General features: G+C 39.1%; 5 protein-coding genes and 1 pseudogene across 7 annotated transcripts; 3 read left to right on the top strand and 3 right to left on the bottom strand.

Annotated features, from left to right (window-relative positions):
* The first annotated feature begins 7,978 nt into the window (after positions 1-7,978).
* On the top strand, positions 7,979-9,336 carry LOC308680741 (uncharacterized protein). The gene is made up of 3 exons (XM_081349030.1): positions 7,979-8,382; positions 8,460-8,783; positions 8,865-9,336. Exons 1-3 carry the CDS (start codon positions 8,272-8,274, stop codon positions 9,177-9,179), a joined length of 750 nt encoding a protein of 249 aa, XP_081205156.1. The 5' UTR covers positions 7,979-8,271; the 3' UTR covers positions 9,180-9,336.
* Positions 9,337-27,139: 17,803 nt separating this feature from the next.
* Positions 27,140-39,207, bottom strand: LOC308681002 (rano class II histocompatibility antigen, A beta chain-like; the record flags this gene model as incomplete). The annotated part of the gene is made up of 4 exons (XM_081349524.1): positions 27,140-27,159; positions 28,354-28,490; positions 38,644-38,905; positions 38,982-39,207. Coding segments are annotated over 4 exons (645 nt in total), but the record flags the coding sequence as incomplete, so codon positions are not given.
* An 8,524-nt stretch (positions 39,208-47,731) lies between these two features.
* LOC308681205 (uncharacterized protein) lies at positions 47,732-49,149 on the top strand. 2 transcript variants are annotated; one of them, XM_081349871.1, is made up of 3 exons: positions 47,732-48,187; positions 48,265-48,588; positions 48,670-49,149. In XM_081349871.1, the coding sequence occupies exons 1-3, from the start codon at positions 48,077-48,079 to the stop codon at positions 48,982-48,984; spliced, it is 750 nt and encodes a 249-aa protein (XP_081205997.1). In that variant the 5' UTR covers positions 47,732-48,076; the 3' UTR covers positions 48,985-49,149. The 2 variants fall into 2 exon arrangements, with proteins under 2 accessions (XP_081205997.1, XP_081205998.1); XM_081349872.1 differs by having other exon boundaries at positions 47,786-48,187; positions 48,427-48,588; positions 48,670-49,135.
* Positions 49,150-57,912: 8,763 nt separating this feature from the next.
* On the bottom strand, positions 57,913-65,157 carry LOC308681001 (rano class II histocompatibility antigen, A beta chain-like; annotated as a pseudogene). Its single transcript has 5 exons — positions 65,100-65,157; positions 64,608-64,876; positions 64,250-64,531; positions 60,325-60,438; positions 57,913-57,962 (listed from the first exon to the last, which is right to left on the bottom strand). The product of its transcript is annotated as a rano class II histocompatibility antigen, A beta chain-like (transcript).
* Positions 65,158-68,579: 3,422 nt separating this feature from the next.
* Positions 68,580-73,375, bottom strand: LOC308680999 (H-2 class II histocompatibility antigen, A-F alpha chain-like; the record flags this gene model as incomplete). Its single annotated transcript, XM_081349522.1, has 4 exons — positions 68,580-68,701; positions 68,781-69,062; positions 69,155-69,400; positions 73,333-73,375. 4 exons carry the CDS (start codon positions 73,373-73,375, stop codon positions 68,580-68,582), a joined length of 693 nt encoding a protein of 230 aa, XP_081205648.1.
* A 5,218-nt stretch (positions 73,376-78,593) lies between these two features.
* On the top strand, positions 78,594-95,324 carry LOC308680998 (zinc-alpha-2-glycoprotein-like; the record flags this gene model as incomplete). Its single annotated transcript, XM_081349521.1, has 7 exons — positions 78,594-78,703; positions 80,203-80,312; positions 86,389-86,634; positions 87,344-87,628; positions 93,190-93,480; positions 94,830-94,961; positions 95,302-95,324. 7 exons carry the CDS (start codon positions 78,594-78,596, stop codon positions 95,322-95,324), a joined length of 1,197 nt encoding a protein of 398 aa, XP_081205647.1.
* Between the last annotated feature and the right edge of the window lie 21,812 nt (positions 95,325-117,136).

Genomic DNA, 117,136 nt, shown 5'->3' with positions numbered 1-117,136 from the left:
GTGTCAACACAGAAAACATTTCATCATTGGATAGTTTTTTCATTTGTTGTTTTATGTCAGCTTAATGCCCGGAACGCTTTTCAGAAAAGATAAGGCAACTTATTTAGCACAATTCACATGGTAATTCAGGAAAAAAATATCTCCGAATGCTCCACATGAAACTTTGGTCCTCCGACCTTTTACCACCGTGTCGATTTATTTTGATTAATATGTGCGAGGGAGAGAGAGCAAGACAGCGCCTAGTTTGGAGACGGTGAAGTCTTGTTTACACTTTCGCCTGGCTCGGAAGAGAGAGAGAGCGCGCGCGCGACCGGGTCTCTCTCTCTCTGCTCGTTCTTTCAGTTAAACATGCGCCCTGTCACAAGCGCGGCAGTTCATCTACATTACTCACCAGTCAAATAAGACTTTGGCGGGACAAAAAAATTGCTTTGGCGGGTGCTAAAACAAGTTCAATGCAGGAAAAACCCCGTTGTTGCTGAAGTAGTTATCCTTGAAGTGCTTCGCGTTCGCGCACACAAAAATGACTTTATGGGTTCCGTTAAACATTTCCGTTAAAAATAAAACTCAACCAGGCACTTCGAAGAGGTTCTGATGCTGGGAGACGGTGTAATGAAGTGTGTGGGTTACTACATCCAACAACCGAACATTGTGACTTACCCTCTCGTAAGTTCTGCATCTTTGAGCTTGGACTACAAAATCGTAGCGAGAAATAAAAATGGCGGATTGCTCGAAGTGTTGAGCCGGTAGTCGATGTCCTTATTTGGCAGTTCCGCTGCAAATACTGTGACGTAATTGTTCACAAAACGTCATAGATAACAGAAAAATCGGAACAGGTTGAAAAATAAGAATATAAAGATATCAACGAAACACCTGAAGAGACTAATTTCAAATTTTCTATACTTCTAAACACTGAAAATATACAACAAAATGAAGTTTTATGTAACAAAGTTCGGGAGGAGCATGTTCAGGTAATCATCCAATCAGCACAAGAAGAAGCCAGTATAAATAAAGCCTTCCCTTACCTCCTGTCTCATGACAAATTTCTCAGCATCCCGCCACCACCCCATCACCTCACATTCAGATGGGTCTGCTCATAGATACCCATGATCTATTCATAGGGGGGAGCACTCTGGGGTCGGGCCGAATTCCGAGCTCGGAGCCCCCCATCCAGCTTCTTCACCTCCAAGATCGTCTGAGACCAGCCACCTGGACAGCTGCTGCAACAATCGGTTTGCATAACCAAAGAATTTCTGCACAAACTGTCAGAAACCTCCTCAGGGAAGCTCATCTGCATGCTCGTCGTCCTCATCGGGGTCTCGACCTGACTGCAGTTCGTCGTCGTAACTGACTTGAGTGGGCAAATGCTCATATTCGATGGCGTCTGGCACTTTGGAGAGGTTTTCTCTTCACGGATGAATCACGGTTTTCACTGTACAGGTCAGATGGCAGACAGCGTGTATGGCGTCGTGTGGGTGAGCGGTTTGCTGATGTCAACGTTGTGGATCGAGTGGCCCATGGTGGCGGTGGAGTTATGGTATGGGCAGGCGTATGTTATGGACAATGAACACAGGTGCATTTTATTGATGGCATTTTGAATGCACAGAGATACCCAGACATCCCAACCTGCAAAAGTTCATTTCAGGGAGGTACCCCCCCCCCCCCACCCCCCCCCCAAAAAAAAATGGAAGAAGGACAAGGATATGACATTTCACCACAGAGTTGTTGTCCCTAAAATATATAAAAGCATAATACATAATTTCTATAGGCTATAGGCCTATGCATTTATTTGTTCATAATGTTACAATTTGTAGATTACTTTTACTATTTATAAGCTGCTTATACTAATTCATGTAAACTGCTTTTATTTATATTCCATTGCAGCTTTAAACAGGTCTAAGGAATAGGCTAATATGCACATGAATGAAATGAAACTTGTTGAACTCACCTCAACATGTCTTTTACAATCATTTAACCCGCCATGGGCAATGCTGAAGTCACTGTTACAAACTTTACAGCGTGCAAGACTATCATTATGTTTTACTCTTATAAGACAGGGGTACACTTTCATGTAGTCTGCCGTAAAATGTATCTTATACTTTCGTTTTTTGCATGTTTTTTTGTGGCACTCTCCCGTTGCCATGGCGCTCCTGTTTCTAGATACACTGAACTGATTAATTTGGTTCGGGAGAAGCTATAAAACCCGCCCACACTGACAATTGATTGGTTGATTTACCGAAACAGGCCAATCAGATGCTCTCTATCTTACGTGCGCACACACGCAAGGTCTCTCGCTCCCTCTCCCTCTCTGCTGTGCACGCGCGCTCTGGCTCGCTCGCTCTAGATTCCGGGAGATTTTAACTCATTTGCGGGTATCAGGGAGCCGCTATCAATATGCGGGAGACTCCCGGAACTTCCGGGAGACTTGGGATGTCTGGATACCGTGACGAGATCCTGAGGCCCATTGTTGTGCCATTCATCCACGACCATCACCTCATGTTGCAGCATGATAATGCACGGCCCCATGTTGCAAGGATCTGTACACAATTTCTGGAAGCTGAAAACATCCCAGTTCTTGCATGGCCAGCATACTCACCGGACATGTCACCCATTGAGCATGTTTGGGATGCTCTGGACTGGCGTATACGACAGCGTGTTCCAGGTCATGCCAATATCCAGCAACTTCGCACAGCCATTGAAGAGGAGTGGACCAACATTCCACAGATCACAATCAACAACCTGATCAACTCTATGCGAAGGAGATGTGTTGCACTGCGTTAGGCAAATCACACCAGATACTGACTGGTTTTCGGAACACAAACCGCCCCACCCCCCACCCCCCAAACCCCCAACCCCCGGACAAATGTACCACAAGGTTGTACTGCATTTTGAAGTCATCCCGCTGTGTGCACTGTGTCTTTGAATACAGTGTGTTGCATGGATCTAGAAAAAGCGAAACTAGTTCTCATATTACACTGTATTTAGCTTAGATTTCTCTTGCAAAATGTTAACCCCACTGATTTGGATTAACACCTCTGTGCAAATATTCTTCTTTCAGAATTCTCCACTTTAATGTATCTGAAACTCTTGCTAAGACATCTTTGTTTTTTTACTCCACAAAGTTGCCATCTAAAACCCATTTGATTGAAACATTTTAACTTTGTCAATTCAATAAGAAAGTTCTAAAAAAAAAATAGCCAAACATTTTGGTATACATTACAAATACAGAAAAGTAAGATTACATATGGTTTGTAAGTAGTCTTGTGGACCAAGAACAATATATGTGACAGATGCAGAATGTATTTTTTGTTCTGTTGTCGTGTACAGATGACGTATACATTTGCAAAAGTGCAAAATATGAAGAAAAAAAAAACCTTCCAAAAATATCTTTTTAGATCAGGTAAAAAAAAAAAAAAGCAAAAAAAAAGTTGTAGTTGTTCATTTATTGTGCTTTGACTAATGTTGTTAAAGTTTTTTGATTGCTGTTTTATCAGGATTTTATTATTCCTTTTCTATGGACACACACCACCACATGACAGACTATTCTTCGCAGTATCCAAAAAGTCAGTCTGGTTTAAAAAATTTAACAAATTAATTTTTTTATTGAAGGAAATCATACTGTAACTGTAAGCAGGTTAAGACGAGTGGTTATCATCCATGTGTAGAGATCTCCAATGAAGCAAAACTATCCAAATCCACAGCAGGCTATAACAAGCAGAAGTCAAAGTACGAAAAAGCTTTGCTCCAATCCAGCAACCATCAATGAGATAAATATAAACGCTAATAAATAGCTTTCTCCAGGTATATAACTATTTAAGTAACTAACAGCCCTAAATCCAGTTCCACTGTAACCGACCCAAGACTGACTGAATGTCATAATGAGAGAGACAGTCAAAATTCTGCTGACGGTGACCTCTGGTGGTTGAGTGGTTAACTTGAGCCACGATCATATCAATACCAGAATATCAAGTTCATGACTGACCACAGCACCACAGGTGTAAGGATCCAAAACCGACTCACTTCTGTGAACAAACATGCTTGGATCATTTTGCGGAATAGCATTTTTCATTGCCTATTTGCCATATACTGAAGGTCAAAGTAAGTAAAAGCTTTAGGACAAATTCTTAAACTTTGAATTAATAATGTGATTTAAAATGTGATTCATTAATGATAATTTTGCTGCTATAGTACAAATCGAATCAATATATGATAATCCTTCTATGAACGAAGAGTCCAAAAATACTCCATTCACGATATTGCATGAGATTCCATTGTAATACTGCTAAAGCTTGAGTTGTTGTTTTATTGTGTTTATTGCAGAAATAAATGCAGAAATATATTTTCACTTGCAGTGCAAATATCTTCATATATATATATATATATGAAGAGTACAGATGCAAAAGCCTCAAAGTGGCTTTTGCATCTGAACTCTTCATATATATATATTTATATTATTTTGGTTAAATTTAAGAATTTGAGTTAAACTACTAGAACTAAAAATCTTTTCTAGGTGATATGTAACAAATCTTTTCAATTCTGAAATCTTTAGGTTATCCTGAATATGGCGTGATTGAATCATGCAGTGGATCAGCTGGTAGTAACGAAATTCTCTTCACTTATGATACTGAAGTGGCTGCATATATGGATTTAGAAGATGCAAAACTAGTTCTGATGGTGCCTGATATTGTATATGGTATTGCTGGCTTTGATACAATACCCTTACAAGATGTTTTCCCCACTGATAATGAATTAACACCTGTGTGCAAAGATGCTTATTTCAGGACGCTCTCTCTTAATATATCTGAACCTCCTCTTGGTAAGATGTCTTTTTCACACAGTTACTGTCTAAAGAGAATTAGGATTAAAATGGTTATTAAACAAAACAGTGATAAAATCTAAATATCTTTCAGAATCCCCCTATACCTCAATTTACCCCAGGAACGATATGAAATTAAATGTCAAAAATACCATGATTTGTCTGGTTTCTGGATTCTTCCCTCCACCTGTCAAAGTCTCGTGGACCAAGAACAATGTGAACGTGACAGATGGATCAACTGTCAGCAGATACTATCCCAACAACGATGGGACACTTAATGTATTTTCTCGACTGAGCTTCATTCCAGAGGAAGGAGACGTTTACAGTTGTTCTGTGGAGCACAAAGCCCTTCAACAACCTCAGACCAGAACATGGGGTAGATATTTATTTATTATTCACATCTAATTCCTTTTAGAATCACATGATGAATGTCACAAACGTTTGTGTCTGTGCAGATGTAGAGATAAAGGAGCCCAGCATCGGTCCATCAGTGTTCTGTGGAGTTGGTCTGGCTCTTGGGCTGCTGGGTTTGGTCACTGGAGCAGTTTTTATTGCCAAAGAGAAAAAATAGATATAGGTTGATACAGCAACACTGACACTGTTGTTAGTTATTTTGTCATGTACAGATGATATGTAAATTTTCATTGCAAAATCTGCGGTAGCCTTTTATATTCCTTGTATATTGTATATTTTCCTTCTTAAATTCAAGCTATGTGTAAGTCTCGATGGAAGTGTCTTACTTTGTTGATTGTTCCGTTTCTTGTTATGTACATTCTGCAATCAATTAAAAAAATCGTCTACCTCAGTTCAGTTCTCATATAATGGTGTCAATGCAGGTGACAAGCAAGTCAAAAGCCAAAGGTGATAGTGGGAAGGAACCAAAACTCTATCAGTTGACAGAATGGAGAAAAATGGGAGAAACCAGGCTCAGTCGGGGGGCCAGTTCTCCTCTGGCCAGCAAACGAACAGTGTATGATTATTATTCAGGCAGCATTAAGGTCAGAAGTCTGATTGGATCAGAACATTAAGAATTTTTGTCTAGTTCCATCTGGTTGAAGATCGAAGTCACGCTGGTATAGAGACGGGTTTGTTTAGGTTCAGTGCTGATGGCTGTCGTGTCGATGAGGCCTTCACAGGGGAGAGTCTAGTTGACACAATCTCGGCTGACACTTCAGGGAACGCTCTCGTCAGGGACGTTGGGGATGGAGAAACCCACCCAAATTAACTTCGGTTAAAAAGGCGTATGATAATTTGGGTAAATGTGTAAGCTAGATGCTTTTATAATAAATTATCTATCTATCTATCTATCTATCTATCTATCTATCTATCTATCTATCTATCTATCTATCTATCTATCTATCTATCTAAATAATGTATGATTTGCAAAAATGAAAACTGCTGCTTCTGTGTAGATGAGAGAATCAAAGTGTATGCGCGTTGTGCACACGCTACATTGATTATGGCCAAGCATGCACCCTTAAAATAGCATAATGAAAAACATGCACAACGCACCACTGACTTTAAACTATTTTTTCCTGGTTAGTGGCACAATTGTTTTCTAAACCTGCAAAATAGCATAAGGGAACGTTTGCGCCGGAATACGCCTCCTTTTTTGCGCTGAACCGCCCAAGGAGCGCAAGTTCATTCCCTAGTTTAGCGACGTGCTTCTGTGGAGGGAAAAGCGCGCTTTGCGCGGGTGCAAAATAGGAATGATACATGCGTCGGTGTACAAAGTCAATTGCGCTGGGTGCAAGATAGGGCCCCAAGTGTTATTTGTTCCTGGTTCCGCCTGACCTAGTTTATGGATTAATGTACACAGACAGAGAAAAGCACAATATTAAGGTCATAATCATACCATTAAATAAATTGTCATAAAGCATCAGAAAGCAAATTGTCATAAAGCATTTTTTTTTTGGTTCATTACTCTGAGGGATGAAATAGAGTTAAATTCAACAAGAAAAAGTGCAGGAGAATAAAAACATTTCTGCTTGTAAAATTTGCATTCAAGATATTTTTTATAACATATTCAAGAGATAAAAGTTTTGGATTTTCTTCATAAAAAAAAAAAAAACATATTTGAGGACGAAACTGTGGATCACATCTGTAGGACTAAAAATTAAAGAACTTAAATCAACCCAAAATGTATTGGTTATGATGCGATCACAAAATAAATGGGCAGCTGTTCAATTTGTGAATTGAAATTGCACTTCAATAGGGAACACAGGCCACCAACCACAAAATGAGCATGTCCCATCAATATTAGGCCTATATTATTTAGAAATTGAGGAGATAGATTTTATGATTTTATAATGGACTTCTTTAACCCTGTCGGATAGCCTACAAAATTTGCTCGGTAAAAGCCAGGCCTTTTTCCAATCTACATCCGTTACAAAGGAACCCCAGTAGAGTGTACCCCTTGGAGTAATATTTCTTTTCATTTAAAAAAAAATTCTAAATATGCCTGTTGTTGCATTTCCTATCTAAAAAGTCAACACCATCCAAACGCAATGTGGGGTATATAATGTTACCTCTAGAAACATTAGGTGATTTTAAATGAGTTGGATTAACCTTCTATTGGATAGCTTTTATCAAGGTATTATATTCCTTTGATGGAACTGGGAAGCCATGGGGATTCATAAATTGTTTATAAATTACAATATTGCCAAAATCATCAAACGCCGATAGAATGCAGTTAAAGTTAAACCAAAGAGAAAGAAATGTGACTTATTGCTATCAGCTTTATCAGAGTTGCTCCAGGATTGTTTTGGGCAGAGAAAAGCTGTGGACGAAACTCAGTCCAAGAGAAAAGGCACTGGTGAGGAAAATTTGGTAAGGAAATGGGTTGTACTTCAATAGGGAACACAGGCCACCAAGTTTGTTAAAGATGTTATTTGTAAGAAACCCTTGTGTGTGATTTAAAAGAATGTGCTCTCATAAAAAGTGGCAACATCTAGCAACGAGGTCAATTAACCCTGCCTACTCTTACATTTAGAGTTAAAAGTAAAACTTGCTCTTTGTTCTGCATATAGGTTTTGAGCTAAAATTCATTGCTAGGAACTTTTATGAGGACTAGTGCTGATCAAATTCTTTGAGAATACGGCCCCTGGTCGCACATGCACGATAATAGTTTTGCCCTATATTAGTTTATCCACAAGGTGGCAACAAGTGCCCCATGATCGTTAATACATGAGGTAACGTTAGTCGAAGAAAAATAAAAATAAACAGAAGAGACAGAAACGCGTGCAAGTTACACCAATGGAAAGTTATGAGGACGAGATATTGTGCGAGGAGGTCAGAAAGTACCCGCATTTGTACAACTCGAGCCTAAAAGACTATAAAGATGCGCACATGGCTTGTAACTCGTGGCGAGAGATTGCCCAGGCGCTTGGCAAGGACGAAATACTTTGTCGGCAGAGGTGAAAATATATCTTCGCGACAAATATGTCAAAGCTGCAAAGATGCTGAAGGAAAAGAGCGGCGATGCGGGGGATACAAAAACAATGCCGCGGATTGTGGTTATGCTCGACTGGCTCTCGAAATTCATCAAACACTCCACCGGTAATAAACTGGTAAGTCAAGCAAATGTGCTGTGTTCAACTATGCAGAACGTCCCGTGCCTTTCTGACCTTTTTTGTTATTATTTCAGAACGAGTTTAGATACTTGGATGAGATATTGTGCGAGAAGGTCAGAAAGTACGCGCATTTGTACAACTCTAGCCTAAGAGACTATAAAGATGCGCATATGGCTTCTAACTCGTGGCGAGAGATTGCCCTGGCGCTTGACAAGGACGAAACATTCTGTCGACAGAGGTGGAAATATCTTCGCGATAGATATGTCAAAACTGCAAAGATGCTGAAGGGAAAGAGCGGCGATGCGGGGGGTAAAAGAGTACCCCCGATTGTGTTTATGCTCGACTGGCTCTCGGAATTCATCAAACACAGAGAGACAGACTCCAACGTTGAAAAACTGGTAAGCAAATGTGTTGTGTTTTAGTTATGTTATGCCGACGGTACTGTGCATTTCTGACCTTGTTCGTTGTTATTATTTCAGAACGAGTTTAGTTATGGTTCTGACTCTCTGGACACACTGAAGCTGGAGTGTGTGGCCTCAGACCTGTCTGACAATACCATGGAGCAGAATCAGAAGACCGACCAGTTCACACAGGTGCAAGAAACAGTTGTGGCCCGCTTAAGCAACTATGACGAAGAGAGAGGGTTTGACGACGAAGATATGTGTTTTGGGAAGATGGTGGGGAGGACCCTCTCCAAAATGACAACAAGGAACAAAGCCCATGCCCGTTTGGAGATCTCACAAGTGCTCTTCAAGTGGCAAATGGTGGAGTGCGATTCTGCAGTGCCCAAATGAACTGTAAAAAGACTACACTTTTTTTTTTTTTTTTTTTTTTTTTTTTTTAAACACACCACATAATACTTCTTAAACATTTTACCTGTACATATGTATATACGTTTGTTTATGAATAGACCATGTGTCTTGTTTTAAAATAAAATAATTTTATATTTACAATAAGGCATTTACACTGAAGGGGTCGATTTACAATCTCTTCCATCTTCTCTTCAGTCTCTACAATCTCTTACCTCTTTTTCAATAGGGAATCATAGTTTTCTTAAATCTATCACAACTTTTCTGGTACAATGTCTGTATTTGTTATCTGAGCAGTGACTGAGGGTCTTACCCATGTCAGGAATGCAGTTCATTCATTTAAGCACCCTACACACCGGGACGAATATCGGCGCGTGTTATTCGCCAGCGTTTTTCAACGCGTTTTTTGTGTTCACACCCAAGCGATTTTCGCTGACGATGAGCCGAGTGAACATGCAAATTCATTCCCTGACATTAGATGGCGCTTAATGTAAAACAGAAATACCCCGGTACACATATGCCTTTATTATATGATATCTATGGGTACACAAGGTGCAATACCACTCCATAACAGTTCTCTTTTATCAAGATTTTTGTAGTCGCTGTCGCGTTTGTCATATAGTTCTTTATGTTCTGACACCAACGAGACCAGCAGCTCTACATTCATCTTGCCTTGCATCTTCCTCGTCTTATTTCCGGCAGTGTAGACGCTACTTGGTGTAGCCTATATCTTCTTCGCCGTTACGTATGTGTGCTCGGCAAGACCGTTTTGTGTTTGAGCGCCCCCAAGTTGTGTTTTACTGTAACTTCAGAAGCTCCAGACACGTGAGCAAAAGCGCCAATCTCATTGGTCGGACAGTTTTTGACGCAGCGCGTCAAACCGAAAAACCGAACCCGAGGCGTTTTTTTAAAAATTACGCTTTTACGCGTGGCGTTTTTCGCATCGGTGTGCACACTCACATTGGCGCCCTTTGTTTAGTCACGAGGCGTTAAACGTCAGCGAATATCGCGTGCGAAATTCGTCCCAGTCTGAACAGGCCTTTAGACTTTCAAGAGTTGACAACCCTGGCTTCCAGAGAGTAAATAATGTATATCAGGTGGTTCAACAAACAAGACTTCTGGATAGGATGAAGCTGTGTTTTCTGCAGTGTTAGGAAGCATCATTTAGACCAGTGGAGGTAATTTAGATCTGAGGTCTTGGAGTCTTTACTAGCAAGCTCATAAGTTCAATCTGAGCGCACGTTTACACGACAACGATGCACTTAAAGGCTACGTTTGCACGTGGCCGGTTATTTTCATAAACGGCCATTTCACCCTCTCCGTTTTCAGAAAAGTGTTAGTTTACACAAACCTGTGTATATATGCCGTCAAGAGCATGCCAAACCTGTAGGTGGCAGTGTAACGAGAACCTCAAGCCCATGTTAGCCATTCAGAATCCCGAAAATATAGGTCGCACCTTTGACGCAGTGCAAGTTCTGTCGCATACTGTGACGTCGACTGCCTAAAACTCAGTTTTGTTCATCTTGGACACTGTTTTGTTCATCTTCGGAACACAAATTAAGATATTTTTGATTAAATCTGAAAGCTGGCTTACTCCTCCATAGGCTTCTATTAGTGTAACAGTGCAGCGTTTCTGGGTTGTATGTTAGAACGTAGGCTCACTATTGGCCAGCATAACACGCATCATGCACATGACCAGCGTCAGCCAATAGTGAGCCTACGTTCTGACGTACAACCCAGAAGCACTGCGCTGTTACACTACAAGAACTCACTCTGGCCTACACAGAAGAAAATGAATAGTTGAATAAAGTCGTTATTTTTGTTTGTTTTTGCACACAAAAAGTATTCTCGTCGCTTGATAAACTTAAGGTTGAGCCACTGTAGTCACTTGGACTATTTTAAACATTGTTTTTACTAACTTTCTGGGTTGGCAAGTTTCAATTACAGAGAAGCCTATGGAGGAGTGAGCCAGCTCTCAGATTTAATCAAAAATATCTTAATTTGTGTTCTGAAGACGAACGAAAGTCTTACGGGGTTGGAACAACATGAGGGTGAGTAATTTTTCATTTTTGGGTGAACTAACCCTTTAAAATGGAAAAGGTTTTCATTTGTGTTTTTTGTGTACAGATGACAATGTTGTCAAAACGATACCCATTCATATGGATCCGCAAAAACACTAATGCTGAGTCCCAATTCGCATACTATCCGTCCTAAATAGTATGCGAAACTAGAATTAGTACGTCCCAAATCGTAGCATGTTGAAATGAGTATTCCAAAGATACCCGGATGGTCTACTATTTCCGGTTAGAATTCGAAGTGCAGATCAATGCACACTCTAACGGCTAATATTGCCCACAACCCATTGCGTGCGGGAGGGAGGAGTTTTGCGGTGATGATGGTGATGTAAACCTGGCAGTCGGATGCAGCAACGGAGATGCGCCTTCAGTTTTTAAGTGTAAGAATTCAAACGTTTAACCCTAATTAAAGTTATATTTTATTGTCTCGTAATATTAATGGGTTTATGTTGTGCCAAAAAAGTACCGTGTTTATCTTGTAGGGTCCGATGAAGATACCGAGCGCCTCATTGCAGGCTACAAAACAATAAATAAAAAGGCTCTAGTACAGTGTCATGCAAGTGTCTTTTTTTATGTATTTCTTTTGATGTTTCTGTCTGACTTATTTGTAGTAATACTGTGGCTGTACATATGTTAACTTTATCAGTCCAACCAAAGAAACATGGTTACTACACTTTTACTATAGTAAAAGCATGGTTCATTTTCATCGGGGTATTTTTAAGTATTATACATAAGTATAAGATTAAGTATAAAATACGTTAAACAATAGTTACACTATAAACTTTAAATATTTTAACTAGCTAACGTTAGCTTTCGTTACACACATTTGCACATGAACGTCAGAACCAGCCGCCTCACAAACGACCTGCGTTTGGTTGATCTACGACGACGCCCTGCTTCACTCCTCAATTTGGTAAACACATTGTAAATGTATTGTGGAAAAAAAGATGGGAATAGTAAGTAAAATTATATTGGATTTATAAGAAAGAATGAAATGTTAAATGTTTTGTTAACAGTCGCGGTGTGCGTAACTAGGCAACCACGTTCAAGTTCACGTTGCATGACATCATCGAAGTATGTCCCAGAACGTGCATACTTTTTTGCTACACACTCAAAAGTATGTACTTTTTCATCACAAAAAAAGTACATACTTTTAGGTCGTAGTATAAGTAGGCGAATTGGGACTCAGCCTAAAAGTAAAAGTGCTGCATTATTCATGCCAGGCCAGTAGTTGGCGATATCATTTTGTAAAGAAACACTACGTGCCAACTGAACACATATGCATGCGCCTGAGACGATGGGTGCTTCTCAATATCCCTCCTCGTCTCCTCTCTCCTCTGTCCTCCATCCTATGACCCGGAAACCAATCGAGCTCAGCCATCTTGAAGGACATCTCAATTCTCTAATTGCACAGCGAGGGGGGCGAGGATCGAGGAGTGAGGAGGCTTCCCGAGGAGTCATGAGCGAGGATACACAGGTGGATCATCCTATGCGGAAGAGTTTTAACGACTTAAACGTGACGCACGTATAAATTCTCCTCCCCCTTCACATCAGTCACAATAATTTTGATTTATACTTTACCTTTGCAGTTTATATAAACCACACATCTCACATATTTCAACAGGGTATCTTGCTTTATTATTATTTATTATGAATTTCTTAAATAAACAAACTTATAAGGGCAGATCCTCTGAGCACTGCTGATGACGTGGTGAAGTGATCAAGATTAAAGTATTCCAATGTATAAAAAAAGCTTTCATTCGATCCCTCCGTCCTCGCGTCTTTTCCTTGCAGCCTTCCCTCGCATCCTACAGGGGGTGGAGCTGAGACGCGAGGAAAGGAAACGAGGATGCACAAATAAGAATTGAGAAGCACCCTATAACAATATTGTTTTCAAAAACTTTGAATCCCATTTTCAATTAAACATTTGTGCTTTCAGACACCCAAAACGCTGTTGTCTTGTAAAGGAACGGCCATATCACATAAGTTTTCAGTTTTTAGTTGAAAACGGTTTCGTGTAAATGGCCCCTAAAATGTGCAGTGTTGGGGAGAGGGGGTTCAGCGAAAAAATATACATATATCATTCATTATTGCATATTATTTTATTAATAACCAGGTTTAGAAGATAGAAGTGTTTCTATAATACTTAATTACTTTTTATAAAAAACTTTATATGTAGCAAAAAAACTAAACCTGAATTTCCTGAAGGAGTAAAAAGTAGATACAAACAAATGGCCTTTGATCCATCAGTTTAAAAAAAATAAACACAAAACCTGTCCTAATTGAAACAAAATAAGTTGATATAAAGATTGAATCAAATATGATAATATAGCATGAGATATTTATAAGCTACTTAAAGGGATGGTTAAGAGTAAAATCAACCTAGGGTCCTTTGCACCATGACATCGAGCCAAACACCCCCCCAGAAGCCTTTGTCCCCTTGGTTGAACATGTTTAAAGTAAGAGCTTATTTTGAGATATCAGCCGAATGGCTTAGTGCAGGCACTATTGGCTCCAAATTTGTATCTCGTAAATTACCCCACCAAGAATGGTACCAAACTTCTACAGTAGTACAAATAGGTTCTGTACTCATAAAATGAGGCATTGGAAAGTTTGTAAGTACATCAGGAGTTTATTTATATAACACTTGCTACTGCTAAATCATGCTACTGCTAACCCAGACACCGACGTCACTTCACTGAGATGAGAAAAGCACGTAAAAGTCCTGGCAGAAAGCGATGCATAAGGATGTAGTTTTACTCCGAACCATCCCTTTAATATTTTTTTGTAGGCTGGTCATTTTTGACCAGGAACACCACAAGTGTAACTTTGTGCCATTTTGTACAAAATAAAAGCATTTCAAAACAATCTTCCTGAATAAACATTAAAGCACACTAGTGTGATAAACAGCTACAATTTTTCCATATTTTGTTGAATATTGACAAATTTATTCACAAATAATGCTTTTTTCACTGCAATATATGGTGATAATATAGCATAACGAGAGATTTACAAGCAATTTTTAAAAGGCCGGTCATTTTTGACACAAACGGTGTTACAGGGTTTTCAACACCGCACAAGGTTTAATATCAAACCTATCAAGACTTTTCAAACACCAGATTTTCTTTACTGCGATCATAATATCTCTCATTTGATTCTCAGTTTATTTATTTGAACTCAGCCAACAACTGGGGGTACTCCAGGACCAGGGTTGGGAGCAACTTAGACTACTGAGAAGTACACACGACCTTGTGGTCATCAACTACAAATCATTATATAATATAGCCTAATGTATAAAGTATATAATCTGCATTACAATAATACAAAAGGATTTAAAAAAAAAAAAAGATAAAATAATGCTTAAAATTATCAGTACAGAGCCTTCATATCTCGCTTTTTTTTAACAATGAAAGAATGACTTGTAAAATGTAAGCATGATAAACATTTAATGTTTGACAACTGTTTTACGATAGAAATGATTACCGTCAGTGGTTGAACATTTCTATCATAAAACAGTTGATACAAATGACTTGTTACTGAACTATCCCTTTAAGTGAAATCATCATTCCAGACTTTCTGATATAATGTGATTTCTCCTAAATACTGATTTCTTTCTAAAAAGTAAAAAAAAAAAAAAAAAAAAAATCTGATCGATCACTTTACTAGATTGATTGTTAAGACATAAAGATAAAGCAGTATCTGACTCTGCCTTTAAATGAACAGAGTTTCTATTTGTTTTCTGTCACATGACTTTTTCCTTTAAACTGAGTTGATGCCAGTCTGGCTCTGAATTCACTATGGGTGGCAAGTGTTTGTTGGCTCGGTGTAAGATTTTGTCAGGTTTGCACTGGTTCCCCCGTGATGCTGACAGAGCTAGATTGTGGCTGCAGGCGGTGGGTTGGCCATCAACTCCCGACACATCAAGATTGTTTGTGTGTAACAAGCATTTTTCACGGGAGAGCTTTTATAGACATGAGGACTATGGCATTGCTCATGGAGGTAATATCCGAAGAGAAGACACTGACAAAAGTCTCAAATACCTTTCCATCCCTACAGGGCAGCCGGTAAGTGTCTTAATAACCATGATATTGTCAATCTTGCTGTTCCTTTGTGGTTTAAAGATTAATAAGAATAATCAGTTTGATTATAAATAATCATATGATCACGGACCTATTCGAATAAACAAGACATTTTTTTCTTTCAGTTTCACTTAAACTGTTGTCTGGAAATATTGGAATTTTGCCCAGTGACCGTACCTGAAGGAGGAAGTCTAAATATGGTCATTGGTGAGATGAATTTATCGTGATGTCACAAACAGCAACGTTTCCGGGTCCTTCACACAGTCAGACAGCGATTCTTGCACATTAGTTATGTGAAGCATATAATGTAACAGTTTTTGTTATATTGTTAATAAATGTTATTATAAAATGATAATACCTTAAGTGAAGAATTGTACAAGAAAAAAAAATGTTGGGAAATTGTCAGAAATGTAACATGTTCATAAATTGTAATTACATTTAGCAGATGTATAATTTATTGTGATTTAAGATTTATGAAATATTTATTAAATCAAATGTTAAAATAGCTATAGTTTAAAATATGCTTTATAAATCAAGCAATGGTTTGAAATAATCTGGTTGTGATCAGAATTCTCATAAGAATCAGCAGGCACATCTTAATAGTAAAGAAAGCTATTCTTGTTTTTGATAGTAATTTTTGGTCAGCTCCCATCATATTTATGAATACACACACACACACACACATATATATATATATATATATATATATATATATATATATATATATATATATTAACATATAATAGATTTCTAAATTAACTGGAGTTATATCAAATTTTCCAACATTTGAAATCAAATTGACTGCTACTTTATGCTTTTGTTCTCTGTACTATTGCATCCTCGTTTTTGTTTTCTTTCAGGAAGCAAAAGGAATTCCAAGATTTTTAATGTATTGTGTTCCTTATGTTTCAGGCTATACATTTAGCTTGTCTGGTGTTTTCTCATGTGTATGTCTTATTATCAACATCAATTATTCATATCTTTTTTGGAACCTCTGTATTACAAAAGCTTGTTTTTAATAAAAACTGACTTGATCTTACAGTTAGTGGGGTTATGTTTACATGTGGCAATCACAAGGTCTCTGTTGAGTATGTTTTCCTATCCCAGCCATGTGTTACCCTAACTTAAAGTTGAAAATGTCTTTGTTCTGGGGCTTATACCATGAAGCCGGTTTAGGTGGCTATAGCCAGGTATGTTTCAGTTTAGTTTGCGCCAACCCTGGGTATTAGGCACCATGAATTAATCAATTACATTTCTTTTTGTGCGGTCTCTCTTATTTCTGAGCATGTGTTATATAGTAGTGAATTCTCCATAAGAGCATTCAGTTTGATGAGTGTTATCCTTTCTGCAAATATTGTGTGTATATTTCTTCAGAATTTGGGTCCATCTGGGCTCATTTATCATGTTGCACCTTGCACTGAAGCAGAAAAAGAGAAAAAGACTTTGTTTCTCAGTTCAAAAGTTTACATTTAAAGTATAAATGAGATGTAAATGGTATAATATTAATTGTTTGTGTTGTTGAAATAAGTGTTGGAAAACTTAGAATCCTACAATAGATATTTCATTATTTACTATTTCATCCACATTTTACATAAAATGTTACATAATTCATTTTATGAAGCGATCTGAATCTGCGTCGTTGAAACAATGGATGTTAATTGACTACAAAGCACTGCACAAAACCAGCACCAAAAGTCACATTAATCGTAAGTAGTATTCAAGTCACTTGTATTTAGTCTATGTATAGCCTATTTATACACCGTTTACCATTTGAAAACGATCATAGTTGGTTTAATGACGCTCAGGCGCCACCTACAGGCCGATTATGTGAAGTGTAGGCTGACAACAACACGCAAAATATTGACGTGAAAGGACTTTATTAACATTTCTGATAATTATGCAGCAATAGTATATATATAATAGTACTGTACCGGTCAAAATATTTTTTAAGTCTTTTATTTGCTTAAAGCCTGCATTTATTAGATTAAAAATACAGAAAACAATCACAATTTAAAATAATGGATTTCTATTTTAATATAGGCCTTATCTTAATATATAATTTATTTCTGTGATGCAAAGCTGAATTTTCAGCATCATTACTCCAGTCTTCAGTGTCACGTGATCCTTCAGAAATCATTAGGCTATAATATGCTGATTAATTATCAATGTTGGAAACAATTGCTGCTTAATATTTTATTATTAATGATCTGTGCATTTTGCATTTTTTTTATATTTTATTTTTGGAACCTATGATACTTTTTTTCAAGATTCATTGATGAATAAAAAGTTACAAAGAACAGCATTTAATTAAAATAAATTATTTTATAAGTCTTTACTATCACTTTTTTTAATCAACTTAACACATCCTTTGCTGAATAAAAGTATTAATTTATTTTAAAAAAAGAAAGAAAGAAATTTACTGACCCCTAACTTTTGAACGATAGTGGATATTGGTATAAGATTTCTATTTTAAATAAATACTGTTCTTTTTGTAACTTTTTAAACTCAAAATCCTGAAAAAAGTATCAAAGGTTATAAGTATATTAAAATAGAAAACCATTATTTTAAATTGTAGTGTTATTTCACAATATTACTGTTTTTTTCTGTATTTTTGATTAAATAAATGCAGCCTTGCTGAGCATAAGAAACTTCTTTGAAAAACATTAAAAATAGTAATGTTTCCAAACTTTTGACCAGTACACACACACACACACTGTTGCTTGCTTTTGCTTTACCACACTGAATATCAGATCTTTTTTTTTTTATTGCCTTTCTAACATTTACCAGCAGCATATGTGTCTTCTTCCTCCATATGACGAGTGCCTTATGATGAGAACAGCCACACATTAACACCAACACACTAAGACTGAAGGATCCTGGGCCATGTCACAAATGTTTGTGTCCTATGTTTGATATCCTTTTGTTGTTTGAAAAAAAAAAAGGATAAATAAACTAGTGAAAATATGAAAAGAATATTTTAGAAGAATATATTTTCTGAAATTCCACAGGGCCAGAAATGTAATGTAATTGAAAAAGCATCCATAAATTTACTCATCACAGCCCTCTGCTCGTCTCACATAATTTGCTCAATTTAAAACAATGTACATATATTTTCAAACTGTTGTCCTTTCATGGTCATTATGATGAGATATCGATGTCAGATTAGTAGCAAAATTGTTTGTTGTGGTTTATGCTATGCTATGAATCAAATGCATAGTCAAATATGGTTTTAATAAAATCATGAAAATGTATGATTTTTTTAATTAATTTATATTAAAAAATAAAACCATTGGCAAATATTATGAATTGGTTATTTTTTATAGATATATATTACATGCAGCATGTTGAGTGCCCTCACAAAATTCTGGTTCTTGGCGCCTTCTACTGGTCAACTTAATGATAGATTTTTGTTTCTAAAAAACAAATCAGTAATGGTCATTTGACAGACTCTGGTGGCTGAAATAAAATTTTAAGATCTAAATATTCTGCAATTCATATTTTTGTTTATATTTTAAAACATCTAGTATTGGTCTTGTTAAGTTCAGCATTTCCATCAGAATAGTTTAACATAGGCTAACAAATTAAAGAAATTTATTGTAGTTTTTGACGGTAGATTTAATCTGTCAGCTCTTCTATCACAGACCAGAAATTATTGTTACATTCTAGTGATTGCACAATATTTTTCACATAACTAAATATATTTAATGTATTTACTGGCTTTACATAATATTTAGCCTAGGCCTATATGGTCTAAAATGATATGGACAAAAAGTCGGTTGCTACAAAATCAGGCTTAAAATCTTCAAGTTTGTGGCCAACATAATGTGTCTCTTCTCAGATGGTGTGTGTTGTGTTCATTTAATAAACACACTGAAAATAAAATGTACAAACTGGCATGCAGCATTTATTCCCTAAGCACTCCCCTTCTATTGTTCGACCTCTATATAGTCATCTGTCTATTTTATACTGCTGCCATCTATAGAACAATAATAGGAATAACAACTGATCACCACAGTGTGAAGAAGGTTTGGCAGGTTAGCATCAGAAGTTAGTCCTGCAGGCTTAGTTGTGTATTCCTCCAAATAATATTTCTAAATAAATTTATTGTATTTATATTTCCAAATAGATTATTGACTTTCTATAATATTTAGGTTGTTTTCAGGTTGGTTGTGACACTTTTTCTAAGTCATTTCAATGGTAAAAAGTGTCCCAATCACCCTGAATTCCCACCTATATATTATGATCCAACTGTAACATTGCTTTTCTGTACTTCTTTATTTTTATTTATTTTTTACTTCCTCGTTTTTGTTTTTGTGTAAAGAATACATACTTCTGCATGCATTACAGAGATCAGGAATTTATTCTGCCAAACTTCCTCATGCTTCTTAGTATAATCTCGGCCATTCTATTGTGTCTATCAGACTTAATATCAAAACTCACTGTCATATATCTGGCATATATTTGTAAATTGAAATGAAACCAAAAAACCATTACCATTGTAATCATCTTGCTGGTGAAACATAATAATAACATAATATATTCATAATATGTATTTATAATTAATAAGAAAATCAATAGGACTTACATTTACATGTAACCTGATTTACTGAATTCTCTATTATTTCTTCAGCTGTCATTGGTGGTGCACCTTAAAAAAGATTTAGAATAGAGCCACTGTACTTTCATCCATAAAGTATTTGTCAGTGTATCTTCACTGAGATATCATACACTCTAGGTTGTAGACGATGAATCAACATAAAACATGCATGGATGCATTTGAATTAACCTTTGCAACAACAACAAAAGTGCAATTATAGAGCAAACCAGAGATGAGAACTTTCTCTTTGATCAATCAATAAAACAGTTGTGTACACCAGCATTGCAGTTGAACTGGTTGTGTTTGGTGCCTCTGAAGATCTTATGGAAGGTTTCAGTGTCTTTAATAAGCTGATACACAGTCTGTTACTCAATGTTCACTCTGATGTGCCACCGAGTCCTGCAGATGTTCAGTCAGTGATGTAGTGGTGCCTGGAGAAGTGGGTATACTCTTAATTTTTGCCCCCAATATTTATTTTTTAAGCGTCCCAGCAAAGGATGAACGCTCTGTGTTATAAACAGTGACATGTAAGACTAGTCTTGCATATTAGTTCACCCCAAAATGGGCCAGTAGTATTTGCACATTATCACTTAACTTTTGCTGCTTGACTTCACGGTGAAAGGATCATTATGAAATGAATATTAGCCACAGAAAAGGTGCAGTTTTTGCAATTAATACTGGCTTTTAATTATTTATTAATACTAAATAATTATGAATTTTGAGTGACTATTCCTTAGTCCATCCCAACCCAACTATTCAAGGGATTACTGCATCACTGTCTTTACTGGGTGCAGGACCGTACGCAGGGTTTTATAAATACAGAGGTCCCAAAAATGATCTTGCTATAGGGAATTCGAAGGTATACCCCTTCGAGAAAATATAGATTTTCCTGATCTCGACATGTGCATTTTAAGGTGTTTTGAAGGCCAAAACAATAATGGACAACAGTAGCTTTAAAAGCATGTCAGTGGGCTGTAGCATGAAGTATTTTATTAGATATTTTTAAACATGAGAATCAGTTTAAATGTTGCAATGAATGATCCACACTATAAAATGGAAATGCAGAATGTTTATGCTTATTGTTGACAATACACAATCACATATTCGAAACGGGAATGGCCTTAAATAAGAACTGATTCAAGGATTATGTTGCATAGATGTTACATTTCAAACAAACACCAGTGCAACCCCTCTGTGTCCAAATATGAGCAATTAGTATGAGCATCAAAGATCAGTTTAAGCTACTTTTTCTTTCCTAAATTAATCAATGTTTTTGGACTAAAATGGTTCAATTGCTCATAAAGACTTGTCGCCACCTTCTGGCTTGATGATGCAAGTTGCGCAAACACAGATAAGCGGAGTGATACAAACAGTGAAAAGTCTCAGTGCTGATACTGGGGAAATATTCGAACACATTCAAGGTAATGTTATACAAATACACATTATATTTATAATAGTAATGGCAATATATTTAATAGGGTGCTTGTGTTGTTAAATTGAGCTTATAGTTTCCACTGTCTTTGATCAAACTGATTATTTCTGTCGGTCATTTAAAACTTCGATCGAAAAACAGCTGTTTAGTTTAGCTATACTTGTATGATCGTTAACTGAAGCGTGAAGCGTCGCGTCGGGATTCGTGCTCGGCTCGCGCTTTTGTGAACATACAGAGGCGGATCTAGAAAAATATTTATGGGGTGGCGAGAGGGGGGCGGGAATTTTTGAGGGGTGGCACCGTGGCAACATATAGCAGACGTAAATATACTGAATTTAATCACAGTTAAAATGGCCATAACTTTTAATTCGTTGCTGCTAGCCAACTAGTTGCTGGATATTGGCAGGACCTGGAAAACGCTGTCGTATACGCCGATCCAGAGCATCCCAAACACATTCATTCATGCTGACTGCAGGAATGTCCACCAGAGCAGTTGCCCCTGAATTGAATGTTCATTTCTCTACCATAAGCCGTCTCCAAAGGCGTTTCAGAGAATTTGGCAGTACATCCAACCGGCCTCACAACCGCAGCCCACGTGTAACCACACCAGCCCAGGGCCTCCACATCCAGCATCTTCACCTCCAAGATCGTCTGAGACCAGCCACCCGGACAGCTGCTGCAACAATCGGTTTGCATAGCCAAAGAATTTCTCAGGGAAGCTCATCTGCATGCTCGTCATCCTCATCGGGGTCTCGACCTAACTGCAGTTCGCAATCCCGGTTTTCACTGTACAGGGCAGATGGCAGACAGCGTGTATGGCATCGTGTGGGTGAGCGGTTTGCTGATGTCAACATTGTGGATCGAGTGGCCCATGGTGGCGGTGGAGTTATGTTGTTGTTGTGCCATTCATCCACAACTATCACCTCATGTTGCAGCATGATAATGCATGCACGGCCCCATGTTGCAAGGATCTACACAATTCCTGGAAGCTGAAAACATCCCAGTTCTTGCATGGCCAGCATACTCACCGGACATGTCACCCATTGAGCATGTTTGGGATGCTCTGGACTGGCGTATACGACAGCGTGTTCCAGGTCATGCCAATATCCAGCAACTTCGCACAGCCATTGAAGAGGAGTGGACCAACATTCCACAGACCACAATCAACAACCTGATCAACTCTATGCGAAGGAGATGTGTTGCACTGCGTTAGGCAAATCACACCAGATACTGACTGGTTTTCGGAACCCCATCCCCCCAACACATACACACACACACACACACACACAAACACACACCCCCGGACAAATGTACCACAAGGTTGTACTGCATTTTTGAAGTCATCCCGCTGTGTGCACTGTGTCTTTGAATACAGTGTGTTTCATGGATCTAGAAGAAGCGAAACTAGTTCTCATATTACACTGTATTTAGCTTAGATTTCTCTTGCAAAATGTTAACCCACTGATTTGGATTAACACCTCTGTGCAAATATTCTTCTTTCAGAATTCTCCACTTTAATGTATCTGAAACTCTTGCTAAGACATCTTTGTTTTTTTACTCCACAAAGTTGCCATCTAAAACCCATTTGATTGAAACATTTTAACTTTGTCAATTCAATAAGAAAGTTCTAAAAAAAATAGCCAAACATTTTGGTATACATTACAAATACAGAGAAGTAGGATTGCATATGGTTTGTAAGTAGTCTTGTGGACCAAGAACAATATAAATGTGACAGATGCAGAATGTATTTTTTGTTCTGTTGTCGTGTACAGATGACGTATACATTTGCAAAAGTGCAAAATATGTAAAAAAAAAAAAAAAACCTTCCAAAAATATATTTTTAGATCAGGTAAAAGAAAAAAAAAAGTTGTAGTTGTTCATTTATTGTGCTTTGACTATGTTGTTAAAGTTTATTGATTAATGCTGTTTTATCGGGATTTTATTATTCATTTTCTTTTGGTATGGACACACACTACCACATGACAGACTATTCTTCGCAGTATCCAAAAAGTCAGTCTGGTTTTAAAAATTTTACAAAAAAAATATTTTTTTATTGAAGGAAATCATACTGTAACTGTAAGCAGGTTAAGACGAGTGGTTATCATCCATGTGTAGAGATCTCCAATGAAGCTGAAGCTTTTCCCGCAACCAGCCGTATCCAGCATCCAGATCTGATGAAGGACCTTCGCCTGAACCCGATCCAACGCAGTGCTGAAGTGCCAAATAGTCTCTCCCTATGGAGGATCCCTTTACCACTCTACAGATAAAGCGTTGTCGGGAAACTCAATTCGCGTAGCCCGAATTGATAAAATAACATAAAATTCTGTATCAAAAATTATAAGGAAACGCCAGTACTTTGTTTAGGCTGGTTTGTAGGGAATTCCAAACCTGCGCACATAGCTATATTCAAACGCACATCTATAGAACCAATTCTTAATGTGCATGTGAACGCCATCAGCGTTTCTCACAGGTTCGCGTTTAAAGTCTGTGTAGAGAGAATGGTGTCGTCTTAGCGGCCCCAAATTTAATAACAAATGATCATTGCGACGGAAGCAAATCAATCAAAACTAACTTTAGCTGAAAAATAACTTTATTAAAGAACCGCTATAAAGCCAAAACAATCTCTGTTACCTTAAATTATACTGTACGTTTATCTCTGTAAAGCTGCTTTGAAACAACACTCTCAGAAAAAAAGGTACACATGCTGTCACTACTGTGGCGGTACCTTTTCAAAACCTTTGTAGTGCATATAAGTCCCTCAAAGGTACACAGGCTATTGGTACCAAACGAGTACATATTACCTAAATGGTACATATTAGAACCCTTTTGAAGGGTAGGCCTACTGTCCCAGTGACAGCTTTTGTACCTTTTTTTCTGAGAGTGAATCTACATTGTTAAAAGCGCTATATAAATGAAGATGACTTGACTTGACTTGAAGCAAAACTATCCAAATCCACAGCAGGCTATAACAAGCAGAAGTCAAAGTACGAAAAAGCTTTGCTCCAATCCAGCAACCATCAATGAGATAAATATAAACGCTAATAAATAGCTTTCTCCAGGTATATAACTATTTAAGTAACTAACAGCCCTAAATCCAGTTCCACTGTAACCGACCCAAGACTGACTGAATGTCATAATGAGTGAGACAGTCAAAATTCTGCTGACGGTGACCTCTGGTGGTTGAGTGGTTAACTTGAGCCACGATCATATCAATACCAGAATATCAAGTTCATGACTGACCACAGCACCACAGGTGTAAGGATCCAAAACCGACTCACTTCTGTGAACAAACATGCTTGGATCATTTTGCGGAATAGCATTTTTCATTGCCTATTTGCCATATACTGAAGGTCAAAGTAAGTAAAAGCTTTAGGACAAATTCTAAAACTTTGAATTAATAATGTGATTTAAAATGTGATTCATTAATGATAATTTTGCTGATATGGAATCAATATATGATAATCCTTCTATGAACAAAGAGCGATTCCATTGTAATACTGCTAAAGCTTGAGTTGTTGTTTTATTGTGTTTATTGCAGAAATAAATGCAGAATTTTATTTTCACTTGCAGTGCAAATAAACTCATATATATATATATATAAAATTGTTATTATTATTTTGGTTAGATTTAAGAATTTGAGTTAGACTACTAGAACTAAAAATCTTTTCTAGGTGATATGTAACAAATCTTTTCAATTCTGAAATCTTTAGGTTATCCTGAATATGGCGTGATTGAATCATGCAGTGGATCAGCTGGTAGTAACGAAATTCTCTTCACTTATGATACTGAAGTGGCTGCATATATGGATTTAGAAGATGCAAAACTAGTTCTGACGGTGCCTGATATTGTATATGGTATTGCTGGCTTTGATACAATACCCTTACAAGATGTTTCCCCCACTGATATTGGATTAACACCTGTGTGCAAAGATGCTTATTTCAGGACGCTCTCTCTTAATATATCTGAACCTCCTCTTGGTAAGATGTCTTTTTCACACAGTTACTGTCTAAAGAGAATGGTTATTAAACAAAACAGTGATAAAATCTAATATCTTTCAGAATTCCCCTATACCTCAATTTACCCCAGGAACGATATGAAATTAAATGTCAAAAATACCATGATTTGTCTGGTTTCTGGATTCTTCCCTCCACCTGTCAAAGTCTTGTGGACCAAGAACAATGTGAACGTGACAGATGGATCAACTGTCAGCAGATACTATCCCAACAACGATGGGACACTTAATGTATTTTCTCGACTGAGCTTCATTCCAGAGGAAGGAGACGTTTACAGTTGTTCTGTGGAGCACAAAGCCCTTCAACAACCTCAGACCAGAACATGGGGTAGATATTTATTTATTATTCACATCTATTTCCTTTTAGAATCACATGATGAATGTCACAAACGTTTGTGTCTGTGCAGATGTAGAGATAAAGGAGCCCAGCATCGGTCCATCAGTGTTCTGTGGAGTTGGTCTGGCTCTTGGGCTGCTGGGTTTGGTCACTGGAGCAGTTTTTATTGCCAAAGAGAAAAAATGGATATAGGTTCTGATACAGCAACACTGACACTGTTGTTAGTTATTTTGTCATGTACAGATGCCATGAAAATTTGCATTGCAAAATCTGCTGTAGCTCAAATACACACTATATTCCCCCTGTTTCTATAAATAATCTACATCTGCATCATCCATGAGAAATAATTTTAATAAATGTCTGATATCCTTGTGTTGTTTGAAAAAAGAGGATAAATAAAACTAGTGAAAATATGAAAAGGATATTTTAGACTAATTTATTTTCTGAAATTCCACAGGGCCAGAAATGTACTGTAATTGAAAAAAAAACATCCATAAATTTACTCATCACAGCCCTCTGCTCGTCTCACATATTTTGCTCAATTTAAAACAATGAACATATATTTTCAAACAGTTATCCTTTCATGGTCATATTGATGAGATATCGATGTCAGATTAGTAGCAAAATTGTTTGTTGTGGTTGATGTTATAGCTGTAATTGCTAGGAGTCAAATGTGGTTTTAATAAAATCTTGAAAATGGATGATTTTATTAAATCATGAATTTATATAAAAAAATAAAGCAATTGGCAAATAGTATTAAATGGTTTATATTTATAGATACATATTACATGCAGCATGTTGAGTTGCCCTCATAAATTCTGGTTATTGGCGCCCTCTACTGGTCAACTTAATGATAGATTTTTGTTTCTATAAAAACAAATCAGTAATGGTCATTTGACATACTCTGGTGGCAAAAATAAAATAAAATTCTGCAATTCATATTTTTGTTTATATTTTAAAACATCTAGTATTGGTCTTGCTACTAAGTTCAGCATTTCCATCAGAATAGTTTAACATAGGCTAACAAATGAAAGAAAGTTATTGTAGTTTTTGACAGTAGATTTAATCTGTCAGCTCTTCTATCACAGACCAGAAATTATTGTTACATTCTAGTGACTGCACAATATTTTTCACATAACTATATATATTTAATGTATTTACTGACTTTACATAATATTTAGCCTATAAGATAAGATACGCCTATGGTCTAAAATGATATGGACAAAAAGTCGGTTGCTACAAAATCAGGCTTAAAATCTTCAAGTTTGTGGCCAACATAATGTGACTCTTCTCAGATGGTGTGTGTTGTGTTCATTTAATAAACACACTGAAAATAAAATGTACAAACTGGCATGTAGCCTTTATTCCCTAAGCACTCCCCTTCTATTGTTCGACCTCTATATAGTCATCTGTCTATTTTATACTGCTGCCATCTATAGAACAATAATAGGAATAACAACTGATCACCACAGTGTGAAGAAGGTTTGGCAGGTTAGCATCAGAAGTTAGTCCTGCAGGTTTAGTTGTGTATTCCTCCAAATAATATTTCTAAATTTATTGTATTTATATTTCCAAATAGATTATTGACTTTATATAATCTTTATGGTGTTTTCAGTTTGGTTGTGACACTTTTTCCAAGTCATCTCAACGGTAAAAAGTGTCCCAATCACCCTGAATTCCCACCTATATATTATGATCCAACTGTAACATTGCTTTTCTGTACTTCTTTATTTTTATTTATTTTTTACTTCCTCGTTTTTGTTTTTGTGTAAAGAATACATACTTCTGCATGCATTACAGAGATCAGGAATTTATTCTGCCAAACTTCCTCATGCTTCTTAGTATAAACTCGACCATTCTATTGTGTCTATCAGACTTAATATCAAAACTCACTGTCATATATCTGGCATATATTTGCAAAATCAAACGAAACCAAAAACCATTACCATTGTCGTCATCTTGCTGGTAAAACATTGTTGTAAATATTGCAAATTCATAATATGTATTTATAATTAATCTACATGAAAATCAATAGGAGTTACATTTACATGTAACCTGATTTACTGAATTCTCTATTATTTCTTCAGCTGTCATTGGTGGTGCACCTTAAAAAAGATTTAGAATAGAGCCACTGTACTTTCATCCATAAAGTATTTGTCAGTGTATCTTCACTGAGATATCATACCCTCTAGGTTGTAGACGATGAATCAACATAAAACATGCATGGATGCATTTGAATTAACCTTTGCAACAACAAAAAAAGTGCAATTATAGAGCAAACCAGATGAGAATTTTCTCTTTGATTAATCAATAAAACAGTTGTGTACACCAGCATTGCAGTTGAACTGGTTGTGTTTGGTGCCTCTGAAGATCTTATGGAAGGTTTCAGTGTCTTTAATAAGCTGATACACAGTCTGTTACTCAATGTTCACTCTGATGTGCCACTGTTCAGTGTATATAATGTATTGACTTCCAGCTGATATAATGTGTGCTAGTAAATGAAGGGACATGAACTTGAAATCATAAGTATTTTACAACATAATTAAAATGGAGTAACCATGATATTTCTAATGCCTTATTGCAATTTTGTTTTGAAAATGTGCATATGAGTGTGTGTCTGCACCAACCTGTGTGTTTTCTTTTGTAGTAGATCAGCCCTCCTGCTGCCATGATCACCACCAAAACCAGCCCTGCAGCTCCAGTTATCATCTTATTCCTGTCAAATTCTGACAGAGATGAATCTGCAAAATAAGATAAAATTGTGCTGAAATATTCAATGTTTTGTTACGCCCGTTTCTCACATACTCCGTGTGCAGTGTGTATGCGGTGCAGGAGCAGCATGCGCTACAGTGCTTTCACATAGGCCTATGCTGCGTTTGCAGTGCGTAACTGATCCGCGGCTGTACCACAAAAACCTACTTACTATTTTTATTTATGCAGCATCTTTTATTTAAAAAAAGTTTTGTCAGCATTGCGAATTCTCTTTGTACACATATACACTCTTTAATGGACGTATGCACGTTTAAACACAATTTATACAACGTAGGCCTATTATTCCATGCATTACTTCTACTTATAAGTTGCTCAAGCAAGTGGTCAAATATTTAACCAATATAATGCATTATATTAAAATCGCAAACATTTTAAATTAAAACTTAAAATGGACAAAAACAGCCGACTTTCATGCCTTTTCTTTTGCATTTAAATTTTAATAGGCCTACAATAAATCTTGCATGTCACAAAGAGCTTGTTTTTCCACCTCCACGAATGAGACAAGTGTTGTTCATTATGTCGCCTTGTTAAGGTAAATTGTAGTTCCCTTACGAGAACGTTCTCTCGTACTTCGTTGCAAACGCTGTGGGAAAACTCCTTTTCTCGAGAATATTGAAGCCTTTATTTTAAAACGCATTGCTGCAGCACAGGCGAGAGCATCAGGCTCGCACGAGCGAGCTGATAGGCTGTGCTGTGGGCAACTGCACGAACCAATGGCGGATCGGCAGAGGCGCGCGAACCAATCAGGGCGCTTGGCACACTGCCAGTGTCAAGCGCGCAAAACTGCACGTGACCGTAGAATATAAATATAGAGAATAATCCGCCATTTGACAGATTTAATCTCCTTCAGCTCTCGACTCACCTTGTCGCTGATCTTCTCCGGATAAAGAAGCCGCTCGTCGTCGAACAGCCGTCCAGCGGAACAGCTTCGCATCCCGGCATCTGCCAGCTGAGCGTTTCCCTGTGGCATCCGACGAGTATCCTTTTTCTCTCTCTTTCTAAAAGAGCAAAATCGCTGTTTTCACAGCGCGCGGCGTTGTTGCAAATGCCGCTCTCTATCTGCGAATCCTGCGGGGTTCCCCTGCATGTGTCTGACAGACACACACAGTGTGCTGCCTGTCTCGGCCCTGAGCACGCCGAGTCAGCGCTCACTAAAGGCGGCTGCCTTCTCTGCGACGGGCTGCCTGTTTCTACTCTCCGCTCGAGACTCGCGCTCGCTTCGTCGGTGAGTGATTCCGCCCATCTTCCATCTTCGGCGCCCCGCGAGCCCCGTAGGAAGAAGCGGTGCGATCAGAGGCGTCCTGAACGCGGTGAGTTTAGCGAATGCACGCCGGGCCTTTCTCCACGTGCTTCGCCCATGCCCTCTTCTCCAGTTCTGTTCTCTCAGAGCGACCAACGCCCCTCGTCTGAAGCGGCGGGACTCGTCTCTTTTGGCGGATCTGCTGAAGATATGGACGACGCAGTTTCTGTGGCGGCATCTGAGAGTGAGGATTGGTCGGGCTCCGCGGACCCCGCCCCCCCCCTCTCAGTTAGATCCTTCTGACACTCGAGCAAACATCGACGCCGAACTCTTCCGTGTCATGTCTCGCGCTGTCAACAAGTTGGGACTCGACTGGCTTTCCCCAGCCGAGCCTGCCAGAAGCCGCCTCGACGAGTGGTACCTGCCGGGGCGCCAACAGGCCCCTCGTCAGCGCGCCGCTCCATTTCTGCCTGAGGTCCACGAGGAGCTCACTAAAAGCTGGCGCGCGCCCTTTTCAGCGCGAACGCGCTCATCTGCTTCTTCAACGCTCTCCACTGTTGACGGCGCTGACGAAAAAGGTTATGTGTGTCTCCCCCCACTGGAGGAAGCGGTCGCTGTCTTATGCCCTCCCACTGCAGGAAGTTGGAGGTCTAAGACTGTGCACCCATCCAAGCCGTGCAGAACCACTTCGGCCATTGCCAGCCGCGCTTATGCTGCCGCCGGTCAAGCCGCCTCTGCTCTTCACGCCATGGCGACCCTTCAAGTGTTTCAGGCGAAGCTCCTCCGCTCCATGGACGAGTCAGGCCCTGACCCAGACACTTTTAAGGACCTCAGAAGTGCGACGGATTTGGCGCTACGGGCCACAAAGACCACCGCTCAAGCCCTGGGCCGCAACATAGCCAGCCTGGTTGTTTTAGAGCGCCACCTGTGGCTGACTTTGACTGAAATCAGGGACGCAGACAAGACCGCCTTCCTCGATTCTCCAGTCACAGCATCTGGTCTCTTCGCCCCATCTGTCAGCGGCTTCGCAGAACGCTTCACTGAGGCTCAGAAAGCTTCCAGCGCTATGAAGCATTTTCTACCAAAACGCTCCAGTTCGGTCCAACGGCGCCCCAAGAGCACGCCGCGACCTGAGAGGGTAGCTTCACAGGTCCTCCAGCCCCGCCCAGTGGCTGAGACCAGCCAGCGCCTGAAGCATGCAAAGCGGTTCCCGTTCCCTAAGCTTCAGGGCCCGCGGCCGAAGCTCACGCTCGATCACGAGCCCAAGAAGCCGTCCTAACCGGCATAAAGAGGGGTCATTGTCCCACCGCGGCCAGACCAGCCCCGAAGATCGCTCGAGTGCTACTCTCAGCCCCCTCTTCAGTTCAGGCGGTTGGAGCAGTTTTAAATGCTGTACATGGGCCCGTCACCTGTCACGCACCCCTGCACACAAACGCTGTTTTAACAGCGACCCACAAAAAGCACAAATCGAGCAAAATTTCTCCCTCACATACATGTACGTTCGAACCCCCAACTCCGGGCGTTCCAGATATGTCAAGTCAAGTCATCTTCATTTATATAGCGCTTTTAACAATGTAGATTGTCTCAAAGCAGCTTTACAGAGATAAGCGTATATTTTAAGGTAACAGAGATTGTTTCGGCTTTACAGCAGAGTTAAGTTATTTCCATCTAAAGTTAGTTTTAATTGATTTGGTTCCGTCGCAACGATCATTTGTTATTAAATTAGGGGCCGCTAAGACGACACCATTCTCTCTACACAGACTTTAAACGCGAACCTGTGAGAAACGCTGATGGCGGTCACATGCGCATTTAGAATGGGTTCTATAGTTATGTGCGTTAGAATATACGCAGGTTTGGAATTCCCTACAAGCCAAGCCTAAACAAAATACTTGTCTTTCCTTATAAATTTTGATAAGGAACTTTATTTTATTTGTTGCTTTGGGGTCTAGGAACGCGAGACGAATTTTCCCGACAACGCCTTATCTGTAGAGTGGTAGTGGGATCCTCCATAGGGAGAGACTAGTTGGCACTTCAGCACTGCGTTGTCATCGGTCCAGGTGAAGGTCCTTCGTCAGATCTGGATACGGCCTGGATCCGGCAGGCTGCAGGAAAAACCTTGGGATAAACACAGACACTAAAATTAGCGTAGATGCCATTCTTCTCATGATGTAACGAGTACATCAGGATTTTTGGGAAGTGTTCCCGGTTCCGGCTGACCTAATCTATGCAGCATAACATTAAATTATAGAAGTCTATAATGTATTATGTGAAAGCTAGGTCAAAGAGATGTGTCTTTAATCTGGCTTTGAACTGACAGAGTGTGTCTGCTTCCCGGACAATGGTAGGAAGACTGTTCCAGAGTTTTGGTGCTAAATAGGAAAAGGATCTACCGCCAGCAGTGGATTTTGATATTCTAGGTATAATCAACTGGCCGGAATTTTGAGATCGTAATAGACGTGACGGACTATAATGCGTTAAGAGCTCGCTCAAGTACTGCGGAGCTAAACCATTCAGTGCTTTGTAAGTAATCAGCAATATTTTAAAATTTATGCGATGTTTAATAGGGAGCCAATGCAGTTTTGACAGAACTGGGCTAATATGGTCATACTTCCTGGTTCTGGTAAGAACTCGAGCTGCTGCGTTTTGAACCAGCTGTAGTTTGTTTATTAAGCGTGCAGGGCAACCACCCAGTAGAGCATTACAATAATCTAGCCTTGAGGTCATGAACGCATGAACTAATTGTTCCGCATTTGTCAATGAGAGCATATGATAATGCCTCTGGCTCTGCGGGCTCTAGCTTGGCAAGCTATCCCCGGAGTTTCAGAATGGGTAATGAACATCATAAAGCGCGGTTACTCGTTTCAGTTCGCCCGCAGACCACCGCGTTTTCGCGCGGTTATACAAACCACGGTAAGGAGCACACTGAGTCATGTCCTCCGCACCGAAGTGTTAAGACTGCTGGCCAAAGGGGCCATCGAGAAGATCCCCCCTTCTCAGAGCGAGTCAGGTTTTTACAGCCGTTACTTTCTTGTTCCAAAGAAAGACGGCGGCCTGAGACCCATTTTAGATCTCAGACATGAACAAGGCTCTCATGTCACGGCCGTTCAGAATGCTCACGACCAGACACATCCTGGCGCAAATTCGCCCAGGCGACTGGTTTTTCTCAATAGATCTAAAAGACGCTTACTTTCACATTCAAGTGAACCCCCACCACAGGCCATTCTTGAGATTCGCCTTCGAGGGGCAGACATACCAGTACACAGTCCTACCATTTGGACTGGCACTGGCACCTCGTACATTCACGAAGTGCATGGATGCAGCTCTCTCCCCCCTGAGACAGCGGGGCATGCGCATCCTGAACTACCTCGACGACTGGCTCATATTGACTCAGTCAGAGGCGGAGTCACATACTCACAGAGCCTGGCTCCTCAGACATCTGGAATGTCTAGGGCTCAGGGTCAATTTTGCCAAGAGTATTCTGTTGCCCAGCCAATGTATCACGTTCCTGGGAACAGTTCTCGACTCCGTACTTATGAGACCATGGCCCACACCGGCCCGTGCTCTAACGATTCAGCAGCTCGCAGCATCGTTCACAGAGGGCTCTTATGTACCCCTCAGAACGTTTCAGAGGATCCTTGGCCTGATGGCCTCTGCATCATCAGTACTCCAACTCGGCCTACTGCGTATGCGTCCTCTTCAGCTGTGGCTAGCACCTCTGGTGCCACCCCACGCCTGGCACTCAGGCCACTTGATTATCAAGGTGGACCAGCGCTGTGTTCAAGCCCTGGCCCCTTGGAAAGACGCCAGCTGGTACCAGCAGGGCGTAAGCATGGGGGTGGTCTCAGAGAGGAGGGTGATTTCAACAGACGCCTCCAACTCGGGTTGGGGAGCTCTGTACGAGGGCAGGCCTGCCTCCGGCCTCTGGTCGAGCTCGGAGAAACGCCTACACATCAACTGCCTCGAAATGAGAGCAGTTTTTCTAGCCCTAAAAACCTTCCTCCCACACCTGGCTGGACACCACGTGCTGGTCCGAACGGACAATATGTCGGTGGTCTCTTACATAAATCGCCAGGGCGGCCTCAGGTCCCGCAACCTGTTTGCCATAGCCATGCAGCTCCTACTATGGGCTCACACCAACCTGCGCTCGCTCAGGGCAGCTCACGTGCCAGGCACGTTGAACACAGGAGCAGACATGCTCTCTCGGGGCAGAGTTCCCCCAGAAGAATGGTCTCTCCACCCTCAGACAGTTCTCCTGCTTTGGGAGGTCTTCGGGAAGGCAGAAGTAGATCTTTTTGCCTCAGAAGACAACTGTCACTGCCCAATCTTCTTTTCAAAGAACAGGGATGCGTTGGCCCACGACTGGCCCAACCTTCCTCTCTATGCGTTTCCTCCGGTCTCGATGCTCCCTCAGGTCATCGAACGGATCAGGAACACCAAAAGCGCGGTTCTCTTGGTGGCTCCTCTGGCGGACCCAGATTTGGTTCCCAGAGTTGATGCAACTGTCTGTAACAGACCCGTGGCCAATTCCACTGAGGTGCGACCTTCTGGCTCAGGCCAACAGGACAATCTGGCATCCCCGTCCCGACTTGTGGGCCCTACATGTATGGCCACTCAACGGGTACCCCAGGATCTTCAAGAGGGTGTCCTGAACACTATTATGGAGGCTAGAGCTCCGTCTACTAGACGCCTCTATCACCTTAAATGGTCAGTGCAGTCTGTCTCCAGCTGGTGTTTAGCTCGAAACCTCGACCCACACACTTGTGAAGTGCCAAAAGTGCTTTCTTTTCTGCAAGAGATGTTGGATGCGGGTCGCTCCCCCTCCACTCTCAAAGTGTACGTGGCAGCCATTGCTGCTTTTCACGAATTGGAAGCCGGAGCCTCCTTAGGTAAAAGCGACCTTATAGTTCGTTTCCTTAAGGGCGCCAGAAGGCTTAACCCGCCTCGGCCACCGTCTATACCGGCCTGGGACCTTTCTCTGGTCCTGCGGGCTCTTAGGGGACCTCCCTTTGAACCACTTCAGTCGGCAGATCTCAAGCCCCTCTCTCTGAAAACCGCCCTGCTTCTAGCACTGGCGTCAGTTAAAAGAGTAGGGGACTTGCAGGCGCTTTCTACTAGCGCTTCCTGTCTGGAGTTTGGTCCTAATGACTCCAAGGTCATTCTTAGGCCAAGACATGGATATGTGCCTAAGGTGCTCTCAACTCCGTTCAGAGCCCAGGTTATCTCTCTGTCAGCTCTTCCCTCCTCTGAAGAGGACAGTGATTCTCTCACGCTTTGCCCCGTCAGAGCTTTGAGAATTTATCTGGAGCGTTCGGCCTCTTTCAGACAGTCTGAACAGCTCTTCGTTTGTTTCGGGGGCCGAACCAAGGGCCTTCCTGTTTCTAAGCTCACGCTGTCCAGATGGATAGTTGACGCCATTGCTCTGGCTTACACCTCACTGGGCCTCTCTTGTCCCATAGGTGTTAGAGCTCACTCCACGAGAGGTGTCGTCTCTTCGTGGGCTTGGTCGAGTGGTGTTCCTATTGAGGACATTTGTGCGGCGGCCGGCTGGTCTGTTCCGTCCACATTTGTGAGATTCTACAACCTAGATGTTCCTGCCCTGCAGGCACGAGTTCTTTCTGTCTAGACCCTGGCTTTGCGGACCCAGACTGACTGTAGGACTCGGACACATGGGTTTTCCTATCTAAGACATTTGTGCGGCGGCCGGTTGGTCCGTTCCGTCCACATTTGTTAAATTCTACAGCTTAGATATTCCTGCTCTGCAGGCACGAGTTCTTTCTGTTTAGACCCTGGCTCTGCGGACCCAGTCTGACTTTAGACCTGAACACGTGAGTGTTCCTATCCAGGACAATTGTGTGTTTTTTCCATCTAGACCCTGGCTCTGTGGACCCAGACTAGTTTTGAAATTGGACACACGGCTGTCACTTTGAATTGTGGTTAAGTTAATCTGGCCCTTGGCCCAGATCTTAATTATTGGATAATCTCTGGGCCCGATGTTCGGTCTCGTTTATCCTGGCTATTCTGTAACTTCCCGGAACTACTTGTGAGTCAGAGCGGCCAAAAGATTAATAGCACGGCGTTTTAAATAGCGTTCCCACAGCGTTTGCAACGCAGTACGAGAGAACGTTCTCATAAGGGAACGTACTTGGTTACTTACGTAACCTCGGTTCCCTTAGAGATAAGGGAACGAGTACTGCGTTGCCTTGCCGTGCTATTTCTCTTATGTCAGGTGTTTTTCGCTTCAGTTGATTATACCTGTCAAATGGCGGATTATTCTCTATATTTATATTCTACGGTCACGTGCAGTTTCGCGCGCTTGACACTGGCAGTGTGCCAAGCGCCCTGATTGGTTCGCGCGCCTCTGCCGATCCGCCATTGGTTCGTGCAGTTGCCCACTGCACAGCCTATCAGCTCGCTCGTGCGAGGCTGATGCTCTCGCCTGTGCTGCAGCAATGCGTTTTAAAATAAAGGCTTCAATATTCTCGAGAAAAGGAGTTTTCCCACAGCGTTTGCAACGCAGTATTCGTTCCCTTATCTCTAAGGGAACCGAGGTTACGTAAGTAACCAAGTACGTTTTATGATGTTTTATTAACAAAGTTCGGGAGGAGCACGTTCAAATAATCAAGCAATCAATCAATCAACTCATCAAACAATTACCATGTCTACCCTATCAGCATGAGAGGAAGCATATAAATATTCACTCTGTCAACTCATCTAACTTCCTTGACAGTTTTCAGCATCCCTCCACCACCCCGACTCCTCACTCTCGGCTTGTTCTTTCACAGCCAGGAATACGGGGGAGTACTCTGGGTTCGGGCCAAATACCGAGCCCGGAGCCCTCTCCTCGGACAGCACGCCAAATACGCATTTATTCTATCTGACTTATTTGTAAGTGTGAACTCGTGAACCTTGCTTTACCCAGTTCTTAAAGTAGAGAAAAAAGATGACTGTGAAAAAAGTAGTATTTAATTAAATACATTTATGGTGAGATTACTAGCCTACATTTTATTTAATTAAACGCATTTATGGTGAAATTATTACATTTTCAGGTCAATCTGTGTTCATTTTGACCACGAAATATGCGCTGTCACTTTAATTCAGCGCGTGCAGCACAGCAAAAATAGACTCAGTGCGGAAACGATCGCTGCATAGCTATATACGCACCGCAACTGGAACGGATCGACAGACTGCAACCGCGTGCAGTGTGAAACCGGCGTTAGCCTGGATGCCAGCCAAACTTAGCCCCGCCCACAACATTTGAGGTCGGGAAGTTCGGTCTGGACTTGATCTGTTGGGGAGCAACTATGCTCGAACCAGAGCTGTTCGGACCAATCAAATTGTCAGGGCGGGCTTTATACGATGATGGACAGATGATCAACAGTAACATAATGTAGTCTTGACGGATTTACAAATGGTTTGGTTTCTTACAAACATTATTAACGTGGCTATAATTCTTTCATATGGAAGTCCATTGTTATAATTATTCATATGTATGCAGTGTTATAACTACATCTCTGACGTTTATAACAAACCAAACTGTTTGAAAATCGGTAGAAAATTGAGCAAGTTATGGTTATTTAAACGTACATGCACCATGTTACGAGTGAGCGAGCACCCTGTGGTAAGATGGCTGCCGTGTACGGACGTCGACCTCCATAGGCCAGCAGCGCGCGCGAGACATCTAGCCTTTATTATATGATATCTATGATTCAACGTAGAAAAGTGAAGTCAATTAGAAGCACTCACTTCCTGATGGCTGAGCGTACTGCGCAGACTCAAACTGAGCTTGACGACGTAGATGTGACGTGAGCAAACTGTCTGTCTTCTAGTAGCTGTGCCAAGAGAAATCTGAATCATTCCCTTCCGAAACTTGCAGAGACGGAGAGTGTGAGTAGGAGCTGTCCATGAGCTAGGAGCAGGAGCAACTTTATGACTCTCTATGGGGTTCTCCCTTGACTTTATCGGACTTTATGCCTCCACGTCCCCCCCGATTGCCTGCGAGCTTCTCCTCCTGTCTATTCGGTAATCTCTCTACTGTGCAACAGAGAGTCGCGTGGTTATGACGTAATCGTTAGCCTATTTTTACAAAAACTGTTTCTACTGGGCCATAACATAAGATACAAGGTAACGGAGCCTTTTATACATTTTCGTGTTTCTTTAGAAATAAATAATGGACAAATGGAGTCTCTAAACGCCTCAGATGTAAAGTTATTCGCTGTCAAAGTGACGCCAAAATGAATGGGAGTCAATGGAATGCTAACAGCAGGTGATGGTCTGCTAATCAATGGCGGCCCCCGGGGAAGCTTCAATGTTTTCTGAAACCCTGCCCCTCTGGTTTACAACAAAGATGACTGCCGCTGGAGAAATGAGATGTGTAGATTCCGCCATCGCATCTAATTTTAAAGAGGAACAGAGAACCGCGGCCAAGGCATTTGTCGTTTGGAAAGATGAATGAAGAACATACGTCACTTACTCCGTTGCTCTGATTGATTGTAGGTCTATCCAATTGAGTGCAGAGGAATTTTCTTTCCTGGTTCGGTTGAAACCAAACTCGCCCCATAATCACAGCCCAATGGAGCAGTATCAGACTCATATTCTGAGTATGACGATGTCAGGCCAATGGCTTGTTATGCAACGCACACAATTCTGTCAGTTAAGCCTTGAGATAAAATTGCAATAGTAACCAGCAACCCAATGAGTCACTTGAATTTCACTTTTTAAATATAAAATAGGAATTACAAATGTTTCATTTCTTATATATGTTTATATTTAGGATACCTAAAATCAGATGATGATAAAACATCATAATATATATATATATATATATATATATATATATAATCTTTATATATAATCTTTATATAATATATAATTAATCTAAATATATATATATATATATAGCCTATATATATGAGAACTGGCATGCTCCACCACAAAGGAGATCTTCTCTCCAGGTTTGGGAAAGTATTCCAGGTGGGAGTGAATCTGGTAGTACCAGTCTCCATCAGTCAGCTCCTCAGTGGAGGTCACATCAGCTGCCACCGCTTCATCATCTCTCATCCACGTCAGTTTGATGGGTTTGGGGTAGAAGTCATAGGCACTGCAGATCAACATGGCTTGACTTTTACCACTGGCCTGCCTTACTGACCTGACGATGACTTCTGGTTTTACTGTAGACATGATAAAGTTAATTTTGTGTTGTGATTCATGTGTGGTTTCAAAAAGTTTTTAGTGTTCAATGCTCACCTGTTTTTACTTCTATAGGGAGGAATTGCCCAAAGTGCTTGCAATCGGCAATGACTTTCTCTGCCTCCTTATGTAGCCACTCAGGTTTTTTATTAAAATCATCCGCCCATTTCATTGCATATTCAGTGTACGCAACAACTTTATTTTCAGTACTGTTAAATCTCAGCAATTCAGTTTTGTCATAATATATTGAGTAGATGAGCTCAACATTTTGTAGAGAACCAAGTACACGACAGAATTAGGATGAATCCATAATGTCCATTAACTAAAACACAACAAACAGCAGCTAACAAACCTTTTGACTGTTTAATAATACAACATGTTCTGATACATCTTTGCAAAAAATCACATATTTGTAAACCAAAAAATTCAGAGTAAAGATATTTGTATCTACAATTTAAATGGCATTTTCAGTACAAAGAAAGTTAACATTCAACTATTTCATCACTATATTAAAGGAGACATATCATGCTTTTAAATCATTCCTTTTTACATATAAATCATACATTTGTGGTCTATATAAGCGGAACTGCAATGCTTGGGTCTGAATTCCTCATTATTATAGCTCCACAGGCCCCTTTTCTACCCTTTTTCTGATGTGCGTCTGAGAGCAACTTGTTTTGGTGCGGTCTTTTTAAATGCAAATGAGACACGTCATACCCCGCCCGCTCTCCAGTCTGCAGAGGTGACACTTGGTTCAACTCCACCCCGTGCGGCCATTTTTGTAGTTTGATAGCAGAGATACGATTTGGACATCCAAGAAACTTTTGGACATCCAAGATTTGTGTCAACACAGAAAACATTTCATCATTGGATAGTTTTTTCATTTGTTGTTTTATGTCAGCTTAATGCCCGGAACGCTTTTCAGAAAAGATAAGGCAACTTATTTAGCACAATTCACATGGTAATTCAGGAAAAAAATATCTCCGAATGCTCCACATGAAACTTTGGTCCTCCGACCTTTTACCACCGTGTCGATTTATTTTGATTAATATGTGCGAGGGAGAGAGAGCAAGACAGCGCCTAGTTTGGAGACGGTGAAGTCTTGTTTACACTTTCGCCTGGCTCGGAAGAGAGAGAGAGCGCGCGCGCGACCGGGTCTCTCTCTCTCTGCTCGTTCTTTCAGTTAAACATGCGCCCTGTCACAAGCGCGGCAGTTCATCTACATTACTCACCAGTCAAATAAGACTTTGGCGGGACAAAAAAATTGCTTTGGCGGGTGCTAAAACAAGTTCAATGCAGGAAAAACCCCGTTGTTGCTGAAGTAGTTATCCTTGAAGTGCTTCGCGTTCGCGCACACAAAAATGACTTTATGGGTTCCGTTAAACATTTCCGTTAAAAATAAAACTCAACCAGGCACTTCGAAGAGGTTCTGATGCTGGGAGACGGTGTAATGAAGTGTGTGGGTTACTACATCCAACAACCGAACATTGTGACTTACCCTCTCGTAAGTTCTGCATCTTTGAGCTTGGACTACAAAATCGTAGCGAGAAATAAAAATGGCGGATTGCTCGAAGTGTTGAGCCGGTAGTCGATGTCCTTATTTGGCAGTTCCGCTGCAAATACTGTGACGTAATTGTTCACAAAACGTCATAGATAACAGAAAAATCGGAACAGGTTGAAAAATAAGAATATAAAGATATCAACGAAACACCTGAAGAGACTAATTTCAAATTTTCTATACTTCTAAACACTGAAAATATACAACAAAATGAAGTTTTATGTAACAAAGTTCGGGAGGAGCATGTTCAGGTAATCATCCAATCAGCACAAGAAGAAGCCAGTATAAATAAAGCCTTCCCTTACCTCCTGTCTCATGACAAATTTCTCAGCATCCCGCCACCACCCCATCACCTCACATTCAGATGGGTCTGCTCATAGATACCCATGATCTATTCATAGGGGGGAGCACTCTGGGGTCGGGCCGAATTCCGAGCTCGGAGCCCCCCATCCAGCTTCTTCACCTCCAAGATCGTCTGAGACCAGCCACCTGGACAGCTGCTGCAACAATCGGTTTGCATAACCAAAGAATTTCTGCACAAACTGTCAGAAACCTCCTCAGGGAAGCTCATCTGCATGCTCGTCGTCCTCATCGGGGTCTCGACCTGACTGCAGTTCGTCGTCGTAACTGACTTGAGTGGGCAAATGCTCATATTCGATGGCGTCTGGCACTTTGGAGAGGTTTTCTCTTCACGGATGAATCACGGTTTTCACTGTACAGGTCAGATGGCAGACAGCGTGTATGGCGTCGTGTGGGTGAGCGGTTTGCTGATGTCAACGTTGTGGATCGAGTGGCCCATGGTGGCGGTGGAGTTATGGTATGGGCAGGCGTATGTTATGGACAATGAACACAGGTGCATTTTATTGATGGCATTTTGAATGCACAGAGATACCCAGACATCCCAACCTGCAAAAGTTCATTTCAGGGAGGTACCCCCCCCCACCCCCCCCCCCCCAAAAAAAATGGAAGAAGGACAAGGATATGACATTTCACCACAGAGTTGTTGTCCCTAAAATATATAAAAGCATAATACATAATTTCTATAGGCTATAGGCCTATGCATTTATTTGTTCATAATGTTACAATTTGTAGATTACTTTTACTATTTATAAGCTGCTTATACTAATTCATGTAAACTGCTTTTATTTATATTCCATTGCAGCTTTAAACAGGTCTAAGGAATAGGCTAATATGCACATGAATGAAATGAAACTTGTTGAACTCACCTCAACATGTCTTTTACAATCATTTAACCCGCCATGGGCAATGCTGAAGTCACTGTTACAAACTTTACAGCGTGCAAGACTATCATTATGTTTTACTCTTATAAGACAGGGGTACACTTTCATGTAGTCTGCCGTAAAATGTATCTTATACTTTCGTTTTTTGCATGTTTTTTTGTGGCACTCTCCCGTTGCCATGGCGCTCCTGTTTCTAGATACACTGAACTGATTAATTTGGTTCGGGAGAAGCTATAAAACCCGCCCACACTGACAATTGATTGGTTGATTTACCGAAACAGGCCAATCAGATGCTCTCTATCTTACGTGCGCACACACGCAAGGTCTCTCGCTCCCTCTCCCTCTCTGCTGTGCACGCGCGCTCTGGCTCGCTCGCTCTAGATTCCGGGAGATTTTAACTCATTTGGGGGTATCAGGGAGCCGCTATCAATATGCGGGAGACTCCCGGAACTTCCGGGAGACTTGGGATGTCTGGATACCGTGACGAGATCCTGAGGCCCATTGTTGTGCCATTCATCCACGACCATCACCTCATGTTGCAGCATGATAATGCACGGCCCCATGTTGCAAGGATCTGTACACAATTTCTGGAAGCTGAAAACATCCCAGTTCTTGCATGGCCAGCATACTCACCGGACATGTCACCCATTGAGCATGTTTGGGATGCTCTGGACTGGCGTATACGACAGCGTGTTCCAGGTCATGCCAATATCCAGCAACTTCGCACAGCCATTGAAGAGGAGTGGACCAACATTCCACAGATCACAATCAACAACCTGATCAACTCTATGCGAAGGAGATGTGTTGCACTGCGTTAGGCAAATCACACCAGATACTGACTGGTTTTCGGAACACAAACCGCCCCACCCCCCACCCCCCAAACCCCCAACCCCCGGACAAATGTACCACAAGGTTGTACTGCATTTTGAAGTCATCCCGCTGTGTGCACTGTGTCTTTGAATACAGTGTGTTGCATGGATCTAGAAAAAGCGAAACTAGTTCTCATATTACACTGTATTTAGCTTAGATTTCTCTTGCAAAATGTTAACCCCACTGATTTGGATTAACACCTCTGTGCAAATATTCTTCTTTCAGAATTCTCCACTTTAATGTATCTGAAACTCTTGCTAAGACATCTTTGTTTTTTTACTCCACAAAGTTGCCATCTAAAACCCATTTGATTGAAACATTTTAACTTTGTCAATTCAATAAGAAAGTTCTAAAAAAAAATAGCCAAACATTTTGGTATACATTACAAATACAGAAAAGTAAGATTACATATGGTTTGTAAGTAGTCTTGTGGACCAAGAACAATATATGTGACAGATGCAGAATGTATTTTTTGTTCTGTTGTCGTGTACAGATGACGTATACATTTGCAAAAGTGCAAAATATGAAGAAAAAAAAAACCTTCCAAAAATATCTTTTTAGATCAGGTAAAAAAAAAAAAAAGCAAAAAAAAAGTTGTAGTTGTTCATTTATTGTGCTTTGACTAATGTTGTTAAAGTTTTTTGATTGCTGTTTTATCAGGATTTTATTATTCCTTTTCTATGGACACACACCACCACATGACAGACTATTCTTCGCAGTATCCAAAAAGTCAGTCTGGTTTAAAAAATTTAACAAATTAATTTTTTTATTGAAGGAAATCATACTGTAACTGTAAGCAGGTTAAGACGAGTGGTTATCATCCATGTGTAGAGATCTCCAATGAAGCAAAACTATCCAAATCCACAGCAGGCTATAACAAGCAGAAGTCAAAGTACGAAAAAGCTTTGCTCCAATCCAGCAACCATCAATGAGATAAATATAAACGCTAATAAATAGCTTTCTCCAGGTATATAACTATTTAAGTAACTAACAGCCCTAAATCCAGTTCCACTGTAACCGACCCAAGACTGACTGAATGTCATAATGAGAGAGACAGTCAAAATTCTGCTGACGGTGACCTCTGGTGGTTGAGTGGTTAACTTGAGCCACGATCATATCAATACCAGAATATCAAGTTCATGACTGACCACAGCACCACAGGTGTAAGGATCCAAAACCGACTCACTTCTGTGAACAAACATGCTTGGATCATTTTGCGGAATAGCATTTTTCATTGCCTATTTGCCATATACTGAAGGTCAAAGTAAGTAAAAGCTTTAGGACAAATTCTTAAACTTTGAATTAATAATGTGATTTAAAATGTGATTCATTAATGATAATTTTGCTGCTATAGTACAAATCGAATCAATATATGATAATCCTTCTATGAACGAAGAGTCCAAAAATACTCCATTCACGATATTGCATGAGATTCCATTGTAATACTGCTAAAGCTTGAGTTGTTGTTTTATTGTGTTTATTGCAGAAATAAATGCAGAAATATATTTTCACTTGCAGTGCAAATATCTTCATATATATATATATATATATATATGAAGAGTACAGATGCAAAAGCCTCAAAGTGGCTTTTGCATCTGAACTCTTCATATATATATATTTATATTATTTTGGTTAAATTTAAGAATTTGAGTTAAACTACTAGAACTAAAAATCTTTTCTAGGTGATATGTAACAAATCTTTTCAATTCTGAAATCTTTAGGTTATCCTGAATATGGCGTGATTGAATCATGCAGTGGATCAGCTGGTAGTAACGAAATTCTCTTCACTTATGATACTGAAGTGGCTGCATATATGGATTTAGAAGATGCAAAACTAGTTCTGATGGTGCCTGATATTGTACATGGTATTGCTGGCTTTGATACAATACCCTTACAAGATGTTTTCCCCACTGATAATGAATTAACACCTGTGTGCAAAGATGCTTATTTCAGGACGCTCTCTCTTAATATATCTGAACCTCCTCTTGGTAAGATGTCTTTTTCACACAGTTACTGTCTAAAGAGAATTAGGATTAAAATGGTTATTAAACAAAACAGTGATAAAATCTAAATATCTTTCAGAATCCCCCTATACCTCAATTTACCCCAGGAACGATATGAAATTAAATGTCAAAAATACCATGATTTGTCTGGTTTCTGGATTCTTCCCTCCACCTGTCAAAGTCTCGTGGACCAAGAACAATGTGAACGTGACAGATGGATCAACTGTCAGCAGATACTATCCCAACAACGATGGGACACTTAATGTATTTTCTCGACTGAGCTTCATTCCAGAGGAAGGAGACGTTTACAGTTGTTCTGTGGAGCACAAAGCCCTTCAACAACCTCAGACCAGAACATGGGGTAGATATTTATTTATTATTCACATCTAATTCCTTTTAGAATCACATGATGAATGTCACAAACGTTTGTGTCTGTGCAGATGTAGAGATAAAGGAGCCCAGCATCGGTCCATCAGTGTTCTGTGGAGTTGGTCTGGCTCTTGGGCTGCTGGGTTTGGTCACTGGAGCAGTTTTTATTGCCAAAGAGAAAAAATATATAGGTTGATACAGCAACACTGACACTGTTGTTAGTTATTTTGTCATGTACAGATGATATGTAAATTTTCATTGCAAAATCTGCGGTAGCCTTTTATATTCCTTGTATATTGTATATTTTCCTTCTTAAATTCAAGCTATGTGTAAGTCTCGATGGAAGTGTCTTACTTTGTTGATTGTTCCGTTTCTTGTTATGTACATTCTGCAATCAATTAAAAAAATCATCTACCTCAGTTCAGTTCTCATATAATGGTGTCAATGCAGGTGACAAGCAAGTCAAAAGCCAAAGGTGATAGTGGGAAGGAACCAAAACTCTATCAGTTGATAGAATGGAGAAAAATGGGAGAAACCAGGCTCAGTCGGGGGGCCAGTTCTCCTCTGGCCAGCAAACGAACAGTGTATGATTATTATTCAGGCAGCATTAAGGTCAGAAGTCTGATTGGATCAGAACATTAAGAATTTTTGTCTAGTTCCATCTGGTTGAAGATCGAAGTCACGCTGGTATAGAGACGGGTTTGTTTAGGTTCAGTGCTGATGGCTGTCGTGTCGATGAGGCCTTCACAGGGGAGAGTCTAGTTGACACAATCTCGGCTGACACTTCAGGGAACGCTCTCGTCAGGGACGTTGGGGATGGAGAAACCCACCCAAATTAACTTCGGTTAAAAAGGCGTATGATAATTTGGGTAAATGTGTAAGCTAGATGCTTTTATAATAAATTATCTATCTATCTATCTATCTATCTATCTATCTATCTATCTATCTATCTATCTATCTATCTATCTATCTATCTATCTATCTATCTATCTATCTATCTATCTATCTATCTATCTATCTAAATAATGTATGATTTGCAAAAATGAAAACTGCTGCTTCTGTGTAGATGAGAGAATCAAAGTGTATGCGCGTTGTGCACACGCTACATTGATTATGGCCAAGCATGCACCCTTAAAATAGCATAATGAAAAACATGCGCAACGCACCACTGACTTTAAACTATTTTTTCCTGGTTAGTGGCACAATTGTTTTCTAAACCTGCAAAATAGCATAAGGGAACGTTTGCGCCGGAATACGCCTCCTTTTTTGCGCTGAACCGCCCAAGGAGCGCAAGTTCATTCCCTAGTTTAGCGACGTGCTTCTGTGGAGGGAAAAGCGCGCTTTGCGCGGGTGCAAAATAGGAATGATACATGCGTCGGTGTACAAAGTCAATTGCGCTGGGTGCAAGATAGGGCCCCAAGTGTTATTTGTTCCTGGTTCCGCCTGACCTAGTTTATGGATTAATGTACACAGACAGAGAAAAGCACAATATTAAGGTCATAATCATACCATTAAATAAATTGTCATAAAGCATCAGAAAGCAAATTGTCATAAAGCATTTTTTTTTTGGTTCATTACTCTGAGGGATGAAATAGAGTTAAATTCAACAAGAAAAAGTGCAGGAGAATAAAAACATTTCTGCTTGTAAAATTTGCATTCAAGATATTTTTTATAACATATTCAAGAGATAAAAGTTTTGGATTTTCTTCATAAAAAAAAAAAAAACATATTTGAGGACGAAACTGTGGATCACATCTGTAGGACTAAAAATTAAAGAACTTAAATCAACCCAAAATGTATTGGTTATGATGCGATCACAAAATAAATGGGCAGCTGTTCAATTTGTGAATTGAAATTGCACTTCAATAGGGAACACAGGCCACCAACCACAAAATGAGCATGTCCCATCAATATTAGGCCTATATTATTTAGAAATTGAGGAGATAGATTTTATGATTTTATAATGGACTTCTTTAACCCTGTCGGATAGCCTACAAAATTTGCTCGGTAAAAGCCAGGCCTTTTTCCAATCTACATCCGTTACAAAGGAACCCCAGTAGAGTGTACCCCTTGGAGTAATATTTCTTTTCATTTAAAAAAAATTCTAAATATGCCTGTTGTTGCATTTCCTATCTAAAAAGTCAACACCATCCAAACGCAATGTGGGGTATATAATGTTACCTCTAGAAACATTAGGTGATTTTAAATGAGTTGGATTAACCTTCTATTGGATAGCTTTTATCAAGGTATTATATTCCTTTGATGGAACTGGGAAGCCATGGGGATTCATAAATTGTTTATAAATTACAATATTGCCAAAATCATCAAACGCCGATAGAATGCAGTTAAAGTTAAACCAAAGAGAAAGAAATGTGACTTATTGCTATCAGCTTTATCAGAGTTGCTCCAGGATTGTTTTGGGCAGAGAAAAGCTGTGGACGAAACTCAGTCCAAGAGAAAAGGCACTGGTGAGGAAAATTTGGTAAGGAAATGGGTTGTACTTCAATAGGGAACACAGGCCACCAAGTTTGTTAAAGATGTTATTTGTAAGAAACCCTTGTGTGTGATTTAAAAGAATGTGCTCTCATAAAAAGTGGCAACATCTAGCAACGAGGTCAATTAACCCTGCCTACTCTTACATTTAGAGTTAAAAGTAAAACTTGCTCTTTGTTCTGCATATAGGTTTTGAGCTAAAATTCATTGCTAGGAACTTTTATGAGGACTAGTGCTGATCAAATTCTTTGAGAATACGGCCCCTGGTCGCACATGCACGATAATAGTTTTGCCCTATATTAGTTTATCCACAAGGTGGCAACAAGTGCCCCATGATCGTTAATACATGAGGTAACGTTAGTCGAAGAAAAATAAAAATAAACAGAAGAGACAGAAACGCGTGCAAGTTACACCAATGGAAAGTTATGAGGACGAGATATTGTGCGAGGAGGTCAGAAAGTACCCGCATTTGTACAACTCGAGCCTAAAAGACTATAAAGATGCGCACATGGCTTGTAACTCGTGGCGAGAGATTGCCCAGGCGCTTGGCAAGGACGAAATACTTTGTCGGCAGAGGTGAAAATATATCTTCGCGACAGATATGTCAAAGCTGCAAAGATGCTGAAGGAAAAGAGCGGCGATGCGGGGGATACAAAAACAATGCCGCGGATTGTGGTTATGCTCGACTGGCTCTCGAAATTCATCAAACACTCCACCGGTAATAAACTGGTAAGTCAAGCAAATGTGCTGTGTTCAACTATGCAGAACGTCCCGTGCCTTTCTGACCTTTTTTGTTATTATTTCAGAACGAGTTTAGATACTTGGATGAGATATTGTGCGAGAAGGTCAGAAAGTACGCGCATTTGTACAACTCTAGCCTAAGAGACTATAAAGATGCGCATATGGCTTCTAACTCGTGGCGAGAGATTGCCCTGGCGCTTGACAAGGACGAAACATTCTGTCGACAGAGGTGGAAATATCTTCGCGATAGATATGTCAAAACTGCAAAGATGCTGAAGGGAAAGAGCGGCGATGCGGGGGGTAAAAGAGTACCCCCGATTGTGTTTATGCTCGACTGGCTCTCGGAATTCATCAAACACAGAGAGACAGACTCCAACGTTGAAAAACTGGTAAGCAAATGTGTTGTGTTTTAGTTATGTTATGCCGACGGTACTGTGCATTTCTGACCTTGTTCGTTGTTATTATTTCAGAACGAGTTTAGTTATGGTTCTGACTCTCTGGACACACTGAAGCTGGAGTGTGTGGCCTCAGACCTGTCTGACAATACCATGGAGCAGAATCAGAAGACCGACCAGTTCACACAGGTGCAAGAAACAGTTGTGGCCCGCTTAAGCAACTATGACGAAGAGAGAGGGTTTGACGACGAAGATATGTGTTTTGGGAAGATGGTGGGGAGGACCCTCTCCAAAATGACAACAAGGAACAAAGCCCATGCCCGTTTGGAGATCTCACAAGTGCTCTTCAAGTGGCAAATGGTGGAGTGCGATTCTGCAGTGCCCAAATGAACTGTAAAAAGACTACACTTTTTTTTTTTTTTTTTTTTTTTTAAACACACCACATAATACTTCTTAAACATTTTACCTGTACATATGTATATACGTTTGTTTATGAATAGACCATGTGTCTTGTTTTAAAATAAAATAATTTTATATTTACAATAAGGCATTTACACTGAAGGGGTCGATTTACAATCTCTTCCATCTTCTCTTCAGTCTCTACAATCTCTTACCTCTTTTTCAATAGGGAATCATAGTTTTCTTAAATCTATCACAACTTTTCTGGTACAATGTCTGTATTTGTTATCTGAGCAGTGACTGAGGGTCTTACCCATGTCAGGAATGCAGTTCATTCATTTAAGCACCCTACACACCGGGACGAATATCGGCGCGTGTTATTCGCCAGCGTTTTTCAACGCGTTTTTTGTGTTCACACCCAAGCGATTTTCGCTGACGATGAGCCGAGTGAACATGCAAATTCATTCCCTGACATTAGATGGCGCTTAATGTAAAACAGAAATACCCCGGTACACATATGCCTTTATTATATGATATCTATGGGTACACAAGGTGCAATACCACTCCATAACAGTTCTCTTTTATCAAGATTTTTGTAGTCGCTGTCGCGTTTGTCATATAGTTCTTTATGTTCTGACACCAACGAGACCAGCAGCTCTACATTCATCTTGCCTTGCATCTTTCTCGTCTTATTTCCGGCAGTGTAGACGCTACTTGGTGTAGCCTATATCTTCTTCGCCGTTACGTATGTGTGCTCGGCAAGACCGTTTTGTGTTTGAGCGCCCCCAAGTTGTGTTTTACTGTAACTTCAGAAGCTCCAGACACGTGAGCAAAAGCGCCAATCTCATTGGTCGGACAGTTTTTGACGCAGCGCGTCAAACCGAAAAACCGAACCCGAGGCGTTTTTTTAAAAATTACGCTTTTATGCGTGGCGTTTTTCGCATCGGTGTGCACACTCACATTGGCGCCCTTTGTTTAGTCACGAGGCGTTAAACGTCAGCGAATATCGCGTGCGAAATTCGTCCCAGTCTGAACAGGCCTTTAGACTTTCAAGAGTTGACAACCCTGGCTTCCAGAGAGTAAATAATGTATATCAGGTGGTTCAACAAACAAGACTTCTGGAAAGGATGAAGCTGTGTTTTCTGCAGTGTTAGGAAGCATCATTTAGACCAGTGGAGGTAATTTAGATCTGAGGTCTTGGAGTCTTTACTAGCAAGCTCATAAGTTCAATCTGAGCGCACGTTTACACGACAACGATGCACTTAAAGGCTACGTTTGCACGTGGCCGGTTATTTTCATAAACGGCCATTTCACCCTCTCCGTTTTCAGAAAAGTGTTAGTTTACACAAACCTGTGTATATATGCCGTCAAGAGCATGCCAAACCTGTAGGTGGCAGTGTAACGAGAACCTCAAGCCCATGTTAGCCATTCAGAATCCCGAAAATATAGGTCGCACCTTTGACGCAGTGCAAGTTCTGTCGCATACTGTGACGTCGACTGCCTAAAACTCAGTTTTGTTCATCTTGGACACTGTTTTGTTCATCTTCGGAACACAAATTAAGATATTTTTGATTAAATCTGAAAGCTGGCTTACTCCTCCATAGGCTTCTATTAGTGTAACAGTGCAGCGTTTCTGGGTTGTATGTTAGAACGTAGGCTCACTATTGGCCAGCATAACACGCATCATGCACATGACCAGCGTCAGCCAATAGTGAGCCTACGTTCTGACGTACAACCCAGAAGCACTGCGCTGTTACACTACAAGAACTCACTCTGGCCTACACAGAAGAAAATGAATAGTTGAATAAAGTCGTTATTTTTGTTTGTTTTTGCACACAAAAAGTATTCTCGTCGCTTGATAAACTTAAGGTTGAGCCACTGTAGTCACTTGGACTATTTTAAACATTGTTTTTACTAACTTTCTGGGCCGGCAAGTTTCAATTACAGAGAAGCCTATGGAGGAGTGAGCCAGCTCTCAGATTTAATCAAAAATATCTTAATTTGTGTTCTGAAGACGAACGAAAGTCTTACGGGGTTGGAACAACATGAGGGTGAGTAATTTTTCATTTTTGGGTGAACTAACCCTTTAAAATGGAAAAGGTTTTCATTTGTGTTTTTTGTGTACAGATGACAATGTTGTCAAAACGATACCCATTCATATGGATCCGCAAAAACACTAATGCTGAGTCCCAATTCGCATACTATCCGTCCTAAATAGTATGCGAAACTAGAATTAGTACGTCCCAAATCGTAGCATGTTGAAATGAGTATTCCAAAGATACCCGGATGGTCTACTATTTCCGGTTAGAATTCGAAGTGCAGATCAATGCACACTCTAACGGCTAATATTGCCCACAACCCATTGCGTGCGGGAGGGAGGAGTTTTGCGGTGATGATGGTGATGTAAACCTGGCAGTCGGATGCAGCAACGGAGATGCGCCTTCAGTTTTTAAGTGTAAGAATTCAAACGTTTAACCCTAATTAAAGTTATATTTTATTGTCTCGTAATATTAATGGGTTTATGTTGTGCCAAAAAAGTACCGTGTTTATCTTGTAGGGTCCGATGAAGATACCGAGCGCCTCATTGCAGGCTACAAAACAATAAATAAAAAGGCTCTAGTACAGTGTCATGCAAGTGTCTTTTTTTATGTATTTCTTTTGATGTTTCTGTCTGACTTATTTGTAGTAATACTGTGGCTGTACATATGTTAACTTTATCAGTCCAACCAAAGAAACATGGTTACTACACTTTTACTATAGTAAAAGCATGGTTCATTTTCATCGGGGTATTTTTAAGTATTATACATAAGTATAAGATTAAGTATAAAATACGTTAAACAATAGTTACACTATAAACTTTAAATATTTTAACTAGCTAACGTTAGCTTTCGTTACACACATTTGCACATGAACGTCAGAACCAGCCGCCTCACAAACGACCTGCGTTTGGTTGATCTACGACGACGCCCTGCTTCACTCCTCAATTTGGTAAACACATTGTAAATGTATTGTGGAAAAAAAGATGGGAATAGTAAGTAAAATTATATTGGATTTATAAGAAAGAATGAAATGTTAAATGTTTTGTTAACAGTCGCGGTGTGCGTAACTAGGCAACCACGTTCAAGTTCACGTTGCATGACATCATCGAAGTATGTCCCAGAACGTGCATACTTTTTTGCTACACACTCAAAAGTATGTACTTTTTCATCACAAAAAAAGTACATACTTTTAGGTCGTAGTATAAGTAGGCGAATTGGGACTCAGCCTAAAAGTAAAAGTGCTGCATTATTCATGCCAGGCCAGTAGTTGGCGATATCATTTTGTAAAGAAACACTACGTGCCAACTGAACACATATGCATGCGCCTGAGACGATGGGTGCTTCTCAATATCCCTCCTCGTCTCCTCTCTCCTCTGTCCTCCATCCTATGACCCGGAAACCAATCGAGCTCAGCCATCTTGAAGGACATCTCAATTCTCTAATTGCACAGCGAGGGGGGCGAGGATCGAGGAGTGAGGAGGCTTCCCGAGGAGTCATGAGCGAGGATACACAGGTGGATCATCCTATGCGGAAGAGTTTTAACGACTTAAACGTGACGCACGTATAAATTCTCCTCCCCCTTCACATCAGTCACAATAATTTTGATTTATACTTTACCTTTGCAGTTTATATAAACCACACATCTCACATATTTCAACAGGGTATCTTGCTTTATTATTATTTATTATGAATTTCTTAAATAAACAAACTTATAAGGGCAGATCCTCTGAGCACTGCTGATGACGTGGTGAAGTGATCAAGATTAAAGTATTCCAATGTATAAAAAAAGCTTTCATTCGATCCCTCCGTCCTCGCGTCTTTTCCTTGCAGCCTTCCCTCGCATCCTACAGGGGGTGGAGCTGAGACGCGAGGAAAGGAAACGAGGATGCACAAATAAGAATTGAGAAGCACCCTATAACAATATTGTTTTCAAAAACTTTGAATCCCATTTTCAATTAAACATTTGTGCTTTCAGACACCCAAAACGCTGTTGTCTTGTAAAGGAACGGCCATATCACATAAGTTTTCAGTTTTTAGTTGAAAACGGTTTCGTGTAAATGGCCCCTAAAATGTGCAGTGTTGGGGAGAGGGGGTTCAGCGAAAAAATATACATATATCATTCATTATTGCATATTATTTTATTAATAACCAGGTTTAGAAGATAGAAGTGTTTCTATAATACTTAATTACTTTTTATAAAAAACTTTATATGTAGCAAAAAAACTAAACCTGAATTTCCTGAAGGAGTAAAAAGTAGATACAAACAAATGGCCTTTGATCCATCAGTTTAAAAAAAATAAACACAAAACCTGTCCTAATTGAAACAAAATAAGTTGATATAAAGATTGAATCAAATATGATAATATAGCATGAGATATTTATAAGCTACTTAAAGGGATGGTTAAGAGTAAAATCAACCTAGGGTCCTTTGCACCATGACATCGAGCCAAACACCCCCCCAGAAGCCTTTGTCCCCTTGGTTGAACATGTTTAAAGTAAGAGCTTATTTTGAGATATCAGCCGAATGGCTTAGTGCAGGCACTATTGGCTCCAAATTTGTATCTCGTAAATTACCCCACCAAGAATGGTACCAAACTTCTACAGTAGTACAAATAGGTTCTGTACTCATAAAATGAGGCATTGGAAAGTTTGTAAGTACATCAGGAGTTTATTTATATAACACTTGCTACTGCTAAATCATGCTACTGCTAACCCAGACACCGACGTCACTTCACTGAGATGAGAAAAGCACGTAAAAGTCCTGGCAGAAAGCGATGCATAAGGATGTAGTTTTACTCCGAACCATCCCTTTAATATTTTTTTGTAGGCTGGTCATTTTTGACCAGGAACACCACAAGTGTAACTTTGTGCCATTTTGTACAAAATAAAAGCATTTCAAAACAATCTTCCTGAATAAACATTAAAGCACACTAGTGTGATAAACAGCTACAATTTTTCCATATTTTGTTGAATATTGACAAATTTATTCACAAATAATGCTTTTTTCACTGCAATATATGGTGATAATATAGCATAACGAGAGATTTACAAGCAATTTTTAAAAGGCCGGTCATTTTTGACACAAACGGTGTTACAGGGTTTTCAACACCGCACAAGGTTTAATATCAAACCTATCAAGACTTTTCAAACACCAGATTTTCTTTACTGCGATCATAATATCTCTCATTTGATTCTCAGTTTATTTATTTGAACTCAGCCAACAACTGGGGGTACTCCAGGACCAGGGTTGGGAGCAACTTAGACTACTGAGAAGTACACACGACCTTGTGGTCATCAACTACAAATCATTATATAATATAGCCTAATGTATAAAGTATATAATCTGCATTACAATAATACAAAAGGATTTAAAAAAAAAAAAAGATAAAATAATGCTTAAAATTATCAGTACAGAGCCTTCATATCTCGCTTTTTTTTAACAATGAAAGAATGACTTGTAAAATGTAAGCATGATAAACATTTAATGTTTGACAACTGTTTTACGATAGAAATGATTACCGTCAGTGGTTGAACATTTCTATCATAAAACAGTTGATACAAATGACTTGTTACTGAACTATCCCTTTAAGTGAAATCATCATTCCAGACTTTCTGATATAATGTGATTTCTCCTAAATACTGATTTCTTTCTAAAAAGTAAAAAAAAAAAAAAAAAAAAAATCTGATCGATCACTTTACTAGATTGATTGTTAAGACATAAAGATAAAGCAGTATCTGACTCTGCCTTTAAATGAACAGAGTTTCTATTTGTTTTCTGTCACATGACTTTTTCCTTTAAACTGAGTTGATGCCAGTCTGGCTCTGAATTCACTATGGGTGGCAAGTGTTTGTTGGCTCGGTGTAAGATTTTGTCAGGTTTGCACTGGTTCCCCCGTGATGCTGACAGAGCTAGATTGTGGCTGCAGGCGGTGGGTTGGCCATCAACTCCCGACACATCAAGATTGTTTGTGTGTAACAAGCATTTTTCACGGGAGAGCTTTTATAGACATGAGGACTATGGCATTGCTCATGGAGGTAATATCCGAAGAGAAGACACTGACAAAAGTCTCAAATACCTTTCCATCCCTACAGGGCAGCCGGTAAGTGTCTTAATAACCATGATATTGTCAATCTTGCTGTTCCTTTGTGGTTTAAAGATTAATAAGAATAATCAGTTTGATTATAAATAATCATATGATCACGGACCTATTCGAATAAACAAGACATTTTTTTCTTTCAGTTTCACTTAAACTGTTGTCTGGAAATATTGGAATTTTGCCCAGTGACCGTACCTGAAGGAGGAAGTCTAAATATGGTCATTGGTGAGATGAATTTATCGTGATGTCACAAACAGCAACGTTTCCGGGTCCTTCACACAGTCAGACAGCGATTCTTGCACATTAGTTATGTGAAGCATATAATGTAACAGTTTTTGTTATATTGTTAATAAATGTTATTATAAAATGATAATACCTTAAGTGAAGAATTGTACAAGAAAAAAAAATGTTGGGAAATTGTCAGAAATGTAACATGTTCATAAATTGTAATTACATTTAGCAGATGTATAATTTATTGTGATTTAAGATTTATGAAATATTTATTAAATCAAATGTTAAAATAGCTATAGTTTAAAATATGCTTTATAAATCAAGCAATGGTTTGAAATAATCTGGTTGTGATCAGAATTCTCATAAGAATCAGCAGGCACATCTTAATAGTAAAGAAAGCTATTCTTGTTTTTGATAGTAATTTTTGGTCAGCTCCCATCATATTTATGAATACACACACACACACACACATATATATATATATATATATATATATATATATATATATATATTAACATATAATAGATTTCTAAATTAACTGGAGTTATATCAAATTTTCCAACATTTGAAATCAAATTGACTGCTACTTTATGCTTTTGTTCTCTGTACTATTGCATCCTCGTTTTTGTTTTCTTTCAGGAAGCAAAAGGAATTCCAAGATTTTTAATGTATTGTGTTCCTTATGTTTCAGGCTATACATTTAGCTTGTCTGGTGTTTTCTCATGTGTATGTCTTATTATCAACATCAATTATTCATATCTTTTTTGGAACCTCTGTATTACAAAAGCTTGTTTTTAATAAAAACTGACTTGATCTTACAGTTAGTGGGGTTATGTTTACATGTGGCAATCACAAGGTCTCTGTTGAGTATGTTTTCCTATCCCAGCCATGTGTTACCCTAACTTAAAGTTGAAAATGTCTTTGTTCTGGGGCTTATACCATGAAGCCGGTTTAGGTGGCTATAGCCAGGTATGTTTCAGTTTAGTTTGCGCCAACCCTGGGTATTAGGCACCATGAATTAATCAATTACATTTCTTTTTGTGCGGTCTCTCTTATTTCTGAGCATGTGTTATATAGTAGTGAATTCTCCATAAGAGCATTCAGTTTGATGAGTGTTATCCTTTCTGCAAATATTGTGTGTATATTTCTTCAGAATTTGGGTCCATCTGGGCTCATTTATCATGTTGCACCTTGCACTGAAGCAGAAAAAGAGAAAAAGACTTTGTTTCTCAGTTCAAAAGTTTACATTTAAAGTATAAATGAGATGTAAATGGTATAATATTAATTGTTTGTGTTGTTGAAATAAGTGTTGGAAAACTTAGAATCCTACAATAGATATTTCATTATTTACTATTTCATCCACATTTTACATAAAATGTTACATAATTCATTTTATGAAGCGATCTGAATCTGCGTCGTTGAAACAATGGATGTTAATTGACTACAAAGCACTGCACAAAACCAGCACCAAAAGTCACATTAATCGTAAGTAGTATTCAAGTCACTTGTATTTAGTCTATGTATAGCCTATTTATACACCGTTTACCATTTGAAAACGATCATAGTTGGTTTAATGACGCTCAGGCGCCACCTACAGGCCGATTATGTGAAGTGTAGGCTGACAACAACACGCAAAATATTGACGTGAAAGGACTTTATTAACATTTCTGATAATTATGCAGCAATAGTATATATATAATAGTACTGTACCGGTCAAAATATTTTTTAAGTCTTTTATTTGCTTAAAGCCTGCATTTATTAGATTAAAAATACAGAAAACAATCACAATTTAAAATAATGGATTTCTATTTTAATATAGGCCTTATCTTAATATATAATTTATTTCTGTGATGCAAAGCTGAATTTTCAGCATCATTACTCCAGTCTTCAGTGTCACGTGATCCTTCAGAAATCATTAGGCTATAATATGCTGATTAATTATCAATGTTGGAAACAATTGCTGCTTAATATTTTATTATTAATGATCTGTGCATTTTGCATTTTTTTTATATTTTATTTTTGGAACCTATGATACTTTTTTTCAAGATTCATTGATGAATAAAAAGTTACAAAGAACAGCATTTAATTAAAATAAATTATTTTATAAGTCTTTACTATCACTTTTTTTAATCAACTTAACACATCCTTTGCTGAATAAAAGTATTAATTTATTTTAAAAAAAGAAAGAAAGAAATTTACTGACCCCTAACTTTTGAACGATAGTGGATATTGGTATAAGATTTCTATTTTAAATAAATACTGTTCTTTTTGTAACTTTTTAAACTCAAAATCCTGAAAAAAGTATCAAAGGTTATAAGTATATTAAAATAGAAAACCATTATTTTAAATTGTAGTGTTATTTCACAATATTACTGTTTTTTTCTGTATTTTTGATTAAATAAATGCAGCCTTGCTGAGCATAAGAAACTTCTTTGAAAAACATTAAAAATAGTAATGTTTCCAAACTTTTGACCAGTACACACACACACACACTGTTGCTTGCTTTTGCTTTACCACACTGAATATCAGATCTTTTTTTTTTTATTGCCTTTCTAACATTTACCAGCAGCATATGTGTCTTCTTCCTCCATATGACGAGTGCCTTATGATGAGAACAGCCACACATTAACACCAACACACTAAGACTGAAGGATCCTGGGCCATGTCACAAATGTTTGTGTCCTATGTTTGATATCCTTTTGTTGTTTGAAAAAAAAAAAGGATAAATAAACTAGTGAAAATATGAAAAGAATATTTTAGAAGAATATATTTTCTGAAATTCCACAGGGCCAGAAATGTAATGTAATTGAAAAAGCATCCATAAATTTACTCATCACAGCCCTCTGCTCGTCTCACATAATTTGCTCAATTTAAAACAATGTACATATATTTTCAAACTGTTGTCCTTTCATGGTCATTATGATGAGATATCGATGTCAGATTAGTAGCAAAATTGTTTGTTGTGGTTTATGCTATGCTATGAATCAAATGCATAGTCAAATATGGTTTTAATAAAATCATGAAAATGTATGATTTTTTTAATTAATTTATATTAAAAAATAAAACCATTGGCAAATATTATGAATTGGTTATTTTTTATAGATATATATTACATGCAGCATGTTGAGTGCCCTCACAAAATTCTGGTTCTTGGCGCCTTCTACTGGTCAACTTAATGATAGATTTTTGTTTCTAAAAAACAAATCAGTAATGGTCATTTGACAGACTCTGGTGGCTGAAATAAAATTTTAAGATCTAAATATTCTGCAATTCATATTTTTGTTTATATTTTAAAACATCTAGTATTGGTCTTGTTAAGTTCAGCATTTCCATCAGAATAGTTTAACATAGGCTAACAAATTAAAGAAATTTATTGTAGTTTTTGACGGTAGATTTAATCTGTCAGCTCTTCTATCACAGACCAGAAATTATTGTTACATTCTAGTGATTGCACAATATTTTTCACATAACTAAATATATTTAATGTATTTACTGGCTTTACATAATATTTAGCCTAGGCCTATATGGTCTAAAATGATATGGACAAAAAGTCGGTTGCTACAAAATCAGGCTTAAAATCTTCAAGTTTGTGGCCAACATAATGTGTCTCTTCTCAGATGGTGTGTGTTGTGTTCATTTAATAAACACACTGAAAATAAAATGTACAAACTGGCATGCAGCATTTATTCCCTAAGCACTCCCCTTCTATTGTTCGACCTCTATATAGTCATCTGTCTATTTTATACTGCTGCCATCTATAGAACAATAATAGGAATAACAACTGATCACCACAGTGTGAAGAAGGTTTGGCAGGTTAGCATCAGAAGTTAGTCCTGCAGGTTTAGTTGTGTATTCCTCCAAATAATATTTCTAAATAAATGTATTGTATTTATATTTCCAAATAGATTATTGACTTTATATAATCTTCATGGTGTATTCACGTTGGTTGTGACACTTTTTCCAAGTCATCTCAACGGTAAAAAGTGTCCCAATCACCCTGAATTCCCCCCTATATATTATGATCCAACTGTAACATTGCTTTTAAGTACTTCTTTATTTTTATTTTTAACTTCTTCATTTTTGGTTTTGTGTAAAGAATACATACTTCTGCATGCATTACAGAGATCAGGAATTTATTCTGCCAAACTTCCTCATGCTTCTTAGTATAAACTCGACCATTCTATTGTGTCTATCAGACTTAATATCAAAACTCACTGTCATATATCTGGCATATATTTGTAAATTCAAACGAAACCAAAAACCATTACCATTGTAATCATCTTGCTGGTAAAATATTGTTGCAAATATTGCAAATTGTATTTATATGTATTTATAATATATCTATATGAAAATCAGGAGTTGCATCTACATGACACTTGATTTACTGAATTCTCTATTATTTCTTCAGCTGTCATTGGTGGTGCACCTTAAAAAAGATTTAGAATTGAGCCACTGTACTTTCATCCATAAAGTATTTGTCAGTGTATCTTCACTGAGATATCATACACTCTAGGTTGTAGATGATGAATCAACATAAAACATGCATGGATGCATTTGAATTAACCTTTGCAACAACAACAAAAAGTGCAATTATAGAGCAAACCAGAGATGAGAACTTTCTCTTTGATCAATCAATAAAACAGTTGTGTACACCAGCATTGCAGTTGAACTGGTTGTGTTTGGTGCCTCTGAAGATCTTATGGAAGGTTTCAATGTCTTTAATAAGCTGATACACAGTCTGTTACTCAATGTTCACTCTGATGTGCCACCGAGTCCTGCAGGGGTTCAGTGTATATAATATTTTGACTTCCAGCTGATATGACGTGTGCTAGTAAATGAAGGGACATGAACATGAAATCATAAGTATTTTACAATATAATTAAAATGGAGTAATCATGATATTTCTGATGCCTTATTGCAATTTTGTTTTGTAAATGTGCATATGAGTGTGTGTCTGCACCAACCTGTGTGTTTTCTTTTGTAATAGATAAGCCCTCCTGCTGCCATGATCACCCCCAAAACCACCCCTGCCGCTCCAGTTAATGTCTTATTCCTGTCAAACTCTGACAGAGATGAATCTGCAAAATAAAATAGTGCTGAAATATTCAATGGTTTGTTATGCAACGCACACAATTGAGATAAAATTGCAATAGTAACCAACAACCCAATGAGTCACTTAAGTTTCACTTTTTGAAAATAAAATAGGAATTACAAATGTTTCATTATATATATTTCTTATATATATATATATATATATATATATATATATATATATATATATATATATATATATATATATATATATATATATATATATATATATATATATTCAAGGTAGGCAATTTAAAAACTATAATAATAGTGATGCTGGCCTGGGGTGCGTTTCCCGAAAGCATCGTTGGCCAACTATGGTCGCAAGTTCATCGCAATGTCCATTGAACTCTATTGGTAACGACGGAACTTGCGACCATAGTTGGCCAACGATGCTTTCGGGAAACGCACCCCTGAGCAAGAGTCCTCTGTGGTTGGTTAAATTGTTTAGACTATTATGACGAGTGGATAGTGCCACGGATAACATACCGAAGTCGACAGTCGTGTACTTTAATGTGACAGAAGGGGTACGCCGCACCACAGACGCGTGACACCAACGTGTGACTCCAACGTCGCACCACAATAAATTAATATCTATTTTTCGCCCTAGCTTTTCTGATCTTCCCTTTGTTGTCTTTCAAACCAATCATTCTTTTCTTGTGTTCTGCAGACATTGAAAATATAATTGATACAAATTTTGTATTGTATACAAAGTTGTGTATGTCATTAATGTCATCTCTAAATGGTTTACAAACAGATTTTTTTTAAATAATAAACTAAAATAATAAACTTAAAAAAAATAACTTTCTACTGGATATGAGGACTATGCAAATTATACACCATCAAAGTCACAACTTTTTGCACAAATATTAACAACAACTTTAAAGTTGAACAGATAAATTAATTAATTGTAATCTATAAACATAATATTCTGGAATGTGTCATTCTGAGTTTTTACTTTTGAAGGTGGCAATAATTTTAATTAACACAGTTTACCATAATGGGTGAATACACAATATGAAACTATTCACAATATTGTTTATAGGAGAAGGTGATAAAAAGTATTTTAATAGCCTATTATTTTAAAGAATCAACAATGAAAAAATATAAGACAGGGAAATAGTCTTTTACTGACAAAATACAAAACAATGTAGGTTCATGTTCAAATGTTCAAAACTAGGGCTGTCAGTGTCCACTATTTTATTTTTGGTCATAAAGCTAGATCTGAAGTGAACAATAGCCTTTAGTATGACTTAAATACATATTACATGAGGCAATATAATTGGTTCAAATAAAGTATTAAAAGTAATTAATTATATTGTTTTATTTAACAACACTATTAAAATACATGAATATGCCTTTATCCACATACAACTGACAGCCTATCGTGCCTTTATCACACTTCTACGTTCAAAAAGCTTAAGCAAATAGTAGCAGCCCCCAATCAGGCAAAATTAATCAATGAGGCCATTTTTTTAAATGTATTTTATATAGGCCTATAAGGTTTTTTTTACATAATATATTATATATAGCCTAAGATTTATTTTTGTTAATAGGCTATATCTTCATTACCTAGAGATATAGGCCTAATTAAACAAAAAGTAGTCAAAACACATCTAACAGAACACAGCAAGTTGTTTATTTTTTACAACATTGTGTTCTTATTTTGTTTAATTAACGAAATGTCAATCTTCGTCTTTATAACAGAAGATACAATACAAAAATCTTCAAGATATAGCCTTATACAATCTTCACATGTACAACGTATTGTCACCTTATAAACAGTCCTTTGTGTGGTGGAATAAGCAATGCTATGGTTACCGGTAGTAGGCCTATCTTAATTTAAACTTTATTTTATTATTTTATTACATTAACTATGTATGCTAACTCAACTAATTTAATGTAAAGAGCTGGATACTAATTACTATATAAATAATGTCAAATATTAAATGTAGGCTATTGATTAGAGTTGCCATAGACTAAAGGTTTTTTATAGAATAGTATATTAATTTAAGCAATTAGGACTAATCGCACATTTATATTCAATCCTGAGTGCATGTAGCCTATATTACGCTCAAGCGCATGCATAAAACTTGCCGCAAAGCACCGGCAAAAGTAGGCTAATGATATAATAAATGTGACTGAAAAAAATAATGAAGCATTTTAATTGTTTATTAATGAACTATAGTCTTTTCTAAATCAGTGTAGGCTGTCTGCAAACATCTCCGCTGTAATGTAGATGCGCCTTTCATACGGACAGGATTAATCAAATGGTAGGCTACTGTATTTGCTTTCGATTGGATTTTTTGATGGACATTTTTTTAAAAGCTTTATAGATAGTTATATTTCTCATGTCTGTGAGGCTTGTCTATACACTGTTTTTCAGTTCATTTTTGAGACACGCTCCAATAGAGATCATGAAAGCGCGCCCTGTTCGTTTTATTTTATTTTACAAAAGCACAGCGTTTTCTTGTGGTTGTGAGTTTACACAAATAAAAGTAGTTGCGACTGATGTATTATTATTTTCTGTAAGACCAGAAATGATGGAGTATTTTAAGTTGTTTCCACTGTTGATAGGAAAACGCGAGTGATGGCACCGGCGCCGTCATGCAGTGCGCGCTCCACACTCCGCACAAACACTTGGATATGCGCTTAATAATAGCGAACATTTATAGGTTAACGTTAGAGCGAGCGGCCATGCCAGACTGATAAGTCCTCTTCGTGTCTAACAAATCAAATTATGTTGCATTTTCTTGCGCCAGTTTGAAAAGGGCGGCTGAAAAACTTAGCTTATACAGATAAACGCCCAACGCTGGTGTTTTTCTTTAAATAAATTAGTCTTTAAAATAAATATTGTTTGTGGGATAAATAAATGCCACAATAATTTGTTTATTTTATTGGTTACTTTTATTTTTCATTTTTGTTTTGCATTTAATACCATTTAATAATCCAGTTTGATGTGTTCATTTAGACTGAATTTTGGCAGTTAAATGACATAGATACAGATTTTATTATTCCCATCATTCCAAATCTCAAAACCTATTGATTTAGTGCAGTTGATCTGTTTTGTAGCACTATAATAACCCTGATGTCATGTGGAAATTCCGTTTTACACGTCAACTTTTTGTTGTTGGCATATATGTGCAGTTATGTTAAAAAATCTGCTGTTTTCATTGTTTTTAGATGATTATGTTAAATTATTTTAATTAAAAAGTTAATATATATTTAGTTGTTTTTTTGTTGTTTTTCTGTTTTTTTTAAATCTGTCATTAATTTTACAATAAAAATACATTGAGAATGTGTAAAGGATTGCCCCTGAGCCGATTGCAAATCCAAATACTCATGCTATTCACTTTTCATTATCAACATGGGAAAAATAACATTATAATATTGTGCCTGGTTCAGACGTTATGATTTTTTATACATTTCTCACGTACGCCGTCGCCACGTCGCCGTAAGGTATACGTTACTACTGTGACGTCGCCGTGACGTCGCCACCGGTCTGTCGTCTGACGCCTCTATCAATCCCATTCAAAAATAGACACGGACTGACGGCGACGGAAGAGTAGACTGCTCCTTCGCCTTCTTCAGTGTAGTCTTAGAAAAGTCACGTTTCACTCGCCATAGACTATGAAGCAAACAAAATAGTTTCCTCTTGTTCAGATGAAAACAATAAGGGAACAAGTAGACATAGTAGAAACTATAGTTTGTTTTAGGGCTGGGCGATATATCGCATGACATTGTTATATCATCCAGCCCTATTTGGCTTCTGTGGTCATCAGTCTTAGTGTATCTTACCCCAGTGATAGACCATGGGTGTATGAGAGCTGGCGTGCTCCACCACACAGGAGATCTTCTCTCCAGGTTTGGGAAAGTATTCCAGGCGGGAGTGAATCTGGTAGTACCAGTCTCCATTAGACAGCTCCTCAGTGGAGGTCACATCAGCTGCCACCGCTTCATCATCTCTCATCCACGTCAGTTTGATGGGTTTGGGGTAGAAGTCATAGGCACTGCAGATCAACATGGCTGGACTTTTACAACTGGCCTGCCTTACTGACCTGACGATGACTTCTGGTTTTACTGTAGACATCATGAAGTTAATTTTGTGTTGTGATTCATGTGTGGTTTCAAAAAGTTTTTAGTGTTCAATGCTCACCTGTTTTTACTTCTATAGGGAGGAATTGCCCAAAGTGCTTGCAATCGGCAATGACTTTCTCTGCCTCCTTATGTAGCCACTCAGGTATTTTTTATTAAAATCATCCGCCCATTTCATTGCATATTCAGTGTACGCAACAACTTTATTTTCAGTACTGTTAAATCTCAGCAATTCCATTTTGTCATAATGTAGGGAGAGGATGACCTCAACATTTTGTAGAGAACCAAGTACACGACAGAGAATTAGGATGAATCCATAATGTCCATGAACTAAAACACAAGCAGCCAACAAACATTTTGACTGTTTAATGATAATAATAATAATTCAGTAATAATAATAATAATAATAGTAATAATAATGATAATAATAATGTTATGATATGTTTAACGTTGCAAAAACCTTGCAAAAAGAAATTTCAAAGGCTTTAAATGGCATTTTTTTAGTAAAAATAAATAAATTCAAATTCTTGAAAAAAGACAGATTATAGCTTACCTGTTTCAAACAAAATATGCAACAACAAGGCCAGTTGTATCACAAGATTATACCGCATTTTGCATTCAGTGTTGTTTTACTGGCATGGAGATGGAATGAGCCCTAAAGCAGTTACAGTAAGTCTTAAATGATGCCAGCCCAGTTTGGCATCGCAACTCATCAAACTGGAAAATCAAGCTTATGACTGACCCACAAAACAACATGTGATCGGGTTACTTACACTGGAACATTTTTCACAAGCTGAGCTACACTGAGTTACAAAAACTGAAGTGAAAGTTCTGTATACTTGCTGACAAATGGGCATCGTTTATACAAACTGTTCATTCATTTGACAGTAGTTTTTGTTATTTGGATTTTCCCGACTGAGGACTCACAGGAGATTTTAGGTCACCCTCTCACCCAAAAAAAGATTCAGAAATCTATGGGTCTAAAATGTGGAATGTTTCTGTTCTTGCCACAATACTTTAGCCTATACCCTTTTTCTGTGAATAAAAATGCACTCTCCATAGTACCTGAAAAACCACCAATCATTTATCAGTATTTATATATAGAGAGAGAGAGAGGGAGAGAGCTGTGTGTGTGTGTGTGTGTGTGTGTGTGTGTGTGTGTGTGTGTGTGTGTGTGTGTGTGTGAGTGTGTGACCTGTGCTAGCAAAATAAGTCAGAATGTTGCACGTTCTAGTTCTGAGCTACAGGCAAAACAAATGAAAAATATCGATTTTAGACGAATTCGAGGTTTTCACTAAAATTATTTCATTATGCCCTCGTCCAAAGATCCCAATGCTCCAAATAGCAATTAAACATCCACATCCATTAACTTTTTTAGCTTAATTAAACTTAAACTAAACAAATGTAACTTCATTTTTATTTATTTTCAGTAACCATGCATAAACATTATTCTCTCAAAAATACAAACAAGTACATGTTGCTCACATATTATGGTAGCCATGTTTGTGCTGAATAGAGTGTAATGACACCATTGCCATTAATATGCTTATAAGCAACTGAAAAAAGCAAAAATGTCAGGGCATGTCAAAACATCTCAAGGATCCCAAAAACCCCTTAGATCCCAGAGGCTTAAGCCCTGTGTTTCAGTTACTGCTGGTGTTTTCTTTTTTATTTATTTATTTTTATTTTTTTATTTTACCTTTATTTTACCAGGAAATAATCCCATTGAGATTCAGAATCTCTTTTTCAAGGGAGTCCTGGCCAAGACGGCAGAATAATAGTTCCATTTAAAAATACATATACAAACATTTAACAGAAAAATAAATTTTGGCAATTCAACATCATCTCAACATATTCACCAGCAGCACTCAGTAACAGTACAAGTGCATTTGCAACAAGTTCTTTATCCTCTTTTTAAATTGTGTCATTGTCGGTAAATAATCAAATTTTGGCTTATTCTGCAATTTATACCAAGAAAACGGTGCAAAAACTTTAAAAGCACTTTCACCGAAGACAGTTCGCGTTCGTGGGATATCATACATGATTTGCCCATATGATCTAAGATTACATTTCCTGGTAGAGACTTTAAGAGTCAGAAAAGAACATAAATAAGGAGGCAGTTTACAAAGTATGGCTTTAAAAAGAAAAATATACCAGTGTTCCAGCCTGCGATTGTGCAGAGATGGCCAACCAACACTCTCATACAAGTTGCAATGATGAGTACGAAAATTGGAATTAGTCACAAATCTTAGTGCTGCATGATATACTGAATCCAGCATTTTCAAAGAAGATTTGTTTGCATGCATATATAAAATATCCCCATAATCCAGCATTGACATAAATGTTGTTTGTATAAGTGTTTTTCTCGTACCAAAAGAGAAACAGCCTTTGTTTCTATAATAGAAACCCAACTTTACTCTTAATTTTTTTGTTAGACCCTCTATATGCTGTTTGAAGGACACATTTTCTTCTAAAAGGAAACCAAGATATTTATAGACTATACTCGTTCAATTACTTTCTCATCTAATGTAGTGATTTGACAAGCATTTTCTGTTTTCCTTGATTTAGAAAAGCACATCATTTTAGTTTTATCAGAGTTTAGTACAAGTCTCAATTTCTGAAGATTCTTCTGAATAATTATAAAGGCAGATTGCAGATCCTCTATAGCACTTGTCAAGGCTGGAGCAGAACAATACAAAACAGTATCGTCCGCATAAAAATTACACTTAGCATTTGTTACATTTTGACACAAATCATTTATATCAATAGTAAATAAAATGGGACCCAAAATGGACCCCTGGGGGACACCATTTTGTATAAATAATGAGTTTGAGGACACACCATCAACATGAACACTTTGTGTTCTGCCACTCAAATAGTTGCCAAACCATTTGACAGCTTTTGGAGACATTCCAATATCCACCAATCTCTGAGACAGAACATAGTGGTCAACTGTGTCAAACGCTTTTGAAAGATCTAAAAACAGTGCAGCACAATATTCTTTAGAATCAATAGCACTTATAAAATCATTTAACACTTTCATAGTGGCAGTGACAGTGCAATGGTTTTTATGAAAACCCGCTTGCGAATCATTTAAAATATTTTTTAGTTAATAAGTAGTCTTTTAACTGGTCACTTATAAGCCCTTTTAAAACCTTGGCTAAAGCAGATAGCTTAGATATTGGCTTAATAATTATTTGGGTTTGATCGGTCACCACCCTTTAATAAAGGAGTGACATATGCTGACTTCAAAACACTTGGTATTAATCCAGTTTCAATAGTCAAGTTGAAAATGTGTGTCAAAGGTTCTGCAATATATTCAGCAGCAATATTTAAAAAGTATGGATCTAACCCATCAGGACCAGCAGACTTCTTGTTGACACTAAGTGTGATTTGCCTTGCCATTGTTTGCTCTTCTCCTGCGTGTTTTGTTTAATATTGGTTGTATATTTTTGGAATACTCCTTCCATCTTCATCAGCCACACAAAATCAACAATGGGGAATTCTTTTATATTTTTAATTAATTTCCACTTTTATTTGAGAAAAACTAATTTGGATTTAAAAAACGTATGAGAAAAAAAACGTAAAAAACATAAAAAAGATATGATCAGACATATCTGTCAAGAGTCCTTTTGCATATACCTGTACAATACATATTAAAATTGTAATCGACTTCTACTAGGTAGTGTGATTCATTTTGAAGGAATGAATGGGTAGTTTCTCATGATCCATGAAGCAGCTACTATATATAGAATTTAAAACCCACCACACTAAATTCAACAGTAGAATATTATATCACGTCTTATGAAGACTGTTTTAGCTATTGTATAACACCTCCTCTGCTGTGAATATACAAAATAGATCCCTGAAAACATAAATTCAAAGCATGTATCAATTGCAAAATCAGTGCAAAGGGCATTTACAGTTAATTAACATTAAAATCAATTTTAAATTTTCCTTCAGCACACAAGTAACTTCACATGAGAACCAAAACAAAAGAATATCTACAGGTGTCAGTGCTATTGTATCAGCATTAATTGTAATTGTTTCCTTTGGCAATGAAAAAGACTCCAGTGGCCAAACCCAGCAGCCCAAGAGCCAGACCAACTCCACAGAACACTGATGGACCGATGCTGGGCTCCTTTATCTCTACATCTGCACAGACACAAACGTTTGTGACATTCATCATGTGATTCTAAAAGGAATTAGATGTGAATAATAAATAAATATCTACCCCATGTTCTGGTCTGAGGTTGTTGAAGGGCTTTGTGCTCCACAGAACAACTGTAAACGTCTCCTTCCTCTGGAATGAAGCTCAGTCGAGAAAATATATTAAGTGTCCCATCGTTGTTGGGATAGTATCTGCTGACAGTTGATCCATCTGTCACGTTCACATTGTTCTTGGTCCACGAGACTTTGACAGGTGGAGGGAAGAATCCAGTCACATGACAAATCAGGGAATTCTTGACATTCAACTGTGCATCATTTTTGGGATAAATTGAGCTCCAGGGGGATTCTGATGAGACAGACACCACCAATCCTAATATGAAATTTCAAACATTTCAATAAAACATTTTTGGTGTTGTTTATGCCTGTGTTATGTCTTACCAAGTGGTACAGATGAATTGGCATACACCTCTTTAAGCACACCTGCAATAGTTTTGCAATTAGATACAGCCTTTTTTGCGTCCTCATATGACGGAATCTCAATTTGGCCAACAAAGTCAGGTAATGTGATGATTTCTCTTTGCTCTTTGAAGTCTACATGTGCCACTTGTTCATCATCATATTTGACAATGTAATCTTCTTGATCTAAATCACCACATGCTTCAATCAGCCCAAACTCATGATAACCTAAAATATTAAATCAAATCATTATTATTGGGAATATACTCATACGATTTATACATGTAGGCCTACACTGTAAAAAAAAAAAAAAAAAAAAAAGTCAGTATGAAGGAATTTCAGTATGAAGGAATTACCGGGTTGTTTTTTTACAGATGTTTTATCTGTATTTTGAATTACACATAGTTTATGTTTTAAGGGTTAACGGAAATTTCCGCAAAATTTCTGGATAATGTCCTGGCAGAAAATTAGTACATTTTCCGTTTTTATTTTTTACATAGACAGAGATATAATTAAATTGAGATAAGTTACAATACTTTTAAATTGATATACTTTTGCAAACAGGAGGTGTATATACTTTTTTTGAAAAGTATTTATCAGCTGTTTATAAAAACGTATAAAGATATACAGTTATCACTACAATTATTTATAGCCTATATTCTATGAAAATATCAAGCCTTATATAATCACTCATACTCACATAGGCTACTTGCTGCATATAACAATAAAGTAACAACAACAACAACAACAAAATAACAATTTTTTATTTTTTTTTATTTAGCACCTGATATATGCAAAGATAACCGTTGGTTAATAAGATACTAAACAGGTGGTACAAAACAAAGAGCATTTTGGTTTTACTCCTTTGATACAAGATTTGTTGAGGAACAAAAGTCTCCATTTAATAAAGCAGCAATTAAATGGTTTTATACTTACTTTGGGCGTTAATGTAAACGACACAGACACCAATGACTAAAATTCTTAAGAATCCGTCCATTTCAAGTCAGTATAAGAGGGTGTAGCAGAATGTGCCGCTCAAATAGAATGTCAGCAACTTTTCATGAGAAACAGCACCACCTTCTCTTTAAGTATTTTTTTATTTTTTTATTTACATCATCCTATTGGTTGTGTGTCAGTGACATAATAGTCTCCATAGGAAATATGCTGAGCAGCTCTGCAAGAACAAGGAAGTTTAACTGTACTTATACAAAAGTTTGTTTGTTGACCACTAGATGGTACTGCTGGATAACATAAGCAAAAACCATAACCCTAAACATCATGAAATAAAGGGGTGCTCTCTCTTTTTCTTTATGTCAATGCATTAGGTGATATTTTTAGAGAATAACAAAGGCATTATGGTTGTAGATGTATTGTTAACAACAAATGAATTAAAAATTAATATTAAAATATTTGAATCATTTAAATCTAAACGGGCATTCTCTGAGAATTTCATTAAAAACTGACCGATCCACAACTCTGAGAATTTATTTTTAATCAGCCTGAAATTTGTTTGCATCACAGATATGAATTTCGAGAATAAAAAATAAAATAAAAAAAATTGACAGGTAGTTTGAGGAATAACGTTAATACTGGCACAAACAATCCGATCTTTTACTCACATCTGACACAGATCAGGATTTGTTGCACACGTGTAAACACAAAAATCCGCGAGCAACTCAAAAATTAAAAACAATTTTAAAATAAAAAATGGCAGGTTGTCTTTGTGGAATATCATCTGAAAAGGATTAAAAGCACATAAAACAGTCCAGCATGTTTACAGAGGAATGACAATAGCGTATTTATCAATGTTGAAGTGGTGGGCCAAACAAGGAAGAACCTTTGGAATAAAATGATTATCCAACACAGTTGGTTATGTTTTAAGTGAAAGCAAATTTTTGAGAGAAAATCTGGTGCGTGTCAGATGCGTGCCATTCTTAAAGTGACAGTAGCCTATAGTAAACATGCTGCAGCTTGTCCTTAAAGGGATAGTTTACCCAAAAATTCAAATTCTGTTCTTATTTACTCTCTAATGTTGTTCCAAACCTGTATTAATTTCTTTCTTGTGCAAAACAAAAAAAGAAGATATTTTGAAGGATGTGGCTAACCAGACAGTTACTTTGCATTTAGATATTGACTTCCATAGTAGGAAAATATACTATGGAAGTCATAGGGGGCTAGCAACTGTTTGGTTACCCACATTCGTCACAATAACTTTTTATTTTCAAGAAGAAATTTCAGTTTTATACATTTTGTGGCATCTTCATTTTTAGTTAAAAGTGTTCAGTGACACAATATGCACTTCATACATTTCATTGTGTTCACTGTTCAGTGACACTACAATGCAAATAGCTTTGCTAATAAATTGGAATGGAAGTTTAAATTTTCTTCTATCAATATATCTGCTATCAGTTATCAATATAATGTGATACACATAACAAAATACCTCAGCTGGTACACAGCAAGTTGTATTTTCAGCTCTATTTTTTTTAAAAAATAAAGTATTGCAATTTCTCACAATATATCGTATCGTGACGCATGTATCGTGATATGTGTCGAATAGTGAGGCCCTTGCCAATACCCAGTCCTAATTTCTATAGCACTTTTTACAATACCGATTTTTTTCAAAGCAGCTTTACAATGATTACAGGAAAATAATGCAACAAAGTTTGTTTCTGCTGTATAGCAGAGAAGAAAATAGCGTTATAGTCCAGCTTAAGTAAGTTCAGTGATGGTTCATTTTTGTTGAAAAAAGTTATTAATTTAGTTAATTTATATATATAGCCGCTCTGGAGAAAACAGTGATGTCATTGTCCAGCCCAGTTCAGTTCTCATATAATGGTGTCAATGCAGGCAGATCAATAATATTGTTGAATATTAAATGTCAAATGTCCCCAACTAAGCAAGCCAAAAGCCAAAGGCAACAGTGGAAAGAAACCAAAAAACCTTGGGAGAAACCAGGCTCAATCCGGGGGCCAGTTCTCCTCTGGCCAACGAACGAACAGTGTATGATTATGATGCAGGCAGCTTTAAGGTCAGAAGTCAGATTGGATGAGAACATTCAGAATATATGTCTAGTTCCATCTGGTTGAAGATCGTCACACCGGTATGGAGACGACTTTGTTTAGGATCAGTGCCAATGGCTGTAGTGTTGATGAGGCATTCACAGGGGAGAGTCTTGTTGACACAATCTCGGCTGTCACTTCAGGGATGCGTTGTGGTCGGGTCTAGGCGCAGGTCTTCCATCTGATCTGGATATGGCCTGGATACGGCTGACTACATTATGCGTTGTGGTTATTTCTAGGTGCAGGTCAACCATCTGGTCTGGATACGGCCCGGATCCGGCTGACTACATCATGCGTTGTGGTCGTGTCTAGGCGCAGGTCTTCCAGTCCTGCAGGCTTAGTTGTGTATTCCTCCAAATAATATTTCTAAATACATTTATTGTATTTATATTTCCAAATAGATTTATTGACTTTATATAATGTTTAGGTTCTTTTCAGGTTGGTTGTGACACTTTTTCCAAGTCATCTCAACGGTAAAAAGTGTCCCAATCACCCTGAATTCCCCCCTTTATAAGATACGATCCAACTGTACCATTGCTTTTCTGTACTTCTTTATATTTATTTATTTTTTACTTCCTCGTTTTGTTTTTTTGTTTTTGTGTAAATAATACATACTTCTGCAAGCATTACAGAGACCAGGAATTTATTCTGCCAAACTTCCTCATGCTTCTTAGTATAAACTCGACCATTCTATTGTCAGCTATTCTATCATCAGTCTTAAAATCAACTCACTGTCATATATCTAATTTCTATTTATTGTAATGTTTGTAAATTCAAATGAAACCAAAAACCATTATCATTGTTGTCATCTTGCTGGTAAAACATTGTTGCAATATTAAAGATCTTATGGAAGGTTTCAATGTCTTTAATAAGCTGATACACACTGTTACTCAATGTTCACTCTGATGTGCCACCGAGTCCTGCAGAGGTTCAGTGTATATGATGTATTGACTTCCAGCTGATATGACGTGTGCTAAATGAAGGAACATGAACATGAAATCATAATTGACAACATAATTAATTAATACAACATACTTTCTAATGCCTTATTGCAATTTTGTTTTGTAAATGTGCATATGAGTGTGTGTCTGCACCAACCTGTGTGTTTTCTTTTGTAATAGATCAGCCCTCCTGCTGCCATGATCACCCCCAAAACCACCCCTGCCGCTCCAGTTAATGTCTTATTCCTGTCAAACTCTGACAGAGATGAATCTGCAAAATAAAATAGTGCTGAAATATTCAATGGTTTGTTATGCAACGCACACAATTCTGTCAGTTGAGCCTTGAGATCAAATTGCAATAGTAACCAACAACCCAATGAGTCACTTGATTTTTATTTTTTATTTTGTTTTTTATCCGAAAACCAGTCAGTATGTGTGACCACCATTTCCCAGACCCAGTGCAACACATCTCCTTCGCATAGAGTTGATCAGGTTGTTGATTGTGGCCTGTGGAATGTTGGTCACTCCTCTTCAATGGCTGTGCGAAGTTGCTGGATATTGGCATGACCTGGAACACGCTGTCGTATACGCCAATCCAGAGCATCCCAAACATGCTCAATGGGTGACATGTCCGGTGAGTATGCTGGCCATGCAAGAACTGGGATGTTTTCAGCTTCCAGGAATTGTGTACAGATCCTTGCAACATGGGGCCGTGCATTATCATGCTGCAACATGAGGTGATGGTCGTGGATGAATGGCACAACAATGGGCCTCAGGATCTCGTCATGGTATCTCTGTGCATTCAGAAAGCCATCAATAAAATGCACCTGTGTTCGATGTCCATAACATACGCCTGCCCATACCATAACCCCACCGCCACCATGGGACACTAGATCCACAACGTTGACATCAGAAAACTGCTCACCCACACGACGCCATACACGCTGTCTGCCATCTGACCTGTACAGTAAAAAAACGGGATTCACCCGTGATTTACCTCTCCAAAGTGGCAGACGCTATCGAATGTGAGCATTTGCTCACTTAAGTCGGTTATGACGACGAACTGCAGTTAGGTCGAGACCCCGATGAGGACGACGAGCATGCAGATGAGCTTCCCTGAGGCGGTTTCTGACAGTTTGTGCAGAAATTCTTTGGTTATGCAAACCGATTGTTGCAGCAGCTGTCCAGGTGGCTGGTCTCAGACGATCTTGGAGTTGAAGATGCTGGATGTGGAGGTCCTGTGCTGGTGTGGTTACACGTGGGATGTACTGCCATAATCTCTGAAACGCCTTTGGAGACGGCTTATGGTAGAGAAATGAACATTCTATTCATGGGCAACAGCTCTGGTGGACATTCCTGCAGTCAGCATGTCAATTGCACACTCCCTCAAAACTTGCGACATCTGTGGCATTGTGCTGTGTGATAAAACTGCACATTTTAGAGTGGCCTTTTGTTGTGGCCAGCCTAAGGCACACCTGTGCAATAATCATGCTGTCTAATCAGCATCTTGATATGCCACACCTGTAAGGTGGATGGATTATCTCGCAAAGGAGAAGTGCTCACTAACACAGATTTAGACAGATTTGTGAACAATATTTGAGAAAAATAGGCCTTTTGAGTACATAGAAAAGGTCTTAGAAATTTGAGTTCAGCTCATGAAAAATGGGGGCAAAAATAAAAGTGTTGCGTTTATAATTTTGTTCAGTATATATATATATATATATATATATATACTATATATATATATATATATATATATATATATATATACTATATGTGTGTGTGTGTGTGTGTGTGTGTGTTTTATCATGTTTTTATTTTATTTTGTTTTTAGTTTTTTTTAGGCTGGTAATTTTTGACCAGGAACACCACAAGTGTGACTTTGTGCCATTTTGTACAAAATAAAAGCATTTCAAAGCAAACTTCCTTATTAAACATTAAAGCACACTAGTGTGATGAAAAGCAAAACAAAATGCATATTTTGTTGAATATTGAAAAAAATATTCACAAATTATGCTTTTTCACTCCAATAATGATTCCAGTATATGGTGATAACATAGCATATAGCGTAACAAGCGATTTACAAGCAATTTTTTAAAGGTCGGTCAGTTTTGCAGATTTTGATTTATTTATCTACAATGTCATTAATTTGTTTTAGAACATGAGGCAGAGGAGAGAGAGGAAAGTAAACTATTTTGGAAGGGTGCGACTCTGACAACATGGGTGGCATGTGATGTTTACTCCCTTTCTTGCTAGCCCTGGCACAGCAGACACATCAGCTCTGGGCTATAAATCCAGTTCCCTTTCGAAAGGTGAACTCGCACTGCGTGGATTGACGCTTTGGGGAACGCCTCAGACGTGACAGGTGTCTGAAACTACTATCGAATCACAGCAATCCTATTGACCGGCAACAGCCATGACAAGCCCTGCACAAGGGTTAATATCAAACCTATCGAGACTTATCGAACACTGCGATCATAACATCTCAGTATATTAATTTGAACTCTGCTGACACAGAGACTTTTTTTTTTTAACAAAGGCTGGAAAGACCGGTAAGGCCAGCTTCAAGGCTCACTCTGTGATTTTTAGTTAAGCCTGTAACCCTCAACAATGAGATTATACATGAGCTAAAGTGCAGGGATTCATTTTTTGAGAGAATGCAGACTCTTGTGTTTCTTTTGTCCTATTTGACACTTGTTAAAGCAGGTAAGTCTGTTTACGTCTATTCTTTTTCTTGTGATTGTGATTTGCACATTGGCTCTCCGATTGCATACTATTCTTGGGCAATTACGGGCTATAAATTCTCCTGCCTCTAGCTAAATTCCATAAAATAATGGGTTTCATATTGCAGTTAAATCAAATGAAAGGTTCAGTTATATTTTTATTTACTATTAACTGTTTCAATATATTCAGCATGTTCTATTTAAACTGAATTGGTCAATTTATAGACAAATATATTTTTTTTATCCATTTATACAGTGCTATGCATAAGTTTAGACACCCATACTAAAGTTGACTAAAAAGAGGAATAAAAAATCATCTTTTGGAAACTGAACTTAATGCCTTAATTAAAAAAAATAGGAAAAATCCAACCATACCTAGAGATTGGCATGGTTTTATTTCAGTTAGCCTAATAGCAAGTTTGATTTGCATTAAGAGATGATCTTATGGAAAGTACCCCATGCCAATCTCTAGGTATGGTGAGGGCTATGTGATGATGTGGGGCTATTTTAATTCCAAAGGCCAAGGGAACTTTATCAGGATGCATAGTATCCTAAAAAAAATAAAAATACTTAAAAATAAAAATCTGCCTGCCTCTATGGGAATTTAACATAGGGGTGTCCAAACTTATGCACCCTGTATTTTAAGGAAGAACATTTATTTATTTACGATACATTATTCATTCACAAAGAAAATTGGTGTCCTTAAAGGTTGGATTTTTCCTAATTTTTTAAATTAAGGCATTAAGTTCAATTTCCAAAAGATTATTTTTTATTCCTCTTTTTAGTCAACTTTAGCATGGGTGTCTAAACTTATGCATAGCACTGTATATATATATATATATATATATATATATATATATATATATATATAACCTGTGAAATATCTGTTACTAATATCTGTTACTAAGATTTGTTTGACACTCATTTGGCAGGTTAGTCCCAGACTAAAATGCATGTTTGAGCTGTCTGAACTGAAAGCAACTTGCACTGACAAATCTTAAAATATGTCAGTGCCATTGTTTTGTCTCAAGAGCACACCAGTAATGTTTTTTTTTCTACAGCACATTAGACTACTTGCACTGAGCTTCGTGACGCACTTCCGTTTGGAAATAGTACATCTAATTTATTTCCGGTTATGTTTACTTTCAATGTACTGTGGTCAATGAGTTAAACAAACGGCACCTACAATGAGTGTCTGCAATAAGATTTAAAAATTTGGAAATTTTTATTAACAAGAGAAGGGATATTCTGATGTTTACTGTGTGCAGAATTTTCCAAACTCATCAGAACATGAAGTTTTAATCCAACCCAAGCCGATCTGAGAAAGCTGCCGCTGTTAAAAATACGGTTGTCAGTGTTCGTCTAAACTATTGACAGCACGCTGAAGTGTATGAGAACAGATGAATAACATCAGTATGAACATTTATTTATTTGAATTAATTATCTGAATCATTCTGTGTCACTTTTCAATGTCAATCTTTTTACGTTTATGCCCAAAATGCTTAATTAATATTCAAAGTAGTTGACTTAGGAATGCTTCCAGAAGTTTGCAGACCTGTGCCCAAGATACTTGATGCCGGGTGACACACGGGTCTGGGGGAAGAGCAGTTCTCTCAGATGATAAGGCAGCTGATGAGGGTGAGCTGCAGGTGGAGGATTACTATCCTCCTCCTAGCCCAGCAGTGAGTGCTCTTCTGAATGAGCAGGAGATGGCTGATCTGGCTGAACCCTCTCAGCTGCAGCTGCCGTGGCAGCGCATTAGGGGAGAGATTGCTCACCGTAGGCTTGACGATCGGTTTCTCCCCGGCCATAAACCACCAGCTCAGGTGAGCCTTCCATTCCATCTCCATACTGAGATCGAGGGGGCATGGAAAAACCCATATTCTGGCCATATCCACCGACATCAGCGGGCTAGTTTCGCTGATGTTGAGGAGATAGGAGAACATGGGTATGTGTTGATGCCGCCCATCGACGAGTCGTTTGTGAACTATCTGGCGTCTGCGCGGGCATCGAAACTGAAAGCTCCAACCCGCCATCCAAACCGTTGAAAGCAACATCGCGTTTGAATTGCAGAGCTTTCATGGCAGCGGGTCAGGCCAGTGCTGCCCTGCACACCATGGCAGTGTTGCAGGCATACCAGGCAGATCTGCTGGGGGATCTCGACCAGGGGGCAGGGATGTCCCCTGATGCAGTTGCTGAGCTGCGCCACACCACAGATCTTGCTCTTCGGACCACTAAGAAAACTGCTGCCGCAATCATCGGGGAGAAAGAGAAAGGCTTTCTCCTCGATTCGCCAGTTTCGACCTCTGAGTTTTTCGGCACCTCCGTAGATGCGGTGGTTGGAAAGTTCAGAGAGGTGAAGGCGTGCTCAGCTGCATTTAGTACCTGTACACTGCTGAGATCTGCGTCCACGCCCAGACAAGCGGGAGGGCCTGGCCGAGGACCGCAGACAGGGCCAGAGAGCCAGCGTCGCCTCTTGTGCGCCCTCCTCCATGAAGGAGTAGGTCGCAGAAGAGGTGGGACGCAAGAAGAGGGATCTGAGGGAGGTGATCCAGCACAAATGCACACAGCGTCGGTGATGGATCACCTCCCCTGAAGGCGTGATTATATCTTAGCCCTCTCCTCTCTTCCCTGACTCCCCAGGCGCTTCTAACATCAGGCCTGAGGCTGGGCCCATGATGAGAACAATGTTCTGATGGCCTGCCTCAACTTGGTTAGTGAGAGTGCCTCTTTCTGGCATGTAAAGGTGGTAGACCCCATGTTCATAAAGAACTGTCTGGTGAGTCTTCACTTCGCATGCCGCAGGTGAGCTGAGTTGGTCTTCTTTGAGAGCAATTTTTGTGTGCAATTAACACTAAAATATACCTCTCTACAGACCTTCGTTCCCTGTGTAGAGTTATGAGGTAATGTCATTGGCACAAGGTAAGGTCATTTTTGTTATTAGGGCCCTGAAGTTCCCCTGCTAGGTGGCTAGAATGATAGAGAGAAGCACCAGTTGTATGGGCTTCATTTATGAGTATGTGATGGCTTTCCTTTTTCGTATTCAAGATAAAACGAGTTGTGCCATCCCTCATTCTACACTGAACAAAATTATAAACGCAACACTTTTGTTTTTGCCCCCATTTTCATGAGCTGAACTCAAAGATCTAAGACTTTTTCTGTGTACACAAAAGGCCTATTTCTTTCAAATATTGTTCACAAATATGTCTAAATCTGTGTTAGTGAGCACTTCTCCTTTGCCGAGATAATCCATCCACCTCACAGGTGTGGCATATCAAGATGCTGATTAGACAGCATGATTATTGCACAGGTGTGCCTTAGGCTGGCCACAATAAAAGGCCACTCTAAAATGTGCAGTTTTACTGTATTGGGGGAGTCCGGGGGAGGGGGGGTCCGAAAACCAGTCAGTATCTGGTGTGACCATCATTTGCCTCACGCAGCTGTTGAAAATGACCACATTTCTGGAGGGCTCTTAAGAGACTAAAATGGATATTTTTCCTCTTTGACGTCACAGTTCAGGATAGTCATTAATGGAGGCAACATAGTGTTGTAAAGTTTTTCTTTCTTCAAAGCAGAGACCAGGAGACAGTCGGGATCGCGTTCAACGGAAGTTATTCTTTATTGAGAACTCCTCCGTACGCGGCTGTAGAAACTTCCAACATGATCAGTCTAATACAGTATGCATTGTAGTTATATACATTCCAAGGGGGAGGGATTACATAGAGGTGGAGACTCTGAACAAAGCATGCAAATGAAGTAGGAACACACCCTACTCTGAGTCCAATTGAATCAGCATAACTATTCACATGCTGATACTGGCCAGGAACTCCAATTCCAAGAGCCATCCCAGTGCCATTTAAGACAAAAGGTGAAAGTCAATCAACCTAACGATTCAACGTCTGGGCTCCGAAAGGTGAGAATCAAGTGATCTGATTCATTTAAAACACAATAGAGAAAACAGGTCTGGCGGGAACGGAGACTCTTTGCTGGAGACTCCATAATCATCTGAAATCAGTCTACTAAACTTTATCAGTTTATATACTATTGCAGTGGAAAAACTAAATTAAACATTTAATAAAAATGTAATCCAACACTTCCCCCTTTGAGAGTTCTTAAAAACTCTCACATAAAATACAAATTTAGACACATAAAGTTCATTCTTGTAACTGGTGTAAGTTACAGGCACATATAACTTGCTCTGTGTTGTTCATCTGTAATTGCATGCTGACACAGAAACAAACATGCAATTTAGGGTCCGTGAATTTCTCTGCGTTGTGTATTTTTTTCATTTTCTTTTGTGATAGTTCGTTCAGCAGTGGGTCTGGTTGTCTTCTTGAGGTTGGGGCTTCATACGCAGATGAGACGGTCGTTGCATATGGATCTCGGAAAAGACATCAAGTTTTATCATCACACTGTAAGACAGAAAACAGAAAAACAGAGAGCAGTATTTCTTCAAAACACTACGGTTGTAGCAGTTTAAACACTATGGTGCTATCGTTCTCAGAGTCTACTGTTGTCGTTTCATTCTTTCCCTATTTCTTAATTGATTTGACACCTATGGACCAGTGAGGTAAGGATGGACTAAATGGGGAAAGGCCTATGAGGTTGTCTTCACCCTGGATTGGCCCCCGACGCCTGTTGCGTCAGTTCTTTCCAGGGCCCTCACTGAACCGTGTCCTTTTCTGTCCCTGTGTTGTGTACACACTGTACAGTGTGTGAGAAAATTGGCACATTTTCATTCTCCAGTGAAACATCAGTCTTAATAGACATCATATAGAGCATGGAGGTCTGATTGTAGTGTTCTGCAGTGTAACATTTATGGCTGTGAGTTTACTGAATGTCCCCCAAACAAAGGCTGTGACAGTCAATAACTCTTTCATCTTTGTTGTAAGTTACTGGGGAGATTAAGCAATCACAGCCCAAATGGTTAACACCTCAAAAAGCTTACCCACGAGTCCAGTGACGAGGGGAGGGGTTGCTTCAAAGTAGCAAACAAATGTAGCAAGAGCTGCATAACATTGTTAACTTGTCTTAAGTTATTTTTATTTTTTCGACATTCTTTTCCAAAATGTCCGTGCTTGCCACAGTAAGAACAACTGGCTTCTCTAGGACTTTTGCGTTTCTTTGGCTTCTCTGAGTTAACCTTAAAGGATGCTGCTGCAATTTTTACTCTTGCCTTGACATCAAAGTCTCTTTCCCAAATAGCTAAACTGTCCAAGTTGTCTTGCAGGGTTCTATTTGACCATGTAAGATCTAAGAAAGGCAATGCATTTCTATGTTCTGACAAAAGACCATCGGACCATGCACGAACTAGAGGACCATTATGACCTAACACTTTCTCTGAAGTGTCGGCAATTCCGCTGTAAGCGGCAGCGGTCTGGCAAAATCTTTCTGTGTACTCACAAACAGTTTCATCCTCCTTCTGTACACAATTAGTGAGCTTTGACCAGTCCACCTTCGGTCCAACAATGTTTTTTAACACTTTAACAACTTCCTCTCTCAATTCATCTTTACTGGCCTGTTGCAGTTCAGAATTATTTACAGCACTTTCAAAATCATTGAATTCTGACTCAGTCAAGATCTGTGATATTAGCTGGGTGACTTCAGCTAGAGTCATATCATAGAGCCGCATTTTGCTGATCAATGCTCTTCTAAACTCAGAAAAATTTCTTTGCACTGATGGCAAACTTTCAGCAATTCTCTCAATCTCTTTAGGACCTAAAGATGTTTTGATTGCTTGTGGCTGCAATATGGGGGTTGCAAATGGAACTGTATCAACACCTTTTCCCTGAGGCTTTTGTCTAGCTACGCACACTTCAACTGCATTTACATCTGTATTGACATTGTCCTCTATACTATCAAAAGACTGTAAATCAGGATAGCTTTCCTCTGACTGTTGGTCTTCTAAATCACATTTGGTTGAGGCTTTGTTATGGCCCACGTTTGTCTTGAGACAGGACACCTGAGTCTGCAATTGTTTGATCTGTTCTTTCAACTTAGCAATACACTGCGCTTGTTCTTGTGCAATGGATAAGCTAAATTCTCGGTGACAACCGATGATGCCTTTCAGATTTTTCTTCCTGATACATGCACTCAACACTTTCTTGCAATCTTCAATTGACCACACTTTCTCTGGATCAATGCCAAATTTCTTGGTTAAATTCAATCTGACTGGCTTAGTCACGATGGAGTCCATGTGCTCTGATAACAAAGACTTGAATTCACTATCTGTCCAAAAAGGTGTAATCTGTCTAGTACTTTTCCTAAACATTTTGTGAATTTTTTTGTTACCACAAACAAACACTAAAAAAAACTTCTCTCTACTGTCTTGCAAACATAGGGTACAATCTTATTAGCACAAGAAGCTAAATCTAATTCTAAAGCTAATTCTCTAGCTTACAGATAGGTCTTCTCTAGCAAGAGCATACACACAATATTAACATGTAACTGTTAATCTTCCCTGCCAACAACAGGGGGTAAATTTCATCTCTAAAAGAAAAACTTTTTTAGAGGCTTATCTTTAGTTAACCAAACTCTACAGCTGTTTGTTAACTTCTTCTCTGAACGGCGCAGAGGAAAACATTTGTACTGGTCTGCATTGGTTCTTTTAATGGAGTGAAACTCACCGAGTCTTTCATTTGTAGAGAAAGATTCCGTCTGGAAAAAAATCAGTCTTTGAGATCTTTTTGGAGCTTGAAGTTTTCAATCTGGATTCAGAAGATTCAGTCTGGAACTCAGTCAGCTTCGTTGAGATCTTTGAGCTTGAAGTTTCAAGATGCAGTTCTTTGAGTTTCCTTTTTCTCCATCCGGGTCACGGCACCATCTGTTGTAAAGTTTTTCTTTCTTCAAAGCAGAGACCAGGAGACAGTCGGGATCGCGTTCAACGGAAGTTATTCTTTATTGAGAACTCCTCCGTACGCGGCTGTAGAAACTTCCAACATGATCAGTCTAATACAGTATGCATTGTAGTTATATACATTCCAAGGGGGAGGGATTACATAGAGGTGGAGACTCTGAACAAAGCATGCAAATGAAGTAGGAACACACCCTACTCTGAGTCCAATTGAATCAGCATAACTATTCACATGCTGATACTGGCCAGGAACTCCAATTCCAAGAGCCATCCCAGTGCCATTTAAGACAAAAGGTGAAAGTCAATCAACCTAACGATTCAACGTCTGGGCTCCGAAAGGTGAGAATCAAGTGATCTGATTCATTTAAAACACAATAGAGAAAACAGGTCTGGCGGGAACGGAGACTCTTTGCTGGAGACTCCATAATCATCTGAAATCAGTCTACTAAACTTTATCAGTTTATATACTATTGCAGTGGAAAAACTAAATTAAACATTTAATAAAAATGTAATCCAACAATAGGAAGGCAACAAGGTGTGATTGGAGACTTAAGGCCCGTTCACACCAAGCACGATAACTATAAAGATAACGATAAAGATATAATTCTAAAAATTGTTCTCCATATTAAAGAATAACAGAGTTCACACCACAACTATAACCAGTGGCGGATTTAGCAAATTGGGGGCCCAAGGCGAAGGTATGTATGGGCCCCCCATCCGATCTTTAAAGGTGCAATGTGTCATATTTCTGAGGATCTATTGACAGAAATGCAATATAAGATCCATAACTATGTTTTCAGTGGTGTATAAAGACCTTACTTAATGAACCGTTATGTTCTTATTACCTTAGAATGAGTCATTTATATCTACATAACCGCGGGAACCCCCTTCTATGAAGATCGACTTATTGTGACGTCTAAAAATCACACACTGCACCTTTAAAAGAGAGCGAAATCTCTTTTTTACAGACTGAATGGTGAATAGGCAGGTAAAGGTTGGAGAGGAGAAATAAAACTTCCCCTTTAAACCTTGCATACACGTATTCACTCCTAAACAGAAACGTTACAATGTTTACATGCTACAATTTCTGGTAAGCTCTGTTTTTTTTTTTTTTTTTTTTTTTTGCTTGACAAATTTCACCATTTCGATTCAATTCTTGTGATTTGATTCAATATTGACTCATTTGGATACATATTAGGTACACAAGATAGGCGTTAATTTTTCTCAAGAAAAAAAAACTCACATAATGCTGTGAACATACAGAGAGCCATATCAACTGGTATTATTTAAGGTTAAAAATAACTAAAATTAAACAATGCTTTTTTATTATAATTAAATTATAAGTAAACAATATACTAAATAAATAATATAGTAGGCCTACACATAGGCCCTATTTAGCTAAATACTCTTTATATCTTATTTTTCTAGTCAACTAACATGCTATAGCCTATATTATGGTAACTAAATGGCTTTCCTGAGGAACGTTAGGCTAAATGTTATGTGACGATTGTTCTCCAGCTGTTTTACCTCTTTCCGCGGTTGAAAAACACTGATTGGTCGATATTATGAATAAGGAATACATTTTGGTAAGTTATTACCGAAGATGATCAGTTCACGTGCCTCTAGGGATCGGTCACGTCACATTACAAGCTCCAAACGGTATTTATTATTTCGTAATAGAATTGACAGAATCTGAGACCTGAGTAATTTAAACTGCTCTGTTTTGTCTGTCGGTCTCCATGTCCTCTTTGCTTCACGATCTTTCTGTGCGTTGGACGTTTGTTGTTCCTAGCCATAAAAAAGTTTGTCATCTTTGGCAGCTTTCCCAAATAGCCTACTTACAGTATCTGAGTCTTTTTTTCTTTTATTTGAGACGCTTGGGTAACTTCGAAACTTTTCATTTTCACGTTTAGACTCATCTTGCTCTGTTTGTGTATTTCCTGTATCGTTGTTGTCATTGTCAGCGGGCATCACAAAAAAGTTTGTTACCTTATTCTGCAATTTTTCCTCCTTTTTTCAGCACCGCTTGTGTAGCTTCGCTTCATTTTTACTCTACTAGGCTACTCTGTACACTCTGTCAATCACTTCTTTTTCTCTGTCAGTTTTTTGTCGCAATACAGCCTTGTCACTTTCGCAGATGCGTGAGATAATGGAATAGTCCAATGTAGTGAGGTGGGGGGCCCCCTCCTTTCTGCGACTAATGATTTGATGCCATTTTTCGCAAATGGAGATTTAGAAATATATAATTTGCGAAAATTAAAAAAAAAATGTAAAAAAAAAAACTTAAGCATAAATTAATGGGGCATTTTGGGGGCCCCTAGGTAGCTTGGGGCCCAAGGCAATTGCCGACCTTTGCCTAATGGTAAAGTCCGCCCCTGACTATAACGATAAAGATATGAGGAACGATATCGTTGGGATCACTTTCAGAACGATTTTTTTTCAGCTGTCAAACGATAAAACACTGACAGTCAATCAGAATCCATTCTAATTTAAAGGTCTTGCGCATTTAAAATGGGGCGCGCGCGCGCGCGTGTTTAGAATAAAAAGGCCGTTATCGTTCGTTGGTGTGGACGCATATATAGTTATCTTTGTCGTTATCTTTATAGTTATCGTGCTTGGTGTGAACGGGCCTTTAGGCTATATTAATGCTATAAACAGGCCTGGGATTTGGATGAGTGTGCTGTCGTGTTGTTAAGACATATTTTTTCTGCGGTTGCAGAGCTTGTGACATCTGGTGCATACTACGGGGAGGAACATGAGTTACATGATTTGTGTACTTCGTCCACCACTGATACTCAAACTTAAATAAAAGTCCTTTGCACATTAGGCACAACAAATAGGCTAAATGATTTATAATAAGGCCTAACCTGCTATTTCTCATTACAGTTAAAACATATTTTTTTTTTTCATTACAGAACTGCGAACTGGGGGTGGGGGCCCTAAATGAGCAAGTCTAGAGTGCATTAGCGCTGCCCCTTTTTCCAATATTATCTGCCTGCAGGCAGACCCTACTCCCTTTTTCAGCGGCGCTGGTTCCTGAAGTATTTTTTCCTATGAGTGTTTTTAGCTACGAAGGGAATCGCAACATTACAAACTTTGATTTGAAACAAAAAAGTATTTGAAAATCGGGACAAAAATACAAAGGTTTTAGCGAGGGAAAGAGCTGAATCCCATGCAGCATTGGGAACAGCATAATCAAATAAAAAAATTATGGAGAAACATAAAACTACTCATTTACAAATGTTGATTATATATAAAAATATATTTTAGTTTTATGCAAAATATGCATATACAAACATCAACTCTCTGGTGTACAACATCATGGGTAACAGTTTTTCACCAGGAATTCTGCTGTTAAACCATTATTTTAAAAATAAGCTGAAATAATGCAGGCTGATGTCTTCAGCAGGAGCAAATACCATTCATTAACAATCTCGTAGCTCACAGTATCTGTCTATAAAAGTTTATAAGTTGCCGTTCAGAATGAGTTTCCATATGGATTCATATGCTGAGTTTTTACTTCTGAAACTTGACTGTATGATGAAACTATTAATCATATTTTAGCAAAGTTAAGAATCTGTCTGCTAGTCAGAAGATGTCTTAATTGGCAGTGTTATCCTTGTCCATGTTCCCACAGGTTCTCACTCACTGATGGTTTTTGCCACATATATTGTTGGACAGACACAGTTTCCTGAGTTCACTGTTGTGCTGATGTTAAATGATGTCCAAGTGGTGTATTATGACTCCATATCATGGAAAGCTGTCCACCACAGTCAAAGTAATTCAAATGATCACAATGATGGTGGTGATATATTTAAAGATATTTATGACATCATGAAAGATCGAACATTTTATCTTAAGGAACACCAAAATTGCACAGATGGTAAGTCCAAGCCTAAATTTTGGTATCACCTTTATATGCTTGTATTACAGCATATTTGTTATTTCAAAAACAACAAAAAAGTTAAGCATACTCCAATTTCTGACAACACATATTAGTTTAGCTTCTGATAAATGTTAGGTAACAATATGATTGAAGAAGCAACATCCCAGCTAAAAAGGAGCTTTGTCAGAACTTTAGTTCTGAAAAATGGTCTCTCAAATGTTCTTCCAGTAACTTCAATATAATGTTCAGTTATCTGGTCTTTGATAATGTTCTCAAAATGTTAGCACAAAAACATTATTTATACATTGTGCATGGAATGTTTTTTTGTTTTTTTTTTTAGAAAATTTTAGTTGGACGTTCTTCAAACATTTTTTAAATGATACTTTTAAAAGTTCTTGAATGTTCAGAGTGCATTTATAAGTACTTTTCCCATAATGTTCGCAGAATGATAAAACAAAATGTTCCCTTAACATTTGCATAATTAATAATGTTTTTTAAAAAAGAAATAAAACTGAACTAGACATTTTGAACATTCAGAGAACATTCAGAAATGACGTTTTCATAACATAACATTAGGAAAAATTTCCTTGAACATATTTTTGTTAGCTGCAGATTCTATTCTATATTCATAAAAAGTGTCACTGTGTATTTTCTTAATGTCAGTGAAGGCTAATCTGTTGTTACATTTTTCCCCATCCATTTTAAGGTTTACATGTTTATCAGAAACGTGTTGGATGTGAATTGCTTGACAATGATCAGCCAGGTTTATTTCTGTCATGGGATGCTTTCAATGGACAAACTACTGAAGCGTTTACCTTTTCTGTGGTAAACAGAACAATGCAAATTGATTTACCATGGATGAGAATAAAAGGCATGGGTCAGATGCAATGGCTTCAAGTGAAGGGTCTGTATGAACATGTTTATCATCCTGTTTGCATGAAAACTTTGCGGAAATACCTGGAAAAAGAAAAGAACACTGTGATGCGAAAAGGTGAGTCAGAATCAAGGTGCATTCACACCAAGGCAATATATTCTTCTGTTTATTGTAAGCACACATTGTAGTTTTGTCATTTGCTGCTTTAAATGCTTAAACTCTTTAAAGCAGGATGGATTCTGATTGGCTGTCAAGGTTTTTAGCATTCATCAGGAAAATTGTTCCCTATCGATATGGTTCACTTATATTGCGTCGTTAGACGCTATGGGGAAACTCCTTTTTCTCAGAATATTGAAGCCTTTTATTGAACAATGCAGTGCAACTGCACAAGCTATAACAGTGCAGGGATCTGCACAAGCTTATTGGCTTAGCAGTTGGAACTGCATGAACCTATGGCAATGGGGTGTATCTGTGCGAACCAATAGGTGCGCATCCAGCCGAATTGAGCGCAGAGCCTGCCAGATTGGGCGAGTCATCTGCCAATAAAGCTAGGCCACTCGCCATAGGATTCAGATTTGATCCTCCTTCAGCGACGATCTTCACATCGCTTTGATTCTCCTGCAAGAAAGCCTTCTCACTGTCGGACGAAGCCCTAAGCAGCGGAACGAGCTGAATCCTCACTCTACAAACAAGCAGACTTAAGCGGCAGGCAGCCTGACAGATCAGCGCGCTCACAAGCAAGCTGACTCGGCACTGCTGACAGCTGATTTTCACTGTTCCGCTGCGGCCATCAGGCGAGCATTAGCCCCTCTGCACCCGTCTGACAAACACAGTTGCATGTCTGGGGAAATCCCACGCAGAAGCTGCGCTCACAGAGACGAGCTGCTCTCACTGCAAGAGTATGCCTCTCTCCTCTCTCTGCTAGTGGATCATTTTCTTTTCAGAAAGCGGCTCCGCTCTTCGCAATCTCCCATTTCTTTCCTCCCAGGAACCTCAGAAGAAGAAACAGCGGAGAGAGAGGACTGAGCAATCAGATATGAGTGAGCTCAAGCCGGCGCAGATCCCGCTTGCTTCACTCTCTCCACAAAGAGAGATTTCTCCAGTGCTCTACACCAGAGGAGCCCACATGAAGCTGTTTAGATGAGTGGTTCCTGTGGGGCCCCAGCAGGCCTCTCGTCAGCGAGCAGCACCATTTTTCTCGAGGGTGCCCCCTACTCGGCCCGCCTGCGTACTTCTACCTCCACCGCCCTCACCACCATCAACGGCGCCATGGAGAAAGTCTACGAGATGCTGTCTCCTCTAGAAGAAACTGTTGCTGGGCACCTTTGTCTGCCCACTGCAATTGGAATGGAAGGCCAAAGTAGCTCACCCATCCAAGCCCTGCAGGACAACTTCAGCCCACGCCAGTCAGGCCTATGCGTCTGCTGGCCAAGCGGGCTCTGCCCTTTACACTATGGCAGTCCTCCAGGTGTTTCAGGCCAAACTCCTCCGCTCCATGGACGAGTCTGGACCAGAACCAGCCGCATTCTGTGACCTGTACTGTGCTATAGACCTGACCCTGCGCACCACGTAGACCACCGCCCAGGCTATCGGAAGAGCCATGGCCGGCCTTGTGGTATTGGAGCGCCACTTATGGCTAAATCTCATGGAGATCAAGGACACAGACAGAACTGCCTTCCTCGACTCCCCAGTCTCCACCACTGGTCTCTTCGGCCTCAAGGTAGATGGCTTCGCCTAGCGCTTCACTGAGACACTGAAGTCCTCCCAGGCCGCCACTTCCTGCCTAAGCGCTCCTGCTCTGCAGCTCCGAGTCGTCAGAAACCCACGCCGACTCAGCAGCCAGCTAAACCTGGCGCCTTCAAGTGCTCAGCCCATACCAGTGCCTGAGCCTCAACAGCGCCCCCACACATCCAAGTGCTTCCTTCCTAAGCACCAGGGCCCCCGGCCTAAGACAACTCTGGACCTTGAGCCTCAGAAGCCATCCTGATCCCCAAAGAAGGAAGAGGGGAGGATCTCGCTGCTGCCGAACCACCCTCCAAAAAGTCTTGTGTTTCCCTCCTAACACCCTGTTCAGTTCCGAATGTTCCAATTTCAGAAAATTGGCCTGTTCGAGTTCACGCACCCACGCAATTGACCGCTGTTATAGCAAACACAATAAAACAAAAAAATCCTCAAAAAAAGAGCACTTTTCCTCTTCCCAATACTATGGGCATCAGCCCCCTGCCCCAGTGCAGCGGGCCGTCTCCAGCACTAATTCAGCCCCTAGCCACTCGGGCCAAGGCTTGGGAAGCCATTACGAAGTGTTAGAATGAGGTTACTCACTTCAATAAAATTAGGTTACTCGCTTCAGTTCACTCGCAGACTGCCTTGTTTCAGGGGCGTGGTCAGTACATCGGTAAGGAGCAACATGGCACACATCCTCTGCACCGAAGTAATGTGCTTACTGGCAAAGGGACCTGTAGAAATAGTTCCTCCTCCCCACAGCGAGTCAAGCTTCTACAGCCGCTACATCCTAGTCCCCAAAAATGATGGTGGCCTTAGGCCCCCGTCCGTGAACTGTGCCCCTATGAAACGGCCATTCAAGATTCTAACCTTAAATCAAATCCTCTCGGCCCCTGCAGTACTGGCTGAAACCCCAGGTCCCAGCTCATGTTTGTTGCTCAGGTCGCCTATGCGTCAAGGTGGACCATGGCTGTATCAGAGCCCTGGCCCCTTGGAAGGACCCCAGTTGGTTCCAGACTGGCGTGAACATGGGGATGGTCTCGATGAAGAAGGTGATTTCAACAGACACCTCCAACACGGGTTGGACTCTGTGCAAGGGCAGACAAACTTCCGGCTCCTCATCGAGCATGAAGCGGCTGCATATCAACTGCCTGTAAATGCTGGCGGTTTTTCTGGCCCTCATAACCTTCCTACCAGACCTGAAAGGGCACCACTTCTTAGTCCGCTTGGACAACATGGCAGTGGTGTCCTACATAAACCACCAAGGTGGACTCAGATCGAGGCCTCTGTACAAGCTAGCCAGATGCCTCCGCCCCAACACAACCTGCGCTCACTGAGAGCAGTGCATGTGCAGTGCATGTGTCCCCAGGGGAATGGGCGCTCTATCCCCAGACGGTTCAAAAGATCTGGAGTATATTCGGGAGTGCAGAGGTCGACCTCTTCGACCCACGAATGGCCCAGCCTCCCCCTTTATGCGCTGCTCCCTTAGGTCATCAAACGGATCAGAGAGGACAGACGCATGGTCCTTCTGGTGGCCCCTCTCTGGCGGAACTAACCTTGGTTCCTAAAACAACCTTGGTGGTTGATACAGCTGCTAGCAAATGCCCCATGAGGAAAGACCTTCTTTCACCAGACGAAAGGGGACGATTTGGCACCCCCAACCCGAGTTGTGGGCCCTCCATGTATGGCCCCTCAACGGGAACTTACGGACCTCCCAGCGAGAGTCCTAAACACTATCTCTGAGGCTAGAGCCCCGTCCACAAGACGCATCTATGCCCTTATGTGGTCTGTTTTCTCTGACTGGTGTACAGTCTGAAAAGAAGACCCGACTTCCTGTGACACTGCTGGTATTGTCTTTTCTGCAAAAGCTGTTGGATGCGGACCGCACCCCATCCATGCTCAATGTCTATGTGCTGGCCATAGCAGCATACCATGCTCCTGTGGCCTTCCAAACCCTAGGCAGGAACAACCTGATTGTTCGCTTTCTAAAAGGGGCCAGGAGGCTCCAATACTATGGCAGGAGGATCCCCTTACTATCCCCACATGGGACCTGTCGACGGCTTTAAGGGCCCTCAAAGGACCCCCTTAAAGCCACTACAGTTGGCCGAGCTATGGCCTCTCTCGCATAAGAGCGCCCTCCTGCTAACTCTAACATCGGTCAAGCGAGTGGGCGACCTGCAAGCGCTTTCCGTTAGCGCATCATGCTTTGAGATTTGGCCTAACGACTGTAAGGTCATCCTCAAGCCAAGACATGGCTATGTGCCTAAAGTGCTCTCTACTCTGTTCAGAGCACATGTCTTTTCACTGTCTGCTCTTCCCAATGCGGAAGATGTGCAAGAATTGCACTTACCCTCCCCTGTCTGGGCCCTAAGAGTATATACTGAGCGCTCTGCCTAGTTCAGTCAGTCAGAGCAGCTCTTTATGTGCTTCGGAGGCCACACCAAAGGGCATCTGGTCACGAAGCAGAGATTATCCCACTGGATAGTGGACGCCATCGTATTGGCCTACGCTTCGATGGGCCATCAATCCCCCATCAGTATGAGGGCACACTCCACCAGAGGCATGGCCTCTTCCTGGGCGTGGTCCAGTGGTGTATCTATTGGCAACATCTGTGCAGCAGCCAGCTGGTCCTCACCGTCCACCTTCGCCAGGTTTTACAATTTGGAAGTTCCTGCACTGCAAACACGAGCTGGAGCGAGCTCAACCCGAGGATATCTCCCTGGAGGCTCCGGCCCATGGCTTGAGTTCCCGCCCTTGTTTAGCCCTATTGCCCTCAAGGCCCTCATGTTCAAGTGTCTTAGGCTGGGGTCTCAGAACATTTGTCGTTCTGCCTTATAGTACAGCTTGATTGGACTAGGTCCCCATAGCTTCTAACGATGCAATACAAGTGAACCGTATTGATAGGGAACTTACTCGGTTACTCATGTAACTTTGGTTCCCTAAGATAATGGAAAAGAGTATTGCGTGGATGGCCGTGCTATTATGCTTGAAGACTAGGCGATCGTCACCTCAGTCGAATTAATCTGAATCCTATGGCAAGCAGGCTAGCTTTTTAGGCAGATGCCCCGGGCTCTGCGCTCGATTCGGCGTGATGGTTTGCGTAGATACGCAGCATCGCCATAGGTATGTGCAATTCAAACTGCTAAGCCAATAAATTTGTGCACTGTTATGGCTTGTGCAGTTGCACTGCGTTATTCAATAAAAGGCTTCAATATTTGGAGAAAAAGGAGTTTTCCCCCATAGCGTCTAACGACGCAATACTCATTCCCGTTATCTCAGGGAACCAAGGTTACGCGAGTAACCGAGTTCGTTCTGAAAAGGATTCCGACGATATTGTTTCTCTGTGCTGTTATCATTATAGTTGTGGTGTAGACTCTGCTATTTTTTTATATTTAGAACGATTTTTAGAACTTTATCATTATAGTTATCATCCTTGGTGTGAACAGGCCTTTAGTTTTATTAAAAATAATAGTTCACCCGAAATTTGGATTCTAGAAGTTGATCAGATTGTTTCAGTAGTTTATTCTTTTCCGTACACTCAAAGTACAGATAAATAAGATATGAGAGCTATTGTTAAGGGCAGGAGTTTTAGTGAATAACTTGAATTATTCTTCAATTACTGTTGCCTATGTTTTGACAATACAGACTTGGATTATAGCACAAGAGTTGTATATGGGCTATTTGAGTTTGTTTTATTTATTTATTTATTTTGTCTTTATTAGAGCTTGACAGGCCATCACATTTTTTATTCCAAGTTTAAATATTTATTTAAAATATAATTTGAGAATATGACCATAAAGTAAAAAAAAGCAGGACTGACCGTAAAGACTAAATGTTTGGGATGGTTCAAAATAAATCATTATTCCCATATGCATAAATGGCTGATGCATTGAATCCAACAGTAGGCCTATTGTCACAATACTACTATCCACTATTTTTAACATTCCTTTCAAAAGTGAAACCCAGAGTCAGAATCCTTAAGACGAAACTCCCGGACTCTCAAGGGCTTCAGATCAGCTGTCTGGCCACTGGTTTTTACCCCCGTCACATTAACCTGACCCTGTTCAGAGACGATCAGCCTGTGGATGATGATCAGATCAGAGGAGGAGAGATTCTGCCCAATGGAGATGGAACTTACCAGATGAGGAAGAGTTTGGTGATCAGCGCAGAAGAACTACGTGAAGGACGAAAATACAACTGCACAGCAAATTACCTCAACCTGGACAACAAACTAGACATTATGTTTGGTAAAGATACAGCCTATATACACACACACACACATATATATATATATATATATATATATATATATATATATATATATATATATATATATATATATAAAAAATCATCATTTGGAAATTGAACTTAATGCCATAATAAAAAAAAATAGCCTCTAAAAATAAAAATGTGCCTGCCTCTATGGGAATTTAACATAGGGGTGTCCAGACTTATGCACCCTGTATTTTAAGGAAGAACATTTATTTATTTACGATACATTATTCATTCACAAAATTGGTGTCCTTAAAGGTTGGATTTTTCCTAATTTTTTTAATTAAAGGCATTAAGTTAAATTTCCAAAGGATGATTTTTTTATTCCTCTTTTTAGTCAACTTTAGCATGGGTGTCTAAACTTATGCATAGCACTATATATATATATATATATATATATATATATATATATATATATATATATATATATATATATATATATATATTCTCAGAAGCGGTTCTCAGAAGCGCAAGTCGTAATAGTTGGGTTCTATAGTGTTGAATGGGAGATGACAGCAAATATGATTTTGGTATTTCCATTTGCTCTAATATCAAAAGAAATAATCCATGATAGTGTTTCCATGACTTTCCAAAAGAGGGAAAATATAGAGATCTTGATTACAGCCGTCAGAAGAGAATGATGTGAAATTTGCTGTCAGTCCTCAGTTGTTGTATTGGAAACACCCTTGCAGCAGTGTAAATTAGTTTTTTTTTTTTTTTTTTTTTTTTTTTGCAATTTACTGGTAATTTAACACAAAGAATAGCATTAAAAATGTATGTTAAATAAAAAATGAAAACATGCAAAACTTTATTAGATTTCATTACTCTGGAAACACATTATCACAGTCTGTGAAAAGGGTCCATATGCTGGTCTTTTACAGTGCCCCATTATGCTTTTTAAATATTACCTTTCATGCAGTGTAAAATAGCTGTTTGTGAATGTAAAAGGTGTGCAAATTTTTAAAGATCAAAGTGCACAGTAAAAAAAGTTATTGTCTTAATTAATTATGAACTGCTGAAACGAGTCGTGCCATCTGACCAATCAGAGCAGAGTAGGCTAGTGGAAATGAGGAGTTTAGAGAGACTGAATCTTCAAACTAACCGTTTTTAGACACAAATGAGGTGATGTGCAATGTATTGTGTTTTGACCTTGGATGCATGTAAACCTATTGTAGGAGACATAATAGGGGCACTTATACAAAGCATCTCACTTTGTTTCAGCTGTAACAGTGGCAATCTGTTGTTGTTTTTTCATGTGTAAAAATATAAATCTTAATAGTTTAAATATTTGTTTAACTGACTGATTTCCTTGGTTTTACCACAGATGAGGATCTGGAAATACTGGACTTTGGTTCCTCTGCTCTGTTTGTAGTTATCAGTGTGCTGGTGTTAATGTGTGTGGCTGTTCTCATCATTACTGCACTCATCATATGGAGGAAGACGACTTGTGCTGCTGGTAAATGTTTTTATTCTTAATGTGTTTAAAGAAAAGCAATCTAGTAAAGTTTATTATATCTGAGGCAAAAAAAAAGAAAAAAAAAGTTCACCTTTATGGAGAAAGTTCACCTATATAAAGAACACTTTTTCAGGATTAGGCTCCAGTACTTCACATCAAAGGGAATATTCACTTGCTTCAAGTAAGTTCCTTAGAGTTTAACAGAAATGCATAAAAAAAAATTACCATAAAACATTTATTGTTTTTTTTTTTTTTTTTTTACTTTTCATATTTAGCAACAAAATAATTCAAAATTGCAGCATAATATTCTAACTTTCCATAATTTTTGTTTTCTTTTCAGCTTCAGAGCAAGAAACAACATGAAATATGAGCTCATTTTATGGCCCCAAATTATAATAGTTATAGAATTTCCTGCTATTACACATTTAGGGCTTACTTGCAATTGTGGGTTATGCTACAACGACAACCATCCCTAAGATATATTTGATAAAAATCCAGAGAATGTAATGTTATATAATACTAAAGGCTTTATGATATAAAGGCTGTTTTTACATTTAACCAATCTTTGTATCAGGCTTTCCATTTTTCCTACTGAGTGGAAAGCAGCACAAGTTATTCCAAGTTTTAAATCTGATGATCGCACTCTTGTCTCAAACTACAGTACCAATTGCAATACTACCAGCAATGTCTAAATTGCTGGAAAAAGTCCTGCATAACCAGCTAAGTGCATACCTTGAATCCAATAACTTGCTCAGTGACTGTCAACACGGTTTTCGTGCTAAGAGATCAACTATGTCAGCACTACTTCTCTTCACTGAACAATTACGTGACTCTCTTAATAAAGGTCATATCACGGGAGCTATTTTTATTGACTTTCGCAAAGCATTTGAAACAGTGAACCATCAGATATTGCTGACCAAACTCCACTCGTTTGAACTGTCTCCATCAGTGATTGAAATGCTTTCCTCATATCTGACAAACAGGTCGCAGACAGTCAATTTTAACCATGTCCTATCGCAGCCAGGCTGTAACATGGGCTTGCCTCAAGGCAGCATTCTTGGACCCCTACTTTTTCTTTTATACATTAATGATTTCTCACGAGTCTGCAGACATTCAAAATGCTTATTGTATGCGGATGATACTGTAAGAACAATGGGTCGTACATTAATATTAATATTAGCTCAAATGATCTATAGGGAATTTTAATAATTAATCATGAATATGATTAATATTTTGTATGTTACAGTTACATTAATTTATCGCAGCTGAACTAGATTGATATATGAACGATTACCATAACGGGTTATGGTTCGTCATTAATACATCAATTGTTCTTATTTCAGCTCGAAGTTATGGGATAACTTTAATGGAATTAATTTAGTTATCAAACAATCTGTTTGTCCAGCGAACAGATTGTACGTAAGATTAAATTAACTCTCAAGGAAAATTATCCTTCTTACAAACACGAGAAAGAGTATCTTTTCCAGGCCTTGAAAAGACACTCTCGGTGTCTGTAGACTAAAATTAGGTTACTTAAATCGTAGCCTACCAAGGTAAAGCATATAGCTAAGATCGAACATTTCAGGGACTAAGTAACATGGGCAATTAAATCAGAGTCAGTCAAGGGCATATGGAATTTAATAATTGGACCAATACATCGAACTAAGGAATATATCAAACTACACAATACACACGGATTATATGTCTATGTACATCAAATACAGTTAAACAATACAAGATAACGAATAACGAAAATGAGAGAGAGAGAGATAGATAGATAGAGAGAGAGAGATCGGAAGATGCGAGAGATGGAGAGAAGGATGGGGGACGAGATCGGAAGTGAAAGCAAAAATCTGCGATCAGAGATCGCAGTTGGCTATGGCAAAATCACAGACAGTAACCCTTAAGACACAACAAAGAAATCACATCATAAGTTCAATTCAATAATCGATACTTGCATGGCATGGTTCTCTTTGTATGAGGTGTGTAGGACCGCAGGGTTCTGCGTGTCTTTAAAAGCAGCGCGAGTCGTCTGAGGGGAGGCGTGCGCGTGCTGTCTTCCGGCGCGCGTGCGAGCGCGGGAGCTTCAAAGAATCTTTCTTTGTGGTGAAGTTGCCGGGAATGATTCAGGCTAAGTTCATTCAGCTCGTGAATGAACAGAGGCGAAGAGGAAAACGAAACTAGACTATAGAAAAACATAAAAGAAATAAATAAAAAGAAAAGAGAAGCAGGCCGAAGCCGGTCCGGACTTGGGTTTTGGAGGAGGAAGGAGAGAGAGCGTAGGCATGAGAGAGAGAAGGGTTTTCTGAGTCGGTCTTTTATGGACAATATGGGTTGACGCCTCTGTTCGCGCGAACAACCAATGAACGTCCAAAGGTCTGAAGCGGGAAAAATGTCTTTGTCTTAGTTCCCAGTTTAATTTGCATGTTTTATGGCAGCGTTATTATGTGATCAGTTATAATCTAACGAGGGTAAAAATAGTATCATACATTTTACCAGATCCTGATGCATACATTTGGTTCCAGTACAAGGAGAGCTTTACGTGGATACCGAATTAGATATGTTTCGAAGATACACGTCGAGATAGATTATTATTCTGTAAAAATAAGCTTAAAAGTTAAACTAACAACCTAGGAATAAAATGAACCCAACATGTGGTGTACATTGATAAGTGGGCATTGAAGATTGGACTTTAGAAAGATCCACATGGCATATCTATGATTGAAAAAGGGTGCACATCTGAAACATTATTCCTTTACGGTTTACAAGAATACAAAAACCCATCACAGAGAAGAACAATCATGAAAAAGAGAAATTACATTCAGGCTTACATATTTCTTCAATGGTTATACATATAAAATATCTAGGATGAACACCTAATTCTGCTCTTCTGGCTAACATTCCGTTAGGTAATAAAACACAGTTCCACACAGGGGGGAAGGGATTGCCAGAGAATGTTAGTGAACCCTCTCTAACTAAAACACTATTGATTAAAGAATACATTTCAAAACCACACCTCTAGAAAATCATAATTATATGGTCAAACGAATTAATAAGACATGCGTACAGGAAGATCAAACCCAAATCTGAGTTACATACATTAAAACTATATTTCTATAGGAGGATGTTTGTGTGTGTGTGTGTGTGTGTAGAAGGTTTCAAGTTTCGTTATCTCTCTGTGGTCCAGAGAGGGGAAAGGGGGGTTTGGAATGTCTCTGAGGTGACATTAGTGTCGTAAAAGTCAATTGGTTCCAGTCTTTATGGAGCCAAAGCCTGATTTGCACTCACGAGTTCAAAGTGCACCAGCTTTTGTATTCAGGAAGAAATGTTTTTAGCAACACAGAGTATTTGAATTTGTTAATTCAAACCAACGACGAATGATTCGATAGCCAATGTTGTTACAATACTGTTATTTTTCTTTCTGATTCAAATCCTACTGTCATAAACTCCAAATTATCATCTGACCTTCATCTTACATGACTGGTTGAAAAAGAACCATCTGACCATTAATGTAAAAAAAACTGAATGCATGTATTTTCACTCACCCAGAAAATGTTTTTCTTTTAATGATTGTATCAAATTTGCAAACCAAAATCTTGTTATCACAAAGACCTATAACTATCTTGGTGTTCTACTGGACTCGCATCGCACATACCAAGAGCATATTTCCAAATTAACAAAAAAGCTGAATCAGAAACTCTATGTTTATAATAAGATAAGGTCGTATCTCTCTTCTTCAATCTCTGAAACTTACCTACATGCTATTGTGTTCTCAACAATGTCTTATTGTTTGCCAATATGGTCTCACACTACAAAAGACATCACCGAACCGATCGCACGACTATACTACAGAGCACTCAAGATTCATAGTAACCTCCCAAGATGGTCTCATCATTGCAATGCCCTAACACATACAAAAGCTTTGACTTTCCAGAACTATGTAAACTGTCATGCCATTACATTTTACTCTCAGATTCTAAACAGCGCTTCACCAGCACTCACAGAGCTTCTTCCGACACACAAGATGAGACCACAACGTCTCACTAGGTCAGTCTCTCAGGAACTTATCCCAGTTCCGTCTTACAAAAATAATTTTGGTAAGAGATCCTTTTTCTATACTTACACCAAAATTTGGAATGACATTCCCTATCATATTCGAACATTATCTTCTATCACACTTTTTAAAAAAACATATAAACTATTTCTCCGGGATAGTCATACTTGCACACACTAATTTGTTTATAGATTTGTCTTCATGTATTTTATTGTTATATTGGTCGGTACTCTGTTCAGTCTATGTCTATGTCTTGTAAAAATGTACTGAGCTTGTTCATTGTTTTATGTTGCTGCAGAACAGGAACCTGCTGTAAACCAGTTGCTTAAACTGAGCCAGGCCCGTTTGACGTGACTTAATTGTTACTTTTAACTTTTCCTGTATAATAAATGAAATGAAATGAAATATATTAATGAATGCATTGTACATGCCTTCCGTTTAGAGGATTCTGCTATTATTTTATTATAATATTTTTTTTTCATTAAAAGGTTATATTTGTTTCTTGAATTTTGTTGGTTATCGGTTTGCAACCTGATCAAGCTGACGATCGCATCAATTGGCGCCAGCGATCCAGAAAAGCGGACCCTGCTGCTATGAGGGATAAACGCTAAAGAAAAAGAATAGTAATTTTGTTGGTTTCAATATCTATTTAAAGGTGGAAAAAAGACACCATTATTTTTTTGGGTTCATTTTGTACATCGCAAGAACCAGTCATTTTAACAGTGTGTATACCTTTTAGCCACTGTATTTGTAGACAAGTAAGCATAACTAACTAATGGCAATAGATTACATTTTCCTTAAAATCATATTGATTTAAGAAGTTTTCATGGGATGCCCAGTGAACGAGGCTAGTTATTAACATTTTCATGCCTTTACCTCTGTCTGTATCTATTTTAATCCATTAATAAATTATGATATTGCTACCCTTTTGGTTTGCCTTTTCATTTGTTCTCATGCTAATGACAGTGCTATGCGAATGTGTTTTACTCTGCTCTCTAACTGATCTGGAAGGCAACCATCAAGGTTTTATTTTTACTTTATTCTCTTGCTATGGCCAACTTGTACTGACTAAAAACTATTTCAGAATCATAATCACAATCATTTCCATTTGGCTGTTAGTGTTAAAATTTAGCATAAGGTGCCTAAATGAGAAACCTATTTCACTATCACCATTTGCTTCCTGTTTTTCACTGCAAAAGGACTGCAACTTTGAGACTTGACTCTGAAGCAACGGTCTTTAATCAGTGTCTCTTAAATTTTCCTTTAACCTATTTCTTTAAACAATTATGAAATATTTATTTTGTATAATGGAGGCAGTAACATGAGAAGTGCTCCAACGCAAAATGCTCTTAATTTTTTTTAGGAAACCCGTTGCCTTAAAATGATCAAGTAAATAAAATTGAAAAAATTAAGTTTTGTGAACTTGACAATTCCAATTTACTCTGGCAAGTAAAAGTTAATGAAACAAAAGAACATGTGTTTGTGATAACTTTTTATTTTAAGTTGGACTAACTTAAATGAATTAAATTGCAATTACTTAAAAATGTCAATCTACTTAACTTAAAACTAACAAGTTTTTCTGAGTTCTGACTACCGGGAAACTACAGGAAACCTCCTGCCTTGAAAAAATTAAGTAACCACAACTTATCCTATATGTGTACATATAATTCACTTGTGAGTCGTGACTGATTAGGTATAATCAAATTTTATACATTTCTTTGTCTTCGCAAAATTTGTAGGCTACTAATACAATTCTTTTAAAAATACAAAATAGTTCAAAACAACATTGCATTCCTGTACTTCAATAAACTGCACCACAAAAACTCTTCTCTGAGAGATAACATTTTAAATTGTCAATATGTAATTACTTTCAATTTCAATATATTCAGAAAAGCAAACATTTTTATTCAAAACTACAACAGAAAGCACTTTTTCACATTAAATTCAAACTGCTGATGTAAAATACATAGATACTGGTCACCTTCTAAACAAATCGAAATGTGTTAATCATTCCTGCAGGGTAATCTATAGGGGCTTTCGCACCGGATAGTTCAGGGCTGCGTTCCAGTCCACTTTTAGACACGCACTTGCGAACTTCCCTAAGCACTTCCCCTCGGGGGAATCCCTGCTGCCGTTTTGAAGTGCATTCCACTCTGTGAAGTGGACGAGGGAAGTTTATATGGACAGACCCTCGCTCCCTCAATTTTGACAGTCTACTTCATATGTACACTTCAGGCAGCTCCATACCACAATGCAACACGATTGTGACATCAACTCATATTGCGTTTAATTTACCCCACCACAAACAACTCTATGATATATTAATTATAAAAAAAAACTTTAATTTAATGGCGCTGAGAATGCCAGCCAGAGGCTACGGCCGAAACCGAATACTTCCCTAATCCCTACTATATAGACCTCATGCGCCAGAGAAACGAGGGCGCCGCCATCTTTAGAATATTGTCTTTTAACTTCCGTTTTTGCGGTCGCTCTGTATATTTCTATGGCATACAGCAGTCCAGGAATAATTAGCTTTTCAAGTGGATTTACTTAATGTTAAGTTCAGACGAGACCACTTTGGCAAGTTTACTTGAGTTTATTGAACACAATTTATCTTTGGCGGTATGGTTCCTTATGGGGGTTCTTGCTCCATAATTAATGACATACGTAGCTTTAGCATTAACCCCCCTATGGAACCATCAGCTTGAGCAATACACAGATGATTAAGACAGTTTAGTAATGTCTTTAAGCCATGGTTAAACATGTAGACGTAGCAGTGAAGTCTGGGACGTCTATACTGTAGCTTGCTATGAGGAAGGGTGTGTTTCTCACGATGATGTCTGTGGCTCTAGGACTTGGAAGCCTTGATAATCTGAAACAAAGAAGACAACAGCCAAAAGGTGCACAGAAATATGCTTGATACTTATAGTGGTGAGGGTGGGGGGGTTGTGAGTAGTTTAAGCATGTTTCCCAGGCGGAAGTGCCGCGTATATATATCCTTCCGGTCTAATAGGAGAACGGTAGTGGTTGGAGCAATTTGACAGCTGACCGCGTCAGCTGATCGCAGCCTATGCCTACGTGGCCTGTCTGAACTAACGCTGTGCTTGATTTAACGAAAGTTATCATTTGGGCTGTAATGTTTAAAGCAGATGACTTAACAAATGTCAGTCGACCAGGAAGATTTTAAAACGAGACATTCATTAATTAATAAACACACAATCGCTGTGAAAATACAGACCGAAAATTTTTTCACTTCAACATTTTCAGAAGTTCTCTCTACAAAGCACTGGACAGGGAAATGCCCGATCTTGCCACATTGAGAGTGGCAGAGGTATATAAGGACTTTCCCCCTTTGCTTTCACCTCTGGTCACGGGCATGTCAGCAGAAGTCCCATTAGTTCAGTCAGCTTTTGGGGCAGTCCAGGCAGGGAGTGTGCTGTCATTTCAGCAAAAACCACCAGAAATGCAGGAAATCATCAACATCCCAGACGCCCATGCCCAACCTTCCATTCCCATCCAAAGCTAGGCTTGAGCCAACCACATGCGCCTATGTGTTATCAGAGGAGGAACATGTATATATGAAATCGCTACAGGTGTCATTCGTACGGAAGCCCTAAGAGGCCATGGATTGTTAATTTTCTCTATCTTGTTTTCTCGTGATCACGACTTAATTTTCTCGTTATCTCGAGATAACAAAAGTTGTTTTCTCGTGATCACGACTTAATTTCTAATATATGATCTCGACATAAAACCGTTTTCTCACGCCGTAATGTGTATGTATCGCGATTCGCGAGAAAATCTCGCTCCTTCTGAATGTTGTGTACGTTATATCATGATGTAGCCTACGTGCGAGCTGGTTTCTTTGATTTTGAAATCTACTTCATAAAAAGCCCGCAGAAGAGATGGATTTTATAATTGCTTTGAGAGAGAGAGAGGTGTCCCAGAGAGAACCTGGCCAGACTTAACTGAACCTCTCTGACCATTTCTCGGGTCAGCCGCAAAAAAACATTAATCTGCATCTTTCAAACATAATTCTGGTAGACATGCAGACGACCTGAAGTTGGCTGGCAATGAAACTGACTACACGTATATTGTCTTCTACGATAAAGTTGCAGAACTGACAGCCTCCTTCTAAGTGTCGGACACTGTGTGGAAGTCGCCAATCACTGACAGACATAGAACTATTTCATTTTGAGTGCGCCCGTTATCAAAGTAAAAGCGAATGCGATGTACTGTTCTTGCCGACTACGCAGAAAAAAACAAGTCGTGATCACGAGAAAACAACTTTTGTTATCTCGAGGTAACGAGAAAATTAAGTCGTGATCACGAGAAAACAACTTTTGTTATCTCGAGATCATGAGAAAATTAAGTCATTATCACGAGAAAACAACAGAGAAAAAAAATATTATCCATGGCCTCTTAGGGCTTCCGTACATTCGACTTGGCCCACAGGGTTGAAGCTGCAACACGGGAGCAGAGCTCATGCCAGGAATGGCATCGACTGAGAAAGATGCGAGTCACATCTACACGCTTTCACGAGGCATGCCATTGTTCGCTGTCATACATCAGCTGAAAATTTGGCACACAGAATTTTGAGGGGGACTGTCATGACGAAGGACATAAGAGAAATCGATATGGAGCCAGTTACAGGGTACTGCAGTTTAAAAAATTTGAATTATTCACCCTGCGGGTTTATTATAAACCCTGATGCTCCGTGGCTGGGATGCTCTCCCGATGGAGTCGTTTTCAATCCTTCTGACAACCCACTATTTGGCCTGCTTGAAATAAAATGCCCCAACATCCAGAGTTATGTTGACTGTCCCTACCTCAAAATGTCAGATGGTTCTTTGCAGCTTAAGAGGCAGCACAAGTATTACTTGCAAGTGCAAGGTCAGATCCTCCTAACGGGTTTCGAGTGGTGTGATTTTGTTGTATGTGCGCAGGAGGACATGCTTGTTGAGCGCATATACAAAAATGTTGATGTAATACGCACCATTAGAGACCGAGCAGATCTGTGTTTTTTTAACCACTACCTACTGAAGTGTTTGCGTGTTTAAGTCATTTCAGATAACCAGTGAAGTATTTTTTAATTTCTACAATTGTACATAGCCTATACACACACACACTATATTTATACAATATAATATATATACCTATTTTTATCTATTATATTACATTACACATGTATATATACATACACACTATATCTTTAGATTTTTAGTTATATATATAGTGTTACGCATTATGAAATTATAATAAAACATGTATAAGGAAACACTGTCTTAGTTTTGTCTGTTGATCAGAGTTATGAATACAGAACAGAGTGTGAAATCCATAGAATTTACAAAAGTATATGTACTATTTTTACAGGTGACAAACCTTAGCATATTAACAAGGATGAGTGTTTTTAGACTCAGTGGCTCCATGCCTTGACAAGTGGTCCACGTTGGTAGTTCACAAGCAAACATGCCACTGTGAACAGTTGGTTTATGCTACCAGAAATGGACAAGGGGATGACTGTGTCAAACAACTTATGCTCCTTCACTCTACGGATAAGACGTTCAACTTATACCCTGAGCCTGGCCACAGACTGAGTGTGTGTCACTTCATGAGCTATCATTTGTTTTCCCTTGGTCAGGAAAACAGGCCGGTGGATTTTACATGGCACTAGGCTATCAATTAAGAAGCCCTTATCCACCATGATGGCCATGTCAGGGGTAAGAAGGTTAATGACTGTTTAAACAACTCCCAGTCACTAATAGACCCTGCATAGAGTCCAGACACAAATGTTATTGCACCATGAGGTGCCATTCCTATTAAAGCCTTGAAGGTGCAGTGAGACTTATAGTTTGAAAAAAAAAACCTCACTTTGTAATAGCAAAGAGGAAGGTGTTTGGCAGCGCATCTCAGTACAATCCAGGATCCCTGTGTGTCTCGAAAATGATGAAATTCCTCTGGCAAATGGGCTCGTATTCTTTCTTTCAGCATCCAAATGCACGCTGACCCCAGGACAAAGTACAGGAAGTTGGCCCAGGTTGTTATGATGCGGCTCACAGTGGCCTGATGTACATGGAAGCGATGACCAAGGTCCTTTTGCTTGAGGCCCAAAGCAAGATGCACCATGAACAGGAAGAACTTGTCTATTGCAGGAAGTGCCCAAGTGTTTCCAGTCTCCTTGGTGACTTTGGAGTTGGTGACACGAATCATGTGCGTTGCCGGTTCAATCAGTTCCCAGAAGGCCAACAGGTGGTTATAGGTTGCAAATCTGTCAAGAAAGAAACATGCATTGGTTCTCACATGGCATAAAAGACTTACACTTAGCTTTATAGTATAGTATATACAATTTCCAGTGTAGGAAATAAGAATGCTGAACTACAAGTAATTGATACAACAATCTTGCAATACATCATGAATCATGAAAATTAAGGAATTCGGTAGATTAAACTAACTCTGATTGCTGTTGAAGACAGCCGCTGCTGTTCATACTTATAATTATGTTAACCTACATTGTTGTTATTATTTCGGTCGGTGTAGCCTACTTACGGTGTAGCCAACTCCAATAATATTTATCAACAACATGGACTAGTGTTTTCAGGACAATGGCGATGCTATTACAAAAGCTTATCACAGGCAATAATCTTACCTTGTATAAAAGCGTATGTCCTCAACGGATCCAGCAAATCTCTGGAGACCAAAGCGACAGGGTTGCCAACTTTGGGACTTTGGCTGGATTGAAACTATGTAAAACATCAGTTCGCTGGGGGGGGGGGGGGTTGGGGGTCAATGTTTTTCACAATTTTAATCACATTTCCTGCATTTGCATACCTTTATGGACTATGGTGATACAAAATCCAGGAAATAATTAAGTTGATTATAATGATAAATTCTGCCTAAAATAATATAGTAGGCTACTAAACTATGTATAAGAAAAATATGTCTTACTTTCTTTATGGTTTAATAGGGGCCAATTGCCAAGACTTGAGAGAATCATTTTATAAAGTAAAACAATATTCACCATTAATGTTTTGTGTGCAAATATAATTTAAATAATGTGAGACTCAATTTCCACTGTAATATAGAAACAACATAAAGACAGTATATTTTAAATAATTGTTTAATGGCATTTTTTTATGAATGAAGGCCAGTATCACTGTAGCTACTGATGTCTCCATGAAAATGATTTTTTACTTTAGAAAATTATAACAACTTTTAATATAAGTGAACTTAAAACTTTCCTCACATAAACCCAAAAATAAATGTAATATTTACATGTGCCCTTCTTGTCTAACAGGTATGAAATATACAGAAATTTAATTAGGTTATCAAACAGTCCGCACTGCATAAATTATTAATTAAATTAGATTAATCCTTATTAAAGCTGCAAGCGTTCTTTAGTCAAGAGCAGTTAGTGATTTTCTCTGTTCCCTTTGTTCTTTGGTTAACATTACTGACAGACAGAATTAGTGGCTGCTGTCACTTTAAAATCTGCCGTTGCTGACAGGCTCTCACGCATCTCATTTTCTAATTTACTCTTGTTCATTTAAGACTCTATGTAACTAATTTAAGTTGTCATTTTGGTGTGTTATTGTTCGTTCAAGCGCGAAAGAGAACTGCCCAGCAAAACTGATTCTGACGCGCTGTCTGTGCGCTCGATACTGACGCGAGTCTTTCTGTGCGTTGTGTGTGTGTGTGTGTGTGTGTGTGTGAGTGTGTGCGTCAGGACATTCACAGACAGCGCGATACCTGCTCATTATAACTTTCAGTGAGGTATTTTTAGGGGGCATGTCCCCCCTGTCCTCATAGGAAATTACGCCCGTGAGTGAAAGGCAAACCATTTTATTATCTGCTTACCTTGATTGTCATCCGAACTTTCAAACGCGCATCAGTGGCTCCGACTCCGAACCTGTGCTCTGAACTCTCTCTGAACTATTCACACGCAACTGACGGATCAGGTGCAAGGTTTTCAGCAAACCAACGATCAGAGAACACTGCAGTGAGAACGTTGTAGGCAGATGTTACAGCTGTGGGCCTTAAACTCCTCTCCTCTCCTGTCATTAATACGCGGTGGTCTCATCAACAGAAAATTAACGGATTGAGAGGGGAGAAACATGGATTTTGGCGTGACATTTCTTGCGTGTGCGTGAGAGCGTGAGATTGATGCTGAAAGCGTGAGTGTCACGCCAGATGCATGAGAGTTGGCAACCCTGAAGCGATCTGATCTTGGTCTGGTCCAACTGCTTCCGTATATTTTCTATCTTCCTTGCCAACTCCTCATTTTCATGTAAAATCATGTCCAGAGCTGCAGCTTCGGGAACTGAACAATAATCGTGTCCAGTCCTCTCCACGTCAAAGTCCATATCTTGCTCTACATCCGAGTCAGGAGCGGTCTCTCTCGCCGTTCCCAAACACTCGACTTCGGCGGCTGCACTTGGTAACGGTTCCACTCAAACAGTGTAGGGGAAAAAACTTTTTTTCAGACGTCTCATACTAGTCCCTTCCATAAAGTCATCAGGTCTGAAATAAACGCTACACACCTTTGTGTTTTTGTTGACTTGGAAGTCATCCCTCCTGATCTTATCTTAACGATCCTCTTCCACGGGAAATGAATGAAAACTCACAGTCGAGTTGTAGGTTGACACAACGCACACTGACACAAAACAATGTTCCAATCTAGGTCGCATTAGCTTCTGATATCGGAAAACCTTTTTCTCCATAAGCTGCCAAAATAAGAAAAACTAGAAAGATAAGAACAACTAGAAATGTGTGTTGTTGTTAAGTTACGCGCCATACACAAGGTTCTTCTTCTTCTTCTTCTTCTTCTTCTTCTTCTTCTTCTTATATGGCGGTTGGCAACCAGCTTTCGTTGCATTACCGCCACCATCTGGACTGGAGTGTGGATCAAGGGTCGACCTACACTTTGTTAAATTCTATTTAATAACCCAGTAATCTTCAAAAAAGAAAACAAAAAAGAAAAACAAATTTCACCAGATCCTCTTTGCAATATATCATGCAAATTTAATGTCACCTGATTCTCACCAAGTTGTGAAATTAATCTTTGTCTGGCTTGATGATATTTAGGACAATACATAATTACATGTTCTATAGTCTCTTGACTATTGCAATATTCACATATTCCATCTACATGTTTTTTTCATTATAAATAATGTTCTATTTAATCCTGTATGACCTAGCCTCATTCTAGATACCACATCTTCTTCACACTTACTTCTACATGTATTCCTGTTCTTTCCCACTTTTCTTTGAATTCTATACATATGTCTTCCAGATTTTTCATTATCCCATAAACACTGCCATTTGCCATTAATTTCTGCTTTAATTATACTTTTAATTTCAGCTTTACTGTATTTAATATTCACCTCTATTTCAGGCTTCTCTGCTGCTTTTTTCACACATTTGTCAGCCAATTCATTACCTCCTACACCTATATGAGCTGGTACCCATATAAATGTAGTACTAATACCAGACTTAATCAGATTGTTTGCTAATTGCATTATTTCGAACACTATGTCCTGTCTAGACTCAGAGTGAAGATGCTTAAGACTTATCAAAGCTGAGCTGGAGTCTGAAGCTATCACAGCTTGTTTAGGTCTACTCTCTACCCACATTAATGCCATCCATATTGCTATCATTTCTGCTGTATACACAGCTAAATCATCATTAATTCTTTTAGCAAATTCAATGTTTAATTGAGGGATAACATAAGCAATTCCCATTTTCTTATCAGTCCGTTTAGACGCATCAGTATATAATATAATTCCTTCTTTATATTTGCTTGTTATATACTTCTGAGCCCTATAATGATCTATTCCATTAACCTCCTTTTCCTCCAATAAACCTAAGTCGACTGGAACTTCTGACAATATCCAAGGAGGTACCACTGGATATATTACCGTAGGGCTTATTTCCAGATCACTGATTCCCATTGATATTACCTTCTGCCTTATTGTCCAACCAAAACTTCTTATTAGGTCATTTCCTCTCTATTGACATTGCCCTAGAACTGATTGACTCATATGTTTTTCAGTATGACCCCTCAAATTTGCCCAGTACACAATAGATAACTGATCTCTTCTCAGATGGAGCGGCATCTCCCCCATCTCAACCTGTATTGCTGCCACTGACGTGGTCTTAATTGCCCCACAGCATAACCTCAACCCTTGGTTCTGAATTATATCTAATTTCTTTAACAATGTTTTAGCAGCAGATCCATACACTATACACCCATAATCCAAAATCGATCTCACCAGCCCTGTATAAATGGCTTTCAGAGCAGGTCTACTTGCTCCCCAATCTACCCCACGCAAACATCTCATCACATTCAACACTTTCTTGCATTTATCAATCATTTTCTGGATATGCATTGACCAAGTTAATCTTTTGTCAAACCAAATTCCCAAATATTTAAACAATTCCACTCGTTCTAATTCTATCCCAGATAATTTTATTTTCACATTCATACTTATTTTCTTCCTAGAGAAGAATAACGTCTTTGTTTTATCTATTGAGATTCTAAACCCCCATTGAAGGGCCCACTCTTGGACTCTGTTTACTGCCTGCTGCATCTTATTCACCACAAAACCTATATTTCTTCCTTTTTTCCACATTGCTCCATCATCAGCAAATAATGCTGCTCCAACTGAATTTTGTATATCCTTAAAAACATCATCAATCATTATTGAAAATAATAGTGGACTAATAATGCTCCCTTGAGGGACACCATTTTCCACACTGTAACTCTCACTTAATTCCCCATTTATTTTGATTTGAATTGTTCTGTCAGATAAAAACCCTTTTATCCACTGGAACATCCTTCCCTTAATTCCCAATAGTTTAAGCTTAATTTGCATACCTTCTTTCCACAACATATCGTATGCCTTTTCAATATCAAAAAATACTACAACAACCGATTCTTTGTTCACCTGAGCCTTCCTTATTATGTCTTCAAGGCATACAATAGGATCCATGGTACCTCTACCTTTCCTGAATCCACTTTGATAATTTTGCATCAATTCTTTAGTTTCTACCCAATACTTAAACCTGTCATTTATCATCCTCTTCATAGTTTTTCCCATCTGGGAGGTTAAAGCAATAGGTCTATAGTTATTCGCTTATTGGGGATCTTTCCCTGGTTTCCTAATAGGAATAATTATAGACTCCTTCCATGATCTAGGAATGCATCCATCCATCCATACTTTATTATATAGATTTAATAAAACATCCTTCCCTTTATCACTTAAGTTTTCCAACATGGAATAACAGATTTTATCTCTCCCTGGACCTAATTTCCTCAATGCCATATTTAGTTCTGACTTCGTAAATAATACATCCAATACACCCCCTTCTCTATCCTGATTGTCAAACACACACTTATATTTTCTTACTGTTTCTTCTCTACCTCTCTTTTCTTCACGATTTAAATTGCCTGTGCTATGCACCTTGACTAATGTTTTTGCTATAACCTCTGCTTTTTCCTTATTACTAATGATAGTTCTTTGCCCCTCAATCAGCATTGGATACTCATATTCCCTTCCATTCCCTTTCATTTTTTTAATCATATTCCAAACTCTCTCCATGTCACGGTATGCAGAGAGAATCCAAAAGGCGAAATGGCAGGTAAACAGTTCTCTTTAATAGAAATAAGTCTAAGCCAACAATGGCCGGTTAACAAAGGCAGTTCGAAAATAAGGAGATCACAGATAGTGACTATGAGAAGTTCAACTGGCAGGTCCGGATAACTGGTGCACAGCGAGACCAGGGAAACTGGTGAGGCGTCGGACACTCTGCGACTCTCCACGGCAGGCAGCTGGGCACAGCACAGATCAGGTAATACAGCAGGTAACGAACAGACCGGACAAGACAGGACTGGACTAAGACAGGACTAGAAACAATACTCTTAAGCTGAGTAAACTCAATGGTCAGTACATACGTGACGGTAGGAAATAATCCGACAGAGCAGAAGAGAAAGAGAGAACTAGAAATAGAGAGATAAACGACAGGAGATGGGAAACAGGTGTGTGATGAGAGAATGAGAAACAGCTGAGATAGATGAAAGGGAGATAATGCATCAAAGAGAAAGAGCGGGGAAGTAATGACCGAAAAAGGCCAGTAGATGGAGACAGATAAAGATAAGAGAAACAGGATCATGACAGTACCCCCCCCCTCAAAGTGCGCCCCCTGGCGCACCAGAGGAGGAAGACTGGCGGGAGCTGTAAAAGTCGTCAATGAGCGAGCGGTCCAGGACGTCCCGGGCAGGGATCCAACTCCTCTCCTCCGGACCGTACCCCTCCCAGTCAACGAGAAACTGGTGACCACGACCACGAGGACGAACATCGAGGAGCCTGCGGACTCGGTAGACAGGGGAGCCCTCGACGCGGATGGGGGTAGAGACAGGACGGGGTGGAGGGTGTACTACGGGCTTGAGACAGGAGACGTGAAATACCGGATGGACACGACGAAGATTACATGGTAATCTGAGTTTAACAGAGACAGGACTAAGGACCTTGATAACGCGGTACGGTCCAATAAATTTGGGAGCCAGTTTTCGAGAAGAGAATTGGAGCGGGAGATTGAGAGTGGAAAGCCACACTCTTTGACCGCGGACATAACGAGGACTTTTAACACGGTGCTTGTTAGCGGCTCGGCGAGTGATAGAACGAGATTTAAAAAGGGCAGACCTCACCGCTCTCCAAGTTCATTTGCAACGTTGTATGAAGGTTTTGACTGATGGAACATTAGACTCGGTGATAGAGGAAGAAATAAGAGGAGGTTGGTAACCCAGACAGCATTGAAACGGCGACAGCCCGGTGGCAGACGAGGGGGCGGAATTATGGGCATATTCAGCCCACGGGAGTTGCTCGAACCATGAAGCGGGATTACGAAACACGAGACTGCGTAAAATGCGTCCTATGGTCTGGTTAGCGCGTTCTGCCTGACCGTTGGTTTGCGGGTGGAAACCGGAGGAGAGACTGGCAGAGGCTCCGATGAGGCGACAAAATTCCTTCCAAAAAAGGGAGGAGAATTGTGGACCTCTATCTGAAACGATATTTTCGGGAAGACCGTGTATTTTGAATACATGATCGACAACAATCTGAGCAGTCTCTTTCGCGGAGGGAAGTTTTGGAAGCGGAACAAAACGAGCCGCCTTAGAAAAGCGATCGACAACCGTAAGGATTACAGTATTTCCTCCCGAAGAAGGAAGTCCTGTAATAAAATTAAAAAAAGCGCTATCTGTGCCCAAGGACGCGACGGGACAGGTAGAGGTCTAAGAAGACCTGCAGGAGGTCTGTTGCTGATCTTAGTTTGAGCGCAGACAGAACAGGATGCAATAAAACGACGAATATCTCGTTCCCGAGAAGGCCACCAGAACCTTTGCGAAACAGAGGCAATAGTACCTGTTATGGTCTACAGTGTCTTTCCACCAGGTGGCGTTGTTCTGTGTTCTGGAGTGAGCGACAGGAACAGGTGTGGTGGGTTACCGGTGATTGCGCTTGCATCAAGAGACAGCGAGTACAAAAGGAATGACGGAGTTGGACTCAGGACGGCTCTTCCTCTTCAGTTCCAGATTGTTTTACTTTTATTCTTTATTTCTTTGAGTTGTAGTATTATTAATTTGATTTATGTTCCCATTAAATCTTTATTTGTTAAACTGAGTTCCATGTGTGGCCTCCCCGTTGTTATGTTGCTTCACCTTGAGCCAGGTGGACGTAACGTAATGGGGGCTCGTCTATTAAACTGAGAGAGGCTCAGTTGATAATTTTAAGCATAGTTGGTGAAACGGTTATGTGAGAGAAAATTGGATTGATTATTAGGTAAAGTAATTTTTTGATTCAAATTATTCTTGGGGATAAACATGATGGAACAGTTTTGATTGTTTTGATTATTTGGTAGAATATTTGCTGGGACTGGAGAGGAAAGCATTGTTTGGCAGTCGAAAATTGGAAATTTGACCGGTTGTTTCCTCCTGTGTATGAGAGGTAAGGCGGATTTGAACTATAATTGCCAGGAGGTATTAATGAGACTGGTTAGACCAGCAGAGCCACGTGAACTCCCGTGTTAGGAGGAAGAGCGTCTACGCTGTTTGTTATTTTATTTTTTTATTTTAGTTTGTTGTTTTTGGTACGTCGGACGCGGGGAGACGGGTTAGCCGTTGAGTTGCATGTGGGCGTACTGAAGACTAGGGTTGAGTTTATTTAGTTTATTTTCTTAGTTAGATACGGGACGGCTCTAATTCTTCTGGCATTGTGGTGCTATCTGCCTTGCGCTGCTCATTGTAGCTTTCGGGTTTTTTTTTCTCTTTCTCTCTAACCTGGCATTCAGGAAATTGGATAAAAAAGGAATTGGTAGAGATGAAATTTGGATAAAATGGATCAACTACAAGATTTTTTGGCGGCTCCTACGGTGGAGAAATTGAATGGTCTTTCAAAAGATCAATTAGGTAAAGTAGTTGAACATTTTAATTTTGAAGTAGTAGTAACAAAGAGTACGAAGGTAAAAAATTTTCGGGATATGGTAAAAGAGAAATTAGTTGAGAGGATGATTTTGACTGCAGATGTATCATTAGAAGAAGTGGTTTCACCAGATGGTACGTCCACGCCGTTTGTTATGGGAGTACAGAGCGGGTTTACGTTTGAGCAGCAGTTGGAAATTTTGAACATGCAGAGTAGGGAACGTGATCTAGACAGACAACATGAATTAGAGAAAATGAGACTTGAAGAACGAGAGCGTGAAAGGAACTTTGAGAAATTTAAGTACGAGCAGCAGGTTCAGGAGGTTAAGTTAGCTCAGGAAGCCGAACGCTTAAAGTTGGTTGCTGAGGGGAAAATGGGTAGTATTAGTGGTGACTCCTCGGGTGATCAACTAGTCTCAAATAGGGCATTAAATATTGCTAGTATGACTAAGTTGCTGCCTAGATTTAATGAAAAAAATCTTGACGTTTTTTTCTCTCTGTTTGAAAGTGTTGCTGAGGATAGAGGTTGGGTTGATGCCGAACGAACTCTTTTACTTCAAAGTGTTTTTGAGGGAAAGGCTCAAGAAGCATATATTTCACTCTCCGCAACGGGTCGAAAAGATTATAAGATTGTGAAAGACGCAGTTTTAAAAGCTTACGAACTGGTCCCTGAGGCCTATCGTCGGCGCTTTAGGGGATGGAAAAAAGCAGAAAGGCAAACTCATGTTGAAGTGGTGCGAGAGGTTACGACCCACTTTAATCGTTGGTGTGATTCTTTAGGAATAGATTCTTTTGAAAGTCTTTGTGACTTGATAATTTTGGAGCAGTTCAAGAATATTATTCCTGAGCGGATAGTGACGTACATAAATGAACAAAAGGTGAAAACTGCGGCTGAAGCTGCAGTTTTAGCAGACGAATTCGTGTTGATTCACAAAAATTCTGGGTTTTTTCAAAAAGATCATTACTTTGAAAATCTAGACAGACCGACGTTGTTAAAGGCAGAGTACAGGCCAAATAGAAAAATCGACCCAAATTCCATTTGTAGGTATTGCCTGGAGAAGGGTCACTGGAAAAAAGAATGCCCGGTGTTGAAAGGCAAGTATAAGGCCGGTACAAAAGCTGTTGGGCTTGCGTCAGTATGTATTTCTAACGAAACCTCATGGGTTGGGGGAATCCCTGTTGGAGAAAAAAATCAAAACGCAGTTAAGAACGGAGAGCCCCAGGCAGATTATGGTCCTTTTATTACAACGGGGCATGTTTCTCTAGTTGACTGTTCAGTTAAAGTACCTGTAAGGATTCTGCGCGACACAGGGTCTTCTGAATCTTTTATTTTAGATTCGAAGTTGAATTTTTCTTCAGGATCTAGTACAGGGGATAGTGTTCTGATCCAAGGAATTGGGTTAGAAATATTCTCTGCTCCTTTACACAGGATTCAGTTAAATTCGGAATTGGTGCGTGGGGAAGTTGAAATTGCATTGCGACCTTCGTTACCCGTGGAAGGTGTAGATGTAATTTTGGGAAATAATTTGGCTGGAAATCGTGTGTGGGGTGGGGTGGTACCTCCCGTTGTGAAAACGAATCCAACGTTATCTGCAGAAGCAGATGGGAGTGTGCTGGACTTTCCCAATGTTTTTGTTTCCTGTGCTGTAACTGGAGCCATGAGTACTAGAAAAAATGTGTCCCAGATTAACGATGAGATAGAAAACTCTTCCTTTGATCATTTGGTCAACTTGTCTTTGTTGCCTTCATCGATTTCTCGTAACGAGTTAATTTTGGCTCAAGGCAAAGACGCTGGGTTGACAACGTTGTTTGCGTCTGTTAAATCAAATACAGAAATTGAAAGCATGGCTTCTGGTTATTTCCTGAGTAAGGGGGTTTTAGTTCGTAAGTGGACGCCATGTACTGATCGTGCGGTGGGGGAACCCATATTTCAGATTGTTATTCCAGATGGGTTGCGTGATTTGGTGCTGAAAACGGCTCATGGGGATATAGCGGGGCATTTGGGGGTCAAGAAAACCTACCACAATGTAATGCGCTATTTTTTCTGGCCTCGATTAAAAAGAGAGGTGGCGAGTTTTATTAAGACGTGCCACACCTGTCAAATGGTAGGAAAACCGAATGAGGTATTGGCTCCGGCACCGTTGTTTCCCATTCCTGCTGTGAGCAATCCTTTTGAGTATCTTACTATTGACTGTGTTGGGCCCTTTAAACCGTCCAAAGCAGGATCTAGCTACTTATTAACTGTCATGTGTCAGACAACGCGTTATCCCGCTGCTTATCCCCTGCGATCGATTACTACGAGGTCTGTGGTAAAAGCTCTGTCACAGTTTATTTCAGTTTTTGGTATTCCAAAAGTTATTCAAACTGACAGAGGAACCAACTTTACCTCTCGAATGTTTGAGCAGATTTTGCAACAGCTGCGTGTGAAACATCATAAAAGTAGTGCGCATCATCCTGAAAGCCAGGGAGCTCTCGAGCGTTTTCATCAAACGTTAAAACAACTATTGAGAGCGTATTGTAATGAACTGAATAAAGACTGGGAGGAGGGACTTCCTTGGTTGATGTTAGCCGCACGTGAAGTGGTTCAGGAGAGCCTTGGTTTTAGCCCCAACGATTTGGTTTTTGGTCACAAGGTAAGAGGCCCGTTGTCCCTTCTGATGGATAACGTGACGGAACCTGAAATGTCAGTAAATCTCTTGGATTATGTTAATGGTTTTCGATGTCGATTATATCTGGCAGGTAAATTGGCCGGAGAAAATCTAGTTAAAGCACAGTTGAAAATGAAGACATGGTTTGATCGTAGGTCAGAGCGTCGTGAGTTCAGTCCTGGAGATCAAGTTTTAATGTTGCTTCCTGTTACGGGGTCGTCTTTCTTGGCAAGATTTACAGGGCCTTATAGCATAGTGAAACGGGTATCAGACCAAAATTATATTGTTTCGACGCCGGATAGGAGAAAATCTACCCAACTGTGTCATGTGAACCTATTGAAACCGTATTTCTGCCGGGTACGTGACAACGCTGTCCCTGGTGCTGAAGTAAAGTCTGTGGCGGTAGCTACAGAGCTGAATGATTCCTCAAGTGCGAAGTTAAATGACATTGAAGGCGACAGTCTTATGTCTGATTCTATTGTTCAACCACGACTTTGTAATTCTGAACAACTGGCGAAGTTGGATGTTATGTTGGAACATTTGCCCGAAGGAAGTCGCGATCAACTGATTGGTTTGATTAGGGAGTTTTCGTCACTTTTCTCCGATACGCCTTCATGTACTGATTTGATATATCATGATATTGATATTGGAGACTCTTTACCCGTTAGACAGAGATTTTATCGTGTTTGTCCTACAAAACAGAAACAATTGGAAGATGAGGTCAAGTATTTGATGAATGCTGGGCTTGCGAAATCATCTTATTCTAGTTGGGCGTCACCATGTATTCTGGTCGCAAAACCAGACAAGACGTATAGATTTTGTACTGACTATAGAAAATTAAATGGTGTTACGAAGCCCGACTCTTTTCCACTTCCGCGGATGGAAGATTGTATTGATTCCGTGGGGTCAGCTAAATTTGTAACCAAACTCGACCTTTTAAAGGGGTATTATCAAGTTCCTTTGACTCCTCGTGCACAAGAAGTTTCTGCTTTTATTACACCTTCGG

The sequence above is a fragment of the Scardinius erythrophthalmus genome (genome assembly GCF_964197995.2).
Source record: "Scardinius erythrophthalmus genome assembly, chromosome: 20".
In the NCBI taxonomy this organism is placed as follows: Eukaryota; Metazoa; Chordata; class Actinopteri; order Cypriniformes; family Leuciscidae; genus Scardinius; species Scardinius erythrophthalmus.
Note: the sequence above shows the minus strand (reverse complement) of the source record. Positions and strands in the feature narration are given on the sequence as shown.

Excerpts from the sequence above, each read along its gene's own strand:
- LOC308680741 (XM_081349030.1), top strand. The coding sequence starts at position 8,272 with ATGCTGAAGGAAAAGAGCGGCGATGCGGGGGATACAAAAACAATGCCG. Across the intron at positions 8,383-8,459 it reads ACTCCACCGGTAATAAACTG|AACGAGTTTAGATACTTGGA; the intron begins GTAAGTCAAGCA and ends TTATTATTTCAG. Across the intron at positions 8,784-8,864 it reads ACTCCAACGTTGAAAAACTG|AACGAGTTTAGTTATGGTTC; the intron begins GTAAGCAAATGT and ends TTATTATTTCAG.
- LOC308681205 (XM_081349871.1), top strand. The coding sequence starts at position 48,077 with ATGCTGAAGGAAAAGAGCGGCGATGCGGGGGATACAAAAACAATGCCG. Across the intron at positions 48,188-48,264 it reads ACTCCACCGGTAATAAACTG|AACGAGTTTAGATACTTGGA; the intron begins GTAAGTCAAGCA and ends TTATTATTTCAG. Across the intron at positions 48,589-48,669 it reads ACTCCAACGTTGAAAAACTG|AACGAGTTTAGTTATGGTTC; the intron begins GTAAGCAAATGT and ends TTATTATTTCAG.